The following is a 128,258-nucleotide window of genomic DNA, read 5'->3' on the forward strand; positions in this document are numbered from 1 at the left end:
TGCGAAACAGATGCAGCCATTAAAAGAGCCACATCTGGCTCGCGAGCCGTAGGTTTCCGACCCCTGCTCTAGAAGGAGTTCAAAAAAGAATGTTTTCAACGAAATTCAAAACGGCAGGCAGCAAGTTTGATTGACCATGGCATCAATGGTATCGTTGTTCTCGGCATGACTCACGGAATCTATTAAGTCCAGTGTCATTACAATAGGCCAGTGGTTCTCACCCAGGGAGAGATCGGAAACGGGGCGCAAAACACAGACAGGGCATCATTTTGGTACTCTGTGTATTTTATTGCTTTTCAAATAGAATGTGCATAAATGGAAAATACCCAAGTTATTAGAAACTGCCTTGAGTAATGTTCGCTAAGTTTTATTTTAATAATTCCCATTATTATCAACTGAATAATTCCCATTATTATCAGCTGAAGTGCTGTGAGCTGACGGCTGACAGCACTTCAGACACACGTGAAATAACAGCCAATGACAGAACAGGGAGGAAACGTAACAAAAGCACGTGTCCAAATGTCACGGTTGTCAACAAAGGAAAAGCAGGTGCTCGCGCACCTTGCTCGTGCACGCGCGCCCACATGCTCCACAGCGCGCTGCATAAAGGGGAAACCGTGACAAGTAGTTAGGAACTGGGCTGAGAAACAAGAGATTAGGGATTAAACGTACTGAAACATAAGTATTTTCATAATAATTCATTTTGAAATGTTGTACTTCATATTGTATTCAGTAGATTGTGCGTTTTTGTATGTTTGTTTCTGTAGGCTGTTCTCTCTCTGCTGATAATCCGACAACAATCACAGGACACACAGGTGGTTCAGTGCTGTTCCCCTGCTCCTGCTCTGACCTGAACACCAAACCTCAGAAATTCACCTGGAGGACCTTCAGAACAGGACCTCTGACAGAAGTGTTAAATGATGAACACTACCGTGGCAGACTTCAGCTGTTTAATCACAGTTCTCCTGCTAATCTGTCTCTGCTCATATCTGACCTGAGAGAAGAGGATGCGACATACTACAGGTGCAGCACTGAGAAGGAACACAGAGACATCAGGCTTTATGTTAAAGGTAAAGTATTTAAATACACAATAAAAGTTGATATTCAGTGAAAACAGACTTGATCAGTGTTCAAATGAATTATAGTTAAATATGTAACAAAAAAGTTTACTCCATTTACCATAACTGAGGATTTTACTCTAACGAGTCATATTGTGACAAAATATAAATCAAGTTATAAATAATAGTAAATACTTTTTATGGATATCAGACTGGCCTGAAACTTTGGATCGGTATCTGATTGGATTTGACATATTTCCCAGTCTAATCTGTGATTTATTTTGGTAACACTGTAGTGTTTATAGAGCTACATTACACCTGTATAATCCCTTCATTACAACTGGCATAAGCTTTCATAAACATTTATGTTTCAAAAGTTGTTTGTTGTTTTTATCAAAAAGTTTGTATCTGATACATAGAATTTATATGATAATGTGACATGACATTAAAATCAATCTCATTCTAATTTAAAATCAGAGAAATAATACATAACTCTGTTTTACAGTGCAGTGATGGTCACCATCAAATCCTTCATTGTGTAACATAAAGCAAGTTTTCATGTCACCGTTTAGACCAATTTCCACGTTTGAGACACGTTACAGAAATGTCACCTTTGTCCATTTCTACACAATTTTACCCTCATGCATAAAACTATTAGCCACCGCATTACCGTTATGTGACACAGACAGACCAGAAGGAGACTGAGCTACAAACTGAGTTGTTCTAATGATCTAAAGTAAGTCATTACACAACCTTACCTCAACAGAAATCTATATCACTACACAAGGTCTTCTCTCAGCTTGACATTTACATTGAGAAATGCAGTCTTTATATCAGCTGACACTTATTGGAATACGTTTTAATAATATCTTAATAATGTTTTACCTTTATTTTTAAAGAAGAGAAAATGTATCTGTTGAAGGTAAATTTTTTCATTAATGGCTGTGAACAAGCTTGACTATTTTTGGTTGTTCTTTAACTATTTGGTATTTGGCTATTAGATTATGAGTTCACGTCAGGGAAAGATCGCCGGCAGGCAGACACTACTCGAACAAACACATGAAGCGGACAAGATGGGGGAGTCTCTCACCGCCATGATTGCTTCAGTTATGGAGAAGTTACAGTTGTTTACTGAAGCACAGTTTAAAACCCTGCAAGACAGATTAGATAACATTCAGAAGGAGCTGTCCGGCTGTTACCATTTTAAGAAAAAAAATAAGGTAATTTTTCATTTGATGGCCACAACTCATCTCAAAAAAGTAGGGACAGGGGCATGATTGGGTATATTAAGAGTATATTAGAGAGGCAGAGTCTTTCCGAGTCTTTCAGAAGTAAAGATGTGCAGAGGTTCACCTCTGTGTGCGAAAAACTGCGTCTACAATTTGTGGAACAATTTCACAATAATGTTCCTCAATGTAAAATTGTGAAGACTATGAATATCTCATCATCTACAGTACATAATATCATCAAAAGATTCTGAGAATCTGGAGAAATCTCTGTGCGCAAGGGACAAGGGTGAAAGTCGATATTGCATGCCCGTGATCTTCGTCCCTCAGGCGAATCGAGATTTGAAATTCTTTTTGGAAACCATGGACACCGTGTCCTCTAAACTAAAGAGGACTAAATAGGAGAGGGACCATCCAGCTTTTTATAAGCACTCGGTTCAAAAGCCTGCATCTCTGATGGTATGGGGGTGCATTAGTGCCTATGGAATGGGCAGCTTGCACATCTGGAAAGGCACCATCAATGCTGAAAGGTATATACAGGTTTTAGAGCAACATAGGCTTCCATCCAGATTCCATCCCATCTTTACTTCTGAGAGGCTCTGCCTCTCTAAGATACTCTTTTTATTCCCAATCATGTTACTGACCTGTTGTCAATTAACCTAATTAGTTGCAAAATGTTCCTCCAGCTTTCTTTTTATTAACACTTACTTTTCCAGCCTTTAGTTTCCCCGTACCAACTTTTTTGAGACGTGTTGCGGTCATCAAATTCAAAATTACCTTATTTTTTCCTTAAAATGGTACATTTCCTCAGTTTAAACATTTGATATGTTTTCTAGGTTCTATTGTGAATAACATATGGGTTTATGAGATTTGCAAATCATTGCATTCTGTTTTTATTTACATTTTACACAGCGTCACAACTTTTTTGGAATTGGGGTTATAATACTAATTTGGATGTTTTTATGGAGACATCGGGTCAGTTGTTAGTGTGAAGGAAAATGTTATTAGCCATATACCGATGGCCTGTTTGACAAACTATTCTTTGTGTTTGTTATTAATGTGTTAACAGTGGGTGGTTTAGTGGCTAGGACATTCGCCTCACACCTCCAAGGTTGGGGGTTCGATTCCCGCCCTGTATGTGTGGTGTTTGGATGTTCTCCCCCTGCTGTGGGGGGTTTCCTCTGGGTACTCCGGTTTCCTCTCCCAGTCCAAAGACATGCATGGTAGGCTGATTGGCATGTCCAAAGTGTATGAATGGTGTTAATATGTGTGTAAATGTGTATGTGATGGTGTACCCCGCCTTGTGCCCCATGCTCCCTGGGAGAGGCTCCAGGTTCCCCCCAACCATGAAGGATAAGTGGTATAGAGGATGGATGGATGTTAAAAATGGGTGGGGCAAAGGTGTATGCTGTAGTGTCTGCCACCTTTCTCTGGGTCCCGTTGTCCAACAGATGGTTATTGGTTCACCCATGGGGTTTTGTTTTGTTCTTCTCTTCCATATGTTTTCTTAGCTTTGTGGTAAGTTGGGTGTCTGTGGATATTGAGACGATCATGGTGGGTGGGTATTTCTCCCTCTGTAGTATTATGTGTCATTTGAAGGTTCAGTTGATTGTTTTATGCTTTCTCGACTGTTTGTTTATATTACTTTTGCACTCATAACATATGGCAACAGAAACTCCTCATATAATTATCTGGAATGTGAACAGATTGAATGGTCACATTAAGTGAGCTTCCTGTCTTAATTATTTGCATAGACAGCACGTTGACCTGGAACTTAATCAAGAGTCGCGTTTGAGGAAATCAGACGTCCAGAGGTTCTCTAATAAATTTTATTATGTTGCTGCATCAACTTAATCAGACAGTAAATTTCGGAGTTCATTTGTCGTGTTGAAGGCTTTCTTTTAACATCTTGGAAAGATATAGCTGTGAGGATGGTAGTGTATCATTCATAAAAGCATATATAGCGGGTCAGAATTTCACTTTTATTTCAATTTACACGCTGAGTGAAATTGTTTTCCTGTTTTAACTACTTAACTTTACTGCGAATCCGGGATTGTTTCCTAATCATCGGTGCTGATATGAACACAGTAGCTGATGCATGCCTTGATCGCTCCTGATTGCATAATCATTTAACACAGTCTTTATTGACTACTGCTCTGTAGATTTATGTCCGATTTTAGAGTAATTGATGTATATCGCACTCTTCATCCCACTATGAGGCAGTACACCTTCTATTTTTACACACATGAAAGTTACTCTAGACTGGATTATATTCTCATATCTTCTGCTTCATATTCAGAAATACACAGTGCTGTAATTATGTCCTCTATATCTGACCACAGTGTAGTCTCAGCTAAAATCTCTTTTGTGTCTGTACCAATCAAGGCTGCATTTTAACAATACACTGTGGTTTATAGAGGTGAATACCGGTTCAGGGGATAATCCTCGTTTTCTCTGGGATGCTGTAAAGTGTTGCAGACGGGAGTTGTACAGCTGAGTGGGGCAGCTCTCCTACACTGCACCCAGATGATGCCCCCTGAATTTGTCACACTGTTCTTCTGTTTCTGTTTGCCTATTTTACAAATATGACTTGATATCTGTTCAGTGCTACTTCATATAAATATGCTTAAATAGCATTTATGTTTCTGTATTGTGTTTTTGTGAGATGGCATGTAATGACTTTCTTCAGGCTCTCACTCTTCCATATCTATCTGATGATGATAGATAGAATGTGCACTTCTGAATCTTCCAATTTCATTAGAAGAATTAAAGGAAGCTCTTATAGCCATGAAGAAGGGGAAGTCATTGGGATGGGATCGAATCCCTCCAGAATTATATCTTACTTTTTGGAAGAGTTGTGGTTGTTAAATACAATTAATCACTCTATTCGAGAGAGTTCTTTCAATTATAGTGCTAGTATGGTCATTATTACTCTGCTACCTAAGCCTGACAAGGAATTGACTCAATGTTGGAATCACAGACCATTGTCTCTTTTAAATAGTGACATCAACTTCTATGCTAAAGTTCTAGCTTTCCGTTTAGATATCTTTATGACCAAGTTGGTGCACAGTAGTGTTGGGTCGAGTCCACTTTTGTCAAGTTCGCGTTGAGACCAAGTCCAAAAGGAGCCGAGCTAGACTTAAGTCCGAGTCCTTCTCAACACTGAACTGTTAAATTAATATTTGAATCTTCACAAACCAATGGCAACATAAATGTAACAAAAAATAGAGCTCTCCCAAGACCTTCACAACCTTATTGTTGCAAAACATATTGATGGAAACAGATACAGACATATTTCAAAACTTCTGGAGTCTTTCAGTAAGCACAATAGGGGCCATTATCCACAAGTGGAAGCAACATCACTCCGTCATCAACCGGCCATGCACAGGAGCTCCTCACAAGGTTTCTGACCAGAAGAATCGACAGAAGAGTAGCCCAAGAGCCAAGAACCACTCGGAAAGAGCTCCAGAAACACTTGGCGGCAGCAGGTACCATCGTCACAGAGAAAACAATAGGCCATGCCACAAGACACCACAAGACACCATTACTGAAGAAAAGGCATGTTGAAGCTTGGTTAAAGTTTGCTACGACTCATTTGGACAAGCCTATGAAATACTGGGAGAGTGTAGTCTGGTCAGACGAGAGCAAAAATGTACTTTTTGGCTGTCATACTACACACCATGTTTGGAGAAGAAATGGCACTGCACATCACCCTAAAAACACTACAACAACAGTGAAGTTTGGAGGTGGAATCATCATGGTGAGGGCTGTTTTTCGTCGCATGGTACTGGCAGACTTCATATAATTGAAGGAACGATGAATGGAGCCCTTTACCGGGAGATTCTTGAGCAGAATGATGAAAATGAGACGCGGGTGGAGCTTCCAGCAGGACAACGATCCAAAGCATACAGCAAAGGAAACTCTCAATTGGTTTCAGTGAAAACAAAACAAGGTGTTAGAATGGCCCAGTCAATCACCTGACTCGAATCCAGTTGAACAAGATTTAAAGACAATATGTTTAGAAGAATGGGACAAAAATCACACCTGAATACTGCGACCCATTAATTTCTGCATACAGGAAGCGTCTTGAAGCGTCCACTAAGTATTAAATCCATTTCAGTTAGCGTGTTCAATACTTTTTTCCTGCATCATTCCACTTTATTACACAGAACTTTATTTATGGACTTGGAATTATGTTTGGATTTCTTTATATTTCTGAATTTCTTGAGTTAATAATGATGTCTGGTGAAAATTTCATGGAAATATATTTACTGAAAACGTTCAAGACTTATTTCCCCCCACTGTGTGTGTGTGTGGGGAGATTACATGGACCGTGGGTAGGTGGGGTGGAACTTAAAAAGGGTATCTTTGTACATTAACAATGTTTCCAATAGAAAAAAAAGAAACTTCAACAAGCTCCAGGAGAACAGACACAACACCTCCATCAGAACCGCCTCAGAGTAAAACCACAAACTCTCCACCTGCATCATCCTCAACAACACTGGAACAAGGTAAACAGCAAACACAGCAGCCTCCCTCTAGGTGCCAAAACTTTCCATCAGCAATGAAAAACACATCTTTTATTACATTTATTTACTGAATTATATCTCTGACAATGTCTGGATCTATAATGACTCATATTGTCACGACTTCCCCTCGAGCTAGCGCTGTAGCACGCAGCGTGTTCGGAAACCCGAAGCGCGAGCTCGAAGCGCGAGCCGATGCATGAGCTCTTAGCGAACGCACGCTTTTGGGGCTTCAGTGACATTGACTTTGTTTACTTTCTACATGTGCTTTTGTTATGGTTTTTGTCCTGTCTCCACCCCTGTATTGTCATTGGTTGTTTCCAATAGGTGTGACGACATTGTTTTCAGCTGTCTTGTGTTTCACCCCTGATTACGTTTGTCATTTAACCCCCTTGTGTCTCTTTGTACCTTGAGTAGTATTTAGTGTTATTTCCTTACCAAGCGGTCGTTTCTTGTTTCTCGTTTTTTATTCATGTTTATTGACCTTGTTTCTTGTTTCACGTGTCTGATTCTAGCCCTGCCCAGTTTATGCCTGTTTGTAGATCGCCTGACCCATTGCCCGTTATTTCGACCACACTACTGTCTCATGGTTTGGATTTGTCTGCCTGACCTTCTGAAATAAAAATCTTTAACTGCACTTGCATCTGTCCTCACCTTCATAACATTTAAGACGGACACATATAAAGTGCTGGATGGATGAAAATGTCCTCCAGCGAAATGAGAAAAAGACTGAAGGAATGCTGTTTGGTCCTTCACATTTGATAGAAAGTCTTAGCTGAAATCTGGGCCCCCTACAAGACCACATTCTTACCCAGGTCAAACATCTGGGGGTGATCTTCGATTCGGAAGTACAGTTTGACAAACACATTCTGTTGTCAGAGCTAGTTTTCCAGCTTAGGGGACTTTTGCAAGTTAAAATATTTTCTCAAATTTAAAGATCGTGAGACTGTTATTCACACTTTTATTTCATTAGGGCTTGATTACTGCAATGCCCTGTATGCTGGAATTAGCCTGTCTTCAATCTTGCGCTTGCAACTTGTGCAGAACGCTGCAGCTCGCTTTTTGACTGGGACCAAAAAGAGAGAGTACGTAAGACCCATCTTAGCCTCACTCCACTAGTTACCGGTGAAATACAGAATTGATTTCAAGATCCTATTGTTTGTTTTTAAAGTCTTGCATGGTCTCGCCCCGTATATATTTCAGATCTCCTCAGCTTTCGCTCTTCCACACGTTCGCTCAGATCCTCCTCTCAGTTGTTACTGACCATTCCAAACTCACGATTACAAACCAAAGGTGCTAGAGCCTTTTCTGTAATGGCACCGAGGCTTTGGAATAGCTTGCCCCTCCTTACCAGATCTTCCCCTACAATAAATTTATTTTAATCACCCTTTATATTAAACTCATTTCTTCACGCAGGCTTATCTATAATCTGCCCTGTCTAGCTGCTTATTCTCTGGTCTTAGTTATATCTGGTTTGTTTTCTTATAGTAATTATTTATTTATATATTTATGTTAATGATGTTTTATGCTCTATTTTAATGTATTCCTTATTATGCATGATGTGCAGCACGTAGTTCAACATTTGTGTTTTAAATGTGCTATATAAATTAATTTGACTTTGAGTCATATAAAGTGTAATAGAAAAGTTATTTTCCTGTAACTTGTAACTGTCACGTCTTCATTCTGGTCTTAGCTGTAAATAGATGCGTGTGAATTTCACACCTTTTTCTGCTGTCTCTCTGTCAGTGACCATCTTCACTTCCTGCATTACGCCTTATTTAAACTGATCAACTTAAAGAAATTCTGTAGAATTACTCTCTGCAAGTGGTCTTTATTTTCAGATGTAGTTGTAACATGGTGTCTAACTACAGCTGTTTAACTGCAAGTAGCTCTCTGAGATTAAAAAAAAAATCAAAAATGCACACATGATCACAAGATAGTGTAACACACACAGTAGTAGTTAGGATCTGGGCTGAGAAACAAGAGATTAGGAATTTGAGTCCAGCTGATGATGATCCACTACTGACCCTGTGTGTTTAAGTAAAACTCTTAATGACAAACTGGACAATTCCTTCAACCTCATGACTTGTTTTTCGCTCTCACCATCAGCTGTCAGCTTTATATTAACAGACGTGAACCTTTCCTAATAAACCAACACTAAAATATGGTGCAGTCCTGAATAAATTAAATATAAACAAACAAATAAACAAACAAACAATTATCTGCTTGTTGCATGTACCAATTCTCAAATTATCCCAAAACGTATTTTCCATATGAACTAAAATCATTCATTCTTATTAGTACAGTACATGTTTTCATTAATGACTGTGAGCATGCTTTACTCCAGTGTCATGTGCCATATTACTAACAGTGATAAAAACAGTCATTAGTTTTAATAAGTTTTGTCTTTTCAGTAGGAAGAAGAGAAACTTCAACACACTCGAGGAAAACAGACACAACACCTCCATCAGAACTGCCTCAGAGTAAAACAACAAACTCTCCACCTGCATCATCCTCAACAACACTGGAACAAGATAAACAGCAAACACACAGCAGCCTCCCTCTAGGTGCCAAAACTTTTCATCAGCAATGAAAAAACATATCTGTATTATTACATTTATTAATATTTTGGTGTGTTTTATTGCACAGTTTTCGGCATTGTGGCGGGTTTATTGTTGGTGATACCCGGTGTAGTGGCATTTATTTGTTGGAAACGCAAAGGTACAACGCATGCGTGCACACACACTCACACACACACACACACACACACACACACACACACACACACACACAAAACAGATTCTGAGATTGATGAACTGAAACCTGTAGAAGCAGCAGCACTTCTGTAAGTGTCTCTGGATAAGGAAAATGAAATTGTGTAGTTTCCACTAGAGGTGTGATTTCTGAGGTCTTTTCTCTTTAGGAGGAAGATGTGGAGAGAAGGTGATCACTGAAGGACGTCCGGACTGTAAGAGAAAGCAGAAGGATCAGGTTAGTGTACATGCAGGCCTGAGCTCAGCTGCATTTTTATTATTATCTTTAATGTCTTTGAATCAGAAGATAAATGACTGAAAAGGAACTATAAAAATTCATCAAATTCTCATCGTCCATCAGAGTCCTACTGTATTCTTAATTTAATCTCCATTTAATTCTGCATGGCTTCTACAGTAACAGTTATAGCAGATTTGTTTCTACCTTTAGAGATTTAGTTGTATTTGTGATACACTGCAGGTAACACACATGAACCACACATGCTTTCACTGAACAGTGAGTTATAGGAAAATGTCTTCTGCTGCTTCTATCAGAACCACATGGCAGTGTTTAGCTGAATGGTTGCGTCATTGGAGCTCTCCTTGGAAAGTTGTGAGTTTAAATCCCAGTTCTGCTGCTGGACCATGAGCAAGGCCCTTAACCCTCAACTGCTCAGATGTATAAAAGCACTAGAAACTGGTGTGTGTGTGTGTGTGTGTGTGTGTGTGTGTGTGTGTGTGTGTGTGTGTGTGTGTGTGTGTTATATGTATAATTTTCTGGTTCTGTCTTTCCACAGACTGAACCTGGTGTTACTTACTCTACTGTAACCCACGTGAACACAGCCGGAGCAGCACGGGTCCAGATCAACGCTGGAGACAAAACTGAATATGCCAGCATTCTAACAAACTAATCCACAGTAAATATCTAGAATAATACTGAATACATGCAGTATATTAAATACACACCAATGGGAAGCACAGGATTCACAATTCTGGCTTAGTTTATTATACTGTGGCTTTTTTTTTATTATTATTTGACCATAAATAGCAGATTTAATCATATTTGTGTGCTGATGGATAATCCTGCAAATTATATTTTTAATGTTCGTGTCATTTATTATCATTTATTTTGTGTCATTTGTTTTTTATTTGCATTTATGACATTTAGCAGATGCCCTTATCCAGAGCGACTTACATTTATCTCATTTATACAACTGAGCAATTGGGGGTTAAGGGCCTCGCCCAAGAGCCCAACAATGGTAGCTTGGCAGTGCTGGGGCTTGAACTCCTGACCTTCTGACCGGCAACCCAGAGACTTTAACCACTGAGACACCACTTATATGTTCTAGAACGCTTTTGTCATCACCCTGTTTTGCGTAAGATGACTGCTGTAGAAGTTCTTGTTTGTGACTGTCGTGGGAAAGTCTCTCTGGACTGAATTTGTGTTTCTAAACTAGATGTGGTGAAACTGTTGTGAAAACGGTCCTTACAGCATGTTAAAGGGTGCATGATAGAGTGCTTGTTGAGTGTGGAGTATCACACAGTATTCTCTGTGCATTGCACAACTTTCATTAACTTTGAGAAAGAGGAAGTAGCCATTTTCCCATCAGTCCCCACTGCCCTGCCCTGGTCTTGCAGTCCCTCTGACATGCTGAGTGTCTCACAGTGGCTCTGAAGTACCATGAGAACGCTAGTTATGCATGCAACTGTGGTTTTATAAACTGCTAATACTTGTCAGAGGCATGTGTATGACCTTGCAACAAAGTCATAAAGTGACATGATTGTAATTTAGCATCCTGCAGAATCTTGTAAAGAGGGGCCTTAAAGGACTCTAGCACATGTGAGGAGGGGAAATGCTGTTACACCTGCTGTCAGTCTTTAATAATGTCTGCCACTTGTCAGAGTGGCAGTGAACCAGCCTCATGCTGATGAATTGTGCAGCTTATTCCACTGTGAGACCAAGTGCTGGAAATAGGCATTGTGCATGAACCGCTGACATGAACCAATCCTGTGGTTGCACGGCATAGATTACATCTGACACCCTTAGCAGTCAGTCTTTTAGCACAGAGCAAATCTCACATTGCCTGGAACATAGCATCCTCTTTTCCATAAAGAGAAGAAGAGAAGGAAACTTATGGACTATGGCTTATAAACAGCATGGTGCAGCTATAGGGTTAATTAATTTATTTATTAATTCCTCTTCAGCAACTGTTTTATCCTGGTCAGTGTTGTCATGGATTCGAACTCTATCCCAGCAACACTGGGCACAAGGTGGGAGAATTCAGATGGGACGCCAGTCCATCTCAGAACACCATTCACACACATTCACTCCTGGGGGCAATCTAACATAGTAAACCTGCATGTTTTTAGACAGTGAAAGGAAACCGCACACACAACCACAAGGAGGACATGCAAACCTCTGCACAGACATTAACATGATTTCATTTAATGATCTATAAGGATCTTGTTGAATGCACAATCATGTCTACACTCTTTTATTTTCTGTTTGTCATATTCTAAGTCTTCCAGGCATCTCACCAGGTCTAAACATTTTTTTCTGTTTTCTTTACGTTAAGTTTCTCGCTCTTCTTGGTTTTGCTTGTGCACACACTTCTTAAATAATATAATATTCTATAATATTCGCATCATTTGAAAATATATTAAAGCTTTTACTTGAAATATTTGTCAAATTCCTGTAGCTTGTTTGTAGCTTATACATTTTCATACTATTTGCAGTGATAAAAATAAATACAAAATTACAGTGGAGCATGATATTTGAAAGTTTTATTTTAGCACAATCACATCCCTAATATTTTCATATAAATAAACACAGTTGAAGCACAGAATTTTATCAGAATCATAACGGATTAAAATGATTAAACCAACAGCCTCGGATTTCTGGCTGCAATAATTACTACACACCACCAGATGTCGCTGCGGTCTAAGTTTTCAATGCTCCAAAACTTCAGCTCAATCAGGAAGAAGTATCAAGAATTTTTTTTTATTAGTTCACCATTTTGTGAAATCTTATATATACATGGAAAAAGTTTGATTGAAATATAACTTCTTTAAAGATTTGTAACTAATATGCAATTATTTAAAACTCATTTGTTAGAAGAGGAGGACTTTATGAAAGACATTTTCTGCTTGCTGTAAATAAAGATCAAAATTGCTCTTATAACAAACTAGGCTGGAAAACATTAATATGAGAAAAGCTGGGAGAGAAAACTATGTTTTGATTCAATCAAACTTTTTATCCCTCAGATAAATAACATCGTTTGTAGAACCTACATCGTTTGTAGACAATGGGTTTGTTCTGTTTCTTGACTTTCACGAAGCTCCTGATAAAACAGAGCATCAGTTTATGGTTACAGCACTTACGCTAGATTATTTAAACTTTATAACACAAATGGTTGCATTTCTTTATTACAAGGATCCTCACATTTTTTGAAATCAGTAGATGTATTAAACAATGCTGCCCAGTATAGTTAAAGCCATTCCACAAGTAATTTTAATAATGGTGAAAATTGTTCAATTCTACAACTGCCTTAACATTACACTCGTCATACATGGATGTGAAATTCTGGAAACATTGTCTCAAACAGGTCATTAAAGAAGTATGTTTGGTGAAGTTTTGCATCCTGTATCAGGTAAAAGAAACTTAATTTTGGATTTATTTCCTGAAATTGAATGTAGGAAGTGTCAGACAGACTACACTGGCTTTCCTGTTCCCCCAAATGTTTTTTTTTTTTTAAAAAATCCTTTTAAAGTCTTAAATAATGTGTATCTTATAAATGATTAGTTAAGAAAGATGTTTAATTTCGACAATAACAGCTGCAGCTTTTGTGACGACCGTATAGAAACATCTGACCATCTATTCTGAGTGTAGTTTTGTTAAAACATTTCGGGAGGACATACCGTATCTAAACGCCTAGACACAAAACAAATAAATAAGACAAAATCATGTTGTATTTGGTATGTTAATGGAAGACAAAAAAGTCAAACTTCTTGTTAACAATTTATTGCTTTTGAGAAAGATTTTGTACACAAGTTGAAATATATGAAGTCCTGGTTTACATCTTTCAAAAAAGAATTATTTATTTACTTAGAATCACTTAAAATAATGAAAAAGAAAAAAGTTACATCCTTGTTTCATGAATTATTATTATTATTATTATTATTATTGTTGTTGTTGTTTTGTTATTATTGTTATTATTATTATTATTTAGAAGACCCCTATGGTTAAGGGAAGGAAAAGGGTCTTATTCCTCTTCTTTCTTGGTGCTATGGTGCCTGGTTCGTGGACTTTACACTCTTTGTTGTGAGGATGTTTTGCAATGTTGTTTGAAAATGTTTCATCTTAATTAATCAAAATAATAAATAAATAAATATAATAAAATAAATTAAAATTGTGTTTTCCTGACTGTATAGCGGGAGGCAAGGATGACGTCATTTTGTAACGCCGAAACCCGGAATTGAGTTAGCATTTTAGTACTTCCGGTTTAATCGTCCCGAAGTCAATGGCTTTTTTGAATGAGATTTTTGTTAAAAGCCTGAAATAAGGTCTGTGGTGAACACAAGCTCAAAATATTCTACGACATAAAATACACCAGTAATACCCTACTCATTATTTTTAAGCGTTTACGTGTATTTGGAAAAGGTGGTTGCTAAATGGGACTACAGACGTTGTCGGGGACATTAAACGTCATCACGTCAAACAGGAAAAACTTTGCAGATAAACTGGTTCAGGTTTGTTGTGCACAATTCCAAAAAAAATATGGGGATGAAGATTCACCCACAGAGTAAATCTGTATTACGGAAAATGTTTTTAAATCAAGTTTGGAAAAGTTGTCGGAAGCTTGGTGATGGTGACGTTGAAGTCGAGCGACTGTGGTGTAGTTCGTTTATAGCATACGGTTAGCATTGTATTTCTGGGGATTGTATTTAGGCTTCAAACTTCAAAAAGTTGTTTATTTGTGAAAATTATCTTGATGGACACAACGTGTTAGTATTGTTCACTTTTGTTGATCACAGAGCTTATTTTTTGCGATAATCCAAAAGCCTATGGGAAAATCCTATTAGGTTTTTGTCGCGGGAACCAGTGTGATGCTAACTTCCGCATTTCGGTACAAACAACATCATCCCTGCGCCATGTGAACTCAACTGATAAAAACCTGCTCGCGAAATAAATAAATAAATAATGCATCCAATCACAATCCTGTGTGTTTCACCATCAGAGCAAACCTAGCCAATCTAAATCCTCCATGCTTCACACGTGATATCACGTTTACCCAATCACAATCTTGAATACGAGAACGGTTATTTACATTTCTACCCATATTCCGATGAATCCCGCCTCCAGCGCTGTGATTGGTTAACACCGACCCATTTTTGCGCTCCGATTGGCTGTTCGGGTTACATCCTAATCCTGAATACGAGTGGAATAAAAATAACAACACGTCTGAATTTGAAGCAGCGAGATACTCGGTCCAATCTGTTAAACTCCGGCAAGTGACATTTTCTCTCAGTTTAATATCCCAGTGACACAAGAAGAGCTTAAAGTTTAACGGTTTGGTGAAATTATGAGCTTTGTTTGAAGAATTAATGTTAGTTAGACATAATGGCAAAAATTTTTTTTTTTTTAAATAAATGAAGGCACCAAGTTAGCAACACAGTTAAAATGAGTTAGTAAGGAGTAAGAGGTTAGTAAGGAAGTAAACTAGTGACCTTAGTATTAGTCTAATCTATCTTTCATTCATTCTTAACCCAGATCAAACCTTATAATGATAGAAAGCTGATAAACATGTAGTCCATTCAGGTTTATTCATTCATCCAGAGGACGTTATGCCAATACAGAAAAAAAAGCCTAGCAAATTTATAATATTACTTTATAACCTCTGTTATTTACCCAACATCTTATTGCTATCAAAAGCTTCCTATTGAAGATACACATTTTATTTATTAGGTACATATAATCACTTTTGTACGTACACCATCCTGAATCTTTATACTGTTTTGCTGTACACAGTTTGTCAGCCACCTTCTTCTTGTCCATCAGTAGAAAGGAACCACCGGTGATCAGAGATGACAGACCGCTCACAGCACAGCCGTCACACTCTGTACACTTACTTACCACTTTATTATTTATGATACCTACCTTGTTTGTACACCTGCGTGTACAGTTAGAGAGGGTAGTTTGTGTTGCTGTGGGGTATGTATGGTGTGTATGGGGTAGCACTGCCTCCAGGGTCACTGGTTCGATTCTGAGTGGAGTGACGCAGGTTCTGCTGAGATCTTTACGCTTGCCCTTTTTCTCCTGCTTCTAACACATCAACTTCGAGAACCGACTGTTCACTTTCTGCCTAATAAATATATCCAACTCCTTGACAGGTGCCATTGTAACGAGATAATCAATGTTATTCACTTCACCTGTCACTGGTTTTAATGTTATGGCTGATCGGTGTGTATATATATATATATATTGCGTAATATATCTACAACTATACTATAGTATGGTACGATTGTACTATACTTTATACTTCTACAGCTAGTAAGGAAACATCTGAGATTCAGTCATGTCCCGGTCGAATTCACATCATTGTATATCCTCACAGGCAGCAGTGACGCCCAGAAAAAAGACCAGAACAAAGAAGCATAAGAAAGAGCGAAAGTAACGCAGATCGTCATCGTCCTCCAGCGAGGATCAGGTAAGGATGGGGAGATTCTTAAAGCATTACATGTTTGAAATTGTTCATTCCTGCCTGTTCTTCATTATTATATGTTGTTTTAGGGGACAGAGAGAGACACAGAAGCAGTCGCAGGGACAAAAACAAGCATGTGAGCAGGTGAGGTTAGGTATTTATCTTCACCTCAGCCTCAGAATCTCGTAGCTGATGATGGTGTATTATGCTGAAGTTTTGTATATAGTATACCGGACACTTTAATAAGAACACCTGTACACCTACTCATGCATACAATTATCCAGTCAGCCAGGATTAAGTTTGGGATTCCATGATTAAAAACAAAAACTCGCTCTTAAAGAAAAAAACAGTTATGTATATCCCATTTTGTCAGTTATGAAGTTCATTAAGACTTCGGACTTTCTTTTTCAGGCTTGTTGTTACGACGCTTCTACTGAGTGCACAGAAACCAGTGATAATGATTATGAGGTTAGTTTAATGGAATTGTCCATCCCTTAGAATGAAGACTGTGTGTGTTTTTGGGCGTCACGTTGTTCTGTTACGACTGTAGATGCAGATAGTTGAGGAGCTGCATCTGGCTCGCTCCAACAGACAACTGCACGTGAAGGTGGAGAAGAGTTACGGAGAGCTGACCAGCATGGACGTAGACCCGGCAGACGAGAGCGCCACCATTGCACTCAGAAATGTCACCACTGGGTAAATGGGCGTGCATGAAAACGTACAATCGAGTCGAGTTTGAAAATGAAATGCAACGCGTTGCAAATACAGTTGTGCCCAAAAGTTTACACACCCCTTGTTGAATCTGCAAAATCTTAATACTTTTAACAAAATAAGATGGATCATAAAAATCCCCTGTTATTTTTTATTTAGTACAGTCTTTAATAAGCGTTTTCACATGACAGATGTTTACATATAGATAATAGCTGAATTTATAAAAATTACCCCGTTCAAAAGTTTACACACGCTTGATTATTAATACTGTGTGTTGTTACCTGGATGATCAACGACTGTGTTTGTTTTGTGATGGTTGTTCACGAGTCCCTTGTTTGTCCTGAGCAGTTAAACTGCCCACTGTTCTTCAGAAAAATCCTCCAGGTCCTGCACATTCTTTAGTTTTCCAGCATCTTCTGCACGTTTGAGCCATTTACAACAGCAACTATATGGTTTAATATCCATCTTTACACACTGAGGACAACTGAGGGACTCGTACACGACTATTACAGAAGGTGCAAAAGTTCACTGATTCTCAAGAAGGCAACACGATACATTAAGAACCAGGGGGGTGTAAACTATTGAACAGGATGATCGGTGTAAATCATTTTTTTGTCTTCTGAGAAACATGTAAATATCTTATTTAGCTTCTGAAGGGCAGTACTAAATGAAAAAATAAGATCTTCAAACAAAATAATAATAATTTACACAGATCATCCTGTTCAAAAGTTTACCCCCCCCAGCTCTTAATGTATTGTTTTTGCCTTCTTGAGCATCAGGGAATGCTTGCACCTGATATAATAAGGAGTACGTGAGTAAAAATGTGTGTGTATGACTATGTTTGAGCATACCGAACTCTACTGGACTCTATTGTACTCTCTTGCACAAACTATTAGACCAAATCAAAATGTGTCCATGTAGGCTAGCGCTTTGCTGTTTCATACGTGTGTGTGTGTGTGTGTGTGTGTGTGTGTGTGTGTGTGTGTGTGTGTGTGTGTGTGTGTGTTTGTGTGTTTGTGACATCTCAAGGTCAGAAACAGCAGCAGGACCTCCTCATTGTGCTCGACACCAATGTTCTCCTCAGCCACCTGGACTTTGTGAAGAGGATTAGATCCCATGGACTGGGAGGTAGGAAGACAGTGGTCACATGCTCAAGTATGAGAGCGACTGATATTGATTTTTTTTTATAACCCATCCCGATTATTCGCATGTTTACATGCCCCATAACCTATATCCAGAATCGATATTTATTTACTGTTTTACTTCTGTTTTTGACACAAAGATAACACCACCACTGAACTGAACAAACCGTTTTATTTATAACAATTTTGTCAATTTCACTTCCTCCTTGCATACAAAATAAAACAACTCTTATTTATACACGAATAAATAAAATGGTCTATAAGTGTACAAAAAATAAAGTGCACTGTTACTAAAGTGTCCTTTTTTTCCTTTTTTTTTCTTTTTTTTTCTTTTTTTAAATAAAAGCTTCGATGAGATGAACAGATTACATGATTCTGTGAGTTCGTCTCTATTTCCTAAACTACATAGCAAGCGTTTATGTAACACATCTCGTTTGTGCATTAATGGCTGTTATGTTAAATAAAGTTCATCAGTTAATTAAAGCAAGTATACTTTACCTGTGCATGTTGTTGTTGAATCGTCTCCCCTCAGATTTAGTGCTGCAATCACGGTCCTGCTCGCAATCTCAAAACGGCCACAAGATGGCGTCATTTATTAATTCTAAATATTATTCTAAAAAGAGCAGAAATTGGAATTACAGATTGTACGACAGATCTTGTTTTTCTCAGGCATCCTAGTCCGCACACTTGTTGGACTAGTAACCAATAAAACTCACCATTATGAGGAAAATTCACTTTGCTTTTAAGCACGTGTATCAGAACTCTTTCAGTAGATGGAATTTGAACTGGAATGAAATGAAGCTCTTGGCCTGTATCTGTGTGATTTGATGCACTCTGCTGATGCCACGTGATTGGCTGATTGCATCACTGCATGAATGAGCATAAATGTTCCTAATAAAGTGGTCAGTGAGTATGTCTGCGTTAGTACGTGCGTGGGTGGGTGGGTGGTGTCAACATCCTCTATAAAGAAGAGTGAAAGATGATATACTTGGAGTTACTTCTCATATCTGCAAATGTAATATTTGAAAAATACCAAAAAAAATCTAGTTATATATTTATTAATTAGAATACTTGGTTCAAGGTGGGATTTTTTATTTGGTGAGCCTTTCAATGCAGAAAACTGTTTTAGTGTTTAGTGTATTTTTATTTTGCATTTTGGACAGTTTTTCCATCGCTCTAGTACTACAACACGACTACTATTGATATAAAGAGAAAAAATATGTAAACTTGATCATTCAGATTTAAACAGTATTTGATTTTTGACAGCAAGGAGATCGGGTTTAACTGGTTAAGTAACTCTTTCTGTGCTGCATCTCTGGGGTTCCCGACGCTGCTGGTTCCCTGGGTGGTTCTACAAGGGCTGGACTCGTTAAAAAGCAGGAAACTGTCAAAGGCCAGCTGTGGACTACATCTACACCTCCCTGAAGAACCAGGAGCCACGTCTATGGAGCCAGTCCATGCAGCAAGTGTCTCACGCTGCCTGTGAGCTGCTGATTTTGTGTGTTTGTGTGTTTTTTTATTTGTTCTTTGTATGAATGCATGCAGCAGCTCACCAGGTGATGGCGCTGTTTGTTAACATTGTTTCAGGCAGGCTGAACGTGGAGGATAATGGCGATCTGGTGCTGCAGTGCTGTCTCCAGTACAAGACGTATCCAGAGGGCACTATCATGCTGTGCACGTAAGCCGTACATTCAAGACTCAGAATTGTTCAGGCATCTTTAGGAGGACATCTTTGGGGGTCACATCTGGAATTGTTTGCTAATCACGCGTTGAACAAAAGACCTTGTTTTTATCTTCTGATTTGCTCACAGTGGTCTGCTGGACACCTTTGGATATTTGAATAGTGCTTTTAACAATAAACAATATCACAATACACAATAATCTGTTACGAGCATTTACATTTTTAATGAGCGAGAGAGAGGGAGAGTCATTAACTGTTTAATGTTTAATTATTAATGGAATACGTAAAAATAAATAAATAAATAAATAAAATGGATTTGATTGAGGTATTAACACAACATATCTGGTGTAACTTTAGTAATAATAAGGGATGTCATGTTTAAATAGCAGCCCTGATATCAGATAGTGCTGTAATAATTCATTATATTCTAAAAAGTCAAACAGTCCTGAAGCATATTATGAAGAAGAGTCCTGGGATAGTCTGATCTAAGTATGAGTCCAGCAGCAGTTCTTAGGTACAAATGTACAAAGGTGAGATTATCCACTGAGATTACCCTGAGGTTTAACTCTAAACTGTTTTTGGTTCTTTTTTGTTTTTGACTTTTTCTTTCATCGTTTCCATTATTTTATAGCAACGATAAGAACCTGTGCAGTAAAGCTCTGCTGAGCGGAGTCAAGGCCCTGATTAATGGGCGTTCCCTAAAGTGGTTCTCATCCTATTTATATAGGAGAACCTTTGCTGTGGAATTAGTGAGCTCTATTTCCTGCTCTCAGCCGATCTCATCTGGGGTTCCTCGAGGTTCTTGTCTTGGCCCTGTGCTGTTTTCTCTATATATGCTCCCTTTGGGATTAAACTCTCAAACACAGTGTAGCATATCATTGTTATGTAGACCATACCCAGTTGTATCTGCCTCTGAAATGTAATGATTACTCCAAACTGTCATGTATCCGGAAACTCTGGACTCGAGTTCCCATCAGACACTGCACTGCACTACATGTCACATGACCACCTGCACCTGATTCACGTTTCTGTTAATGAGCACTCTTGTGTATATAGCCACTGTCTGCACTGTTTCTCTGTCTTTCGTTGTCTTAGACTTCCGTGTTCCATGTCACTGTGTTTTGTTTCATGCCATAGTGGTTTGCCTATTTGTCTTAGTGTCTTTGTTTTTGTTGTGTATTTGTTTAATAAACATTCTTATCTGCGATTGCTTCCGAACCCATCCTTGATTCGTGACACAAACTTGCATCTCTGCTTGATTATTTGGATGAAATAAAGGTGTGGATGGCATCCAGTTTTTTGCAGCTTAATGAGCCAAAATCTCTAATGGTGTTTTTTGGTCCAACAAAGTTAGTCAGACAGCTTTCTCTACATCTGGGCCCTTTATTCACCAATGTTAGGAATGTTAGGTGAGGAACCCTGGTGTGATTTTTGATTCTGAGCTGAAATGTGAAAAACAAATAAACTCTTTCCCCTGATTGGTTCTCATATGTAAATTCTGTGTTTTCCCTCCTTAGTAGAATTTGTTTTACTGAGTATTTATTATCTGATGTATTCTGCATGCTAGATTCTTGTTTTGTACCCTTTCTAATTTTCTGGTTTTTGTTTGTTTGTTTGTTTGTTTGTTTGTTATTTATCTTGTGAGCAAACATAATGAGCCCAATGAACCTAATTAGCTGTAGACCATCTGTAGTAGCAGCTTTATAGCACAAGATGTCGCTATTTAGCCGCTTAGCCTTAGCTCACTTCCGTCTACTGGTGTGTGGGACTCGGTCCATCAGGTTTCCTAGGGGTCATCTAACAATCTTCACTTGATATCATAAAGTATAGAAACATTAATGCGAGGAGAAACTTTACACATTCAAAACACTTAGATTAATTTATAATGCATTCATTTGTTTATTTAGGTAAAATTTCATTTAAAGTAAATGCTACAAGCAAGCATTAAGAAAATGATGCCTAAGAAAGATAATGCTGATACTATGAAGTAAGATAAAACCACCACATGAGATATATCTAAAAAAAAAAATTTTTTATTTTTTTTTAGAATAAATATTAATGCATATAAAAAGTAAATTGAGTCATGGAAAGAGTGATGAAATCACAATTCAAAAAGAAAAAATGAGACCGCGGTTGTTGTGGTTTCCTGTTAATCACACTATATAACAGAGAGACACTCAGGCAATGTGAGTGTGTGTTGTCACTTTGAGGGACTGGTGTGTGTGTGTGCAGAAGAATCAGTAATGATGAAGTGCTTGTATCTTTTGTCTGCTGTGTTTCACGTCGCTGCAGGTGAGTGAAGTTATTTTCTATTTTCTATTACAGAAAGGAGAGAGAATATTAGCCAGTTCTTAGTTCAGCTGCTTTGTGTTTAGTTCATGTGGTTTCTGTCCAGACTGGGTTTACAGTAGGCCGTAGTTCAGCCCTGTTCCTGAACAACCAAATTGTCCAAAGACAGCAGCTAATCTGTTCAGCTTTGATCATGTGGATTTTTTCTTCCTGATTAACTTCAGTCTAAAATGTACTGATGAAGAGAGGTGGGTGAATGAATAAGGAGGAATCTACAGTGAGATTATTTTACATCCCTAAAATACTTACAGTGTATGTTTTTACACATTTACTGAGTTACATCTCTCACAATCTCTGTCTTATTGAATGTATCTATAATAACTCATATAAAGTGTAATAGAAAAGTTCTTTTCCTGTAACCTGTACGTCACGTCTTCATTCTGGTCTTAGCTGTAAATAGATGCGTGTGACTTTCACACCTTTTTCTGCTGTCCCTCTGTCAGTGACCATCTTCACTTCCTGCATCATGCCGTATGTATGTATGTATGTATGTATGTACGTATATAACGAGCGAGAGAGAGATTTTTTTTTTAATTAGTTGCATGCCTTTATCAATACTGTCTTCACATTTTCAAAATTTACAACAGTGGTCTACGTGGACTGAACTGCGTCACTCTCATTACTTATAAAAAAAAAATTGTTGTAAAAGTAAATAAACTATTTTTTTTTAAAAACAATAACAGTTAATTTCCAGTTTAGCGTTACACAGCTGTTGTGTTTTTTATTCATTTCCATCTATACAAAAGGGGAACTCTGTGGATCTATGAGCAGTGTGGTGATGCAGTGGGTAGCGTTGTCTCCTCACAGCTCCAGGGTCCCCGCTTCAGTCCTGAGCTCGGGCTTCTGTCTGTGTGGAGTTTCTGTGCTTGTTCTCCCCATGTCCATGTGGGTTTCCTCTGGGTTCTCTGGTTTCCTCCCACCTTCTAAAATACACCTGTCGCTGGACTGACCAAGATAAATTGCCTCTAGTTATAATTGTGTGCATGTGTGTGTGTGTGCGTGTGTGTGCGTGTGTGTCTTTTGCCTTTTGAGGAGGTTAACAAACTGATCCACCTTACATTGTTCAGAGAAAAACAGAGAATCACATGTAGACACAAGTCATAAAAATAAGCATACATACCAACAGTCAAAAAAATAATTAAAAAGTAAAGTAAAAGCGAACCTAAAAAAGATAAGTAACGTTACAATGATGGACTCCATTGTGATGTGCCAGAGAGATTTTCTTCCTGTTTTCTTCTAAACAAAAAGCTGCATCGTAATGACGTAAGCGTGTTCAGGCCCAGAACGTTAAGCACAATGTGAGTGCAGGTCAGCGGGGGGTGGGGTGGGGGTTAATTGTGCTTGGGCACAGTACAAGGCAACCGGGCCTAGTGTGAGTACGCCCTAAATTGAGGGAACAAGTTTGAGTACAGTCGACTTATTGGGGTTTTCAGTGTGTTACCTGATATGAGTGTTTTTCAGGTCATTGTGTTATGAATGAAAAGGTGCTCCTGTGGATGGAGAGAGAGCGAGAGAGAGAGAGAGAGAGAGAGAGAGAGAGAGAGAGAGAGAGAGAGAGAAAGAGAGAGAGTGTGTGTTCTAGTAGAATGAGTTGATTTTGAGGCGTGTATGAAGTGTTTGGTGGTTTTAGTGCATGTTGGATGTGAGGGTAACTGCTGTACTGAGCTTCATGTTGATGAAGAGAAGGGTTTTGAAAAAGGGACCTCAGTGTTGTGAAAGGTATGTAACCACGTGTAAAAAAGATTGTAAGGGATGTATGACCGTGTGCGTGTTGAGTGTGGAGTATTACTCAGTATTCTCTGTGCATGGCACAATGTTGGTTAACTGATGCTGAGAGAAAGAGGAAGTAGCCATTCTCCCATCAGCCCCCATGCTGCCCTGGCCACAATCATGTGGTTACTCTGACATGCTGAGTGTCTCACACTGGCTCTAACATGAGAACACTAGTTATGTGCACAACTGTGACTCCAGATAACTTGCAGAGGTGTAAGAATCACACAGATACCTTCCTGTGTGTGTGCATGCTGAGACCAGGGGCGTGGCTAGGGCTAATTTTGATGTGATTACAGTGAGCAAGAACACACACACACACACACAGAGGTGCTTTAAAGTTTGTGAACCTTTTAGAATTTTCTATATTTCTACATAAATATGACTTAAAACATCATCACATTTTCACACAAGTCCTAAAAGTAGATAAAGAGAACCCATTTAAATAAATGAGACAAAAATATTATACTTGGTCATTTATTTATTGAGGAAAATGATCCAATATTACATATCTGTGAGTGGCAAAAGTATGTGAACCTTTGTTTTCAGCATCTGGTGTGACCCCCTTGTGCAGCAATAACTGCAGATAAACGTTTGCAGTAACTGTTGATCAGTCCTGCACATCGGCTTGGAGGAATTTTAGCCCGTTCCTTAGTACAGAACAGCTTCAGCTCTGGGATGTTGGTGGGTTTCCTCACATGAACTGCTCGCTTCAGGTCCTTCCACAACATTTCTATTGGATTAAGGTCAGGACATTGACTTGGCCATTCCAAAACATTAACTTTATTCTTCTTTAACCGTTCTTTGGTAGAAGGACTTGTGTTTAGGGTCTTTTTCATGCTGCATGACCCACTTTCTCTTGAGATTCTGGAGATTCAGTTCATGGAGATGTCCTGACAACGTCCTTTAAAATTCGATGGTATAATTCAGAATTCCATCAATTGTTCCATCAATGATTGCAAGTCGTCCTGGACCAGATGCAGCAAAACAGCCCCAAACCATGATACTACCACCACCATGTTTCACAGATGGGATAAGGTTCTTATGCTGGAACGCAGTGTTTTCCTTTCTCCAAACATAACATACTCTAAGTGATTGTAGTAGTATTTTTCAGTTTATAAAAAGTGTCATGCGTCATTTGTATTGAATTGAGAAGGAAGTTTCATCACGTTGTAATACCTCAGAACAAGTTTGTCTCCTGAAGTCTTCTGTTGTGTTGACTCGGTCCCTCAGGCTTCCTAGGGGTCATCTAACAAACTTCACTTGAGCAACTGAGAAAGAGGCACCTTAGACAGATAACAATGATACTATGAATATGATAAAACCACCACATGAAAAAATATATGAATAAATATTAATACTGCATATACAATGAAACTGAGTCATGGAAAGAGTGATGAAAGAGATTTTCAAAAATGAGAAATGACACAGCAGTTATTTCCTGAAAACCAAAGTATATAAAAGAGAGACACTCCGGTAGTGTGACTGTGTGTGTGTGTGTGTGTGTGAGCGTGTGTGTGTTTCATTGGTGTGTGTGCAGAAGAATCAGTAATGATGAAATGCTTGTATCTTTTGTCTGCTGTGTTTCACGTCACTGCAGGAGAGTGAAGTGACAGTGTGTGTGTGTGTGTGTGTGTGTGTGTGTGTGTGTGTGTGTGTGTGTGTGTGTAAGTGAGCGTGTGTGTGTGTGTGAGTGTGTGTGTGTGTGTGTGTGTGTGTGTGTGTGTGTGTGTGAGAGTGCGTGTTTCACTGGTGTGTGTGTAGAAGAATCAGTATTTCTATTACAGAAAGGAGAGAGAATATTAGTAAAATGATCAAATATAAATAGAAAAAAGTTCTTTTCCTGTAACTTGTAACTGTCACGTCTTCATTCTGGTCTTAGCTGTAAATAGATGCGTGTGAATTTCACACCTTTTTCTGCTGTCCCTCTGTCAGTGACCATCTTCACTTCCTGAATGAAATGTACTGAAGTATTTTTCTTAAAAATAAAATTTTGAAATGTTGTACTTCATATTGTATTCAGTAGATTGTGAGTTTTTGTATGTTTGTTTCTGTAGGCTGTGCTCTCTATGGTGATAATCCGACAGAAATCACAGGACACACAGGTGGATCAGTGCTGTTCCCCTGCTCCTGCTCTGACCTGCACACCAAACCTCAGAGATTCACCTGGGAGAGCTTCAGAACTGGACCTCAGACAGAAATGTTAAATGATGAACACTACCGTGACAGGCTTCATCTGTTTAATGACATTTCTCCTGCTAATCTGTCTCTGTTCATATCTGACCTGAGAGAAGAGGATCAGGGAGCCTACAGGTGCAGCACTGAGAAGGAATACAGAGACATCAGGTTTTATGTTAAAGGTAAAATATTTAAATACACAATAAAAGTTAATATTCAGTGAAAACAGACTTGATCAGTGTTCAAATGAATTATAGTTAAATATGTAACAAAAAAGTTTACTCCATTTACCAGGGTGTAGGATTTTACTCTAGAAGTCATTTTGTCAAAATCAAGTTATAAATAGCAATAAATACCGAATATGGGTATCAGACTGACCTGAACTTTGGAATGCTATCAGATTGGATTTGAGTCTAATCTATGATTTATTTTGGTAACACTGTAGTGTTCATAAATATAGACTGATTATATCATTATTGATTAATGATTACATCATTTATTAACACTTGGAAGGGTTTCATTAGCATTATATCCACTAATGTGTTTGGCAAAGTTATTCTGTATCCAGCTCTGCTGTTCTCTCTGCCAGGGAAGTAGTCCTGTATCTGTGACTTCAAAGCTTGTAGGTGCGTTGCCATAGCAACTGCTGTCAGCATCGTCCAAAACAGTCTTTAAATCCGTGGTCATTCTCTTAGCAGCTAATGCCTCTCTGTGAATGCAGCAATGTATGTGAGTGAGCAGTGGGGCCGAGTCTCTGACCTGCTTCACCAGTCCACTGTGTTGCTCCATCATAGAGCGAGAACCATCAGTGCTGAGTCCAACACACTTTGTCCTGCTGATTGTTGTATCCAGTCTTTTGGGTGGTGCCCTGTTCCTTTCAGGGTAGCGCCTCGGTGTCTGGGGAGTACCATGAGGGTTCTTTTCGAGGGAGACTGTTTCTGTTGCAGGTGTCGTACATTTGTCAGTGTCACGATCAGAATCAAGTGATAAGTCTGCTGGACACACTCTGTCTGTTTCATTGAATGCAGACTGTTCAGGGTTGTTCTTTGGCTGAGCATCCAGTATTTGATTGTCTCTACATATGCTCTCCAATTTCCACTTCGTACATCAGTGGTCCAGCTCTTGTGTCTATCCGCCCAGGTATCCACTTGTTCTCTCGATAATCACACGCTAAAACTTGCTGTCCAACATCAAAACTCCTTGCTGCTTTACTTGTCAACTTGCTGAACTGTTTATTCTGCACTTCTCACCATAAGTTAGGATTTAGAAGGTCAAAGCGAGATCTCAGTTGTCTGTTCATGAACAGCAGCGCCGTCGTCTGGTTTATTGTTGCATGCACATTAAACTACGTGAAGTTTTCAAAACTCTTTTTCTGTGTGTGTGAGAGTGTGTGTGCGCGTGTATATTTTACATACGCACGGATTTTCTTATCTATCTCTGCAGGCTCACTTCGCTCGGGTCCTCTCGACACCAAGTTTTTTCAACTATTGTAAAAGAGGGTTTTCTTTTTAATTTCTATCTTTTCTGTTTTAGTCTAATATAATTTTCCAACAGTTTCTGGAGAAGATACTCCTCAAAACAGAAATAGTCTTTTCTGAGGTGGTAGATTTCATTGGTATGACCTCGGGCCACTTTGAATGAGCATCCACAGCAATTAGAAACGTGGAAGTCTTGTATGGCCCAGCAAAGTCAGTATGCACCCTTTGCCATGGTGCAGACAGTCACTTCCACGGATGTAAGGTTTCCTGAGAATGTACATTTTGAATGTTATGACGTCCTGAACAGGATTTTGTGAGATCCTCGATCCGTCTATCTATAAAAGCAAGCAATCCTTGATCCGTCTATCTATTCCCTGCCACCACACGTAGCTACGAGCGAGGCTTTTCATCTTGACTGTACCCAGATGACCCTCCTGTAGGTTCTCTAACATTCTAGTACGAAGCTTAGCGGGAACTGTAACACGAGAGCAACACATCAGAGTTCCTTGGCGTACAGACAGTTGCTCACATCTCACTGAAAACTCTGGGATCATAACATTTCCATGAGCTGGCCAACCATGTGGCTGACATCACCAGAATTTCCTTCCTGGGGTTGAAGATGGACACAGGGGGCTGGTGGTCTGTCACTAAGATGAACTTTTGGCCATAAAGGTTGTGATGGAACTTCTTTATGCCCCATACTAGACTAAGGGCCTCTCGATCGATCTGTGCATAATTGCGTTCTGCACTCGTCAGAGATCTTGAAGCGAACGCAATCAGACGCTCAGATCATAGTGTGTGACAAAACGGCACCAATGCCATATGGAGACGCCTCACATGCCAGTCTGTCTGTAACAGTGCATTAAGTGGTTGCAGTACTGTAGCAAGGTTTGGGAGAAATTTGTGATAATAGTTTACAAGGCCCAAATATGATCTAAGTTGTGACACGTTTTCCGGTCTAGGTGCCTGCAGCACAGCTTCAACTTTCTCCTGTGATTTGTGTAAGCCATGTTTGTCAATGACATGTCCACAATATGAGATTTCACTCTTGAAAAACTCACACTTCTCTCTCTTTGCCTGTAGACCATACACGTTTAGCCTGGTAAGTACTTTGCTGACGTTTTGGAGATGTTGTTCATCATTCTTGCCTGTCACAATTATGTCGTCAAGATAACACTGTGTTCCCGGTATATCTTGAAGAACCTGATCCATTGCTCTTTGCAAAATGTCTGGAGCCGATGCCACACCAAACACAAGACGATTGTACTGGTACAATCCCTTATGAGTGTTGATGGTTAGAAACTTCCTGCTTGACTCCTCAACGTCCATTTGGAGATATGCCTGTGATAAGTCAACCTTTGAAAACTTCTCCCCTCCTGCCAGAGATGAGAAAATATCTTCAGTTCGTAGTAGGGGGTACTGCACAGTGTGCAGTACAGGGTTAATACTCACTTTGAAGTCCCCGCATATGCGAACACCTCCACCTTTCTTGATTATCGGCACGATGGGTGTAGCCCAATCACTCCAGTCAACCTTGGAGAGAATGGCAGATGCCTCCAAGCTTTGAAGTTCAGCATCTACTTTAGGACGTAGTGCATAGGGCACTGGACGTGCTTTATGAAATCTCGCCGTCGCTGTTTCATTTGATTAAATTTTCGCCTTCATGCCTTTAAGTTTACCAATGCCTTTTCCAAACACTTTTGCATTAGCATTCAGGAGCTGTGACAATCTTTGGTCAGAGCTACAGTTTGTGCTGTTAAGGCCTGTTGATGATGTGTTCAGGGCTTTGATGGTATGCCAGTCAAGCTGGATTTTTCTCAACCACTCCCGTCCAAAAAGAGTGGGCCCTCCACTTTTCAACACATAAATCTGAATCTACCTTCAGTTTGCCTTTAGGAGACACCTTTTCGCCTGTGTACGTCTTTAACATGACTGAGGTCTTTTCTAACGGTAGCTTTAAAAACAGTCTGTTGTAGACAGCTTCAGAAATCACAGACAAAGCTGAGCCTGTATCCAGCTCCATTTTAAGTTTTACACCAGACACATTTGTTGTTATATATATTATTTTCCTGTCTATTTCAGTCATGCTATGCAGTTCTAGGCATGACAGATCATCTTCGTCAGAGCCTGTGTTCTCTGATTTGTTTTCACATTCAGACACTTTGTGCACTTGTTTAGTTTTGTATTTGAAACCTTTGTATTTGAAAGGTTTTCCTTGTTGGCTGTGCTTTTTGTCTGTTTCGCACACTCTGTCTACGTGGCCTTGTCTGTGACACCTTCTACAGACTTTTTCCTTGAACCAACAATCATTTGCATTATGAGAGGATTTACCACATCTATAACATTTCTACCTTTTTGCACCATTTAGGGACATTTTGTGCATTTCATTTTCTACAGTCTTCTTTTGTAGCCCCGATGCATCCGTGGCTGCTGTTTCCATTGAAATGGCAATGGCCTGATATTCTCAGAAATATTTTAATTATTTTGATTTAATTTGATTGATTCAGCCTAAGCCCCAGTATCAGAGTCCTGATATTGGATTCATGTAGAGAATTTAAACAGGTGATTGGCTCATCCTTTAAAAATCTCTTCTGATCTGCAGCAGAAAATGTTGTCATTTACAAGCAGGGAATATTAATAATTGTAGTACTTCTATTATTAACTGTAAATGTTATGTTTACAGACTGAAGCACTTGATTTAGCCTCGGCCCCAGTTTGGGAAGCACTGGTGTACAGAAATGTTTCACTAGACTACAAGTTATATCAACTTAACATGAACATTGATAAACACAGTCTATACATCAGCTGACGCTTTAGGAAGTCTTTTAAATACATGTCTTTATAAATATTTATTTAGGTTCATGTCAGTTGTTTTGAAGGGTTTATGTAATGGAGTATACTGTGGCAGACACATCCAAATCGTAAGGCAAGTTCAAGGTCAAAACAGGCGAGGGGTCAGGCGATCTGTAAACGGGTATAAATAAGATGAAGCAAATGAGCAAAACGAGAAACCAGGAACAGGGTCAAATAACATGAGACGAGAACAGCTGAGACTTCAGGAAAGAACCAATAACATAACAGGGATGGAGGCAGAACAGAAACCAAAACAAAACACACATGTCACAGTAAACAAAGTCAACGACAACCCGGAAGTGCACGCTGTGAATTCTCCGGCACAGGGAACTGAGAAATAAAGTTCAGTTACAGACTTGCAGCTCTGTGTGAGTCCAATCTTATATCTCCTCTCATTAAACAACACAAAATCATGTAGCCCTATGAAGATGTCCCTTAAGTAATGTCTTATCTTCATTTATAAGATAAGGTACATGCCAAAATGTTGATAACTATTTTTTGTTTTTATGCAAAGTGAAATATATTAATTGTGATTATATTATTTCCAATTGAAAGCGCATCATTACCTGAATTAATAATTAATAATTCAAATCAATATTAAAAATATTAAAGATTTAGCAGTTATTAAAATAAAAATAAGCCAGTATAGGTTCAATGTGATTGGCTCATCCTTTAAAAATCTCTTCTGTTTGCAGCCGAAAATGTTGTGATTTACAAGCAGGGAATATTAATAATTGCAGTACTTCTATTATTAACTGTAAATGTTATGTTTACAGGCTGTGAGCTGGTGAAGACAGGGGTAGAGGACGTGACTGTGTTCACAGGAGAGTCTGTAGTTCTGCCCTGCGTCTGCACTGACCTACAGGACAAACCAAAGTCTGTAAAATGGGAGTTTAATAGAATCAATCACTTTCAGGAAATTTACCCTGAACAGACTGGACGTCACAGAAACAGAGTCAAACTGGTCAGTAACAACGCTCCAGGAGACCTCTCTCTACTCATATCAGACCTGACTGAAGAGGACCAGGGACTCTACAGATGTTCTGTACAGGCTGATAGCAGAGATGTCAGATTATCTGTTAAAGGTACATGTTTTCATTAATGACTGTGAGCATGCTTTACTCCAGTGTCATGTGCCATATTACTAACAGTGATAAAAACAGTCATTAGTTTTAATAAGTTTGGTCTTTTCAGCAGGAAGAAGAGAAACTTCAACACACTTGAGGGAAACAGACACAACACGTCCATCAGAACCGCCTCAGACTACAACGACAAACTCTCCACCTGCATCATCCTCAACAACACTGGAACAAGATAAACAGCAAACACACAGCAGCCTCCCTCCAGGTGCCAAAACTTTTCATCAGCAATGAAAAAAATACTGTATTCTTACATTTAGTTTTGTTTTATTACACAGTTTTCTGCATTCGTGTGGCTTTGCTGCTGCTGACACTCAGTGTAATGGTATTTATTTGTTGGGGATGCAGAAGCACAACACACACACACACACACACACAGCAGTTTTTTAACACACACACACAGTTTTTTAAAGGTTACCTGATGCAATTTCACGTCTAGATTAGATCCTTGGTTATTTAACTCGCTATTTTGGCTCCAAATCAGATTTGGAGATTAAATGAAGAATTTGTGATCAGACTTACACATTTACATGAACATGGGTTTACATTAACTTAACCACATCATTCAATTCATGCTGAAAGAAAACTAAATGTTTTGTTTTACTCAGTATTATTGTGTGTGAGTTCAAACAGCACAGCATGTCTCCTCACCTTACTAGAGAAACCACTTACAAACCACTAGAGGTGTGATTTCTGAGGTCTTTTCTCTTTAGGACGAAGATGTGGAGAGGACGTGATGACTGAAGGACATCAGGACTGTGAGGGAAAGCTGGAGGATCGGGTTAGTACACGTAAAATAACAGTTATTACAGATTACACACATGTAACACACATGCTCTCATTGAACAGTGAGTTATAGGAAAATATCTTCTGCTGCTTCTATCAGAACAACACATGGTGTAAAGAAAGAAGTCAGATTTGGAGATTTTTGTCGTCTTTACAGGATTTTACTTGCTTCTTAGAGTCAACACCAACAGCCACAGTATTGTCACTGTTTGTGTGTTACAGTGAGGGAAAAAAGTATTTGATCCCCTGCTGATTTTGTACGTTTGCCCACTGACAAAGAAATGATCAGTCTATAATTTTAATGGTAGTTGTATTTGAACAGTGAGAGACAGAATAACAACAAAAAAAATCCAGAAAAACGCACGTCAAAAATTTTATAAATTGATTTGCATTTTAATCAGAAAGATCAGAAAGATTTCTGGCTCCCAGGTGTCTTTTATACAGGTAACGAGCTGAGATTAGGAGCACTCTCTTAAAGGGAGTGCGCCTAATATCAGTTTGTTACCTGTATAAAAGACACTGAAGCAATCAATCAATCAGATTCCAAACTCTCCACCATGGCCAAGACAAAAGAGCTCTCCAAGGATGTCAGGGACAAGACTGTAGACCTACACAAGTCTGGAATGGTCTACAAGACCATTGCCAAGCAGCTTGGTGAGAAGGTGACAACAGTTGGTGCGATTATTCACAAATGGAAGAAGCACAAAAGAACTGTCAGTCTCCCTCGGCCAGGGGCTCCATGCAAGATCTCACCTCGTGGAGTTGAGAACATGAGAACAGTGAGGAATCAGCCCAGAACTACACGGGAGGATCTTGTCAGTGGTCTCAAGGCAGCTGGGACCATAGTCACCAAGAAAACAATTGGTAACACACTACGCCGTGAAGGACTGAAATCCTGCAGCGCGCGCAAGGTCCGCTGTTCAAGAAAGCACATATACATGCCCGTCTGAAGTTTGCCAATGAACATCTGAATGATTCAGAGGACAACTGGGTGAAAGTGTTGAGGTCAGATGAGACCAAAATGGAGTTCTTTGGCATCAACTCAACTCGCCGTGTTTGGAGGAGGAGGAATGCTGCCTATGACCCCAAGAACACCATCTCCACCGTCAAACATGGAGGTGGAAACATTATGCTTTGGGGGTGTTTCTCTGCTAAGGGGACAGGACAACTTCACCGCATCAAAGGGACGATGGATGGGGCCATGTACAGTCAAATCTTGGGTGAAAACCTCCTTCCCTCAGACAGGGCATTGAAAATGGGTCGTGGATGGGTATTCCAGCATGACAATGACCCAAAACACACGGCCAAGGCAACAAAGGAGTGGCTCAAGAAGAAGCACATTAAGGTCCTGGAGTGACCTAGCCAGTCTCCAGACCTTAATCCCATAGAAAATCTGTGGAGAGAGCTGAAGGTTCGAGTTGCCAAACGTCAGCCTCAAAACCTTAATGATTTGGAGAAGATCTGCAAAGAGGAGTGGGACAAAATCCCTCCTGAGATGTGTGCAAACCTAGTGGCCAACTACAAGAAACGTCTGACCTCTGTGATTGCCAACAAGGGTTTTTAAACCAAGTACTAAGTCATGTTTTGCAGAGGGGTCAAATACTTTTTTCCCTCATTAAAATGCAAATCAATTTATAACATTTTGACGTGCGTTTTTCTGGATTTTTTTGTTGTTATTCTGTCTCTCACTGTTCAAATAAATCTACCATTAAAATTATAGACTGATCATTTCTTTGTCAGTGGGCAAACGTACAAAATCAGCAGGGGATCAAATACTTTTTTCCCTCACTGTATATGTGTAATTTTCATGTTCTGTCTTTCCACAGCCTGAACCTGACGTTGTCACTTTCTGTACTAAATAACACATGAACACAGCCGGAGCAGCACGAGTTCAGATCAACGCTGGAGAGAAAACTGAATATAGCAGCATTATAACAATCTAATCCAAAATAAATATAGACACGTTCTCAGATATTATAGAATAATGCTGAAAACATATATTAAATACACACCATGGCCTAGCACAAGACTCACTCTGCTGGATTTATTTTTATAAGTATGTGAAATTTTGCTATTTAAAAAATCAGATTCAGACATATACGCGCGCGTGTGTGTGTGTGTGTGTGTGTGTGTGTGTGTGTGTGTGTGTGTGTGTGTGTGTGTGTGTGTGTGTGTGTGTGTGTGTGTGTGTGTGTGTGTGTGTGGTGGTTCCAGATAATTGTGTTCTCTTCACCTTCATTTATATTAGCTAAGGGTATTGTTCTGCATTCACTTTGTCTATTAATCATTAAAAACTGCTGATGGATAATCTTGCAAATTATATTTTGAATGTACGTGTTATTTTATATCTTATGTGTACCATTCTTACGTATATGAGATTAAGAAATAAATGCTCTAGGAGGCTTTTGCATAAATAGACTGCTATAGAGGTTCTTGTTTGTGACTTTTTTAAAACTTTGAGTAAGAATAAAAAAGGAGGATTGTTGAATCTGCCTGAACTGAACGTGTATTTCTATTCTTTCCCCCTAACACTCCTTACAATTTGTTCACTTTTTTCACAATTAGTTACATGCTTTTAATAATAATGCATTTACTGAAAAGTGATGTGCTTCATTTACATGATTCAAATGTATACAGCATATTCACAGAATAAAATAATTACATCAACACAATTATTTGCAAAAGAATGTAAACTGAAAGAGTGAAATTGTGTTGGTGTAATATATATTTTGTTCATGCAGGAATGAAGAAATCATTTGAAAAGTGGATCACTTTTTTCAGTGCTTGATTGATGTTGTACTTGCATATGTGAGTCTATATGTGTAGTGAAAATACATACTTATACCACAGCGCTGTAGAATCCTCGATTCTGATTGGCTGACAGACGTTCTGAGGCGTGCAATTATTTTTCAGTAGATACACAGCTAAAGTAGTTCCAGTCAGATCTTGACCGCATTACAGTTCCATATCACTTCGCCAAATTCACTGAAGTAACGGAAAAGTTAGCCTACTGTCCACCACAGCACACACATTTAACCACAAACAAAATGACAGAAAATATCGATTCTCCACAAATAAGTAATAATTGACGATGAGCCGTTGAATTATTGTAAAAATAATGTGCACCGGAGGTGGTAATACGACCATGAGGTGAAGAGGAGGATTGAGCCATTGACATGCAGTTATTGAGGGGGGAGAGAGAGAGTATCATTATTTATTTATTTATTTATTTATTTATTTATTTATTATATTTTCTGCAGGAATTAAAAAAACGAACAAACCCTGTAAACAAGTAGGCTTATCGATATTTATTTATTTATTTGTTTGTTTGTTTGTTTGTTCGATTGTTTGTTTGTTCTATTTTTATATAATCATGTCTCTCTTTCTCTCTCTCTCTCTCTCTCTCACTCTCTCTCTCTCTCTCTCTCTCTCGCGCGCTCTCCAATAACTTCAAATAAATGGCTCAATGTAGCAGTGGGGGGCTGCGGGGGGAGGCTGCGGGGGGGGGGGGGGGGGGTGCAAATTGTTTTCAAGAAAAAAACCGGACAGGGCATCATTTGGGTTCTCTGTGTATTTTATTGCTTTTCTAATAGAATGTACAGAAATGAAAAACCCCGCTTTCCCTTTCCCTCTGTATTTTCTTTTTTCTGGGGAGAGGCGGAGCTTAGCCTGCCTTTTATCTTTTAGCTGTCAGTGCAGACCAGTGTTGCTAACTTAGCGACTTTTCAGACCCCTTTAGTGACTTTATTGCAAAAAAAAAAAAAAAAAAAAAAAAAGCGTCTAACGACAAATCTAGCGACTTTTTGGTGGAGCCGTGTGGCTCACATAACGACAAAAACACTTTTTATTTTGAATGAAATGTTTTGGGTAAGTTTCTGCATTCTGCAGACATGCAATAGAGTTCTGATGTTCCAGCAAACAGTTGTGACTATTGAACGTACAGTTTAGAGGATGTTAAGACTGTTTTGTGCCAACGCGATTGAGAACAAGTGTAATTATCATTTTATACACAGTATATTTTAAAAAGCTGATTACTTTGTAATTTGACTGAATTATACATAAATGTGCCACTGTGCAGTGACAAAAGAAAATCTTGTTCAGATTAGACAACAATATGAGGGTGGGGAAATTATTTTTGACTGAACTAATTGTTTGAAATTGTTTTTATTTGAACACATTGTAAAGAAATCTTGGAATAATAGTTCTAAATGTTTTTGTTTTACCTTTTTATAGATGGGTAGCAAAATGCCTCCAGCACCAGAAGATTTGCCATTACATTCAAGAAACCACCTTCCTCCTACAATTTCATCTGGAACCTCAGCAAATCCAAAAGATGTTCATGCTTTAATACACAGGGTAAAGGGTGTAGAAGGTCTTTTGGCTGTGTTCATGGATAGCAGCATAATTCAATCTACTCTGAAGATGGAATTTGTAAATGAGAATGCTGTAGATGATGCAGGAGTGTACAGAGAAGTTTACACTGCATTCTGGGATCAGTTCCTTGAACAATGTGAAGGGGAAGATGAGCGTGTTCCTAGACTGAGACCAGACTTCTGTGGAGCTGAATGGGAGGCAGTAGGAAGGATCTGGGTAAAAGGATTACTTGACCTTGGTGTTCTGCCACTGAGGCTTTCCAGTGCTTTCATTTTAGCATGCATGCATGGAATTGACTCAGTCAGTGATGATGTCCTGATGTCATCTTTCCACAACTACCTCTCTCTGACTGAACGATCTGCCATTGCAAAGGCTCATCATCGCCCACTGGAGGAATGTGATGAAGAGGATTTGCTTTACCTCTTGAGAAGAAAGGGCTCTCATTGCATCCCTCAAAAACACCATGGAAGTTGCCATACAAACGATGGCTCATAAAGTAATTCTTCAAGAGCCCAAATATATAATAGAATATATATTCCTTGCGCAGAAACCCCCACCAGTACTCCATCCTTCGGTTGGCAGTACTTGCACCATCCAAATAGCTGTCAAGAGTTTCATCTGCATGATTGATGTAAAGGAAACGCTGATCCCCCCTAACAACTCTTGGGCATCCTCCCAAACGCTCCACCGCTTCAATATAGTAACTGCCTATTAACTTTGGATCGCTACTAGTTGTGTATGCATTAATCCAGATAATCTTCCTCAAAAAGCCGTCAATGCAACCATTAATACAAATGCCATATGGTTTTAACTTATCGTATGAGTCCAAATGCCAAATAATGTTGGGTCCCTTAGAAAAGTAGTTGTGCCGCCTGAGAGGTCTGGCTCTCCTCACTGTAACTCCTGTAGGGTCCAGTTCCTTCAGCACCAAGCGCACATGCTCTTGTCTCACACACAGACCCTTCTCTCTGCATCTGGCGTACATCTATCTGTACCCATGAAGTTGCCTAGAGGACTGCAGCTGATTACGGATGCATGAAGGAAAAATCGGAAGTAAACAAACACTCTCGCGGCCGCGAGTACAGGGCGTTGCACAACTCAGTGAAGCACTCTTCCTCACCATGTTATACATCTACCTCAACTACGAGCTCCAGCAACCAAATTCCTGAAGCCCCAACCAAAGAGCGGCCTGAGTGGAGGAAGAGCCAGAGTAAAGAGTCTAAACGTCCAGCATCCTGCTACTGCCACGCTGCCATCTTGGATTACTCAGTGACCACGAGAAGACTTGAACATGCCGACGTTGGCAGCCGAGAGAGAAAGGAGTTATTGAAGACGGGGCACAGGAAGTCAAATGATTGTTTATTTATCTTGTTTATTTATCTGTTTATTTATCTTGTTTATTTATCTTGCTTATTCTTCTTGTTTATTTTATGTACATGTTGGCATGGAACAAAAAGGAGTGGCTCTTAATTTCATTGTACATGTGTATAGTGACAATAAAAGGCATTAATTCAAAAATAAATAAATAAATAAAATGGACTTGATTGAGGTATTAACACAACATATCTGGTGTAACTTTAGTAATAATAAGGGATGTCACAAATGTTTTATTTAGCTCTGTTTATGTTTAAATAGCAGCCCTGATATCGGATAGTGCTGTTACAATTCATTATATTCTAAAAAGTCAAACAGTCCTGAAGCATATTATGAAGAAGAGTCCTGGGATAGTCTGATCTAAGTATGAGTGCAGCAGCAGTTCTTAGGTACAAATGTACAAAGGTGAGATTATCCACTGAGATTACCCTGAGGTTTAACTCTAAACTGTTTTTGGTTCTTTTTTGTTTTTGACTTTTACTTTCATCATTTCCATTATTTTATAGCAACGATAAGAACCTGTGCAGTAAAGCTCTGCTGAGCGGAGTCAAGGCCCTGATTAATGGGCGTTCCCTAAAGTGGTTCTCATCCTATTTATATAGGAGAACCTTTGCTGTGGAATTAGTGAGCTCTATTTCCTGCTCTCAGCCGATCTCATCTGGGGTTCCTTGAGGTTCTTGTCTTGGCCCTGTGCTGTTTTCTCTATATATGCTCCCTTTGGGATTAAACTCTCAAACACAGTGTAGCATATCATTGTTATGTAGACCATACCCAGTTGTATCTGCCTCTGAAATGTAATGATAACTCCAAACTGTCATGTATCAGGAAACTCTGGACTCCAGTTCCCATCAGCCACTGCACTGCACTAAATGTCACATGACCACCTGCACCTGATTCACGTGTCTGTTAATGAGCATTCTTGTGTGTATATATACACTGTGTGAACCGTTTCTCTGTCTTTCGTTGTCTTAGACTTCTGTGTTCCATGTCACTGCATTTTGTTTCATGCCATAGTGTTTTGTCTAGTTGTCTTAGTGTCTTTGTTTTGTTGTGTGTTTGTTTAATAAACGTTCTTATCTGCGATTGCTTCCGAACCCATCCTTGATTCGTGACACAAACTTGCATCTCTGCTTGATTATTTGGATGAAATAATGGTGTGGATGGCATCCCGTTTTTTGCATCTTAATGAGTCAAAATCTGAAATGGTGTTTTTTGGTCCATCAAAGTTAGCCAGACAGCTTTCTCTACATCTGGGCCCTTTAGCCACCAATGTTAGGAATGTTAGGTGAGGAACCCTGGTGTGATTTTTGATTCTGAGCTGAAATGTGAAAAACAAATAAAGTTTCCAAGAATTTCTTCCTTGGTTCCTCTGATTTTCTGTACACACCTGTCTTGTCTTTCCCTGATTGGTTCTCATATGTAAGTTCTGTGTTTTCCCTCCTTAGTAGAATTTGTTTGTTTTGTACCCTTTCTAATTTTCTGGTGTTTGTTTGTTGTTGTTTTTTTTAAAAATTATTATTATTATTTTTTTAAATCTTGTGAACAAACCTAATGAGCCCAATGAACCTAATTATCTGTAGACCAGCTGTAGTAGCAGCTTTATAGCACAAGATGTCGCTATTTAGCCGCTTAGCCATAGCTCACTTCCGTCTACTGGTGTGTGGTACTCGGTCCATCAGGTTTCCTAGGGGTCATCTAACAATCTTCACTTGATATCATAAAGTATAGAAACATTAATGCGAGGAGAAACTTTACACATTCAAAACACTTAGATTAATTTACAATGCATTCATTTGTTTATTTAGGTAAAATTTCATCTAAAGAAAAGGCTACAAGCAAGCATTAAGAAAATGATGCCTAAGAAAGATAACAATGCTGATACTATGAAGTAAGATAAAACCACCACATGACATAAAATATCTAAATTTTATTTTATTTTTTTTAGAATAAATATTAATACTGCATATAAAAAGTAAATTGAGTCACGGAAAGAGTGATGAAATCACTTCAAAAATAAAAAATGAGACAGCGGTTGTGGTTTCCTGATAATCACACTATATAACAGAGAGACACTCAGGAAGTGTGACAGTGAGTGAGTGTGTGTGTGTGTCACTTTGAGGGACTGGTGTGTGTGCAGAAGAATCAGTAATGATGAAGTGCTTGTATCTTTTGTCTGCTGTGTTTCACGTCGCTGCAGGTGAGTGAAGTTATTTTAGATTTTCTATTACAGAAAGGATAGAGAATATTAGCCAGTTCTTAGTTCAGCTGCTTTGTGTTTAGTTCATGTGGTTTCTGTCCAGACTGGGTTTACAGTAGGCCGTAGTTCAGCCCTGTTCCTGAACAACCAAATTGTCCAAAGACAGCAGTAATCTTTATACACAAGGTAAACATACACGTCATGCCTTGTGTTATAATCTCCTTATTTAGACCTGTTCAGCTTTGATCATGTGGATTTTTTCTTCCTGATTAACTTCAGACTAAAATGTACTGATGAAGAGAGGTGGGTGAATGAATAAGGAGGAATCTACAGTGAGATTATTTTACATCCCTATAATACTTACAGTGGATGTTTTTACACATTTACTGAATTACATCTCTCACAATCTCTGTCTTAGTGAATGTATCTATAATAACTCATATAAAGTGGAATAGAAAAGTTCTTTTCCTGTAACCTGTACGTCACTTCTACATCCTGGTCTTAGCTATAAATAGATGCGTCTGACTTTCACACCTTTTTCTGCTGTCCCTCTGTCAGTGACCATCTTCACTTCCTGCATCATGCCGTATGTATGTATGTATGTATGTATGTATATATATAACGAGCGAGAGAGAGATGTTTTTTTTTTTTTTCAAATTAGTTGCATGCCTTTATCAATACTGTCTTCACATTTTCAAAACTTACAACAGCGGTCTATGTGCACTGAACTGTGTCACTCTCATTACTTATAAATAAATTGTTGTAAAAGTAAATAAACTAATTAAAAAAAACAATAACAGCTAATTTCCAGTTTAGCGTTACACAGCTGTTGTGTTTTCATTCATTACCATCTATACAAAAGGGGAACTCTGTGGATCTATGAGCAGTGTGGTGATGCAGTGGGTAGCGTTGTCTCCTCACAGCTCCAGGGTCCCCGCTTCAGTCCTGGGCTCGGGCTTCTGTCTGTGTGGAGTTTCTGTGCTTGTTCTCCCCATGTCCATGTGGGTTTCCTCTGGGTTCTCTGGTTTCCTCCCACCTCCTAAAATACACCAGTAGGTGGACTGACCAAGATAAATTGCCTCTAGTTCTAATTGTGTGTGTGTGTGCATGTGTGCGTGTGTGTGTGTGTGTCCGTGCGTGCGTGCGTGTGTGTGTGTTTGCGTGTGTACGCATGCGTGTGCCTTTTGCCTTTTGAGGAGGTTAACAAACTGAGCCACCTTACATTGTTCAGAGAAAAACAGAGAATCACATGTAGACACAATCATAAAAATAAGCATACATACCAACAGTCAAAAAAATAAATCAAAAGTCAAGTAAAAGCGAACCTAAAAAAGATAAGTAATGTTACAATGATGGACTCCATTGTGATGTGCCAGAGAGATTTTCTTCCTGTTTTCTTCGAAACAAAAAGCTGCATCTTAATGACGTAAGCATGTTCAGGCCCAGAACGTTAAGCACAGTGTGAGTGCAGGTCAGCGGGGGGTGGGGGGCAGTCGTACTTGGGCACAGTACAAGACAACCGGGCCTAGTGTGAGTACGCCCTAAATTGAGAGAACAAGTTTATTCAATCAGTTGAGTACAGTCGACTTGTTGGGATTTTCAGTGTGTTACCTGATATTAGTGTTTTTCAGGTCACTGTGTTAGGAATGATAAGGTGCTCCTGTGGAGAGAGAGAGTGAGAGAGAGATAGAGAGGGATAGAGAGGGACCTCAGTGTTGTGAAAGGTATGTAACCAAGTATAAAAAAGATTGTAAGGGATGTATGACCGTGTGCGTGTTGAGTGTGGAGTATTACTCAGTATTCTCTGTGCATGGCATAATGTCGGTTAACTGATGCTGTGAGAAAGAGGAAGTAGCCATTCTCCCATCAGCCCCCATGCTGCCCTGGCCACAATCATGTGGTTACTCTGACATGCTGAGACCAGGGGCATAGCTAGGGCTAATTTTAGTCTAATGATTACAGCAAGCAAGAACACACACACACACACACACACACACACACACACACACACACACACACACACACAGAGGTGCTTTAAAGTTTGTGAACCCTTTAGAATTTTCTATATTTCTACATAAATATGACTTAAAACATCATCACATTTTCATACAAGTCCTAATATAGATAAAGAGAACCAATTTAACAAATGAGATAGAAATGTTATACTTGGCCATTTATTTATTGATGAAAATGATCCAATATTACATATCTGTGAGTGGCAAAAGTATGTGAACCTTTATTTTCAGTATCTGGCGTGACCCCCTTGTACAGCAATAACTGCAGATAAACGTTTGCAGTAACTGTTGATCAGTCCTGCACATCGGCTTGGAGGAATTTTAGCCCGTTCCTCAGTACAGAACAGCTTCAGCTCTGGGATGTTGGTGGGTTTCCTCACATGAACTGCTCGCTTCAGGTCCTTCCACAACATTTCTATTGGATTAAGGTCACGACTTTGACTTGGCCATTCCAAAATATTAACTTTATTCTTCTTTAACCGTTCTATGGTAGAAGGACTTGTGTTTAGGGTCATTGTCTTGCTGCATGACCCACCTTCTCTTGAGATTCAGGAGATTCAGTTCATGGAGATGTCCTGACATTTTCCTTTAAAATTCGATGGTATAATTCAGAAATCATTGTTCCATCAATGATGGCAAGTCGTCCTGGACCAGATGCAGCAAAACAGTCCGAAACCATAATACTAGCACCACCATGTTTCACAGATGGGATAAGGTTCTTATGCTGGAATGCAGTGTTTTCCTTTCTCCAAACATAACGCTTCTCATTTAAACCAAAAATTCTATTTTGGTCTCATCTATCCACAAAACATTTTTCCAATAGCCTTCTGGCTTGTCCATTTGATCTTTAGCAAACTGCAAAGGGGCAGCAATCTCCTTTGTTCATGCCATGATACACTTCCACAAACATGTGTTGTGAAGATCAGACTGTGATAGAGCCCTGTTCTTTACATAAAACTGAATGCTCACTCACACCTGATTGTCATCCCATTGATTGAAAACACCTGAAGTCTTCTGTTGTGTTGACTCGGTCCCTCAGGCTTCCTAGGGGTCATCTAACCAACTTCACTTGAGCAACTGAGAAAGAGGCACCTAAGACAGATATCAATAATACTATGAATATGATAAAACCACCACATGAAAAAATATATGAATAAATATTAATACTGCATATACAATGAAAATTGAGTCATGGAAAGAGTGATGAAAGAGATTTTCAAAAATGAGAAATGACACAGCAGTTATTTTCTGAAAACCAAAGTATATAAAAGAGAGACACTCCGGTAGTGTGACAGAGTGTATGTGTGTGTGTGAGTGTGTGAATGTGTGAATGTGTGTGAGCGCGTGTTTCACTGGTGTGTGTGTGTGTGTGTGTAGAAGAATCAGTATTTCTATTACAGAAAGGAGAGAGAATATTAGTAAAATGATCAAATATTTATTATTTACAGTTTTAATTAAGAACAACTGAAAATGTGTATAAATAATTGTTAAAACTGGAAACTGATCAGTTTAAAGAAATCTGCACATTGTGTAGTTGTAACACGCTGGCTGCGTCTGAAATGGTGTACTACCTACTACACAGTAGGCGAACAGCAGTACACCAGAGGGGTACTAGTTATGTCCGAATTCTCAGTAGGAGAGAAATACCCGGATGGTGTACTGCTTCCGGTGAGATTTTGCAGCGTGCAACCGATGGACACTACGCGAGTCAAAAATCCCATAATGCAACAGGACTGGTGCGGACGAGCTCAGAAAAAAATGGCGGAAGACAGCGCGTCGGCTCTTTTTAAATATTAAACCTTGGTTAAACAGGACTTGTTTAACAATACCCGAATAAATTATTAACTTGTTGAAGGTTTAAACAAGAAAACAGTTGTCACAGCGTTTGAACCTTTTTTATGATCTCCACATGCCTTAGCCGGCCAAGCTAACGGCAACGAATTTACCTCAGTCTGTTAACCCCGCCCACTTTACACTACTAATTCAGTTCACTTTCCTGATCTGCGTTTTGCTGTGTAGAAGGTTCAAGATTTTGGAATTAAATGTACTGAAGTATTTTTCTTAAAATTTCATTGTGAAATGTTGTACTTCATATTGTATTCAGTAGATTGTGAGTTTTTGTATGTTTGTTTCTGTAGGCTGTTCTCTCTCTGCTGATAATCCAACAATCACAGGACACACAGGTGGTTCAGTGCTGTTCCCCTGCTCCTGCTCTGACCTGAACACCAAACCTCAGAGATTCACCTGGGAGACCTTCAGAACAGGACGTGCGACAGAAGTGTTAAATGATGAACACTACCATGGCAGACTTCAGCTGTTTAATCACATTTCTCCTGCTAATCTGTCTCTGCTCATATCTGACCTGAGAGAAGAGGATGCGGCAGAATACAGGTGCAGCACTGAGAAGGACCACAGAGACATCAGGCTTAATGTTAAAAGTAAAGTATTTAAATACACAATAAAAGTTGATATTCAGTGACAACAGACTTGATCAGTGTTCAAATGAATTATAATTAAATATGTAACAAAAAGTCTTCTCCATTTACCATAACTGAGGATTTTACTCTAAAGAGTCATATTGTGACAAAATATAAATCAAGTTATAAATAATAGTAAATACTGATTCTGGGTATCAGACTGGCCTGAAACTTTGGGTTGGTATTTGATTGGATTTGACATATTTCCCAGTCTAATCTATGATTTATTTTGGTAACACTGTACTGTTTACAGAGCTACATTACACCAGTAGAATGGTGTTAATATGTGTGTAAATGTGTATGTGATGGTGCACCCTCTCCAGGGTGTACCCCGCCTTGTGCCCCATGCTCCCTGGGAGAGGCTCCAGGTTCCCTGCAACCATGAAGGATAAGTGGTATAGAGGATGTCCAGTAAAGAAATAATAGTGACACATGTAGAACTCAGTCAGAGGCCGACTTACCATTAGGCAAACGTTGGCAATTGCTACCAAGGGCCCCCAAAACACTGCATGAACTTGTAGTTAAGAAAGTTTTATTTTTACTTTTCTCTAATTAATTATGTTTTTCTAAAAATCCATACACTAAAATGCCATCAGAATGCTTAATTTATGAGTGTATCAACGCTCGTGCATACAGCGGCGACGTCACGTGTAGTGTACAGACAGAGTAAAAATGAAGTGAAGCAGCGGTGCTGAAAAAAAGAGTGGGAGGAAAGCAAAAAGTTTTTTTTATCAAAGCCTGTAAAGTGTTTTAAATTAACAGATTGTGCCTTTTGTGTGAAGACAAGGCTCTAGCATCACAGCCAAAGAACAGCAAGGCTGGGACAGGCAGCAGGGTTCATTCTCTCTCTCTCTCTCTCTCTCTCTCTCCCTCTCTCTCTCTCTCTCTCTCTCTCTCTCTCTCTCTCACTCTCACTCTCTCCCTCTCTCTCCCCATATGAAGCTGAACTCTGCAGACATGATCATATGTGAGTTTAATGTCACATGATGATAGTGTGCCATTCAGATGTGGATACATGTTCAGTGCTACTTCAAATAAATATGTTTAAATATTACCACAATTTAGAAAAAATAAGAATATTTGAATAAGCTGCTGTCCTACTGTAGCATACAGCAACTTACTGTTTGCTCTTGGTTAGTGGTCATAGTGAAATAGACTTATTTATTAATATAGGCCTATTATCAAGATTAATTTCATAATGTTAATATTAGAAAATAAAATGCATTATTATTATTATTATTATTATTATTATTATCATTATTATCATTATTATGTTATATTATAGTAGTAGTAGTAGTAGTGGTCTATTTTGGGGGGTTAAATGATTAGATGTGGATTCATGTTAGTGCTAAAATAAAAAGATTCAGTCCTGATTGAGGAGTTGTACAGCTGAGTGGGGCAGCTCTCCTACACTGCACCCAGATGATGCCCCCTGACTAGCTAACATGCTGTCTTGATTGTTTTATATTCTTTGTCACACTGTTCTTCTGTTTCTGTTTGCCTATTTTACAAATATGACTTGATATCTGTTCAGTGCTACTTCATATAAATGTGCTTAAATAGCATTTATGTTTCTGTATTGTTATATTTTTATGCTAGTAACTGGTGTTAAAAATTGGTCTAACCATCAATGAACCGGGGTGTTATGATGTGGCATGTTGTGGGCCGGGTGTGGTGGTCCGCTAAGGGCCAGAAACTCTAGGGCCACTTTTTGGTCCCAGTTCACCCCTGATTATTGCTATTAATGCTGAATAAGAACACATGCTGAAAATGTAAATGTCAATGTTAAAACACTGAAATGAGGGCCCCATTTCTACATTTTGCCTAGGGTCCCTAAATCACTAAATCTGCCCTTGAACTCAGTTCTTTGTTACACCATAGAGCTGAGTTTTTGATGCAAAAAATTTGGAGAATCTATTACTTCAATGGGGCTAAGCCAAGTCATCTCCTAGCTCTTAGGCTGAAGAACAGTGAAAAATATTCAAATATTATGGCAATTCAAACTCCAAATGGCTTGATAAGTGAACCCAAAGGAATTAATACAGAATTTAAATCTTCTTATTAGAAATTATGTCAATCTGATTTGGCTTTTTGTGAGATGGCATGTAATGACTTTCTTCAAGCTCTCACTCTTCCATATCTATCTGATGATGATAGATAGAATGTGCACTTCTGAATGTTCCAATTTCATTAGAAGAATTAAAGGTAGCTCTTATAGCCATGAAGAAGGGGAAGTCATTGGAATGGGATCAAATCCCTTCAGAATTATATCTTACTTTTTGGGAAGAGATGTGGTTGTTAAATACAATTAATCACTCTATTCGAGAGAGCTCTTTCAATTATAGTGCTAGTATGGTCAGTATTACTCTGCTGCCTAAGCCTGACAAGGAATTGACTCAATGTTGGAATCACAGACCACTGTCTCTTTTAAATAGTGACATCAACTTCTATGCTAAAGTTCTAGCTTTCCGTTTAGATATCTTTATGACCAAGTTGGTGCACAGTAGTGTTGGGTCGAGTCCACTTTTGTCAAGTTCGAGTTGAGACTAAGTCCTTAACCAATTGAGTCCAAGTCCAAAAGGAGCCGAGCTAGACTTAAGTCCGAGTCCTTAATGGCCGGGTCTGAGTCGAGTCCGGCCGAGTCCAGAAAGTAATTAAATTGAAAAAATATTTGAAATTGCAATTCTCAACACTGAACTGTTAAATTAATATTGGAATCTTCACAAACCAATGGCAACATAAATGTAACAAAAAAATAGAGCTCTCCCAAGACCTTCACAACCTTATTGTTGCAAAACATATTGATGGAAACAGATACAGACATATTTCAAAACTTCTGAGTCTTTCAGTAAGCACCATAGGGGCCATTATCCACAAGTGGAAGCAGCATCACTCCATCATCAACCGGCCATGCACAGGAGCTCCTCACAAGGTTTCTGACCAGAACAGTCGACAGAAGAGTAGCCCAAGAGCCAAGAACCACTCGGAAAGAGCTCCAGAAACACTTGGCGGCAGCAGGTACCATCGTCACAGAGAAAACAATAGGCTATGCCACAAGACACCATTACTGAAGAAAAGGTATGTTGAAGCTTAGTTAAAGTTTGCTACAACTCATTTGGACAAGCCTATGAAATACTGGGAGAGTGTAGTCTGGTCAGACGAGAGCAAAAATTTCCTTTTTGGCTGTCATACTACACACCATGTTTGGAGAAGAAATGGCACTATGTTTAGAAGAATGGGACAAAAATCACACCTGAATACTGCGACCCATTAATTTCTGCATACAGGAAGCGTCTTGAAGCGTCCACTAAGTATTAAATCCATTTCAGTTAGCGTGTTCAATACTTTTTTCCTGCATCATTCCACTTTATTACACATAACTTTATTTATGGACTTGGATTTATGTTTGGATTTCTTTATATTTCTGAATTTCTTGAGTTAATAATGATGTCTGGTGAAAATTTCATGTGAATCGCTTCATTGGAAATATATTTACTGAAAACGTTCAAGACTTATTTCTTCCTACTGTGTGTGTGTTAGGAGATTACATGAACCGTGGGTAGGTGGGGTGGAACTTAAAAAGGGTATCTTTGTACATTAACAATGTTTCCAATAGAAAAAAACGAAACTTCAACAAGCTCGAGGAAAACAGACACAACACCTCCATCAGAACCGCCTCAGAGTACAACCACAAACTCTCCACCTGCATCATCCTCAACAACCCTGGAACAAGGTAAACAGCAAACACAGCAGCCTCCCTCTAGGTGCCAAAACTTTCCATCAGCAATGAAAAAACACATCTGTATTATTACATTTATTAACATTTTGGTGTGTTTTATTACACAGTTTTCGGCATTCTGGCGGTTTTACTGTTGGTGATACCCGGTGTAGTGGCATTTATTTGTTGGAGACGCAAAGGTATAACACATGCGCACACACACACACAAAACAAATTCTGAGATTGATGAACTGAAAACCTGTAGAAGCAGCAGTACTTCTGTAAGTGTCTCTGGATAAGGAAAATGAAATTGTGTAGTTTCCACTAGAGGTGTGATTTCTGAGGTCTTTTCTCTCTTAGGAGGAAGATGTGGAGAGAACGTGATTACTGAAGGACGTCCGGACTGTAAGAGAAAGCAGAAGGATCAGGTTAGTGTACATGCAGGCCTGAGCTCAGCTGCATTTTTATTATTATCTTTAAGTCTTTGAATCAGAAGATAAATGACTGAAAAGGAGCTATAAAAATTCATCAAATTCTCCTCGTCCATCAGAGTCCTACTGTATTCTTAATTTAATCTCCATTTAATTCTGCATGGCTTCTACAGTAACAGTTATAGCAGATTTGTTTCTACCTTTAGAGATTTAGTTGTATTTGTGATACACTGCAGGTAACACACATGAAACACACATGCTTTCACTGAACAGTGAGTTATAGGAAAATATCTTCTGCTGCTTCTATCAGAACCACATGGGCAGTGTTTAGCTGAATGGTTGCGTCATTGGACCTCTCCTTGGAAGGTTGTGAGTTTAAATCCCAGTTCTGCTGCTGGACCCATGAGCAAGGCCCTTAACCCTCAGCTGCTCAGATATATAAAAGCACTAGAAATTGGTGTGTGTGTGTGTGTGTGTGTGTGTGTGTGTGTGTGTGTGTTATATGTATAATTTTCATGTTCTGTCTTTCCACAGACTGAACCTGGTGTTACTTACTCTACTGTAACCCACATGAACACAGCCGGAGCAGCACGGGTCCAGATCAACGCTGGAGACAAAACTGAATATGCCAGCATTCTAACAATCTAATCCACAGTAAATATCTAGAATAATACTGAATACATACAGTACATTAAATACACACCATGGTAAGCATGATAAACATGTTACTGTGACTTTTTTTATTTGACCATAAATAGCAGATTTAATCATATTTGTGTGCTGATGCTAATCCTGTAAATTATATTTTTAATGTTTGTGTCATTTATTATCATTTATTATTTTGTATAATTTGTTTTTTTATTTACATTTATGGCATTTAGCAGACGCCCTTATCCAGAGCGACTTACATTTATCTCATTTATACAACTGAGCAATTGAGTGTTAAGGGCCTCGCCCAAGAGCCCAACAATGGTAGCTTGGCAGTGCTAGGGCTTGAACTCCTGACCTTCTGATCAGTAACCCAGAGACTTTAACCACTGAGACACCACTTATATGTTCTAGAACGTTTTTGTCATCACCCTGATTTGCGTAAGACGACTGCTGTAGAAGTTCTTGTTTGTGACTGTCATGGGAAAGTCTCTCTGGACTGAATGTGTGTTTCTAAACTAGTTGTGGTGAAATTGTTGTGAAAACCTTATTGCATGTTAAATGGTGCATGATAGTGTGCTTGTTGAGTGTGGAGTATCACACAGTATTCTCTGTGCATGGCACAACTTTGTTTAACTTTGAGAAAGAAGAAGTAGCCATTTTCCCATCAGTCCCCACTGCCCTGACCACAGTCTTGCAGTGCCTCTGACATGCTGAGTGTCTCACAGTGGCTCTGAAGTACCATGAGAACGCTAGTTATGAACGCAACTGTGGTTTTATAAACTGCTAATACTTGTCAGAGGCGTGTGTATGACCTTGCAGCAAAGTCATGAAGTGACATGATTGTAATTTAGCATTCTGCAGAATCTTGTAAAGAGGGACCTTAAAGGACTCTAGCACATGTGAGGAGGGGAATTGCTGTTACACCTGCTGTCGGTCCTTAATAATGTCTGCCACTTGTCAGAGTGGCAGTGAACCAGCCTCATGCTGATGAATTGTGCAGCTTGTTCCACTGTGAGACCAAGTGCTGGAAATAGGCATCGTGCATGAACCGCTGACATGAACCAATCCTGTGGTTGCATGGCATAGATTACATGAGACACCCTTAGCATTCAGTCTTTCAGCACAGAGCAAATCTCAGTTTGCCTGGAACATAGCATCCTCTTTTCCATGAAGAGAAGAAGTGAAGGAAACATATGGACTATGGCTTATAAACAACATGGTGCAGCTATAGGGTTTATTAATTTATTTATTAATTCATCTTCAGTAACTGTTTTATCCTGGTCAGCGTTGTCATGGATTCGGACCCTGTCCCAGCAACACTGGGCACAAGTTGGGAGAATTCAGATGGGACGCCAGTCCATCTCAGGGCACCATTCACACACATTCACACCCAAGGGCAATCTAACATAGTAAACGTGCATGTTTTTAGACAGTGGGAGGAAACCGCACACACAAACACAAGGAGGACGTGCAAACCTCTGCACAGACATTAACATGATTTCATTTAATGATCTATAAGGATCTTGTTGAATGCACAATCATGTCTACACTCTTTTATTTTCTGTTTGTCATATTCTAAGTCTTCCAGGCATCTCACCAGGTCTAAACATTTTTTTGTTTTCTTTACATTAAGTTTCTCGCTCTTCTTGGGTTGCTTATGCACACACTTCTTAAATAATATAATATTCTCATCATTTGAAAATATATTAAAGCTTTTACTTGAAACATTTGTAAAATTCGTGTAGCTTGTTTGTAGCTTATATAATTTCCTACTATTTGCAGTGATAAAAATAAATAAAAAATTATAGTGGCGCATGATATTTGAAAGTTTTATTGTAGCACAATCACATCCCTAATATTTTCACATAAATAAATACATTTGAAGCACAGAATTTTATCAGAATCATAACGGATTTAAATTATGAAACCAACAGCCACGTATTTCTGGCTGCAATAATTACAGCACACCACCAGATGTCGCTGCGGTCTAGGTTTTCAATGCTCCAAAACTTCAGCTCAATCAGGAAGAAGTATCAAGATTTTTTTTTTTATTAGTTCACCATTTTGTGAAATCTTATTTATACATGGAAAAAGTTTGATTGAAATGTAACTTCTTTAAAGATTTGTAACTAATGTGCAATTATTAAAAAATTAATTTGTTAGAAGAGGAGGACTTTATGAAAGACATTTTCTGCTTGCTGTAAATAAAGGATCAAAATTGCTCTTATAACAATCTAGGCTGGATAACATTAATATGAGAAAAGCTGGGAGAGAAAACTATGTTTTGATTCAATCAAACTTTTTATCCCTCAGATAAATAAACAATTTAGAGATAAATGTGGAGCAGATTTTACCATTAAAGAATTGAACCACGCAGTTAACTGCCTTTGATAAACTGATAAATCTCTTGGGCTTGAAATATCAATCTGCTATCTTTTACAGATATTTCTGGAGCTCCTTATGAGAACTTTATTGTTCACACTTTTTAAGCCAGGAAAAATAATCACCCTATAACTCTGTTAAACACAGACTATAAAATGTAGACTCATATCTATGATTCTCATCTAAAGAAAAAGGTCTGACACAGGTAATCAGTGAGACACAATCTGGCTTTATGAGACAAAGATCAATACATAATAATATCCGTTTAGTACAAGATCTTCCTGATGATAGTGGTGAGTTTGTAGACGATGGGTTTGTTCTGTTTCTTGACTTTTATGAAGCTCCTGATACAACAGAGCATTAGTTTATGGTTACAGCACGTATGCTAGATTATTGAAACTATATTATAATACAAATGATTGCATTTCTTTATTACAAGGATCCTCACATCTTTTGAAATCAGTGGAGGTATTAAACAATGCTGCCCAGTATAGTTAAAGCCATTCCACTAGTACTTTTAATAATGGTGAAAAATGTTCAGTTCTACAACTGCCTTAACATTGCACTCGTCATACATGGATGTGAAATTCTGGAAACATCGTCTCAAACAGGTCATTAAAGAAGTATGTTTGGTAAAGTTTTACATCCTGTATCAAGTAAAAGAAACTTAATTTTGGATTTATTTCCTGAAATTGAATGTAGGAAGTGTCAGACAGAGTACACTGGCTTTCCTGTTCCTGCAAATGTTTTTAAAAAATCATTTTAAAGTCTTAAATAATGTGTATTTTACAAATGATTAGTTAGGAAAGATGTTTAATTTTGACCATAACAGCTGCATCTTTTGTGATGAGCATATAGAAACATCTGACCATCTATTCTCTGAGTGTAGTTTTGTTAAAACTTTTCGGGAGGACATACCGTATCTAAACGCCTAGACACAAAACACATCAAATAAATAAGACAACGTCATATTGTGTTTGGTATGTTAATGAAAGACAAAAAAGCTGAACTACTTGTTAAGCATTTATTGCTTTTGGGAAAGTTTTGGTACACAAGTTGAAATATATGAAGTCCTGGTTTACGTCTTTCAAAAAAGAATTATTTATTTACTTAGAATCACTCAAAATAATGAAAAAGAAAACACTGCAACCGAAAAAGTTAAATCCTTGTTTCATGAATTATTATTATTATTATTATTATTATTATTATTATTATTTAGAAGACCCCTATGGTTAAGGGAAGGAAAAAGGTCTTCTTCCTCTTCTTTCTTGGTGCTATGGTGCCTGGTTCGTGGACTTTACACTCTTTGTTGTTAGGATGTTTTGCAGTGTTGTTTGAAAATGTTTCATCTTCATTAATTAAAATAAATAAATAAATATAATAAAATAAATTTAAATTGTGAATTCCTGTTTGTGTAGAGGAGCGGAGGGATGACGTCATTTTGTAAAGCCAAAACCCGGAAACGAGTTAGCATTTTAGTGCTTCCGGTTCCATCGTCCCGAAGTCAAAAGCCTGAAGTGGTGAACACAAGCTCAAAATATTTTCACGTTTTATTCTACCACATAAAATACACCAGTAATACCCTACTCGTGATTTTTTAAAGCTTTTACGTGTATTTGGAAAAGGCGGTTGCTAAATGGGACTACAGACGTTGTCTGAGACATTAAACGTCCTCACGCCGAACAGGAAAAAACTTTGCAGATAAACTGGTTCAGGTTTGTTGTGCACAATTCCAAAAAAATATGGGGATGAAGATTCATCCACAGAGTAAATCTGTATTATGGAAAGTGTTTTTTAATCAAGTTTGGAAAAGTTGTCGGAAGCTTGGTGATGCAGTCGTTGAGGTCGCGCGACCGTGGTGTAGTTCGTTTATAGCATATGGTTAGCATTGTATTTCTGGGGGTTGTATTTAGGCTTCAAAACTTCATAAAAGTTGTGTTCATTTGTGAAAATGATCTTAATGGACAAAACGTGTTAGTATTGTTCACTTTTGTTGATCACAGAGCTTATTTTTTGCAATAATCCAAAAGCCTATGGGAAAATCCTGTTAGGTTTTTGTCGAGGGAACCAGTGTGATGCTAACTTCCGGATTCCGGTACAAACAACATCATCCCTGCGCCACTCTGTGAACTCAACCGATAACAACCTGGCTCGCAAAATAAATAAATAAAAAATGCACCCAGTCACAATTCTGTGTGTTTCACCATCAGAGCAAAACTAGCCAGTCTAAATCCTCCATGCTTCGCATGTGACATCAGAGTTATCCAATCACAATCTTGAATACGAGAGCGGTTATTTACATCTGTACCCATATTCCGATGAATCCCGCCTCCAGCGCTGTGATTGGTTAACACCGACCCATTTTTGCGCTCCGATTGGCTGTTCGGGTTACAGTCTAATCCTGAATACGAGTGGAATAAAAATAACAACACGTCTGAATTTGAAGCAGCGAGATACTCGGTCCAGTCTGTCAAACTCCGGCAAGTGACATTTTCTCTCAGTTTAATATCCCAGTGACACAACAAGAGCTTAAAGTTTAAAGGTTTGGTGAAATTATGAGCTCTGTTTGAAGAATGAATGTTAGTTAGACATAATGGCAAAAAGAAAAAAAATGAAGGCACCAAGTTAGCAACACAGTTAAAATGAGTTAGTAAGGAGTAAGAGGTTAGTAAGGAAGCAAACTAGTGACCATAGTATTAGTCTAATCTATCTTTCATTCATTCTTAACCCAGATCAAACTTTATAATGATAGAAAGCTGATAAACATGTAGTCCATTCAGGTTTATTCATTCATCCAGAGGACGTTATGCCAATACAGAAAAAACAGCCTAGCAAACTTATAATATTACTTTATAACCTCTATTATTTACCCAACATCTTATTGCTATCAAAAGCTTCCTACTGAAGCTACACATTTTATTTTTTAGGTACATATAATCACTTTTGTACGTATACAATCCTGAATCTTTATACTGTTTTGCTGTACACAGTTTGTCAGCCACCTTCTTGTCCATCAGTAGAAAGGAACCACCGGTGATCAGAGATGACGGACCGCTCACAGCACAGCCGTCACACTCTGTACACTTACTTACCACTTTATTATTTATGATACCTACCTTGTTTGTACACCTGCGTGTACAGTTAGAGAGAGTAGTTTGTGTTGCTGTGGGGTATGTATGGTGTGTATGGGGCAGCACTGCCTCCAGGGTCACTGGTTCAATCCTGAGCTCAGGTTAATGTATGTGTGGAGTGACGCAGGTTCTGCTGAGATCTTTACGCTTACCCTTTTTTCCTGTTTCTAACACAACAACTTCGGGAACCGATTGTTCACTTGCTGCCTAATAAATATATCTCACCCCTTGACAGGTGCCATTGTAACGAGATAATCAATGTTATTCACTTCACCTGTCACTGGTTTTAATGTTATGGCTGATCGGTGTGTGTGTGTATATATATATATATATATATATATATATATATATATATATATATATATATATATATTGCGTAATATATCTACAACTATACTATAGTATGGTACGATTGTACTATACTTTATACTTCTACAGCTAGTAAGGAAACATCTGAGATTCAGTCATGTCCCGGTCGAATTCACATCATTGTATATCCTCACAGGCAGCAGCGACGCCCAGAAAAAAGACCAGAACAAAGAAGCATAAGAAAGAACGAAAGAAACGCAGATCGTCATCGTCCTCCAGTGAGGATCAGGTAAGGATGGGGAGATTCTTAAAGCATTACATGTTTGAAATTGTTCATTCCTGCCTGTTCTTCATTATTATATGTTGTTTTGGGGGACAGAGGACAGAGAGAGACGCAGAAGCAGTCGCAGGGACAAAAACAAGCATGTGAGCAGGTGAGGTTAGGTATTTATCTTCACCTCAGCCTCAGAATCTCGTAGCTGATGATGGTGTACTATGCTGAAGTTTTGTATTTAGTATACCGGACACTTTAATAAGAACACCTGTACACCTACTCATGCATACAATTATCCAGTCAGCCAGGCTTAAGTTTGGGATTCCATGATTAAAAACAAAAACTCGCTCTTAAAGAAAAACACAGTTATGTATATCACATTTTGTCAGCAATGAAGTTCGTTAAGACTTCGGACTTTCTTTTTCAGGCTTGTTGTTACGACGCTTCTACTGAGTGCACAGAAACCAGTGATAATGATTATGAGGTTAGTTTAATGGAATTGTCCATCCCTTAGAATGAAGACTGTGTGTGTTTTTGGGCGTCACGTTGTTCTGTTACGACTGTAGATGCAGATAGTTGAGGAGCTGCATCTGGCTCGCTCCAACAGACAACTGCACGTGAAGGTGGAGAAGAGTTACGGAGAGCTGACCAGCATGGACGTAGACCCGGCAGACGAGAGCGCCACCATTGCACTCAGTAATGTCACCACTGGGTAAATGGGCGTGCATGAAAACCTACAATCGAGTCGAGTTTGAAAATGAAATGCAACGCATCGCAAATACAGTTGTGCCCAAAAGTTTACACACCCCTTGTTGAATCTGCAAAATCTTAATACTTTTAAGAAAATAAGATGGATCATAAAAATTCCGTGTTATTTTTTATTTAGTACAGTCTTTAATAAGCGTTTTCACATAACAGATGTTTACATATAGATAATAGCTGAATTTATAAAAATTACCCCGTTCAAAAGTTTACATACACTTGATTATTAATACTGTGTGTTGTTACCTGGATGATCCACGGCTGTGTTTATGTTTTGTGATGGTTGTTCACGAGTCCCTTGTTTGTCCTGAGCAGTTAAACTGCCCACTGTTCTTCAGAAAAATCCTCCAGGTCCTGCACATTCTTTAGTTTTCCAGCATCTTCTGCATGTTTGAGCCCTTTACAACAGCGACTATATGATTTAATATCCATCTTTACACACCGAGGACGACTGAGGGACTCGTACACGACTATTACAGAAGGTGCAAAAGTTCACTGATTCTCAAGAAGGCAACACGATGCATTAAGAACCAGGGGGGTGTAAACTATTGAACAGGATGATCAGTGTAAATTGTTATTTTTTTGTCTTCTGAGAAACATGTAAATATCTTATTTAGCTTCTGAAGGGCAGTACTAAATGAAAAAATAAGATCTTTAAACAAAATAATTTAGACAGATCATCCTGTTCGAAAGTTTACACCCCCTGTCTCTTAATGTATTGTTTTGCCTTCTTGAGCATCAGTGAATGCTTGCACCTGATATAATAAGGAGTACGTGAGTAAAAATGTGTGTGTATGACTATGTTTGAGCATACTAAACTCTACTGGACTCTATTGTACTCACTTGCACAAACTATTAGACCAAATCTAGATGTGTCCATGTAGGCTAGCGCTTTGCTGTTTCATACGTGTGTGTGTGTGTGTGTGTGTGTGTGTGTGTGTGTGTGTGTGTGTGTGTGTGTGTGTGTGTGTGACATCTCAAGGTCAGAAACAGCAGCAGGACCTCCTCATTGTGCTCGACACCAATGTTCTCCTCAGCCACCTGGACTTTGTGAAGAGGATTAGACCCCATGGACTTGGAGGTAGGAAGACAGTGGTCACATGCTCAAGTATGAGAGCGACTGATATTGATTTTTTTTTTTTTATAACCGATCCCGATTATTTGCATGTTTACATGCCCGATAACCTATATCCAGAACCGGTATTTATTTACTGTTTTACTTCTGTTTTTGACACAAAGATAACACCACCACTGAGCTGAACAAACCGTTTTATTTATAACAATTTTGTCAATTTCACTTCCTCCTTGCATACAAAATAAAACAACTCTTATTTATACATGAATAAATAAAATGGTCTATAAGTGTGCAAAAAATAAAGTGCACTGTTACTAAAGTGTCGTTTTTTTCTTTTTTCTTTTTTTCTTTTTTTAAATAAAAGCTTTGATGAGATCAACAGATTACATGATTGTGTGAGTTCGTCTCTATTTCCTAAACTACAGAGCAAGCATTTATGTAACACATCTCGTTTGTGCATTAATGGCTGTTATGTTAAATAAAGTTCATCAGTTATTTAAAGCAAGTATACTTTACCTGTGCATGTCGTTGTTGAATCGTCTCCCCTCAGATTTAGTGCTGCAATCACGGTCCTGCTCGCAATCTCAAAACGGCCACAAGATGGCGCCATTTATTAATTCTAAATAGTATTCTAAAAAGATCTGAAATTGGGATTACAGATTGTACGATTACAGATTAGATCTTGTTTTTCTCAGGCATCCTAGTCCGCAAATTTGTTGGACGAGTAACCAATAAAACTCACCATTATGAGGAGAATTCACTTTGCTTTTAAGCACGTGTATCAGAACTCTTTCAGTAGATGGAATTTGAACTGGAATGAAATGAAGCTCTTGGCCTGTATCTGTGTGATTTGATGCACTCTGCTGATGCCACGTGATTGGCTGATTGCATCACTGCATGAATGAGCATAAATGTTCCTAATAAAGTGGTCAGTGAGTATGTCTGCTTTAGTACGTGGGTGGGTGGTGTCAACATCCTCTATAAAGAAGAGTGAAAGATGATATACTTGAATTACTTCTACTACTAATATTTGACAAATACAAAAGAAATCTAGTTATATATTTATTAATTAGAATACTTGGTTCAGGGTAGGGGTTTTTTATTTGGTGAGCCTTTCAATGCAGAAAACTGTTTTAGTGTTTAGTGTATTTTTATTTTGCATTTTGGACAGTTTTTCCATTGCTCTAGTACTACAACACTACTATTATTGATATAAAGAGAAAAAATATGTAAACTTGATCATTCAGATTTAAACAGTATTTGATTTTTGACAGCAAGGAGATCGGGTTTAACTGGTTAAGTATCTCTTTCTGTGCTGCAGCTCTGGGGTTCCCGACGCTGCTGGTTCCCTGGGTGGTTCTACAGGAGCTGGACTCGTTAAAAAGCAGGAAACTGTCAAAGGCCAGCTGTGGACTACATCTACACCTCCCTGAAGAACCAGGAGCTGCGTCTCTGGAGCCAGTCCATGCAGCAAGTGTCTCATGCTGCCTGTGTGCTGCTGATTTTTTGGGTTTTGTGGGTTTTTCATTTGTTCTTTGTATGAATGCATGCAGCAGCTCACCAGGTGATGGCGCTGTTTGTTAACATTGTTTCAGGCAGGCTGAACGTGGAGGATAATGACGATCTGGTGCTGCAGTGCTGTCTCCAGTACAAGACGTTGTATCCAGAGGGCACTATCATGCTGTGCACGTAAGCTGTACATTCAAGACTCAGAATTGTTCAGGCATCTTTAGGAGGACATCTTTGGGGGTCACATCTGGAATTGTTTGCTAATCACGCGTTCAACAAAAGACCTTGTTTTTATCTTCTGATTTGCTCACAGTGGCCTGCTGGACACCTTTGGATATTTGAATAGTGCTTTTAACAATAAACAATATCACAATAGACAATAATCTGTTATGAGCATTTACATTTTTAATGAGAGAGAGAGAGGGAGAATTGTTAATGGAATAAGTAAAAATAAAGAAATAAATAAATAAAATGGATTTGATTGAGGTATTAACACAACATATCTGGTGTAACTTTAGTAGTAATAAGGGATGTCACAAATGTTTTATTTAGCTCTGTTTGTGTTTAAATCGCAGCCCTGATATCGGATTGTGCTGTTATAATTCATTATATTCTAAAAAGTCAAACAGTCCTGAAGCATATTATGAAGAATAGTCCTGGGATAGTCTGATCTAAGTATGAGTGCAGCAGCAGTTCTTAGGTACAAATGTACAAAGGTGAGATTATCCACTGAGATTACCCTGAGGTTTAACTCTGAACTGTTTTTGGTTCTTTTTTGTTTTTGACTTTTTCTTTCATCGTTTCCATTATTTTATAGCAACGATAAGAACCTGTGCAGTAAAGCTCTGCTGAGCGGAGTCAAGGCCCTGATTAATGGGCGTTCCCTAAAGTGGTTCTCATCCTATTTATATAGGAGAACCTTTGCTGTGGAATTAGTGAGCTCTATTTCCTGCTCTCAGCCTATCTCATCTGGGGTTCCTCGAGGTTCTTGTCTTGGCCCTGTGCTGTTTTCTCTATATATGCTCCCTTTGGGATTAAACTCTCAAACACAGTGTAGCATATCATTGTTATGTAGACCATACCCAGTTGTATCTGCCTCTGAAATGTAATGATAACTCCAAACTGTCACGTATCAGGAAACTCTGGACTCCAGTTCCCATCAGCCACTGCTCTACATGTACATGACCACCTGCACCTGATTCACGTTTCTGTTAATGAGCATTCTTGTGTGTATATAGCCACTGTCTGCATCGTTTCTCTGTCTTTCGTTGTCTTAGACTTCCGTGTTCCATGTCACTGTGTTTTGTTTCATGCCATAGTGTTTTGCCTAGTTGTCTTAGTGTCTTTGTTTTGTTGTGTATTTGTTTAATAAACGTTCTTATCTGCGATTGCTTCCGAACCCATCCTTGATTTGTGACAGAACGAAAGACCTTCAGTCAGAAGCAGCAGTTTGCCAGGATGGACGACTGGAGTGTCAGGATGCCACCGATGTTAGTGGAGTACTTCGCCACGCTATGCCAAGAGGCGGAGGAGTACCAAGCTGTGCTACGAAAGCAGCAGGACGCCAGGAATTACCTGGCCTTCAACTCACCTCCCATGTTCATGACGGACTACGCCATGCCACACCAACAGGAGGGGGAGTCTGCGGTCAGGGCTAATACCATCTCCCACCCTCCCTCCCCTATTATGGATCTCATTCAGCCTGCCCGCTCTGCCGAGGACGTCGCTCCGCCTTCCTGTTCCGCCGAGGACATCGCTCCATCTTCCTGCTCGGCCGAGGTGGTCGCTCCGCCTTCCTGCTTAGCCGAGGTCGTCGCTCCGCTGTCCTGCTCGGCCGAGGTCATCGCTCCGCCGTCCTGCTTTGAGGAGGACGTCGCTCTGCCTCCATGTTCAGCTGAAGACGTCATTCCTCTTTTTTGCTGCGTGCCATATGTCACTCCCCCTTCCTGCTCCACGGAGGACATCATTCCCCTCTCATGCTCCACGGAGAACCTCGCTCCTCTCCCAGGCCTCGCGGGGAACTTCGCTCCCCTCTCCTGTCCTGCGGAGGTAGTTGTCCCGCTGTCCTGCCATGCAGACTTCGCTCTGAGCTCCAGGCCCGCTGGGGGCGTTGCACCTTTTTTTTGCTCCGCTGAGGAGGCCATACAGTCTCCTGGTTCTTGGGACATTTTACGCAGGGGGTCTGGACCGCCAGATGGAGGGGGTGCATGTTTGGGCGCTCCGGGAGTAGCGCCCTGGGGCGGGTTCTGTCATGTATCAGGAAACTCTGGACTCCAGTTCCCATCAGCCACTGCACTACATGTACATGACCACCTGCACCTGATTCACGTTTCTGTTAATGAGCACTCTTGTATATATAGCCACTGTCTGCACTATTTATCTGTCTTTCGTTGTCTTAGACTTCCGTGTTCCAGGTCACTGCATTTTGTTTCATGCCATAGTGGTTTGCCTAGTTGTCTTAGTGTCTTTGGTTTGTTGTGTATTTGTTTAATAAACGTTCTTATCTGCGATTGCTTCCGAACCCATCCTTGATTCATGACACAAACTTGCATCTCTGCTTGATTATTTGGATGAAATAAAGGTGTAGATGGCATCCAGTTTTTTGCAGCTTAATGAGTTGAAATCTGAAATGGTGTTTTTTGGTCCATCAAAGTTAGCCAGACAGCTTTCTCTACATCTGGGCCCTTTAGCCACCATTGTTAGGAATGTTTGGTGAGGAACCCTGGTGTGATTTTTTGATTCTGAGGTGAAATGTGAAAAACAAATAAATTTTCCAAGAATCCTTTCTCATAGTATGAATTTCTTGCTTGGTTCCTCTGATTTTCTGTACACACCTGTCTTGTCTTTCCCCTGATTGGTTCTCATATGTAAGTTCTGTGTTTTCCCTCCTTAGTAGCATTTGTTTTACTGAGTAGTTATTATCTGATGTATTCTGCATGCTAGATTCTTGTTTTGTACCCTTTCTAAATTTCTGGTTTTTGTTTGGTTTGTTTTTATTATTTATTTATCTTGTGAGCAAACCTAATGAGCCCAATGAACCTAATTATCTGTCGACCAGCTGTAGTAGCAACTTTATAGCACAAGATGTCGCTATTTAGCCGCTTAGCCATAGCTCACTTCCGTCTACTGGTGTGTGGGACTCGGTCCATCAGGTTTCCTAGGGGTCATCTAACAATCTTCACTTGATATCATAAAGTATAGAAACATTAATGCGAGGAGAAACTTTACACATTCAAAACACTTAGATTAATTTATAATGCATTCATTTGTTTATTTAGGTAAAATTTCATCTAAAGAAAAGGCTACAAGCAAGCATTAAGAAAATGATGCCTAAGAAAGATAACAATGCTGATACTATGAAGTAAGATAAAACCACCACATGAGATAAAATATCAAATTTTTTTTTTTTTTTTTAGAATAAATATTAATGCTGCATATAAAAAGTAAATTGAGTCATGGAAAGAGTGATGAAATCACTCTTCAAAAAGAAAAAATGAGACAGCGGTTGTTGTGGTTTCCTGATAATCACACTATATAACAGAGACACTCAGGCAGTGTGAGTGTGTGTGTGTTGTCACTTTAAGGGACTGGTGTGTGTGCAGAAGAATCAGTAATGATGAAGTGCTTGTATCTTTTGTCTGTTGTGTTTCACGTCGCTGCAGGTGAGTGAAGTTATTTTCTATTTTCTATTACAGAAAGGAGAGAGAATATTAGCCAGTTCTTAGTTCAGCTGCTTTGTGTTTAGTTCATGTGGTTTCTGTCCAGACTGGGTTTACAGTAGGCCATAGTTCAGCCCTGTTCCTGAACAACCAAACTGTCCAAAGACAGCAGTAATCTTTATACACAAGGTAAACATACACGTCATGCCTTGTGTTATAATCTCCTTATTTAGACCTGTTCAGCTTTGATCATGTGGATTTTTTCTTCCTGATTAACTTCAGTCTAAAATGTACTGATGAAGAGAGGTGGGTGAATGAATAAGGAGGAATCTACAGTGAGATTATTTTACATCCCTATAATACTTACAGTGTATGTTTTTACACATTTACTGAATTACATCTCTCACAATCTCTGTCTTAGTGAATGTATCTATAATAACTCAAATAAAGTGTAATAGAAAAGTTATTTTCCTGTAACCTGTACGTCACTTCTTCATTCTGGTCTTAGCTGTAAATAGATGGGTGTGAATTTCACACCTTTTTCTGCTGTCCCTCTGTCAGTGACCATCTTCACTTCCTGCATCATGCCGTATGTATGTATATATAATGAGAGAGAGATGTTTTTTTTTAATTAGTTGCATGCCTTTATCAATACTGTCTTCACATTTTCAAAACTTACAACAGCGGTCTATGTGGACTGAACTGTGTCACTCTCATTACTTATAAATAAATTGTTGTAAAACTAAATAAACTAATTTAAATAAATAATAATAACAGCTAATTTCCAGTTTAGCGTTACACAGCTGTTGTGTTTTTGATTCATTACCATCTATACAAAAGGGGAACTCTGTGGATCTATGAGCAGTGTGGTGATGCAGTGGGTAGCGTTGTCTCCTCACAGCTCCAGGGTCCCCGCTTCAGTCCTGAGCTCGGGCTTCTGTCTGTGTGGAGTTTCTGTGCTTGTTCTCCCCATGTCCATGTGGGTTTCCTCTGGGTTCTCTGGTTTCCTCCCACCTCCTAAAATACATGAGTAGGTGGACTGACCAAGATAAATTGCCCCTAGTTATAATTGTGTGCATGCCTGCATGGCGTGTGTGTGTGTGCGTGTGTGTGTGCGTGCGTGCGTGTGTGTGTGTTTGCGTGTGTGTGTGTGCACGCATGCGTGTGCCTTTTGCCTTTTGAGGAGGTTAACAAACTGATCCACCTTACATTGTTCAGAGAAAAACAGAGAATCACATGTAGACACATGTCATAAAAATAAGCATACATACCAACAGTCAAAAAATAATTAAAAAGTCAAGTAAAAGCGAACCTAAAAAAAATAAGTAACGTTACAATGATGGACTCCATTGTGATGTGCCAGAGAGATTTTCTTCCTGTTTTCTTCCAAACAAAAAGCTGCATCGTAATGACGTAAGCGTGTACTGAGTATTACTCAGTATTCTCTGTGCATGGCACAATGTCGGTTAACTGATGCTGAGAGAAAGAGGAAGTAGCCATTCTCCCATCAGCCCCCATGCTGCCCTGGCCACAATCATGTGGTTACTCTGACATGCTGAGACCAGGGGCATAGCTAGGGCTAATTTTAGTCTAATGATTACAGCAAGCAAGAACACACACACACACACACACACACACACACACACACATACAGAGGTGCTTTAAAGTTTGTGAACCCTTTAGAATTTTCTATATTTCTACATAAATATGACCTAAAACATCATCACATTTTCACACAAGTCCTAAAAAGTAGATAAAGAGAACCCGTTTAAATAAATGAGACAAAAATATTATACTTGGTCATTTATTTATTGATGAAAATGATCCAATATTACATATCTGTGAGTGGCAAAAGTATGTGAACCTTTGTTTTCAGTATGTGGTGTGACCCCCTTGTGCAGCAATAACTGCAGATAAATGTTTGCAGTAACTGTTGATCAGTGCTGCACATCGGCTTGGAGGAATTTTAGCCCGTTCCTCAGTACAGAACAGCTTCAGCTCTGGGATGTTGGTGGGTTTCCTCACATGAACTGCTCGCTTCAGGTCCTTCCACAACATTTCTAATGGATTAAGGTCACGACTTTGACTTGGCCATTCCAAAACATTAACTTTATTCTTCTTTAACCGTTCTTTGGTAGAAGGACTTGTGTGTTTAGGGTCGTTTTCATGCTGCATGACCCACTTACTCTTGAGATTCAGTTCATAGAGATGTCCTGACAACGTCGTTTAAAATTCAATGGTATAATTCAGAAATCATTGTTCCATCAATGATGTCAAGTCGTCCTGGACCAGATGCAGCAAAACAGTCCGAAACCATAATACTACCACCACCATGTTTCACAGATGGGATAAGGTTCTTATGCTGGAATGCAGTGTTTTCCTTTCTCCAAACATAACGCTTCTCATCTAAACCAAAAATTCTATTTTGGTCTCATCTGTCCACAAAACATTTTTCCAATAGCCTTCTGGCTTGTCCACGTGATCTTTAGCAAACTGCAAAGGGGCAGCAATCTCCTTTGTTCATGCCATGATACACTTCCACAAACATGTGTTGTGAAGATCAGACTGTGATAGATCCCTGTTCTTTAAATAAAACTGAATTCTCACTCACACCTGATTGTCATCCCATTGATTGAAAACACCTGACTCTAATTTCACCTTCAGATTACACTGCTAATCCTAGAGGTTCACATACTTTTCCCATTTTTAATATACTCACTAAGGTCACATGATCTAGTTTAAATGATGATGATGATTTATTATTATTATTATTATTATTATTATTATTATTATTATTATTACTCTAAGTGGTTGTAGTAGTATTTTTCAGTTTATAAAAAGTGTCATGTGTCATTTGTATTGAATTGAAAAGGAAGTTTCGTCACGTTGTAATACCTCAGAACAAGTTTGGCTCCTGAAGTCTTCTGTTGTGTTGACTCGGTCCTTCAGGCTTCCTAGGGGTCATCTAACAAACTTCACTTGAGCAACTGAGAAAGAGGCACCTTAGACAGATAACAATGATACTATGAATATGATAAAACCACCACATGAAAAAATATATGAATAAATATTAATACTGCATATACAATGAAAATTGAGTCATGGAAAGAGTGATGAAAGAGATTTTCAAAAATGAGAAATGACGCAGCAGTTATTTCCTGAAAACCAAAGTATATAAAAGAGAGACACTCTGGTAGTGTGACAGTGTGACAGAGTGAGTGTGTGTGTGTGAATGTGTGTGTGTGTGTGTGTGTGTGTGTTTCACTGGTGTGTGTGCAGAAGAATCAGTAATGATGAAGTGCTTGTATCTTTTGTCTGCTGTGTTTCACGTCACTGCAGGAGAGTGAAGTGACAGAGCGTGTGTGTGTGTGAATGTGTGTGAGCGCGTGTTTCACTGGTGTGTGTGTTGAAGAATCAGTATTTCTATTACAGAAAGGAGAGAGAATATTAGTAAAATGATCAAATATTTATCATTTAGAGTTTTAATTAAGAACAACTTTACTTACTTGTTATAATATTAATAGGACCAACAGATCTACAGTGAGATTATTTTACATCCCTATAATACTTACAGTGTATGTTTTTACACATTTACTGAATTACATCTCTCACAATCTCTGTCTTAGTGAATGTATCTATAATAACTCATATAAAGTGTCATAGAAAAGTTATTTTCCTGTAACTTGTAACTGTCACGTCTTCATTCTGGTCTTAGCTGTAAATAGATGTGTGTGAATTTCACACCTTTTTCTGCTGTCCCTCTGTCAGTGACCATCTTCACTTCCTGCATTACGCCTTATTTACTGTTATTTTTAAACACTAGTTAAATGCATTTGTCAGTACTGTGTTCACATTTTCAACCAAAAAAAAAAGTTTTAAAGAAGTGACCATAGTATTGAGAAATGTGTATAAATAATTGTTAAAACTGGAAACTGATCAGTTTAAAGAAATCTGCACATTGTGTAGTTGTAACACGCTGGAGTATTTTTCTTAAAATTTAATTTTGAAATGTTGTACTTCATATTGTATTCAGTAGATTGTGAGTTTTTGTATGTTTGTTTCTGTAGGCTGTTCTCTCTCTGCTGATAATCCGACAGAAATCACAGGACACACAGGTGGTTCAGTGCTGTTCCCCTGCTCCTGCTCTGACCTGAACACCAAACCTCAGAAATTCACCTGGTGGAGCTACAGAATAGGACGTCTGACAGAAATGTTAAATGATGAACACTACCGTGACAGACTTCAGCTGTTTAATCACATTTCTCCTGCTAATCTGTCTCTGTTCATATCTGACCTGAGAGAAAAGGATGCGGTAGACTACAGGTGCAGCACTGAGAAGGAACACAGAGACATCAAGCTTTATGTTAAAGGTAAAATATTTAAATACACAATAAAAGTTGATGTTCAGTGAAAACAGACTTGATCAGTGTTCAAATGAATTATAGTTACATATGTAACAAAAAAGTTTACTCCATTTACCAGGGTTTAGGATTTTACTCTAGAAGTCATTTTGTCAAAATCAAGTTATAAATAGCAATAAATACAGATTATGGGTATCAGACTGACCTGAACTTTGGAATGCTATCAGATTGGATTTGAGTCTAATCTATGATTTATTTTGGTAACACTGTAGTGTTCATAAATATAGACTGATAATAACATTATTGATTAATGATTACATCATTTATTAACACTTGGAAGTGTTTCATTAGCATTATATCCACTAATGTGGTTGGCAAAGTTATTCTGTATCCAGCTCTGCGGTTCTCTCTGCCAGGGAAGTAGTCCTGTATCTGTGACTTCAAAGCTTGCAGGTGCGTTGCCATAGCAACTGCTGTCAGCATTGTCCAAAACAGTCTTTAAATCCGTGGTCATTCTCTTAGCAGCTAATGCCTCTCTGTGAATGCAGCAATGTATGTGAGTGAGCAGTGGGGCCGAGTCTCTGACCTGCTTCACCAGTCCACTGTGTTGCTCCATCATAGAGCGAGAACCGTCAGTGCTGAGTCCAACACACTTTGTCCTGCTGATTGTTGTATCCAGTCTTTTGGCTGGCGCCCTGTTCCTTTCAGGATAGCGCCTCGGTGTCTGGGGAGTAACATGAGGGTTCTTTTTGAGGGAGACTGTTTCTGTTGCAGGTGTCATACATTTGTTAGTATCACGATCAGAATCAGGTGATAAGTCTGGTGGACACACTCTGTCTGTTTCATTGAATGCAGACTGTTCAGGGTTGTTCTTTGGCTGAGCATCCAGTATTTGATCGTCTCCACGTATGCTCTCCAATTTCCACTTCGTACACCAGTGGTCCAGCTCTTGTGTCTATACGCCCAGGTGTCCACTTGTTCTCTCGATAATCACACCCCAAAACTTGCTGTCCAACATCAAAACTCCTTGCTGCTTTACTTGTCAACTTGCTGAACTGTTTATTCTGCACTTCTCACCATAAGTTAGGATTTAGAATGTCAAAGCGAGATCTCAGTTGTCTGTTCATGAACAGCAGTGCCGTCGTCTGGTTTATTGTTGCATGCACATTAAACTACATGAAGTTTTCAAAACTCTTTTTCTGTGAGTGTGTATGCGCGTGTATATTTTACATACGCACGGATTTTCTTATCTATCTCTGCAGGCTCACTTCGCTCGGGTCCTCTCCACACCAAGTTTTTTCAACGATTGTAAAAGAGGGTTTTCTTTTTAATTTCTATATTTTCTGTTTTAGTCTAATATAATTTTCCAACAGTTTCTGGAGAAGATACTCCTCAAAACAGAAATAGTCTTTTCTGAGGTGGTAGATTTCATTGGTATGACCTCGGGCCACTTTGAATGAGTGTCCACAGCAATTAGAAACATGGAAGTCTTGTATGGCCCAGCAAAGTCACTATGCACCCTTTCCCATGGTGCAGACAGTCACTCCCACGGATGTAAGGTTGCCTGAGGAGGTACATTTTGAATGTTATGACATCCTGAACAGGATTTTGTGAGATCCTCGATCCGTCTATCTATTCCCTGCCACCACACGTTGCTACGAGCGAGGCTTTTCATCTTGACTGTACCCAGGTGACCCTCATGTAGGTTCTCTAACATTCTAGTACGAAGCTTAGCGGGAACTGTAACACGAGAGTCACACATCAGAGTTCCTTGGCGTATAGACAGTTGCTCACATCTCCCTGAAAACTCTGGGATCATAACATTTCCATGAGCTGGCCAACCATGTGGCTGACATCACTGGAATTTCCTTCCTGGGGTTGAAGATGGACACAAGGGGCTGGTGGTCTGTCACTAAGATGAACTTTTGGCCATAAAGGTTGTGATGGAACTTCTTTATGCCCCATACTAGACTAAGGGCCTCTTGATTGATCTGTGCATAATTGCGTTCTGCACTCGTCAGAGATCTTGAAGCGAACGCAATCAGACGCTCAGATCATAGTGTGTGACAAAACGGCACCAATGCCATATGGAGACGCCTCACATGCCAGTCTGTCTGTAACAGTGCATTAAGTGGTTGCAGTACTGTAGCAAGATTTGGGAGAAATTTGTGATAATAGTTTACAAGGCCCAAATATGATCTAAATTGTGACACGTTTTCCGGTCTAGGTGCCTGCAGCACAGCTTCAGCTTTCTCCTGTGATTTGTGTAAGCCATGTTTGTCAATGACATGTCCACAATATGAGATTTCACTCTTGAAAAACTCTCACTTCTCTCTCTTTGCCCGTAGACCATACACGTTTAGCCTGGTAAGTACTTTGCTGAGGTTTTGGAGATGTTCTTCATCATTCTTGCCTGTCACAATTATGTCATCAAGATAACACTGTGTTCCCGGTATGTCTTGAAGAACCTGATCCGTTGCTCTTTGTCAAATGGCTGGAGCCGATGCCACACCAAACACAAGACGATTGTACTGGTACAGTCCCTTATGAGTGTTGATGGTTAGAAACTTCCTGCTTGACTCCTCAACGGAAAACTTCTCCCCTCCTGCCAGAGATGAGAAAATATCTTCAGTTCGTGGTAGGGGGTACTGCACAGTGTGCAGTACAGGGTTAATACTCACTTTGAAGTCCCCGCATATGCGAACACCTCCACCTTTCTTGATTATCGGCACGATGGGTGTAGCCCAATCACTCCAGTCAACCATGGAGAGAATGGCAGATGCCTCCAAGCTTTGAAGTTCAGCATCTACTTTAGGACGTAGTGCATAGGGCACTGGACGTGCTTTATGAAATCTCGCCGTCGCTGTTTCATTTGATTCAATTTTCGCCTTCATGCCTTTAAGTTTACCAATGCCCTTTCCAAACACTTTTGCATTAGCATTCAGGAGCTGTGACAATCTTTGGTCAGAGCTACAGTTTGTGCTGTTAAGGCCTGTTGATGATGTGTTCAGGGCTTTGATGGTATGCCAGTCAAGCTGGATTTTTCTCAACCACTCCCGTCCAAAAAGAGTGGGCCTCCACTTTTCAACACATAAATCTGAATCTACCTTCAGTTTGCCTTTAGGAGACACCTTTTCGCCTGTGCACGTCTTTAACATGACTGAGGTCTTTTCTAACGGTAGCTTTAAAAACAGTCTGTTGTAGACAGCTTCAGAAATCACAGACAAAGCTGAGCCTGTATCCAGCTCCATTTTCAGTTTTACACCAGACACATTTGTTGTTATCCATATTATTTTCCTGTCTATTTCAGTCATGCTATGCAGTTCTAGGCATGACAGATCATCTTCGTCAGAGCCTGTGTTCTCTGATTTGTTTTCACATTCAGACACTTTGTGCACTTGTTTAGTTTTGTATTTGAAACCTTTGTCTTTACCCGGTTTTCCATATTGGCTGTGCTTTTTGTCTGTTTCACACACTCTTTCTACGTGGCCTTGTCTGTGACACCTTCTACAGACTTTTTCCTTGAACCAACAATCATTTGCATCATGAGAGGATTTACCACATCTATAACATTTCTGCCTTTTTGCACCATTTAGGGACATTTTGTGCATTTCATTTTCTACAGTCTTCTTTTGTAGCCCAGATGCATCCGTGGCTGCTGTTTCCATTGAAATGGCAATGGCCTGATATTCTCAGAAATATTTTAATTATTTTGATTTAATTTGATTGATTAAGCCTAAGCCCCAATATCAGAGTCCTGATATTGGATTCATATAGAGAATTTAAACAGGTGATTGGCTCATCCTTTAAAAATCTCTTCTGTTTGCAGCAGAAAATGTTGTGATTTACAAGCAGGGAATATTAATAATTGCAGTACTTCTATTATTAACTGTAAATATTATGTTTACAGGCTGTGAGCTGGTGAAGACAGGGGTAGAGGGTGTGACTGTGTTCACAGGAGAGTCTGTAGTTCTGCCCTGCGTCTGCACTGACCTACAGGACAAACCAAAGTCTGTAAAATGGCAGTTTAATAGAATCAGCCACTTTCAGGAAATTTACCCTGAACAGACTGGACGTCACAGAAACAGAGTCAAACTGGTCAGTAACAACACTCCAGGAAACCTCTCTCTACTCATATCAGACCTGACTGAAGAGGACCAGGGAGACTACAGATGTTCTGTACAGGCTGATAGCAGAGATGTCAGATTATCTGTTAAAGGTACATGTTTTCATTAATGACTGTGAGCATGCTTTACTCCAGTGTCATGTGCCATATTACTAACAGTGATAAAAACAGTCATTAGTTTTAATAAGTTTTGTCTTTTCAGTAGGAAGAAGAGAAACTTCAACACACTCGAGGAAAACAGACACAACACCTCCATCAGAACCGCCTCAGAGTAAAACAACAAACTCTCCACCTGCATCATCCTCAACAACCCTGGAACAAGATAAACAGCAAACAACCAGCAGCCTCCCTCTGGGTGCCAAAACTTTTCATCAGCAATGAAAAAACACATCAGTATTATTACATTTATTAACATTTTTGTTGTGTTTTATTACACAGTTTTTGGCATTCTGGGAGTTTTACTGCTGGTGATATCCGGACTAGTGGCATATATTTGTTGGAGACGCAAAGGTACAACACACACACACGCACAAATACACACACACACACACACACACACACACACACACACACACACACACACACACACACACACACACACACACACACACACACACACACACACACACACACAAAACAGATTCTGAGATTGATGAACTGAAACCTGTAGAAGCAGCAGCACTTCTGTAAGTGTCTCTGGATAAGGAGAATGAAATTGTGTAGTTTCCACTAGAGGTGTGATTTCTGAGGTCTTTTCTCTTTAGGAGGAAGATGTGGAGAGAACGTGATTACTGAAGGACATCAGGACTGTAAGAGAAAGCAGAAGGATCAGGTTAGTGTACATGCAGGCCTGAGCTCAGCTGCATTTTTATTATTATCTTTAAGTCTTTGAATCAGAAGATAAATGACTGAAAAGGAACTATAAAATTTCATCAAATTCTCCTCGTCCATCAGAGTCCTACTGTATTCTTAATTTAATCTCCATTTAATTCTGCATGGCTTCTACAGTAACAGTTATAGCAGATTTGTTTCTACCTTTAGAGATTTAGTTGGATTTGTGATACACTGCAGGTAACACACATGAAACACACATGCTTTCACTGAACAGTGAGTTATAGGAAAATATCTTCTGCTGCTTCTATCAGAACCACATGGTGTAAAGAAAGAAGTCAGATTTGGAGATTTATGTTGTCAAAAAGTTTTTTTCAGCAGTAAAAGCCATATAATTTATATGTGTGATATATGTATAATTTTCATGTTCTGACTTTTCTCAGATTGGGTCTGATGTCACTGTATTTACTACTGTTATTTACACTTACTACTCTACTGACCCACATGAACACAGCCGGAGCAGCAGATCATCACTGGACAGAAAACTGAATATAGCAGCATTATAACAAACTAATCCAGAGTAAATATAGACACATGCTCAGATATTATAGAATAATGCTGAAAACATATTTTAAATACGCTCTATGGCCAGCACGGGATTCACAATATTGACTTTTTCAGATTTTTATACATATTACAATTAAATATCAGATTCAGGCATAAACATGTGTGTTACATTTACTTATGTTAGCTAAGTGTATTGTTCTGCATTCATTGTTTATCATTAATTGCTGATGGATAATCTCGCTAATTATATTTTGAGTGTACGTGTCATTTTATATCTTATGTGTACCATACTTATATCAGGTTAAGAAATGAAAGCTCTAGAAGGCTGTTGTCATCATGCTGTTTTGTGTAAGAAGACTGCTATAGAAGTTCTTGTTTGTGACTTTTAATAACTTTGGGTAAAAATAAAAGTTGGAGGATTGTTGAATCTGACTGGACTGAATGTGTTTCTAATCTAGCTTTTGTAACATTTTCATAATAGTCCTTATAGATTGTTACAGGTTTTTTTTTTGTTTATTTTGGGGTTTTTTTTAACAATATTGAGGTAATTTTTTTTCAAAGCTCTCACAGTTAGCACAGCAGCGGTCTGAGTGGACTGAACTACAGATCAGTTTTTATTGCTTTGAGACAAAAGACATTGAATAAGTTCATCATTCAATATTCATGAATTCTTTTTTCACACAAATTCAACTTCCAGCAAATCTCTGTGTATCTACTGCACATGTTTCCAACCTGTAGTGTACAGTTTATAAAATAAACAAAACAGTATATTTTTAAAATGTATTCAAAATCAAATAGTAAAAAACTTAATAAATGAATAAATTATCAATCAGTCAATCACAGTTTATTTCCTAATTTAGCTGTAGACCTACTGACTTTGTTTTTTCTTTGTTTTTTACATAAGGGGACATGTTTGGCTCGATGGGCAGCACAGTGGTACAGCAGGTAGCATTACTCCCTCACAGCTCCAGGGTCCCAGTTCAATCCTGAGCTCAGGTTACTGTCTGTGTGGAGTTTCACATGTTCTCCCCATGTCCATGTGGGTTTTCTCTGGGTTCTCCGGTTTCCTTACAACTCCCAAAAACTTGCCAGTGGATTGACTACACTAAATTGCACCTAAGTGTGAATGAGCGTGTATTCCAGGGTGTATTCCCTCCTTGACCCCAGTGTTCCCAGGACAGGCTCCAGATCCACCGTGACCCACCTTCGGCATAGCTAAATAACCGTGCTGTTCAATCCCCATGTTTACAGGGTTATAAACACGGTTAGCGTATGGTTTTCACCAGAAGCGTGATATTTCATCGTGCACTTCTGGGAAAAAGGGGAGTTTTCTGCAGTGTGAGGGATATTTATTTTCACCGGGGAGGAAACGCTCATCCAGCCTGCTATGAGCCACTTCCTCTTCCCCAGGCCAGTCTAGATTTAGTTTTTCACCTGCCCTACTAATCACCTCAAGCAGCTCTTTAAAGCTTGAGAGCTGCTCTCTGTTTTTGGTGCAATGGCACCCCAACAGAGCTGGACCCGGAAGACAGAGCAAGAGAGAGAGCAGCGCTCATCTCTGGCTCTTCGTCCAGATCCATACGAGATCCCCAGGACCTGAGCAGACTGGCTGTCTCGGCAGCGGCCGACCCAGACCCTCGAGGCTCTGAAACCCGACTCCCTTCAGCCGAGGAGAGAGCGAGTCACGAGCGGAGCTGCCTAATTGTAAGGCGTTCACAACACGCAGAGTCAGACCCCTCGAGGGCTGCCCTGGTGTGCTCCACCCCTAAACACTTCCCACAGAAAGTGTCCTGATACATTTCCCTGATAAATCATTATCTGATGAGGGAGATTACAGTAGATAGTAGGCTTTCCTAGTCACTGAATGTTTTCATTTACATCATTTGAATTATTTAAAACATGAAGGCTGGTCATAATGAAATTCACTAAATTCCAGGGGTTTCAGTACAGCGACATAAAATGGGTGCTTCTGGGGGTGTGGCGAAGACGCCCCTTTACAAAAAAAAAAACCCCGTTTTTTTCCATTTGTTTTTAATCCTGTAAATGCTAAATTAATTGGTTCTTCAAACTGTCAACTTTGCTCTTTCCGTGCAAATAAAGTTGAGTATGAAAACGTGGATAATTATGAGTTTGTTTGTGGCGACAGCAGTGGAAACAATACTGAGGTTAAAAATAAGTTTCACTGCAGATTTTTAGTCTTGCATGTTAGGACACATGATAGAGTTGATGCAAAATCAGTAAGACTTTGAGCTTATTTAAGTGAAACAAGCATTTCATAACAATAGTATTTTTCAAAAACATGAAACCCCTGTGATCAGGACAGGTATCTGAAGATGTAGCAGTATGAATGTAAACCCCTGTGATCAGGACAGGTATCTGAAGATATCTGCAGCAAATTGCTTTTCTTCAAACTGTGCATGATCGTCGACCCATGCAGATTCTCAAAATAGGCCACGCCTACCAGATGACTTAATACCTCTTACGCTGTCCTGAAATCCCTGGGAAAAGTGACAGCTGATTGTAACTCCAGTTGAAGTGAAAATATCCTGCACATCTTCTTCAATCATAAGCCCCGCCCCCTCACTGTGCTCCTCCTCCCTTCACTTTTCCCCATGGAAACCTCAACTTACATTCAGACGATAATTCATAATCCGACATTGTAGCTGAGGAGAGGTATCTTCCAGGCTAACGCTTATCGCTGTGTTAATGAGTAGTATGTGAATATATATTTAGTGAATGAGGACATCCTGTTTTCCAGATCTAATTTACTTTGCACAGATTTGATCGATATCATTAGCTTGTTAGCTGCTAAAAGAAATCTCTTCTAATTTATCATTCTGCCACAAACGATGTGATTTAGTCATCATCAGTGAAAGCTTTTTGAAGTGATTTGTTCATTTAGAGGACTAGTCAGTAAGTTTACTCAGGAAAATGCTGGCTGTAAGGGTTATTATAGATTAAAAATGTTTTAGCTGTTCTGTTTGCAATGAGTGATCTACTTAGTACTGCTTATCTTATGTTTATTTATCCAGATGGATATACGGATCATCAGAGGATCATCAGTCAGGTGAGAGGAAGCAGACAGCAGGGACAAAGGTTACATTTGAATGATCTACGTTTCACTGCAGAATTTCATGTCACTACCCCTCAAATAAATCTTTTATAACCTGGACCTTAATCTACAATCACACGATCAACAAATTACCCAGATATGGTAAAACTGTCAAAGCATTAACCCTTTAACACTTAAGTTTAAAATATTCCAACTGGAGCCCGGTGAGAGTTTTACTTTTTTTTAATGCCACCATTATATTTGAACTGTTGTGTTCAGTTTTGATTCCTAAAAAAGTTTACATAGGCAATTTTAGCCCTTTACAGGGCATGCCCCTGGACCCCCTAGAAAATTTTGAAGTACTTCTGTAAAACTCTTTGGGGGCCTGTGCCCCAGTAGTGATCAAACTCTAGAAACACCCTGTCAAGTACTGTCTATATTCACTGGTAGTAGGGGTCCAACTGCCATTTCCATTGGGTGTGGGGTTTGTCACTGTTTTTTTTATTTATTTATTTTTAAAAAATATTTTTGTAATGGTATTTTAGGGAAGCGAATTGTCTTTTGTTTATGTTTTCTTTTTAAGTAAGTTAGTTTCCCTTACACAGCAGGGTTTTTTTGTTGTTGTTGTTTTGGCCTTGGACCACCCTGACCTTTTCCTGGTTTATTTGTGATGTGCATATATACACATGTAAGGTGTAGTCCTAAGTATTACTGTGTCTGAATAAGCCAGGAATAAGACACACAGGAGTAAGCTCAAAAGGGTGATATATATTGCGATATTTACATTTACTCCACCTAACATTAGGCCTTAATGAGACAATAAAGGCCTTTTTTCTTTCTTTTTTCTGCAGAAATCAGGATGTAGATTTAGATCTCTAATGAGAAATTATCTGTAGACCAGCTGTAATAGCAGATTTATGGCACAAGATGTCGCTATTTAGCCGCTTAGCCATAGTTCACTACCGTCTACTGGTGTGGTGACTCGGTCCCTCAGGCTTCCTAGGGGTCATCTAATAAATTTAACTTTAGCTGATAAAGTATAGAAACATTAATACGAGGAGAAACTGTACACATTCAAAACACTTGGAGTAATTTATAATACATTCATTTGTTTATTCAGGTCAAATTTAATCTGAAGAAAAGGCTACATGCAAGCATTAAGAAAATGATGCCTGAGACAGAATACAATGCTGATACTAAGAGGTAAGATAAAACCACCACATGAGAAAAGATCTAAAATTTTTGGGGTTTTTTTTTAGAATAAATATTAATACTGCATATAAAAAGTAAATTAGTAAGCACGGTGGCTTAGTGGTTGGTATATTTGCCTCACACTGCCAGGGTAGGGGTTCGATTCCCTCTGTGACCGTGTGTGTGCGGAGTTTGCATGTTCTCCCTGTGCTGCGGGGGTTTCCTCCCCCAGTCCAAAGACATAAATGGCAGGCTAATTGGCCTGTCTAAAGTGTCCGTAGTGTGTGAATGGGTGTGAGTGTGTATGTGATTGTGCCCCTGATGGACTGGCACCCTGTCCAGGGTGTACCCTGCCTTGTGCCCCATGCTTCCTGGGATAGACTCCAGGTTCCCTGTGACCCTGAGAAAGGATAAAGCAGATGAAGATGAGTGAGTGAGTGATAAAAAGTAAATTGAGTCATGGAAAGAGTGATGAAAGAGATCTTCAAAAAGAAAAAATGAGACAGCGGTTGTTGTGGTTTCCTGATAATCACACTATATAACAGAGAGACCCTCAGGCAGTGTGACAGTGTGTGTGTCGTGGTCACTTTGAGGGACTGGTGTGTGTGCAGAAGAATCAGTAATGATGAAGTGCTTGTATCTTTTGTCTGTTGTGTTTCACGTCGCTGCAGGTGAGTGAAGTTATTTTCTATTTTCTATTACAGAAAGGAGAGAGAATATTAGCCAGTTCTTAGTTCAGCTGCTTTGTGTTTAGTTCATGTGGTTTCTGTCCAGACTGGGTTTACAGTAGGCCGTAGTTCAGCCCTGTTCCTGAACAGCCAAATTGTCCAAAGACAGCAGTAATCTTTATACACAAGGTAAACATACACGTCATGCCTTGTGTTATAATCTCCTTATTTAGACCTGTTCAGCTTTGATCATGTGGATTTTTTCTTCCTGATTAACTTCAGTCTAAAATGTACTGATGAAGAGAGGTGGGTGAATGAATAAGAAGGAATCTACAGTGAGATTATTTTACATCCCTATAATACTTACAGTGTATGTTTTTACACATTTACTGAATTACATCTCTCACAATCTCTGTCTTAGTGAATGTATCTATAATAACTCATATAAAGTGTAATAGAAAAGTTCTTTTCCTGTAACCTGTACGTCACTTCTTCATTCTGGTCTTAGCTATAAATAGATGCGTGTGAATTTCACACCTTTTTCTGCTGTCCCTCTGTCAGTGACCATCTTCACTTCCTGCATCATGCCGTATGTATGTATGTATGTATGTATGTATATATGTATGTATATATGTATATACCGAGCGAGAGAGAAATTAAAAAAAAAAAATTAGTTACATGCCATTATCAATACTGTCTTCACATTTTCAAAACTTACAACAGCGGTCTATGTGGACTGAACTGTGTCACTCTCATTACTTATAAATAAATTGTTGTAAAAGTAAATAAATTAATTTAAATAAATAATAATAACAGCTAATTTCCAGTTTAGCGTTACCCAGCTGTTGTGTTTTTTATTCATTACCATCTATACAAAAGGGGAACTCTGTGGATCTATGAGCAGTGTGGTGATGCAGTGGGTAGCGTTGTCTCCTCACAGCTCCAGGGTCCCCGCTTCAGTCCTGAGCTCAGGCTTCTGTCTGTGTGGAGTTTCTGTGCTTGTTCTCCCCATGTCCATGTGGGTTTCCTCTGGGTTCTCTGGTTTCCTCCCACCTCCTAAAATACATGAGTAGGTGGACTGACCAAGATAAATTGCCCCTAGTTATAATTGTGTGCATGCATGCATGTGTGCGTGTGTGTGTGAGTGCATGCAGGTGTGTGCGTGCGTGTGTGTGTGCGTGCGTGCGCGCGTGTGTGTGTGCGTGCGTGCGTGTGTGCATGCGTGTGTGTGTGTGTGTTTGCGTGTGTGTGTGTGCACGCATGCGTGTGCCTTTTGCCTTTTGAGGAGGTTAACAAACTGATCCACCTTACATTGTTCAGAGAAAAACAGAGAATCACATGTAGACACAAGTCATAAAAATAAGCATACATACCAACAGTCAGAAAAATAATTAAAAAGTCAAGTAAAAGCGAACCTAAAAAAGATAAGTAATGTTACAATGATGGACTCCATTGTGATGTGCGAGAGCGAATTTCTTCCTGTTTTCTTCCAAACAAAAAGCTGCATCATAATGACGTAAGCGTGTTCAGGCCCAGAACGTTAAGCACAATGTGAGTGCAGGTCAGCGGGGGGTGGGGGGCAGTCGTGCTTGGGCACAGTACAAGACAACCGGGCCTAGTGTGAGTACGCCCTAAATTGAGGGAACAAGTTTATTCAATCAGTTAAGTACAGTCGACTTGGGGTTTTCAGTGTGTTACATGATATTAGTGTTTTTCAGGTCATTGTGTTAGGAATGATAAGGTGCTCCTGTGGAGAGAGAGAGAGAGCGAGAGAGAGAGAGAGAGAGAGAGAGGGAGGGAGGGACCTCAGTGTTGTGAAACATTTGTAACCAAGTATAAAAAAGATTGTAAGGGATATATGGCAGTGTGCTCGTTGAGTGTGGAGTATTACTCAGTATTCTCTGTGCATGGCACAATGTCGGTTAACTGATGCTGAGAGAAAGAGGAAGTAGCCATTCTCCCATCAGCCCCCATGCTGCCCTGGCCACAATCATGTGGTTACTCTGACATGCTGAGACCAGGGGCATAGCTAGGGCTAATTTTAGTCTAGTGATTATAGCATGCAAGAACACACACACACACACACACACACACACACACACACACACAGAGGTGCTTGAAAGTTTGTGAACCCTTTAGAATTTTCTATGTTTCTACATAAATATGACTTAAAACATCATCACATTTTCACACAAGTCCTAAAAGTAGATAAAGATAACCCATTTAACAAATGAGACAAAAATATTATACTTGGTCATTTATTTATTGATGAAAATGATCCAATATTACATATCTGTGAGTGGCAAAAGTATGTGAACCTTTGTTTTCAGTATGTGGTGTGACCCCCTTGTGCAGCAATAACTGCAGATAAACGTTTGCAGTAACTGTTGATCAGTCCTGCACATCGGCTTGGAGGAATTTTAGCCCGTTCCTCAGTACAGAACAGCTTCAGCTCTGGGATGTTGGTGGGTTTCCTCACATGAACTGCTCGCTTCAGGTCCTTCCACAACATTTCTATTGGATTAAGGTCAGGACTTTGACTTGGCCATTCCAAAACATTAACTGTTATTTTTAACAGCTCTGCTACCATTGGTGTGTGTGTGTGTGTGTGAATGGGTGAATGAGACACAGTGTAAAGCGCTTTGGATAAAAGCGCTATATAAGTGTGCCATTTACCATTTACCATTAACTTTAACCGTTCTTTGGTAGAATGACTCGTGTGTTTAGGGTCATTGTCTTGCTGCATGACCCACCTTCTCTTGAGATTCAGAAGATTGAGTTCATGGACAGATATCCTGACATTTTCCTTTAAAATTCGCTGGTATAATTCAGAATTCATTGTTCCATCAATGATGGCAAGTCGTCCTGGACCAGATGCAGCAAAACAGTCCGAAACCATAATACTACCACCACCATGTTTCACAGATGGGATAAGGTTCTTATGCTGGAATGCAGTGTTTTCCTTTCTCCAAACATAACGCTTCTCATTTAAACCAAAAATTCTATTTTGGTCTCATCTATCCACAAAACATTTTTCCAATAGCCTTCTGGCTTGTCCACGTGATCTTTAGCAAACTGCAAAGGGGAAGCAATCTCCTTTGTTCATGCCCTGATACACTTCCACAAACATGTGTTGTGAAGATCAGACTGTGATAGATCCCTGTTCTTTACATAAAACTGAATGCTCACTCACACCTGATTGTCATCCCATTGATTGAAAACACCTGATTCTAATTTCACCTTCAGATTACACTGCTAATCCTAGAGGTTCACGTACTTTTCCCATTTTTAATATACTCACTAAAGTCACATGATCTAGTTTAGATGACGATTTTTATTATTATTATTATTATTTATTATTATTATTATTATTACTCTAAGTGGTTGTAGTAGTATTTTTCAGTTGATAAAAAGTGTCATGTGTCATTTGTATTGAATTGAAAAGGAAGTTTCGTCACGTTGTAATACCTCAGAACAAGTTTGTCTCCTGAAGTCTTCTGTTGTGTTGACTCGGTCCTTCAGGCTTCCTAGGGGTCATCTAACAAACTTCACTTGAGCGACTGAGAAAGTGGCACCTAAGACAGATAACAATGATACTATGAATATGATAAAACCACCACATGAAAAAATATATGAATAAATATTAATACTGCATATACAATGAAATTGAGTCATGGAAAGAGTGATGAAAGAGATTTTCAAAAATGAGAAATGACACAGCAGTTATTTCCTGAAAACCAAAGTATATAAAAGAGAGACACTCCGGTAGTGTGACAGTGTGTGTGTGTGTGTGTGTGTGTGAATGTGTGTGAGTGTGTGAATGTGTGTGAGCGCGTGTTTCACTGGTGTGTGTGTAGAAGAATCAGTATTTCTATTACAGAAAGGAGAGAGAATATTAGTAAAATGATCAAATATTTATCATTTAGAGTTTTAATTAAGAATAACTTTACTTATATGTTATAATATTAATAGGACCAACAGATCTACAGTGAGATTATTTTACACCCCTATAATACTTACAGTGTATGTTTTTACACATTTACTGAATTACATCTCTCACAATCTCTGTCTTAGTGAATGTATCTATAATAACTCATATAAAGTGTCATAGAAAAGTTATTTTCATGTAACTTGTAACTGTCACGTCTTCATTCTGGTCTTAGCTGTAAATAGATGCGTGTGAATTTCACACCTTTTTCTGCTGTCTCTCTGTCAGTGACCATCTTCACTTCCTGCATTACGCCTTATTTACTGTTATTTTTAAACACTAGTTAAATGCATTTGTCAGTACTGTGTTCACATTTTTAAAAAAAATTTTTACAGAAGTGAACATAGTATTGAGAAATGTGTATAAATAATTGTTAAAACTGGAAACTGATCAGTTTAAAGAAATCTGCACATTGTGTAGTTGTAACACGATGGAGTATTTTCTTAAAATTAAATTTTGAAATGTTGTACTTCATATTGTATTCAGTAGATTGTGAGTTTTTGTATGTTTGTTTCTGTAGGCTGTTCTCTCTCTGCTGATATTCCGACAGAAATCACAGGACACACAGGTGGTTCAGTGCTGTTCCCCTGCTCCTGCTCTGACCTGAACACCAAACCTCAGAAATTCACCTGGAGGAGCTACAGAACAGGACGTGCGACAGAAATGTTAAATGATGAACACTACCGTGACAGACATCAGCTGTTTAATCACATTTCTCCTGCTAATCTGTCTCTGCTCATTTCTGACCTGAGAGAAGAGGATCAGGGAGTCTACAGGTGCAGTACTGAGAAGGAACTCAGAGACATCTGGCTTAATGTTAAAGGTAAAGTATTTAAATACACAATAAAAGTTAATGTTCAGTGAAAACAGACTTGATCAGTGTTCAAATGAATTATAGTTAAATATGTAACAAAAAAGTTTACTCCATTTACCAGGGTTTAGGATTTTACTCTAAGGCGTCATATTGTGACAAAATATAAATCAAGTTATAAATAATACTAAATACTGATTATGGATATCAGACTGGCCTGAAACTTTGGATTGGTATCTGATTGGATTTGACATATTTCCCAGTCTAATCTGTGATTTATTTTGGTAACACTGTAGTGTTTATAGAGCTACATTACACCTGTATAATTCCTTCATTACAACTGGCATAAGCTTTCATAAACATTTATAGAAGCTTCAAAAGTTGTTTGTTGTTTTTATCAAAAAGTTTGTATCGGATACATAGAATTTATATGATAATGTGACATGACATTAAAATCAATCTCATTCTAATTTAAAATCAGAGAAATAATACATAACTCTGTTTTACAGTGCAGTGATGGTCACCATCAAATCCTTCACTGTGTAACATAAAGCAAGTTTTCATGTCACCGTTTAGACCAATTTCCACGTTTGAGACACGTTACAGAAATGTCACCTTTGTCCATTTCTACACAATTTTACCCTCATGCATAAAACTATTAGCCACCGCATTACCGTTATGTGACACAGACAGACCAGAAGGAGACTGAGCTACAAACTGAGTTGTTCTAATGATCTAAAGTAAGTCATTACACAACCTTACCTCAACAGAAATCTATATCACTACACAAGGTCTTCTCTCAACTTGACATTTACATTGAGAAATGCAGTCTTTATATCAGCTGACACTTATTGGAATACGTTTTAATAATATCTTAATAGTGTTTTACCTTTATTTTTAAAGAAGAGAAAATGTATCCGTTGAAGGTAAATTTTTTCATCAATGGCTGTGAACAAGCTTTACTATTTTTGGGTGTTCTTTAACTATTTAGTATTTGGCTATTAATTATGCCTTTACGTCAGGGAAATCCCACCGGCAGGCAGACACTACTCGAACAAACACATAAAGCAGACAAGATGGGGGAGTCTCTCACCGCCATGATTGCTTCAGCTATGGAGAAGTTACAGTTATTTACTGAAGCACAGTTTAAAACCCTGCAAGACAGATTAGATAACATTCAGAAGGAGTTGTCCAGCTGTTACCATTTTAAGAAAAAAAATAAGGTAATTTTTCATTTGATGGCCACAACTCATCTCAAAAAAGTAGGGACAGGGGCATGATTGGGTATATTAAGAGTATATTAGAGTGGCAGAGTCTTTCCGAGTCATTCAGAAGTAAAGATGTGCAGAGGTTCACCTCTGTGTGCGAAAAACTGCGTCTACAATTTGTGGAACAATTTCACAATAATGTTCCTCAATGTAAAATTGTGAAGACTATGAATATCTCATCATCTGCAGTACATAATATCATCAAAAGATTCTGAGAATCTGGAGAAATCTCTGTGCGCAAGGGACAAGGGTGAAAGTCAATATTGCATGCCCGTGAGATTTGAAATTATTTTTGGAAACCATGGACACCGTGTCCTCTAAACTAAAGAGGACTAAATAGGAGAGGGACCATCCAACTTTTTATAAGCACTCGGTTCAAAAGCCTGCACCTCTGATAGTATGGGGGTGCATTAGTGCCTATGGAATGGGCAGCTTGCACATCTGGAAAGGCACCATCAATGCTGAAAGGTATATACAGGTTTTAGAGCAACATAGGCTTCCATCCAGATTCCATCCCATCTTTACTTCTGAGAGACTCTGCCTCTCTAAGATACTCTTTTTATTCCCAATCATGTTACTGACCTGTTGTCAATTAACCTAATTAGTTGCAAAACGTTCCTCCAGCTTTCTTTTTAGTACCACTTACTTTTCCAGCCTTTAGTTGGCCTATTTGACAAACTATTCTTTGTGTTTGTTATTAATATGTTAACAGTGGGTGGTTTAGTGGCTAGGACATTTACCTCACACCTCCAAGGTTGGGGGTTCGATTCCCGCCCTGTATGTGCGGAGTTTGGATGTTCTCCCTGTGCTGCGGGGGGTTTCCTCCGGGTACTCCGGCTTCCTCTCCCAGTCCAAAGACATGCATGGTAGGCTGATTGGCATGTCCAAAGTGCCTGTAGTGTATGAATGGGTGTAGTGTATGAATGGTGTTAATATGTGTGTAAATGTGTATGTGATGGTGCACCCTCTCCAGGGTGTACCCCGCCTTGTGCCCCATGCTCCCTGGGAGAGGCTCCAGGTTCCCTGCAACCATGAAGGATAAGTGGTATAGAGGATGGATGGATGTTAAAAATTGGTGGGACAAAGGTGTATGCTATAGTGTCTGCCACCTTTCTCTGGGTCCCGTTGTCCAACAGATGGTTATTGGTTCACCCATGGGGTTTTGTTTTGTTCTTCTCTTCCATATGTTTTCTTAGCTTTGTGGTAAGTTGGGTGTCTGTGGATATTGTGACGATCATGGTGGGTGGGTATTTCTCCCTCTGTAGTATTATGTGTCATTTGAAGGTTCAGTTTATTGTTTTATGCTTTCTCGACTGTTTGTTTGTATTACTTTTGCAGTCATAACATATGGCAATAGAAACTCCTCATATAATCATCTGGAATGTGAACAGATTGAATGGTCTCATTAAGTGAGCTGCCTGTCTTAATTATTTGCATAGACAGCACGTTGACCTGGCACTTAATCAAGAGTCGCGTTTGAGGAAATCAGACGTCCAGAGGTTCTCTAATAAATTTTATTATGTTGCTGCATCGACTTAATCAGACAGAAAATTTCGGGGTTCATTTGTCGTGTTGAAGGCTTTCTTTTAACATCTTGGAAAGATATAGCTGTGAGCATTGTAGTGTATCATTCATAAAAGCGTATATAGCGGGTCAGAATTTCACTTTTACTTCGATTTACACTCTGAGTGAAATTGTTTTCCTGTTTTAACTACTTAACTTTACTGCGAATCCGGGATTGTTTCCTAATCATCGGTGCTGATATGAACACAGTAGCTGATGCATGCCTTGATCGCTCTGTTGTGGATAAAAAAGGTCATAAAATAAACATAAGGGAGAAGAAGGAAAAACGGGCACCTTGACACGTAGAAGCGGGATTAGGCGGACATTGACAGATTGGAATTACGAGCAATTTAAGATCAGTAATAGTCAAAAAAGTCAAAAAGAAGTGTACGAGCTAAGGAGTGCTAAAAACACACACACACACACACACACACACACACACACACACTCGTACAGTCAAGGGCGGGCAAGTAGACACAACATACATACACACACACTCTCTCTTCCTCATACACACACATGAATAACTTTAATAATATCTTATAGTAATAGAGAAACTCTATAAAAAACAGAATAGTAGGATATGCAGGACAGTAGAACTGTAATGATATTAAGAAGTTGGAAGTACAGTAAACCGCTTTTCAAGTAGTATAAATATATATAAAATAAGAAATATAGTGCAAATATGAAAATAAATTATAAATGAGAAGTACGGGAAAAAAAGGAAAATATAACTTACTCATGATTCAGATGGTGAAGATTCTCGTCTCGCAAGGAAAGCCTTAATTTTTAGAGAACCATGAAGAAAGCCAGTTATAAGGGTGGCTGCCCCCCCCCCCCCCTCGAGATAACGATAAGACCAAGGTCCCTCCCGGTTGTTTAGTCGTCTTGCTTACGTCATTTTTATTACCTAGGGAAATGGGAATCATGGTTTCTGAAGACCTGGGTAAGGGAGAACCCTGGTTTTTGAAGACCTAGGTAAAAGAAAACCCTGGTTTTTGAAAACCTAGGTAAATAGAAACACTGGGTTTTTGTTTCCTGGGTTGTTGGAAATGCCTGAGTTCTGATTTTATGTGTAAAGTAAAACCCCGGGTTTCAATTCTATGGGTAAGTGAAATAGGCCTTTTCTGGAAACCTATGGGTTATCTAGTGTGTAAATACAGTATAAATACTGGAGCTTAAGCTCAGGGTAGGGGGGATCACTTCTGAGAATTCTCATCGGTGTGGATCTCGTGTGGTGGAATGGAACAATAAAGCTGGACCCTTGCTTCTTCTCACTCACGGCTGGTGTATTTTTTCTATCTCCAACTGGTCTCAGAGGTAGATGTGAGTATTGGCTTCTAAGTTGAATTTTAAATGTTTTTGGGTAATAGGCTAAATTCGAGCTAACATTTGGCACCCCAGATGGGACTGGGCTAAGATCTATATGTCTGGAATCTCTCCCGTGGGACTTCGCTCTCTAAGCAACAGACAGGCCGTATAGGAAAAGGCATTGCAGACGCCTGTTATTTCAAAGCTCTGTTTTAGTGGTCTGTTGTTACGATTGAGAAGCCCCGGGGTGGGAAGAAAGACTAAGTGGGTCTCCAAAAGAACCTGGAGTGAGTGAGAAGAGGTAAGAGAAGTATAGATTATAGAATGTACTTTTATAATGATAATAAAGAAATGGTATATGTGTTGTGTGAGTGAAAGTCCTGCAATACCGCTGGAGGAGGTAGAAAAAAGGTAGAAAAAAGAGAAATAGAGAAATACTCCAGGGCTGGGATAGAAAGCAGGTGAAAAATGAGGCCTCAGACCCCAGATACCGGCTACTAGACTTGACTAGCAGTCTAGTGGTGGCTGCATTGGTGGGGACCCCTAATACCGCTGGAAAAGGATTAGATAAAAGATAGATAGATTAGATTCCAGGGCTGGATAGAGAGGGGAATAAATCCTGGGCCCAGGTCCGGGTCGTGCAATACAGCATGCCCGGTGTATGAATGGAATATGTACTAACAAATGTGTGTGCTTAAAATATATGTGCTTATAATATGTATAATATGAGTGTGGTGTGAGAGCGTGTAAGTTTTGGAGACAGGGAAAAAGTATTTATTAGTGCTCTGAACAAGAGAGCTCCATACATTTGACGCTTGATAAGATTTAGGGAAAAAGAAAAAAGGGAAAAAAAAAAGGGAGAATAATAATAATAATTTTTTTTTTTTGAAAAAGTTGTATTTAATTTATGTGACTGTAAGCTTCATACATGCGAGCTGGTGTGAAGGCGTGTTATATTCTGAGACCACAATGGTGTGTATGTAATAACTAAATATGTGTAAGAGAGTGTGTGACACAATGTGTATATGAGTGTGCCGACGTTGTTGATAGAAAGGGGTGTATGTGTGTGTTCCTATCTGTTCTTATCTGCACAAGCAGGCCTGTCTTCTGTGTGGAAAGGAAAAAAGGAAAAGAAGAAAAATGTGTGTGTGTGCGCACTTCAGATTGAGCTGACTAATATAGAACAGTGTGAGATGTTTGTTTTTAAATTTGTTTTAATGTTTTGAATCTGATATGGACTTTCTGTGAGTCGAGTGTGACTGTGTGTATTATAACTTTATTGGTATCAATAACTGCTGTTTTAAAAACTGGAGGAGCATGCAAGAATTGTAAACAAACAAACAAACAAAAAAAAAAAACATTTTTTTTTTTGTTGTTTTTTTATATTTTAGGCATCTGTCAGACTGCCCATTGGGTGAATAAGAACTTCCAGACCAGTAATATATAACAAAATTGTTGAGAAATCAGGGAGTCAGTCCATTGGGACCTTTTCATTTATATTCCATAAATTATGAAGGTGTTGTTCAGTTAAATGACAAATAATAATACAATTTAATTTTTGTTTAATTACCCAAAATTGGGTAATGTTGAATAGGTAAATATTATGTCTAAGAATATTGTAAACATGTAAGAATTGTCTGTTGTGTGAGGCTGTGTGAATTACCTAAAGTTAAACTTAAGGCTTATAAGAGTAATTGAATCATTTAACTTAATTAATTAATCATCATAAGTAAATTGAGTGTATGTACTTTGAGTGTATGTGAGTCCCTAGGGAGGCTGGCTGGGCCAAGTACCGACGGAAGGGAAAAGCGGGCGTAAATCGGTACGAGATAGGCTAAGCAGGCGGGAACAACGGACAAGGTAGGAGGAAAACATTTGGCTGTGAGGCATAACTTAGTGGATTTAGGGGGTGTGTGCGGCCAACTTTAAGAGCTGAGAGGTGTGAGACACGACCAGAGTTATGGCTGAATGTAAGAAAAAGATGAGCCCGATAGAGAGGGTGATAAGCAAACACTGTACAGATGAGAAGGACATTAGACATTATTGTAAAAAATGGAGTGAGAAGACTAGTGGTGAGTGGAAATGGCCCGAGGAAGGTACTTTTGATGAACAGCTATGCCAGATAATGAAAGAGAGATTAGCTGTATGGAATGAGCAGAAAAAAGGCTTGAGAGTGAGGGAGAAATGTGTGAAGACAGAGAAGATAGTGGACTGGTTTGTGGAGGCAGGGAAAGAAGAGAAGGAGAAGGATAGGCGGCAGAGAGAACGAAAAGAGGCGGTGATACGGAAGAAAGAAGAAAGGGAAGCAAGCCTAGGAAAAAAGATAAAAGAAGCCATTCAGGAGGAATTGGCCGAGGCCCCGCCCTCATATAATCCTCAGTACCGCCCTCCAGTGAGACCTGTCGGAAGTGCCCCACCCGCCGGGCTCTACATGATGCAAGACCTGGAAGACAGAGAAGATGAATGGAAGGAAACTGAGGTGGACATAAAGGGGACATTCACCGGATACCAAAGAATGAGTCATCGCATGCGGGAGGATGAAGAACGTATCAAAATGGACGAAGGAGCTGCCGGATACGAGGATAGAACCCCGGTCGAGAGCGAAAGCCCACGGCTGGACCTCCCACAGGTAGGCAACAAGGAGAGGGACAGGGAACTACAGGAGTATATGAAAAACTGGACCCGCACTCCGGGGTGGCCGGAGCACAGGGAGATTCCCCCCAGCACTAGCACCCCGAGGCCAGGGTCACGGCCGATGGTGCACAAGCACAAAGACAAGGAACTGGAGGAAATACAGGAGCAGGAGGGGCATGGGACCAGGGGCAATCAAGAAAGTTGTCGGAGCGAGAGAGGGCACGAGGGTGGAAACGGAGCACGAGGGGCTCCACATACCAAAGGAGGAGGAAAAAGTGAGCCGAGAGACAATGTGGGGCGGATGGTCCGTATAGAGGGGGATGTGGTGCTCTCCCCATATGCTGTCGAGGAGGATAAGGAATTGGAGGGCAGGATTCGACGGCTAGAGGACGGGATATCATACGGCGTGGGTAAAATGGATGAATTGAAAAATCTCGCAGGTCAAGCGTTCCAGATGGCGACTGCTGTGAAAAATAAGTATGCGCACAAGCCGCGTTTGGGAGAGTCAAAATCACAAAGGTCGGGAAGAGCACTGAACCAGTCAGCAGGAAAACATGTGAAAAGCCTGAGTAAGGCCTCAAAAGTCCTAATATATCACCAGCAGAAGAAGAAGCAAGTAAGTTCAGACATGGAACTGGACGACCAAGTGGGGACTGAGAGCGAGGGGGCTGAAACAGACAACGAAGGAAAAGTTGAACAAGACGTCAATGAGGAGGAGGACTTGGACGATTTGAAGCTTAGAGGAGCTAGAACACTACGGAACAGGGAAAGCCTGAGGCCCCCAGTGAGATTCGAACCTGGTGTCACAGCGTGCTTGGCGCATGCCCGCTCCCAGTCGGAGCCCAGCCTTACTCAGATGCCCCTCATGGTTAAAGGAAAAGCCCTACATTATGCACCCTGGAGTTTCATGGACCTAACGGGCCTGATCCAACGATTACCCAACATGTGTGAAGGGGGGCAGAAATGGATTACACAGTTTGAGGAAAAAACATCAGGACAGCACCTGGCGATAGGCGATATCAAAGCCATTCTCTGCCAAACAGTGGGCAAGGGACGGGCTGAAGAAATTTTCGATGGGGCAGAACACAGGGATTTGATAGACGACCCCAAGGCTGATGCCATCCCGTTTGGCCTATACCGGCAAGAAATATGGGATGCTGTGAGGAGTATGTATCCGGCTAAGATGGACCCTGGGAAGCTTGAAAATATAAAACTGAAAGACGAAGAAAACGTGATAACCTTCATACAAAAGTTTCAAGATAAATGGAGGGATGAAACGGGTGCCAAATGGGACGATTCAGTGGCAAGTGTGGGACTGTTCAAACTGCTATTGAAGAAGGCTCTCCCTGGGGAGGTACAGAAGAAGTTAGAGGAAGTGGTGGGGCTCAACGCAATGGAATGGGCTTCATTTCTGGCACATGTGACCCATCACGTGGAGCAACACAGGAAGCTGAAAAAAGAAGCTAAAGATGCCACTGAAACCCTAATGAGCCAACTCTATAAAGCACAGCTCGGCGAACTGACCAGGACTAAACAGGAAGAGAAGGAACGGAGGAGGGAACACATTAAACAAGCGGCAGTGATGGTGCCCCATACACAAGCGTCAGCCCCAGCACAGGCTGACCCTATGCTGTTGGCCAATGGATACCAGGCCCACCCACAACAGCAAGTCCCACACATAACTACTATGCTGCACCCCGACCAGATGGATTACATATATCATATGAGGGCCCCCATGCACCCGGGAATGCCACCTGCCTGGGGGAGGGGACGAGGATACGGACGGGGTCGAGTTTTGCCAAGGCCAAATATGGCAACTGAAGGGTGTTGGGGATGCGGTGATCCTAGCCACTTCAGGAGAAATTGTCCACGTGTCCCACGACCAACTTGGGGAGACCGCGTGGATAGGGCTGAAAGAAGAGGTCAGGTGCTTGGACCGAGAGCACCGGAGAGCTATGGAATGCCACCTCGGTGCCAACCGCTACCCCCAGTACCCCAAGGTGGCCCCATGTATGGCCCCTATGGGGAGCCGGGACCCAGCCAGAGTTGAGGAGGCCGAGAGAAGCCCGGGGGGGAGCTCATGCAGTCCGTCACCACACTGCATCCAGAACAAGAGCCAACTGTTACAGTGACGATCGGAAACACCTTGCAAGCACCTTTTATGATCGACACTGGAGCTACATATTCAAGTATAGGGAAAGAAGGTTCACAGCTCCCCCTCACCTGTAAGGCTATTCAAACTATGGGCTTCTCAGGAAAAATACAGACCTTACGATTCACCGAGCCTCAAGAACTATCTCTGGATGGTGTGACAATACAAGCACCACTGTTATATTCGCCAGGAGCGCCTGTTAACTTACTGGGACGTGATGCCCTGTGTAAGTTGGGAGCTCAGATACAGTGCGAAGCGACTGGGATTTGGGTGACGTTCCCCAAATCAATATCCACACAATTCTTACTGTTGCACGAGCCACCTAGCACCGCCCGTAATGTGAGGATGGTATACTGGCTAGAGATGTCCGATCCAGCTAACTCGGAACTCTGGCACAGATACGCAGAATGGAAACCATGGTTACAGTACATGCGGCCCGATTGCACCGAAGTGGAGGCCCCTTTATATTGCACTATTAAAAATGATGACGGTGGACGAGACCAGGAATATGCTCAGCTTTGGGAGGACATGGAACAGGGACAAGTAATGGACATTAAAACCATGGAAATAATAAGCGGCCCACAGGGAGTGGCGGCTATTATAAAACTCCCAGATAGAATCGCTAACTGGTATCAGCTGGAAGGGACAGCGCCCCATGTCACACTCATGGTCACCAAAGGCCTGGAACGGGAAGAGGTAGAGCCAATGATAGGGCAGGCAAAAGAAGTACAAGAGTGGAAGCCAACTACCAATCCATCCTTGCACAAGTCGCCTGATGGAAAGTTTGTGCGAATCTCAGTAACAGCAGTTGATACCGCCGTGGCCACTAGTGTCTGCATATGCACGAACACGGACCGGAGTGGTTTACAAATGGCAGTTAAGGCAGCAAAAGATCAGGACAATGAGGAAATACTGAAAACTATTCCAGAAGAGCTATGGACAAAACATCCGACCGACGTAGGGTTGGTTAAATCCGCCGACCTAGCTCAGATTAAGGTAAAAGAGAATGCAAGGTTGCCCTACCAGAAACAGTATCCGTTGTCAGTGCAAGCTAGAGAAGGCATACGGCCCACAATACACGGATTGGTAGAGGCCGGAGTTCTAATCTCCACGCAAAGTCAGTGCAATACCCCCATTTTTCCAGTTAGAAAACCTGACTCAGAGAAGTGGAGGCTAGTACATGATTTGCGTGCTATTAATCAAATTGTGATACCGGAAACACCAGTAGTGCCAGACCCACACACCCTATTGTCGAACATTCCAGAAGGGACCAAATGGTATACTGTCATAGATTTATGCTCAGCATTTTTTAGCGTGCCACTGCACCCAGACTCACAGCATTTGTTTGCTTTCACATACGAAGGGCAGCAGTACACATACACTAGACTTCCGCAGGGATACTGTGAAAGCCCATCCATATTTAATCAGGTACTGGCTCAAGACCTCTCAGCCCTCGAGTGCCGTAGCACCATCTTGCAATATGTCGACGACCTTTTGATTTGTAGTGCGTCTAAAGAGCAATGCCAGCACGACTCTCTAAAGGTTCTAAGAATGTTGGCCGAAAATGGCCACAAAGTAAGTAAAGAAAAGTTGCAATTTTGTAGACAAAAGGTGGAATACCTAGGTCGTGTGTTAGAGGGAGAAAGCCGTACTATAGCACCAAAGCATGTAGAGGCCATACGCAAGGCCCCACAGCCAACCACCGTGCGACAGATGTTGGCATTTCTAGGAATGGCGGGGTTCAGTCGTCCATGGATATGTGAGTTCGCGCTAAGGGTCCAACCATTACGGGATATGATTAAGGCAGCAGACCAATCACAGCCAAATGCCCCCCTCGTCTGGACTCCTGAAGCTCTAGCTGCACTCGCAGATATTAAAATGGCCTTAATGACCGCTCCTGCATTGGCTAACCCAGATTATAGCAAACCTTTTCACCTCTATGTATCCGAAAGAAAGGGGTACGCATCGGCCGTCCTAACTCAGCAGCAACAAGGGATGGGAAAACAGGCCATCTCCTATTACAGCACGGCTCTTGATAACGTGGAAAAAGGGATGCCCCCCTGTTATCGGTCTTTGGCAGCGGCCGCATTTGCATATCAGAAAGCGTCCTCAATCACCATGGGGCACCCAGTTACATTATATACGACCCATGCACTGCATGCACTCCTAACGAGTCAGACCTTTGTGATAACGAACTCCCGTCGAACAGGATATGACTCCATTCTGTCAGCCCCGGAGCTCACCATAGAACGGTGCACCACGGTGAATCCGGCCGATAAACTGGTAACCCCGATAGATGGTGTACCCCATGAGTGCGTAGCAGTATCAGAGATATTTTTGAAAGCGCGTTCAGATTTGGAGAACTGCCCTATTGATAATGCTAAGCATACGTATTTTGTGGACGGTTCCTGTTATCGTACTAATACGGGCAATAAGGCTGGGTTGGCAGTAGTAGAAGCACGACGAAACCCGGCGACGTTTGAGGTAGTGATGAGTGTTCCGCTCCCCCAACCCTGCTCGGCCCAGCTAGCTGAACTACGGGCGTTGACAGCTGCATGTAATTTGGGCCGTAATGAGAGTTGCAATATATATACGGACTCAGCCTATGCTCATGGAGTCTGCCATGTGTTTGGACCAATCTGGGCTCAAAGGGGATTCCAGCGGGCAGATGGGACCGCCGTGACCCACGGGGAGGCGATTTCAGATTTACTATATGCTATGACATTGCCCGCAAAATTAGCTGTAGTGAAATGCAGGGCACATAGGACCGATGACTCCTTTATCACTAAAGGGAACTCACTGGCGGATGAGGCAGCTAAGAAAGCTGCCGTAGGGCCGGGGCAGATGATGGCCCTAACTCAGCCAGGGGAAAGTCCGATGCGGCATCCGCAGGTAGACAATGTGGCCCACTTGGTGGAGCTGCAGAACACCGCAGGTGTGGCTGAAGTATCGGCGTGGATAAAACGGGGGGCGAGAAAAGAGGCGGGTACTGGATTGTGGCGCAGCATAGAAGGATTGTGTATAGCCCCAGCCAGTTACCTCCCGCTCTTGATCAAAGAAGCCCATGGCTTGGATCATGCCCATAGAACCGAAACAATCCGAAAAATCCGTCAGGAATGGTGGTCCCCATTTCTGGCCAGTATGGTGGACTATGCATTGAATAGATGTGAAGTGTGTATCAAGAACAATGTGCGAAAGAACTTCACTGCTCCGTTAGGACATATTCCCCCGCCGACAGGGCCATTCCGGCATATAATGATGGATTATGTAGACATGGGAGCAGACAACCGGAAAGAAGGGAAGCGCTACATTCTAGTAGTAGTAGACCACTTCAGCAGGTGGGTGGAAGCAACTGCAACTTCCAAGGAAGATGCAAGGACCGCGGCTAAATTTTTATGTCGCGAAGTCATTCCCCGGTTCGGTATTCCAGATTTTCTGAGTTCGGACAACGGTACCCACTTTGTGAATAACGTCATTGACAATGTGGCATCTGCCTTGGGGATAGATCATAAGCTAGGATGTGTGTATCATCCTCAATCCCAGGGCATGGTAGAACGAGTGAATGGTACCCTAGTTAATAAACTGGCAAAAATATGCGAGAGCTCTCGCCTGAACTGGGTACAGGCCTTACCACTGGCCTTGATGAAGATGCGTTCTCAGACCAATCGTATGACGCACTTGACTCCTCATGAAATGCTTACTGGGCGCCCAATGCCTATGGCATTCACCCGAGGTCCATACACAGGGCCGTCTTTGGCACAATTGGAGGACGAAATGCAGGATTATGTGCGAACCCTCACCAAAATCCATAGACATTTGTATTCACAGGTTCGTGAGGCAGTCCATGGAGAGAGCGAGGTACGGGAGGACGTGCGCCTAGTGGCACCGGGGGACCAGGTATACATTCGTGTTTTCAAGAGAAAGAGCCCCCTTGCGGGACGTCGGGAAGGACCATTCACCGTGGTCGCTGCAACCCCCACGGCTGTGAAAGTAGAGGGGAGGAATTACTGGTATCACTTGAACCACTGCAGCAGCGCCGAACCAGGTAAGGGACCGCTACTGCAAGACACAACCGACGAACAACCATCGACCTCAAGACTAGACAGTACAAGGAAGCCCACTGAGGCAGTGGTGTTCACTGATAGTGACAGTGATTCGGGTGCATCCCTGAGCCCTGCCTACAGCACTCGAGCCCAGAACAAGCGGCGAGCTGTGGAAAAACTCGATAGACTGTCTCAGTCTGATGCCAGTAGCCTCACCGTTCTCACGCCCCAAATAGAAGTGACGGGTGTAGTTATCTGCCCACAGGAAGTTGTAACCCCAGCAACGGAGGATTTTCTGTCTACATTCGCCACTCTCTGTCAGGACCTTGACGACACCGCTTTGCCTCTGAGCCTAATCAACTCAGATACGCTACAGTCTCTAGCAGCACAGTTGAACTTACCCGAGCTTACTCCTGAACGTCAGTCTCCGCATGAATCCTTGCGCACTCCCCTACCCCCGGTTCCGGAGGGGACCGGTGGAACAAGCTCCACAGAATAGTAGCACGTATGTGGGTAAACTGATTTTTACAGCAGGGCTAATAGTACTCTTTTTCTTTTTCTACGACCCAATGTTTAAAAGAAATGCCCTGGATTCCTATCATACATTACACCCACTAGCGACTGCTACTTCCCGCACAGCCCTCTATCCTCGTATTAGGCGTGTTCGATCCTGGACGGCCCCTGGCTCCACTATAGGTTCCCGTAGCTCGATGTGCGCGTTAGCTCTCCTTAGACTCGCCCATGAAGAGTCCCTGATTGGGAGAAGTCCCTATTTGGCCTCATTCACTTTCTCCCCAGCTCGGTCTGTGGAGATTCGCGTAGGACATCTTAGAATTACTGGTAGGGCACGGACGAGTAGGTGCTCCTTCGAGCTGCCCACGATTGGCCCCCTGTGGCTACCGTTCCTTTGCTCGGCTACGGCATGTTCTTACAATGATAGTACAGGGTCACCCTTCGCATCCCGGGCTCTCCACCCCCTCCTCATTTCCCCGATGTCAACTCCGCTCGCACATAAATTAATGAAATTACAATATTATTCAATCTCTACCGCTAACACTTCGCTCACGGAGGAGCAGAGTAACATGTACATGGCATGGATGGTCCACACTGCTCGATCTGTGACGGATCGCTCGTGTCTCGTATGTCATGATCGTAGCCTCACCCCCCATTTTATGCTGCCTATGGGGAACCTCAAAGAATGTCTCACCAACCCCTATTCTGTTGATTTTTTGTGTCCTACTGTGTGCCTCCTTGGGGCCCTTTCGGCTGATTTTGGCCCATCGTGGATGCACAATGCAAGCTCCTCATGCCTGTTTCACCCTGTAACCACTCAAGTGTCGACTTTTGTCCGCGTCCAACCATCTCTGCCCTCGTTCTTTCCCATCTGCCTCTGCTCCTCTGTTGGCGTATATCCTGTGGGAAATATGTCTGCCCGATGTAATGTCTCCCTATTCGCTAATGATTTGCAAATTGAAACCCCCTCTGTTTGTGATTCACCCCCATGCACCCCCAACGTGGTAATTCCCCTACCTGATCTTAGTGGTGGTACTGTTCCCCTTGCGGATGTGTTCTGGTTTTGCGGGGGCCAACGTGTACGCCAGACCTTGCCTGCGGAGTGGCAGGGATGCTGCGCCCCGGTTAGGTTGGATGGTAAGACCCGTGTTTTGTTGGTGGCTGACCGACCGTCATCCGGCCGGTCCCGTTCACGCCGCGACGTGGCCCAATGGACTCAGTATGTCCGTGACGCTGATGCAGCGAACTATTCTGACTGGGCTGCTGATGAGACCGTCCATCTTGACTTTGGGGGTACCCCCATTGGCGTTCCTGCTCGCTACAGAGCCATGGAGGCCGTTGGCAGTGGTGTAGCGTCTATTTTGCTCCCGGCCGTGCAGATCAACCGCAACGTGGCATGGATTAATTACATGTGGTACAACGAGCAACGCTTCATTAACTACTCACTGAGTGCTCTCGGACTGGTCCGTGATCAGCTCCATGCCACTTCCCTCATGGCTGCTCAGAACCGTTTTGTCCTGGACCAGATGCGGGCCCCGGAGGAAGGTGTCTGTACAATGATTGGTCCCGAGTGCTGTGCTGCAATCCCTTTGCACACTGGTTCTGAGGGAGCCCTCTCCAAGGTCCTGGGCCAACTACAAGCCCTCCAGACGGAGCAAGCGGCTAACTCCGGCTTTGGGTCTAGTCTCCGCCTCCCGCCGTGGCTCTCCTGGTTTCTTTCTGGAGATTGGACTGCTACCCTGACCCGCTTGGGAGCGTCCCTGTTCGTCCTCCTTCTCCTTATGGCTCTGGTGGCCTGCTGTGTGATCCCCTGCGCACGGCGGATGGTGATGTCCTCAGCCTCCTTTTCTGGCCAGTACGTTGTTAAGGGTGAGGCGTTACCGCCTCAACGGGGGGTGGTGATTGAGACCATGCGACGGGGGTCAATGAGCAGCGACAGCAGCGACAGACAGGGGTCAATGAGCAGTGACAGCAGCAACACCAGCGTCTACGAGAACATGAGACAGGACATGAGCCAGGACTGATGGGAAAGGGGGCGCAAGGACCCGTTTGTACAAGGTAGTGGCAAGGTAATGGGCCTATCCGAGACAAACGGGACCTATTGGTGTTTTCTATATGTTCATTTGTGTTGCAGATCTACTGAACCCTGAGGGGTGAGAAGAAGATGTGATGATCCATACCCTGGGTGTAAGTGCTAGCCTAACCTCTCCCCAAAGGGTGGTTCTCTACAGTACGTAAAGTGCTTGAGCCGAAGACAACTGGAATACAGAGGGATACTGCCGATAGAGACTGTTATGCCAAGTGTTATAAAATGTGTATGTATGTATGACATGTAATGTGATGGGCAAAAAAGTGTGACGCAATCAGGCACAGAAAAGTATAATGGTGCTGCTGAGCACATGGTGCTGGCAGGGTGGGAATTTTTCCTCGTAAGAGGTTTTTTCGCCCACCCCTGACTGCGAAAGACTGGGGTTTGGTTTTTGAGGGGAAGCAAGAATCTGCAGGTCCCGACAAATACAAAACTGTGGGCTGACAGGCCTAGTTGAGAAAGATAGGGACGTGTAGATCAAGTAGTTAGTTACTGTAGTGTACTCATACGTATGGCAGTAGTAGTAGTAATAAATGATTAGAGGAACTCAGTTAATCTTATAATCGATGTAGGCAAACAAACGTATAATCAAGGTAGTTAAATTCGAAATGAGATATATATATACATAGTTAAAAGGAGAAGTAAGTTAAGGGTTAAGAGTTATGGCTAGGTACATCTACACATGTCCGGCGCAAAGTGGATGTATGGGGGTCCTAAGGCCCATTCTCCAGCTGCCAATCTACTATGAGACCCCAGGGCGCACAACACTAGCACGTCTCCCACCAGGTCTACAAAACCTCCTCAGCTCCTGTTCGGATCAGGGTTGCGTAGAAGTGGTTAATGTAAGGGACCCATTGGATTACGGGGACGACAGGCGCAGGGATTATGGCCTTGTTAGAGTAATCCTCCGACAGCTAGCGGGGGACGGCCATGGGGTGCGGCAGAACCAGTTCCTCCACAGATACCCACTTAATTAAGGTAGTGTATGAGGCTTCACAGCCTCAGAGGGGGAAATGTTGTGGATAAAAAAGGTCATAAAATAAACATAAGGGAGAAGAAGGAAAAACGGGCACCTTGACACGTAGAAGCGGGATTAGGCGGACATTGACAGATTGGAATTACGAGCAATTTAAGATCAGTAATAGTCAAAAAAGTCAAAAAGAAGTGTACGAGCTAAGGAGTGCTAAAAACACACACACACACACACACACACACACACACACACACACACACACTCGTACAGTCAAGGGCGGGCAAGTAGACACAACATACATACACACACACTCTCTCTTCCTCATACACACACATGAATAACTTTAATAATATCTTATAGTAATAGAGAAACTCTATAAAAAACAGAATAGTAGGATATGCAGGACAGTAGAACTGTAATGATATTAAGAAGTTGGAAGTACAGTAAACCGCTTTTCAAGTAGTATAAATATATATAAAATAAGAAATATAGTGCAAATATGAAAATAAATTATAAATGAGAAGTACGGGAAAAAAAGGAAAATATAACTTACTCATGATTCAGATGGTGAAGATTCTCGTCTCGCAAGGAAAGCCTTAATTTTTAGAGAACCATGAAGAAAGCCAGTTATAAGGGTGGCTGCCCCCCCCCCCCCCCCCCCTCGAGATAACGATAAGACCAAGGTCCCTCCCGGTTGTTTAGTCGTCTTGCTTACGTCATTTTTATTACCTAGGGAAATGGGAATCATGGTTTCTGAAGACCTGGGTAAGGGAGAACCCTGGTTTTTGAAGACCTAGGTAAAAGAGAACCCTGGTTTTTGAAAACCTAGGTAAATAGAAACACTGGGTTTTTGTTTCCTGGGTTGTTGGAAATGCCTGAGTTCTGATTTTATGTGTAAAGTAAAACCCCGGGTTTCAATTCTATGGGTAAGTGAAATAGGCCTTTTCTGGAAACCTATGGGTTATCTAGTGTGTAAATACAGTATAAATACTGGAGCTTAAGCTCAGGGTAGGGGGGATCACTTCTGAGAATTCTCATCGGTGTGGATCTCGTGTGGTGGAATGGAACAATAAAGCTGGACCCTTGCTTCTTCTCACTCACGGCTGGTGTATTTTTTCTATCTCCAACTGGTCTCAGAGGTAGATGTGAGTATTGGCTTCTAAATTGAATTTTAAATGTTTTTGGGTAATAGGCTAAATTCGAGCTAACAGCTCCTGATTGCATAATCATTTAACACAGTCTTTATTGACTACTGCTCTGTAGATTTATGTCCGATTTTAGATTAACTGATGTATATCGCACTCTTCATCCCACTATGAGGCAGTACACCTTCTATTTTTACACACATGAAAGTTACTCTAGACTGGATTATATTCTCATATCTTCTGCTTCATATTCAGAAATACACAGTGTTGTAATTATGTCCTCTATATCTGACCACAGTGTAGTCTCAGCTAAAATCTCTTTTGTGTCTGTACCAATCAAGGCTGCATTTTAACAATACTCTGTGGTTTATAGAGGTGAATACCGGTTCAGGGGATAATCCTCGCTTTCTCTGGGATGCTGTAAAGTGTTGCAGACGGGATTCTTCTACCTCATTTGCATCTCACCTAAATAAAACTAGATTAAACGCAATATGTACTCTTGAGACAAAATTAAAGAGGCTAGAGTGTCTTCAACAGAGTTCATATTCTGAGAATGTCCAGTAAAGAAATAATAGTGACACATGTAGAACTCAGTCAGAGGCCGACTTACCATTAGGCAAACGTTGGCAATTGCTACCAAGGGCCCCCAAAACACTGCATAAACTTGTACTTAAGAAAGTTTTAGTTTTACTTTTCTCTAATTAATAATGTTTTTCTAAAAATCCATACGCTAAAATGCCATCAGAATGCTGAATTTATGAGTGTATCAACGCTCGTGCATACAGCGGCGACGTCACGTGTAGTGTACAGACAGAGTAAAAATGAAGTGAAGCAGCGCTGCTGAAAAAAGAAGAAAGTAGGAGGAAAGCAAACAGTTTTTTATCAAAGCCTGTAAAGTGTTTTAAATTAACAGATTGTGCCTTTTGTGTGAAGACAAGGCTCTAGCATTACAGCCAAAGAACAGCAAGGCTGGGACAGGCAGCAGGGTTCGTTCTCTCTCTGTCTCTGTCTCTGTCTCTGTCTCTGTCTCTCTCTCTCTCTCTCTCTCTCTCTCTCTCTCTCTCTCTCTCTCTCTCTCTCTGTCTCCCTCCCTCTCTCTCTCTTATTTGAATAAGCTGCTGTCCTACTGTAGCATACAGCAACTTACTGTTTGCGCTTGGTTAGTGGTCATAGTGAAATAGACTTATTTATTAATATAGGCCTAATATCAAGATTAATTTCATAATGTTAATATTAGAAAATAAAATGCATTATTATTATTATTATTATTATTATTATTATTATTATTATTATTATTATTATTATCATCATTATTATGTTATAGTAGTGATAGTAGTAGTAGTAGTGGTCTATTTTTGGGGGGTTAAATGATGAGATGTGGATTCATGTTAGTGCTAAAATAAAAAGTTTCAGTCCTGATTGAGGAGTTGTACAGCTGATTGGGGCAGCTCTCCTACACTGCACCCAGATGATGCCCCCTGACTAGCTAACATGCTGTCTTGATTGTTTTATATTCTTTGTCACGCTGTTCTTCTGTTTCTGTTTGCCTATTTTACAAATATGACTTGATATCTGTTCAGTGCTACTTCATATAAGTATGCTTAAATAGCATTTATGTTTCTGTATTGTTATATTTTTATGCTAGTAAGTGGTGTTAAAAATTGGTCTAACCATCAATGAACCGGGGTGTTATGATGTGGCATGTTGTGGGCCGGGTGTGGTGGTCCGCTAAGGGCCAGAAACTCTAGGGCCACATTTTGGTCCCAGTTCACCCCTGATTATTGCTATTAATGCTGAATAACAACATGTGCTGAAAATGTAAATGTCGATGTTAAAACACTGAAATGAGGGCCCCATTTCTACATTTTGCCTAGGGTCCCTAAATCACTAAATCTGCCCTTGAACTCAATTCTTTGTTACACCATAGAGCTGAGTTTCTGATGCAAAAAATGAGGAGAATCTATTACTTCAATGGGGCTAAGCCAAGTCATCTCCTAGCTCTTAGGCTGAAGAACAGTGAAAAATATTCAAATATTATGGCAATTCAAACTCCCAATGGCTTGATAAGTGAACCCAAAGGAATTAATATAGAATTTAAATCTTCTTATTAGAAATTATGTAAATCTGATTTGGCTTTTTGTGAGATGGCATGTGATGACTTTCTTCAGGCTCTCACTCTTCCATATCTATCTGATGATGATAGAGAGAATGTGCACTTCTGAATGTTCCAATTTCATTAGAAGAATGAAAGAAAGCTCTTATAGCCATGAAGAAGGGGAAGTCATTGGTATGGGATCGAATCCCTCCAGAATTATATCTTACTTTTTGGGAAGAGTTGTGGTTGTTAAATACAATTAATCACTCTATTCGAGAGAGTTCTTTCAATTATAGTGCTAGTATGGTCATTATTACTCTGCTGCCTAAGCCTGACAAGGAATTGACTCAATGTTGGAATCACAGACCATTGTCTCTTTTAAATAGTGACATCAACTTCTATGCTAAAGTTCTAGCTTTCCGTTTAGATATCTTTATGACCAAGTTGGTGCACAGTAGTGTTCGGTCGAGTCCACTTTTGTCAAGTTCGAGTTGAGACCAAGTCCTTAACCAGTCGAGTCCAAGTCCAAAAAGAGCCGAGCTAGACTTAAGTCCGAGTCCTCAATGGCCGGGTCTGAGTCGAGTCCGGCCGAGTCCAGAAAGTAATTAAATTGAAAAAATATTTGAAATTGCAATTCTCAACGCTCATCACTGAACTGTTAAATTAATATTTGAATCTTCACAAACCAATGGCAACATAAATGTAACAAAAAATAGAGCTCTCCCAAGACCTTCACAACCTTATTGTTGCAAAACATATTGATGGAAACAGATACAGACATATTTCAAAACTTCTGAGTCTTTCAGTAAGCACCATAGGGGCCGTTATCCACAAGTGGAAGCAGCATCACTCCGTCATCAACCGGCCATGCACAGGAGCTCCTCAGAAGGTTTCTGACCAGAACAGTCAACAGAAGAGTAGCCCAAGAGCCAAGAACCACTCGGAAAGAGCTCCAGAAACACTTGGCGGCAGCAGGTACCATCGTCACAGAGAAAACAATAGGCTATGCCACAAGACACCACAAGACACCATTACTAAAGAAAAGGCATGTTGAAGCTTGGTTAAAGTTTGCTACGACTCATTTGGACAAGCCTATGAAATACTGGGAGAGTGTAGTCTGGTCAGACGAGAGCAAAAATGTACTTTTTGGCTGTCATACTACACACCATGTTTGGAGAAGAAATGGCACTGCACATCACCCTAAAAACACTACACCAACAGTGAAGTTTGGAGGTGGAAGCATCATGGGGTGGGCTGTTTTTCAACGCATGGTACCGGCAGACTTCATATAATTGAAGGAACGATGAATGGAGCCCTTTACCGGGAGATTCTTGAGCAGAATGATGAAGATGAGACGTGGGTGGAGCTTCCAGCAGGACAACGATCCAAAGCATACAGCAAAGGAAACTCTCAATTGGTTTCAGTGAAAACAAAACAAGGTGTTAGAATGGCCCTGTCAATCACCTGACTCGAATCCAGTTGAACAAGATTTAAAGACAATATGGTTAGAAGAATGGGACAAAAATCACACCTGAATACTGCGACCCATTAATTTCTGCATACAGGAAGCGTCTTGAAGCGTCCACTAAGTATTAAATCCATTTCAGTTAGCCTGTTCAATACTTTTTTCCTGCATCATTCCACTTTATTACACATAACTTTATTTATGGACTTGGATTTATGTTTGGATTTCTTTATATTTCTGAATTTCTTGAGTTAATAATGATGTCTGGTGAAAATTTCATGTGAATCGCATCATTGGAAATATATTTACTGAAAACGTTCAAGACTTCTTTACCCCCACTGTGTGTGTGTGGGGAGATTACATGGACCGTGGGTAGGTGGGGTGGAACTTAAAAAGGGTATCTTTTTACATTAACAATGTTTCCAAAAGAAAAAAAAGAAACTTCAACAAGCTCCAGGAAAACAGACACAACACCTCCATCAGAACCGCCTCAGAGTAAAACAACAAACTCTCCACCTGCATCATCCTCAACAACACTGGAACAAGATAAACAGCAAACACAGCAGCAAGGCTCTAGGTGCCAAAATTTTTAATCAGCAATGAAACAACACATCTTTTATTACATTTATTTACTGAATTATATCTCTGACAATGTCTGGATCTATAATAACTCATATTGTCACGACTTCCCCTCGAGCTAGCGCTGTAGCACGCAGCGTGTTCGGAAACCCGAAGTGCGAGCTCGAAGCGCGAGCCGATGCATGAGCTCTTAGCGAACGCACGCTTTTGGGGCTTCAGTGACATTGACTTTGTTTACTTTCTATATGTGCTTTTGTTATGGTTTTTGTCCTGTCTCCACCCCTGTATTGTCATTGGTTGTTTCCCATAGGTGTGACGACATTGTTTTCAGCTGTCTTGTGTTTCACCCCTGATTACATTTGTCATTTAACCCCCTTGTGTCTCTTTGCACCTTGAGTAGTATTTAGTGTTATCTCCTTACCAAGCGGTCGTTTCTTGTTTCTCGTTTTTATTCATGTTTATTGACCTGGTTTCTTGTTTCACGTTTCTGATTCTAGCCCTGCCCAGTTTATGCCTGTTTGTAGATCGCCTGACCCATTGCCTGTTATTTCGACCACACTACTGTCTCATGATTTGGATTTGTCTGCCTGACCTTCTGAAATAAAAATCTTTAACTGCACTTGCATCTGTCCTCACCTTCATAACATTTAAGACGTGACACATATAAAGTGCTGGATGGATGAAAATGTCCTCCAGCAAAATGAGAAAAAGACTGAAGCAATCCTGTTTGGTCCTTCACATTTGATAGAAAGTCTTAGCTGAAATCTGGGCCCCCTACAAGACCACATTCTTACCCAGGTCAAACATTTGGGGGTGATCTTCGATTCGGAAGTACAGTTTGACAAACAAATTCTGTTGTCAGAGCTAGTTTTCCAGCTTAGGGGACTTTTGCAAGTTAAAATATTTTCTCAAATTTAAAGATCGTGAGACTGTTATTCACACTTTTATTTCATTAAGGCTTGAGTACTGCAATGCCCTGTATGCTGGAATTAGCCTGTCTTCAATCTTGCGCTTGCAACTTGTACAGAACGCTGCAGCACGCTTTTTGACTGGGACCAAAAAGAGAGAGTACGTAAGACCCATCTTAGCCTCACTGCACTAGTTACCGGTGAAATACAGAATTGATTTCAAGATCCTATTGTTTGTTTTTAAAGTCTTGCATGGTCTCTCCCCATATATATTTCAGATCTCCTCAGCTTTCGCTCTTCCACACATTCGCTCAGATCCTCCTCTCAGTTGTTACTGGCCATTCCAAACTCACGATTACAAACCAAAGGTGATAGGGCCTTTTCTGTAATGGCACCGAGGCTTTGGAATAGCTTGCCCCTCTCTACCAGATCTTCTCCTACAATAAATTTATTTTAATCACCCTTTATATTAAACTCATTTCTTCACGCAGGCTTATCTATAATCTGCCCTGTCTAGCTGCTTATTCTCTGGTCTTAGTTATATCTGGTTTGTTTTCTTATAGTAATTGTTTGTTTATATATTTATGTTAATGACATTTTATGCTCTATTTTAATGTATTCCTTATTATCCATGATGTGCAGCACGTAGTTCAACATTTGTGTTGTTTTAAATGTGCTATATAAATTAATTTGACTTTGAGTCATATAAAGTGTAATAGAAAAGTTCTTTTCCTGTAACTTGTAACTGTCACTTCTTCATTCTGGTCTTAGCTGTAAATAGATGCATGTGAATTTCACACCTTTTTCTGCTCTCCCTCTGTCAGAGACCATCTTCACTTCCTGCTTTACACCTTATTTAAACTGATCAACTTAAAGAAATTCTGTAGAATTACTCTCTGCAAGTGGTCTTTATTTTCAGATGTAGTTGTAACATGGTGTCTAACCACAGCTGTTTAACTGCAAGTAGCTCTCTGAGATAAAAAAAAAATAAAAATGCACACATGATCACAAGATAGTGTAACACACACGTAGTAGTTAGGATCTGGGCTGAGAAACAAGAGATTAGGATTTTGAGTCCAGCTGATGATGATCCACTACTGACCCTGTGTGTTTAAGTAAAACTCTTAATGACAAACTGGACAATTCCTTCAACCTCATGACTTGTTTTTTGCTCTCACCATCAGCTGTGAGCTTTATATTAACAGACGTGAACCTTTCCTAATAAACCAACACTAAAATATGGTGCAGTCCTGAATAAATTAAATATAAACAAACAAATAAACAAACAAACAATTATCTGCTTGTTGCATGTACCAATTCTCAAATTATCCCAAAACGTATTTTCCATATGAACTAATAATATGGACATTTAATTGAATAATTTAATTTCCATATTCATTAATAATCATTCATTCTTATTAATACAGTACATGTTATTATTAACTGTAAATGTTATGTTTACAGGCTGTGAGCTGGTGAAGAAGACAGGGGTAGAGGGTGTGACTGGGTTCACAGGAGAGTCTGTAGTTCTGCCCTGCGTCTGCACTGACCTACAGGACAAACCAAAGTCTGTAAAATGGGAGTTTAATAGAAGAAATCACATTCAGGAAATTTACCCTGAACAGACTGGACGTCACAGAAACAGAGTCAAACTGGTCAGTAACAACGCTCCAGGAAACCTCTCTATACTCATATCAGACCTGACTGAAGAGGACCAGGGACTCTACAGATGTTCTGTACAGGATGATAGAAGAGATGTCAGATTATCTGTTAAAGGTACATGTTTTCATTAATGACTGTGAGCATGCTTTACTCCAGTGTCATGTGCCATATTACTAACAGTGATAAAAACAGTCATTAGTTTTAATAAGTTTTGTGTTTTCTGTAGGAAGAACAGAAACTTCAACACACTCGAGGAAAACAGACACAACACCTCCATCAGAACCGCCTCAGAGTAAAACAGCAAACTCTCCACCTGCATCATCCTCAACAACACTGGAACAAGATAAACAGCAAACACACAGCAGCCTCCCTCCAGGTGCCAAAACTTTTCATCAGCAATGAAAAAATACTGTATTATTACATTTTGTCTTGTTTTATTACACAGTTTTCTGCATTCGTGTGGCTTTGCTGCTGCTGACACTCAGTGTAATGGCATTTATTTGTTGGGGATGCAGAAGCACAACACACACACACACACACACACACACACACACACACACACACACACACACACACACACACACACACACACACAGCATAGTTTTTTAAAGGTTACCTGATGCAATTTCATGTCTAGATTAAATCCTTGGTTATTTAACTCGCTATGTTGGCTCCAAATCAGATTTGGAGATTAAATGAAGAATTTGTGATCAGACTCACACATTTACATGAACATGGGTTTACATGAACTTAACCACATCATTCAATTCATGCTGAAAGAACTAAATGTTTTGTTTTACTCAGTATTGTTGTGTGTGAGTTCAAACAGCACAGCATGTCTCCTCACCTTACTAGAGAAACCACTTACAAACCACTAGAGGTGTGATTTCTGAGGTCTTTTCTCTTTAGGACGAAGATGTGGAGAGGACGTGATGACTGAAGGACATCAGGACTGTGAGGGAAAGCCGGAGGATCGGGTTAGTACACGTAAAATAACAGTTATTACAGATTACACACATGTAACACACATGCTCTCATTGAACAGTGAGTTATAGGAAAATAACTTCTGCTGCTTCTATCAGAACAACACATGGTGTAAAGAAAGAAGTCAGATTTGGAGATTTTTGTCGTCTTCACAGGATTTTACTTGCTTCTTAGAGTCAACACCAACAGCCACAGTATTGTCACTGTTTGTGTGTTATATGTGTAATTTTCATGTTCTGTCTTTCCACAGCCTGAACCTGACGTTGTCACTTTCTGTACTAAATAACACACGAACACAGCCGGAGCAGCACGAGTTCAGATCAACGCTGGAGAGAAAACTGAATATAGCAGCATCATAACAATCTAATCCAAAATAAATATAGACACGTTCTCAGATATTATAGAATAATGCTGAAAACATATATTAAATACACACCATGGCCTAGCGCAAGACTCACTCTGTTGGATTTTTTTTTATAAGTATCTGAAATTTTGCTATTTAAAAAATCAGATTCAGACATATAAATGTGTGTGTGTGTGTGTGTGTGTGTGTGTGTGTGTGTGTGTGTGTGTGTGGTGGTTCCAGATAATTGTGTTCTCTTCACCTTCATTTATATTAGCTAAGGGTATTGTTCTGCATTCACTTTGTCTATTAATCATTAAAAACTGCTGATGGATAATCTTGCAAATTATATTTTGAATGTATGTGTTATTTTATATCTTATGTGTACCATTCTTACGTATATGAGATTAAAACATAAATGCTCTAGGAGGCTTTTGCATAAATAGACTGCTATAGAAGTTCTTGTTTGTGACTTTTTTAAAACTTTGAGTAAGAATAAAAACGGAGGATTGTTGAATCTGCCTGAACTGAACGTGTATTTCTATTCTTTCCCCCAACACTCCTTACAATTTGTTCACTTTTTTCACAATTAGTTACATGCTTTTATTAATAATGCATTTACTGAAAAGTGATGTGCTTCATTTACATGATTCAAATGTGTACAGCATATTCACAGAATAAAATAATTACATCAACACAATTATTTGCAAAAGAATGTAAACTGAAAGAGTGAAATTGTGTTGGTGTAATATATATTTTGTTCATGCAGGAATGAAGAAATCATTTGAAATGTGGATCACTTTTTTCAGTGCTTGATTGATGTTGTACTTGCATATGTGAGTCTATATGTGTAGTGAAAATACATACTTATACCACAGTGCTGTAGAATCCTCGATTCTGATTGGCTGACAGACGTTCTGAGGCGTGCAATTATTTTTCAGTAAATGCACAGCTAAAGTAGTTCCAGTCAGATCTTGACCGCATTACAGTTCCATATCACTTCGCCAAGTTCACTGAAGTAACGGAAAAGTTAGCCTACTGTCCACCGCAGCACACACATTTAACAACAAACAAAATGACAGAAAATATCGATTCTCCACAAATAAGTAATAATTGATGACGAACCATTGAATTATTGTAAAAATAATGTGCACCGGAGGTGGTAATACGACCACGAGGCGAAGAGGAGGATTGAGCCATTGACATGCAGTTATTGGAGAGAGAGAGAGAGAGAGAGAGAGAGAATGAATGTGTGATTGCAGTGAGACAGAAAAGCCGGTGACCAAGTATCAAAATTTATTTATTTGTTATATTTTCTGCATTAATAATTAAAAAAAACTAACAAACCCTGTGGACAAGTAGGCTTATCGATATTTATTTATTTGTACTATTTTTATATAATCATGTCTCTCTCACTCGCTCTCTCTCTCTAACTCTCTCGCTCTCTCTCCCTTTCCAATAATTTCATATCAGTGCATCAATCCTCTGTTACTAGCTCTAAAATAATGTTTTGGAATTAGCAATGTAGGCTTGAGATGGGATGCGTAATAAATTAGTTCCACACACACGAGCGTTTTAAGGACAAAAACCTGACAAATTTCAATATTACTCCTTATATATTTATCTGAGGTAAATGTCACATTCTTATAATCACAGACAGTTTCATGTAATGATGATGGAGTATACTGGAGCATTTCTGTTTCATTCCTGTAACACAGTGGTTCTCAACCCGGGGCGTGGAGAGATCGGAAGGAGGCGCAAATTGTTTTCAAGAGAATAAACACAGTCAGGACATCATTTGGGTTCTCTGTGTATTTTATTGCCTTTCAAATAAAATGTACATAAATGGAAAACCCCACTTTCCCTCTCCCTCTGCATTTTCTTTTTGCTTAGCCTGCCTTTTATCTTGTAGCTGTCGGTGCAGAGCAGTGTTGATAACTCGGCGACTTTTCAGACCTCATTAGTGACTTTTTTGCAAATAAATAAATAAATAAGCGCCTAACCACAAATCTAACAACTTTTTCGACAAACCTCAGCGACTTTCCAAATGTGTCCAGTTCTGTCCTGCAAGCACGAGGTGTTTCTTTCCCGCTGCACTCTCACCTCTCTCTGCGTCTGCTCTGTTCAGTGAGAGTCTGAGAGCCGGAGATTTAACAATGTCATGGATAACGAGACGCGCCCTTCATCCCGATTTACATCATTCTTACGTGAATGTTTTTAGAATGCACGATGAATGTAATGCAACATGTTTCCCATGTAACATAGTAAAAGTTATGAAAAGTCATTTAAAAAGTACAAAACCACAAAAGGAAAAGAATCTATCTATTACGGAGCCGCTAAAGGGGCATGGTGGTGGTGGTGGTGGTGGGAAAAATGGGATGGGAGGAAAAAAATTCAAAGCTTTTGCGTTCCCCCGAGAAACGTTTGCGTTGTCTCGCAAAGATAGCTTACCTGTTGTGTTCTCTCGAGAAACCTGTGTTCACGTCTCGTGACGTGCGGTGAGGTTGGTGGCTGGGGAGGCACTGACTCTTTCAAAGTCAGATTTACAAATATATGAATTCAACAGAGTAGCATAAATTCACCATTCACTTTTAGCCACATAACGCAAAATGACAGAGCTGGGGTTTGTTTGTCACATCCGTTGTCTCGTCTACTTCTACAGCAACAAATAGGGCTGCATTAATCTCCTTTTTTATATCATTTCTAATCACATCACTTATTGCTTCAGTTAAATCATTCTGAATACATGCAAGACGAATGTAATACAACATGTTTTTACATGTAAAATAGTACAAGTTATTACAGCCTAGTTCTCTTGTTCAACATAGTTATAGTGTTCAGAAACATTTTTGATCTTTCATGTTCCATACCTGTCTCTTATATAGTTTTATAAAAGTCATAAAAGTTATTTTAAAAAAACATTATAGTTATGAAGAGTAATTTAAATAAGTACAAAAACACAAAAGCAAAAAAATAAATATATCTATCAAAACAGATTATAGATTAAGTTATATTTATATTGATTTTATATAGAATAGATAATCATTATACCTGGTTTCCTCCATTGGTGGTGGTGGTGGTGGGGGGGGGGGGGGGGGGTTGCCACAAGCTACATGATAGGGGGCGCTTTCGTTACAAAAGGTTGAGAACCTCTGATTTAGAGCAATGTTTGTGAGGAGACGAAAGGGGAGGGAGGGTGGGAGGAGAGGGAAGGGGAGGGAGGGAGGGAGGAGCCGAAAGGGGAGGGAGGGAGTAAGGGAGCAGAATGAAGGGGAGGGAGGGAGGAGAGGGAAGAGAGGGAAGGGGAGGGAGGGAGGGAGGAGATGAAAGGGGAGGGAGGGAGTAAGGGAGGAGACGGAAGGGGAGGGAGTGAGGGAGGAGATGAAAGGGGAGGGAGGGAGGGAGGAGAGGGAAGAGGTGGGAGGGAGTGAGGGAGGAGAAGAAAGGGGAGGGAGGGAGTGAGGGAGGAGAGGGAAGAGGTGGGAGGGAGTGAGGGAGGAGAGGGAAGAGGGGGAAACGGAGGGAGGGAGGGAGGGAGGAGATGAAGGGGAAGGGAGGGAGGGAGTGAGGGAGGAGACGAAAGGGAAGGGGAGGGAGAGGGAGGGAGGGGGTGGAGGGGGAGCACAACAATACAATTCTTCTTAGGGCACCCATTTGGCCAGTAGCGGACCTGATTCTGCCTTAACATTACACTTGTCACAAACGGATGGAAAAATTCTGGAAACAGACGTCTCAAACAGGTTTGATGAAGTTTGACATCCTGTATCAGGTAAAAGAAACTTAATTTTGCATTTTAAAAAAATCATTTTAAAGTCTTAAATAATGTGCATCTGTGACGCCTACAAATGTATTGTCACAATTGTTGAGTTGTTTTGTGTATTGGCCTGTATAAAAGGAACAATTTGAATGTATTTTTGCAATGGATTTAAGTAGTATTTTTGAGGGTGCAATTGCTTGATTATGCCACAAGGGGGAGTGTTCATTTATGTGAGCGCTAGTAGGGCTGCGCGATGCTTCCGCTCCTCAGACAGAGAACAGCTTGCTGAGCAATCACAAGTAACATCTCCTGTGTCTGATTTTCCTCTACAAAACAGGACACAATATCTGTTCACGGGTTACTCATGCTTGAGGCCTGTAACAGAAATTTGGAGGCACCGCTGGGATCGGCATCTGACGAGAGTTGGTGCTGATCTTTTAACCAACAAACCAGGCAGACGTCGCAGGACCAGTACAGTGGAGTGGCAGGCGTGCAACTGGGGCGGCCACGAGGCGAAGAGGAGGATTGAGCCATTGACATGCAGATACTGTGTGTGTGTGAGTGTGTGTGTGTGTGTGTGTGTGTGTGTGTGTGTGTGTGTGTGTGTGTGAGAGAGTATCATTATTTATTTATTTATTTATTTATTCATTATATTTTCTGCAGTAATAAAAAAAACGAACAAACCCTGTGAACAAGTAGGCTTATCGATATTTATTTATTTATTTGTTTGTTCTATTTTTATATACTCATCTCTCTCTCTCTCTCTGTCTCTCTCTCTCTCTCTCTCTCTCTCTCTCTCTCTCTCGCTCTCCAATAACTTCAAGTAAATGGCGCTCAATAAAGCGGGGGGGGGGGGGGGGGGGGGGTCACAAATTGTTTTCAAGAATAAAAACAGACAGGGCATCATTTGGGTTCTCTGTATTTTATTGCTTTTCTAATAGAATGTGCAGAAATGAAAAACCCTGCTTTCCCTTTCCCTCTGTATTTTCTTTTTTCTGGGGAGAGGCGGAGCTTAGCCTGCCTTTTATCTTTTAGCTGTCAGTGCAGACCAGTGATGCTAACTTAGCGACTTTTCAGACCCCTTTAGTGACTTTATTGCAAAAAAAAAAACGCCTAACGACAAATCTAGCGACTTTTTGGTGGATCCGTGTGGCTCCGTGTAATTTGACTGAATTATACATAAATGTGCCACTGTGCAGTGACAAAAGAAAATCTTGTTCAGATTAGACAACAATATGAGGGTGGGGAAATTATTTTTGACTGAACTAATTGTTTGAAATTGTTTTTATTTGAACACACATTGTAAAGAAATCTTGGAATAATAGTTCTAAATGTTTTTGTTTTACATTTTTATAGATGGATAGCAAAATGCCTCCAGCACAAGAAGATTTGCCATTACATTCAAGAAACCACCTTCCTCCTACAATTTCATCTGGAACCTCAGCAAATCCAAAAGATGTTCATGCTTTAATACACAGGGTAAAGGGTGTAGAAGGTCTTTTGGCTGTGTTCATGGATAGCAGCATAATTCAGTCTACTCTGAAGATGGAATTTGTAAATGAGAATGCTGTAGATGATGCAGGAGTGTACAGAGAAGTTTACACTGCATTCTGGGATCAGTTCCTTGAACAATGTGAAGGGGAAGATGAGCGTGTTCCTAGACTGAGACCAGACTTCTGTGAAGCTGAATGGGAGGCAGTAGGAAGGATCTGGGTAAAAGGATTACTTGACCTTGGTGTACTGCCACTGAGGCTTTCCAGTGCTTTCATTTTAGCATGCATGCATGGAATTGACTCAGTCAGTGATGATGTCCTGATGTCATCTTTCCACAACTACCTCTCTCTGACTGAACGATCTGCCATTGCAAAGGCTCATCATCGCCCACTGGAGGAATGTGATGAAGAGGATTTGCTTTACCTCTTGAGAAGAAAGGGCTCTCATTGCACCCCTCCAAAAAACACCATGGAAGTTGCCATCCAAACGATGGCTCATAAAGCAATTCTTCAAGAGCCCAATAGAATAGAATATATATTCCTTGCGCAGAAACCCCCACCAGTACTCCATCCTTCGGTTGGCCGTACTTGCACCATCCAAATAGCTGTCAAGAGTTTCATCTGCATGATTGATGTAAAGGAAACGCTGATTCCCCCCTAACAACTCTTGGGCATCCTCCCAAACACTCCACCGCTTCAATATAGTAAATGCCTATTAGCTTTGGATCGCTACTAGTTGTGTATGCATTAATCCAGATAATCTTCCTCGAAAAGCCGTCAATGCAACCATTTATACAAATGCCATATGGTTTTAACTTATCGTATGAGTCCAAATGCCAAATCATGTTGGGTCCCTTAGAAAAGTAGTTGTGCCGTCTGAGACATCTGGCTCTCCTCACTGTAACTCCTGTAGGGTCCAGTTCCTTCAGCACCAAGCGCACATCCTCTTGTCTCACATACAGACCCTTCTCTCTGCATCTGGCGTACATCTATCGGTACCCATGAAGTTGCCGAGAGGACTGCAGCTGATTACGGATGCATGAAGGAAAAATCGGAAGTAAACAAACACTCTCGTGGCCGCGAGTACAGGGCGTTGCACAGCTCAGTGAAGCACTCTTCCTCACCATGTTATACATCTACCTCAACTACGAGCTCCAGCAACCAAATTCCTGAAGCCCCAACCAAAGAGCGGCCTGAGTGGAGGAAGAGCCAGAGTAAAGAGTCTAAACGTCCAGCATCCTGCTACTGCCACGCTGCCATCTTGGATTACTCAGTGACCACGAGAAGATTTGAACAGGCCGACGTTGGCAGCCGAGAGAGAAAGGAGTTATTGAAGACGGGGCACAGGAAGTCAAATGAAGCGCGTATCTCGGAATGGAAACCCCAAAAAATCTAGTTATATATTTATTAATTAGAAAACTTGGTTCAGGGTGGGTTTCTTTTTTTTTTCAGAAAACTGTTTTAGTGTATTTTTATTTTGCATTTTGGACAGTTTTTCCATCGCTCTAGTACTACAACACTACTACTGTTGATATAAAGAGAAGAAATATGTAAACTTGATCATTCAGATTTAAACAGTATTTGATTTTTGACAGCAAGGAGATCGGGTTTAACTGGTTAAGTAACTCTTTCTGTGCTGCAGCTATGGGGTTCCCGACGCTGCTGGTTCCCTGGGTGGTTCTACAGGAGCTGGACTTGTTAAAAAGCAGGAAACTGTCAAAGGCCAGCTGTGGAGTACATCTACACCTTCCTGAAGAACCAGGAGCCGCGTCTCTGGAGCCAGTCCATGCAGCAAGTGTCTCACGCTGCCTGTGAGCTGCTGATTTTGTGTGTTTGTGGGTTTTTTAATTTGTTCTTTGTATGAATGCATGCATCAGCTCACCAGGTGATGGCGCTGTTTGTTAACATTGTTTCAGGCAGGCTGAACGTGGAGGATAATGACGATCTGGTGCTGCAGTGCTGTCTCCAGTACAAGACATTGTATCCAGGGGGCACTATCATGCTGTGCACGTAAGCCATACGTTCAAGACTCAGAATTGTTCAGGCATCTTTAGGAGGACATCTTTGGGGGTCACATCTGGAATTATTTGCTAATCACGCGTTGAACAAAAGACCTTGTTTTTATCTTCTGATTTGCTCACAGTGGCCTGCTGGACACCTTTGGATATTTGATTAGTGCTTTTAACAATAAACAATGTCACAATACACAATAATCTGTTACGAGCATTTACATTTTTAATGAGCGAGAGAGAGGGAGAGTTATTAACTGTTTAATGTTTAATTGTTAATGGAATACGTAAAAATAAATAAATAAATAAATGAAATGGATTTGATTGAGGTATTAACACAACATATCTGGTGTAACTTTAGTAATAATATGGGACGTCACAAATGTTTTATTTAGCTCTGTTTATGTTTAAATAGCAGTCCTGATATCGGATAGTGCTGTTATAATTCATTATATTCTAAAAAGTCAAACAGTCCTGAAGCATATTATGAAGAAGAGTCCTGGGATAGTCTGATCTAAGTATGAGTCCAGCAGCAGTTCTTAGGTACAAATGTACAAAGGTGAGATTATCCACTGAGATTACCCTGAGGTTTAACTCTGAACTGTTTTTGGTTCTTTTTTGTTTTTGACTTTTTCTTTCATCGTTTCCATTATTTTATAGCAACGATAAGAACCTGTGCAGTAAAGCTCTGCTGAGCGGAGTCAAGGCCCTGATTAATGGGCGTTCCCTAAAGTGGTTCTCATCCTATTTATATAGGAGAACCTTTGCTGTGGAATTAGTGAGCTCTATTTCCTGCTCTCAGCCTATCTCATCTGGGGTTCCTCGAGGTTCTTGTCTTGGCCCTGTGCTGTTTTCTCTATATATGCTCCCTTTGGGATTAAACTCTCAAACACAGTGTAGCATATCATTGTTATGTAGACCATACCCAGTTATATCTGCCTCTGAAATGTAATGATTACTCCAAACTGTCATGTATCCGGAAACTCTGGACTCGAGTTCCCATCAGACACTGCACTGCACTAAATGTCACATGACCACCTGCACCTGATTCACGTGTCTGTTAATGAGCACTCTTGTGTGTATATATACACTGTGTGCACCGTTTCTCTGACTTTCGTTGTCTTAGACTTCCGTGTTCCATGTCACTGTGTTTTGTTTCATGCCATAGTGTTTTGTCTAGTTGTCTTAGTGTCTTTGGTTTGGTGTGTATTTGTTTAATAAACGTTCTTATCTGCGATTGCTTCCGAACCCATCCTTGATTCGTGACACAAACTTGCATCTCTGCTTGATTATTTGGATGAAATAAAGGTGTGGATGGCATCCCGTTTTTTGCATCTTAATGAGTCAAAATCTGAAATGGTGTTTTTTGGTCCATCAAAGTTAGCCAAACAGCTTTCTCTACATCTGGGCCCTTTAGCCACCAAAGTTAGGAATGTTAGGTGAGGAACCCTGGTGTGATTTTTGATTCTGAGCTGAAATGTGAAAAACAAATAAAGTTTCCAAGAATCCAAGAATTTCTTCCTTGGTTCCTCTGATTTTCTGTACACACCTGTCTTGTCTTTCCCCTGATTGGTTCTCATATGTAAGTTCTGTGTTTTCCCTCCTTAGTAGAATTTGTTTGTTTTGTACCCTTTCTAATTTTCTGGTGTTTGTTTGGTTTTTCTAATTATTTTTTTATTATTATTATTATTTTTAATCTTGTGAACAAACCTAATGAGCCCAATGAACCTAATTATCTGTAGACCAGCTGTAGTAGCAGCTTTATAGCACAAGATGTCGCTATTTAGCCGCTTAGCCATAGCTCACTTCCGTCTACTGGTGTGTGTTGACTCGGTCCATCAGGTTTCCTAGGGGTCATCTAACAATCTTCACTTGATATCATAAAGTATAGAAACATTAATGCGAGGAGAAACTTTACACATTCAAAACACTTAGATTAATTTATAATGCATTCATTTGTTTATTTAGGTAAAATTTCATCTAAAGAAAAGGCTACAAGCAAGCATTAAGAAAATGATGCCTAAGAAAGATAACAATGCTGATACTATGAAGTAAGATAAAACCACCACATGAGATAAAATATCTCTATTTTATTTTATTTTTTTAGAATAAATATTAATACTGCATATAAAAAGTAAATTGAGTCATGGAAAGAGTGATGAAATCACTCTTCAAAAATAAAAAATGAGACAGCGGTTGTTGTGGTTTCCTGATAATCACACTATATAACAGAGAGACACTCAGGAAGTGTGACAGTGTGTGTGTGTTGTCACTTTGAGGGACTGGTGTGTGTGCAGAAGAATCAGTAATGATGAAGTGCTTGTATCTTTTGTCTGCTGTGTTTCACGTCGCTGCAGGTGAGTGAAGTTATTTTCTATTTTCTATTACAGAAAGGAGAGAGAATATTATCCAGTTCTTAGTTCAGCTGCTTTGTGTTTAGTTCATGTGGTTTCTGTCCAGACTGGGTTTACAGTAGGCCGTAGTTCAGCCCTGTTCCTGAACAACCAAACTGTCCAAAGACAGCAGTAATCTTTATACACAAGGTAAACATACACGTCATGCCTTGTGTTATAATCTCCTTATTTAGACCTGTTCAGCTTTGATCATGTGGATTTTTTCTTCCTGATTAACTTCTGTCTAAAATGTACTGATGAAGAGAGGTGGGTGAATGAATAAGGAGGAATCTACAGTGAGATTATTTTACATCCCTATAATACTTACAGTGTATGTTTTTACACATTTACTGAATTACATCTCTCACAATCTCTGTCTTAGTGAATGTATCTATAATAACTCATATAAAGTGTAATAGAAAAGTTCTTTTCCTGTAACTTGTAACTGTCACTTCTTCATTCTGGTCTTAGATATAAATAGATGCATCTGACTTTCACACCTTTTTCTGCTGTCCCTCTGTCAGTGACCATCTTCACTTCCTGCATCATGCCGTATGTATGTATGTATATATATAACGAGCGAGAGAGAGATGTTTTTTTTTTTTTCAAATTAGTTGCATGCCTTTATCAATATTGTGTTCACATTTTCAAAACTTACAACAGCGGTCTATGTGCACTGAACTGTGTCACTCTCATTACTTATAAATAAATTGTTGTAAAAGTAAATAAACTAATTAAAAAAAACAATAACAGCTAATTTCCAGTTTAGCATTACACAGCTGTTGTGTTTTTGATTCATTACCATCTATACAAAAGGGGAACTCTGTGGATCTATGAGCAGTGTGGTGATGCAGTGGGTAGCGTTGTCTCCTCACAGCTCCAGGGTCCCCGCTTCAGTCCTGAGCTCGGGCTTCTGTCTGTGTGGAGTTTCTGTGCTTGTTCTCCCCATGTCCATGTGGGTTTCCTCTGGGTTCTCTGATTTCCTCCCACCTCCTAAAATACACCAGTAGGTGGACTGACCAAGATAAATTGCCCCTAGTTATAATTGTGTGCGTGTGTGTGTGTGTGCGTGCATGTGTGTGTGTGTGTGTGTGTGCGTGCGTGCTTGTGCATGCAAGTGTGTGTGTGTGTGTGTGTGTGTCTTTTGCTTTTTGAAGTGATGATGATGGTGGTGATGATGGTGATGGTGATGATGATGATGATGGTGATGGTGGTGATGATGGTGATGGTGATGATGATGATGGTGATGATGATGGTGATGATGGTGGTGATGGCGGTGATGGTGATGGTGGTGATGATGGTGGTGATGGTGATGGTGGTGATGATGATGATGATGGTGATGGTGATGATGATGATGGTGGTGATGATGATGATGGTGATGATGATGGTGGTGATGATGATGATGATGATGATGATGATGATGGTGGTGATGGTGGTGATGAGGGTGATGAGGGTGATGAGGGTGATGAGGGTGATGGTGATGATGATGATGGTGATGACGGTGATGATGATGGTGGTGATGATTATGGTGATGGTGATGATGGTGATGGTGATGGTGGTGATGGTGATGGTGGTGATGGTGATGGTGATGATGATGATGGTGGTGATGATGGTGATGGTGATGATGGTGATGATGATGATGATGATGATGGTGGTGATGATGATGATGATGATGATGGTGGTGATGGTGATGATGAGGGTGATGATGGTGGTGATGATGATGAGGATGATGCCTGCTCTTTAGTCTTCCTGGCCAGAGTAGATGTAAATCAATAATAATAACAAACTGATCCACCTTACATTGTTCAGAGAAAAACAGAGAATCACATGTAGACACAAGTCATAAAAATAAGCATACATACCAACAGTCAAAAAAATAATTAAAAAGTCAAGTAACAGTGAACCTAAAAAAGATAAGTAACGTTACAATGATGGACTCCATTGTGATGTGCCAGAGAGATTTTCTTCCTGTTTTCTTCCAAACAAAAAGCTGCATCGTAATGACGTAAGCGTGTTCAGGCCCAGAACGTTAAGCACAATGTGAGTGCAGGTCAGCGGGGGGTGGGGTGGGGGTTAATTGTGCTTGGGCACAGTACAAGGCAACCGGGCCTAGTGTGAGTACGCCCTAAATTGAGGGAACAAGTTTGAGTACAGTCGACTTATTCGGGTTTTCAGTGTGTTACCTGATATTAGTGTTTTTCAGGTCATTGTGTTATGAATGAAAAGGTGTTCCTGTGGATGGAGAGAGAGAGAGAGAGAGAGAGAGAGCGAGAGAGAGAGAGAGAGAGTGTTCTGGTAGAATGAGTTGATTTTGAGGCGTGTATGAAGTGTTTGGTGGTTTTAGTGCATGTTGGATGTGAGGGTAACTGCTGTACTGAGCTTCATGTTGATAAAGAGAAGGGTTTTGAAAAAGGGACCTCAGTGTTGTGAAAGGTATGTAACCAAGTATAAAAAAGATTGTAAGGGATGTATGACCATGTGGTTGTTGAGTGTGGAGTATTACTCAGTATTCTCTGTGCATGGCACAATGTCGGTTAACTGATGCTGAGAGAAAGAGGAAGTAGCCATTCTCCCATCAGCCCCCATGCTGCCCTGGCCACAATCGTGTGGTTACTCTGACATGCTGAGTGTCTCACACTGGCTCTAACATGAGAACACTAGTTATGTGCACGACTGTGACTCCAGATAACTTGCAGAGGTGGTAATAATCACACAGATACCTTCCTGTGTGTGTACATGCACGCTGAGACCAGGGGCGTAGCTAGGGCTAATTTTGATGTGATTACAGCGAGCAAGAACACACACACACACACACACACACACACAGAGGTGCTTGAAAGTTTGTGAACCCTTTGGAATTTTCTATATTTCTACATAAATATGACCTAAAACATCATCAGATTTTCACACAAGTCCTAAAAGTAGATAAAGAGAACCCATTTAAATAAATGAGACAAAAATATTATACTTGGTCATTTATTTATTGAGGAAAATAATCCAATATTACATATCTGTGAGTGGCAAAAGGATGAGAACCTTTGTTTTCAGTATGTGGTGTGACCCCCTTGTGCAGCAATAACTGCAGATAAACGTTTGCAGTAACTGTTGATCAGTGCTGCACATCGGCTTGGAGGAATTTTAGCCCGTTCCTTAGTACAGAACAGCTTCAGCTCTGGGATGTTGGTGGGTTTCCTCACATGAACTGCTCGCTTCAGGTCCTTCCACAACATTTCTAATGGATTAAGGTCAGGACTTTGACTTGGCCATTCCAAAATATTAACTTTATTCTTCTTTAACCGTTCATTGGTAGAATGACTTGTGTGTTTAGGGTCATTGTCTTGCTGCATGACCCACTTTCTCTTGAGATTCAGGAGATTCAGTTCATGGACAGATGTCCTGACAACGTCCTTTAATAATGGTATAATTCAGAATTCCATCAATTGTTCCATCAATGATGGCAAGTCGTCTTGGACCAGATGCAGCAAAACGGGTCCAAACCATGATACTACCACCACCATGTTTCACAGATGGGATAAGGTTCTTATGCTGGAATGCAGTGTTTTCCTTTCTCCAAACATAACGCTTCTCATTTAAACCAAAAATTCTATTTTGGTCTCATCTATCCACAAAACATTTTTCCAATAGCCTTCTGGCTTGTCCACGTGATCTTTAGCAAACTGCAAAGGGGCAGCAATCTCCTTTGTTCATGCCATGATACACTTCCACAAACATGTGTTGTGAAGATCAGACTGTGATAGATCCCTGTTCTTTACATAAAACTGAATGCTCACTCACACCTGATTGTCATCCCATTGATTGAAAACACCTGACTCTAATTTCACCTTCAGATTACACTGCTAATCCTAGAGGTTCACATACTTTTCCCATTTTTAATATACTCACTAAAGTCACATGATCTAGTTTAGATGATGATGATGATGATTGTTGTTGTTGTTGTTGTTGTTATTATTATTATTATTATTATTATTATTATTATTATTATTGTTATTATTATTATTACTCTAAGTGGTTGTAGTAGCATTTTCCAGTTTATAAAAAGTGTCATGTGTCATTTGTATTGAATTGAAAAGGAAATTTCATCACGTTGTAATACCTCAGAACAAGTTTGGCTCCTGAAGTCTTCTGTTGTGTTGACTCGGTCCCTCAGCCTTCCTAGGGGTCATCTAACAAACTTCACTTGAGCATCTGAGAAAGAGGCACCTAAGACAGATAACAATGACACAACCAAAGTATATAAAAGAGAGACACTCCGGTAGTGTGACTGTGTGTGTGTGTGTGTGTGTGTGTGTGTGTGTGTGTGTGTGTGTGAGTTTGTGAATGTGTGTGAGCGTGTGTTTCACTGGTGTGTGTAGAAGAATCAGTATTTCTATTACAGAAAGGAGAGAGAATATTAGTAAAATGATCAAATATTTATCATTTAGAGTTTTAATTAAGAACAACTTTACTTACTTGTTATAATATTAATAGAACCAACAGATCTACAGTGAGATTATTTTACATCCCTATAATACTTACAGTGTATGTTTTTACACATTTACTGAATTACATCTCTCACAATCTCTGTCTTAGTGAATGTATCTATAATAACTCATATAAAGTGTAATAGAAAAGTTCTTTTCCTGTAACTTGTAACTGTCACGTCTTCATTCTGGTCTTAGCTGTAAATAGATGCGTGTGAATTTCACACCTTTTTCTGCTGTCTCTCTGTCAGTGACCATCTTCACTTCCTGCATTACGCCTTATTTACTGTTATTTTTAAATACTGGTTAAATGCATTTGTCAGTACTGTGTTCACATTAAAAAAAAGTTTTAAAGAAGTGAACATAGTACTGAGAAATGTGTGTAAATAATTGTTAAAACTGGAAACTGATCAGTTTAAAGAAATCTGCACATTGTGTAGTTGTAACACGCTGGAGTATTTTTCTTAAAATTTAATTTTGAAATGTTGTACTTCATATTGTATTCAGTAGATTGTGAGTTTTTGTATGTTTGTTTCTGTAGGCTGTTTTCTCTCTGCTGATAATCCGACAGAAATCACAGGACACACAGGTGGTTCAGTGCTGTTCCCCTGCTCCTGCTCTGACCTTAACACCAAACCTCAGAAATTCATCTGGAGGAGCGACAGAACAGGACGTCTGACAGAAGTGTTAAATGATGAACACTACCGTGGCAGACTTCAGCTGTTTAATCACATTTCTCCTGCTAATCTGTCTCTGCTCATATCTGACCTGAGAGAAGAGGATCAGGGATTCTACAGGTGCAGCACTGAGAAAGAACACAGAGACATCAGGCTTTATGTTAAAGGTAAAGTATTTAAATACACAATAAAAGTTGATATTCAGTGAAAACAGACTTGATCAGTGTTCAAATTAATTATAGTTAAATATGTAACAAAAAAGTTTACTCCATTTACCAGGGTTTAGGATTTTACTCTAGAAGTCAAGTTTATGTCAACTGACATAAACATTAATAAAGGCTTGAATAGATGTCACAGTCACCTGCTTTTTTTCTGCTGTCTCTCTGTCAGTGACCATCTTCACTTCCTGCATTAACACCGCAGTGTTCATAAATATAGACTAATTTTATATATAAGTAGATTATCTCTTTGTTTCATTATCATTATGAATTAAGTGAACTACCATAAAATAATGTTAATATGACATGAAACGTTAAAACCAAACTCACTCTAAGTAAGTCAACCTGGAAATCATCATAACACCATTTAATGTCCACAGCAGAGCTTCCTGGGTGTATAATAAATATAGATTGATAAAATATAGAAAAATGTATATAATAAAATTAATTTTCTCTTTGCACAAAATGACATCATTTATTAACACTTGGAAGGGTTTCATTAGCATTATGTGAACTACTATAAAAATGTACAAATCATATTCTGGTGAAGGTAAGATGATTATCTTCATTCTGTTTACAAATATATTGTATATAAATCCAATATACTGCATACAATTATATACAACATCAATATCTGTAAGAGAAGCTACAGGGGCATACAGTTCACAAATCTGTTTCATAAAAATTCATAACTGTGTTGAAAAAAAATGTTTAAATGGCATTACAACATCTACATTTAAATTGAAGGATGATGTAAACTTCGTCAATTAAGAACTTAGTAAAGAACAGTCCAGTAGTCTGATGCAGCAGGTTTACTGACAGGACCTAATGGGTCATTCCATCTCAAGTGGTCCAATAATTACAAAGTCGGTTGCTCGACTGTTTTTAATTTTCATAATTATTTTTGAGTGATTACTCTATGTATTGGCGTTGCAAAACCAGCAGTTTTTTGTTATACAGCTGTTTACAGAAACCTCAATATCTCGGTTCAGGATGGTCCTAGCTTCTTGGAACAAAAACTGACCTCTAGCGCACATTAAAAGTTCAAATACATAAACATTTTGCACATTCTTGTTCCTTAGAGTTAGAAATGTAGTCCAAGTGTAGTGCTGAAGATTGCTCACAGTTCCACATTTAGGGTCAATTTATAATAATGGGAAGGGTTCGAGTCTCAGTTTTAATTTTTAGGAGGTACCTAGATAAGTATAGTGTGCATGCAGAACATTTCATTTTTGAGATGAGAAAGTAAGGGATGAGAAAGTGCCATTTTTTAAAATTCTGTTCACTTTTGATTTGAATATCTCTGGTGGGGGACCAGATACAAACCTAAACTATACTTACCTTTGGCAAACGGCATCAGAAACATGATTGCCTTGTTACAGAGCTCGGGGTATTTGGAAGACACATGCAACCAGAACTGAGTCAAAAGTCTTTCTGAAAATAAATCAGTTTCTAAAAGCTATCACAGGATAGATCAACAAGACCGTCCTGTTCCTTGGAGGTGAGACCCGGATTTACATCCTTAATGTGGTTGGCAAAGTTATTCTGTATCCAGCTCTGCTATTCTCTCATGCCAGGGAAGTAGTCCTGTATCTGTGACTTCAAAGCCTGCAGGTGCGCTGCCATAGCAACTGCTGCACTGACAGGAAGTGGCCTTTCCTTCAAAAACACAGACACGTTTTCTCATAGTTGGCTCGGGCCATTCTTTTCCCCTACAGATGAGTTTTGTTTGTGATCGTCTCTATTGTGTTTTGCACGTGAGACATTGTTACTGCTTTCCCCTGTAGGGCCAAACTGAGTCCATTCAAGTGGCTGAAAATGTTTTCCAAGTAGACCAACCAAGTAGACAAAGCCAATCACAAATTTGGAATCGATGAAAAATGTTCTGACCTCATCACTGGAAGAGCTGGGTGAGCATTCTGCTGCGTGAGAGCCACCGGACTTCAGTATGCAGAAAGACCTGGTGGTGTTCACTTCCCATCTCCTCACACAGAAGAAGACTCGTGAATTGGATTATAGTGAGGAAGACTTGCACAGCATCAGCCTCACTCTCACTTCCCGTTGACCACCATGATCCAGTGGTAAGACCGAGTCAAGACGACTGAAGATGGTTTGATTCATACACATATTCATACACTACAGACACGCCAATCCGCCTACTATGCATGTCTTTGGACTGGGGGAGGAATCCGTGGGCATTCGTGCTTGTAATGGGCGACTTTTGATGTAATTCACCATTCTGTCAGCATCGTCCAAAACAGTCTTTAAATCCGTGGGCATTCTCTTAGCAGCTGATGCCTCTCTGTGAATGCAGCAATGTATGTGAGTGAGCTGTAGGGCCGAGTCTCTGACCTGCTTCACCAGTCCACTGTGTTGCTCCATCATAGAGCGAGAACCATCAGTGCTGAGTCCAACACACTTTGTCCTGCTGATGTCATTGGAAACCATGAAATTGTTCAAAAAGTCAAACACAGCTTCAGCTGTTACATTTGAATGTAGAGGTCTGCAAAAAAGAAAGTTTCCTCAGTTTCTCCATCACACTCATACCTAATGAATGTGATATTCTGTAAAAACGACGAGCCTGAACTCTGCTAATTAGCTGCTGGAACACATTCTCAGCCAGATCATTGATTTAGCGGTTATTCATGTTGTTAAATATTGTGGCTTAACTGCATTCTTCCCCAGCATAATGCTGACCATCTGCTTAGCGGCTGCTAAACTCAAGTCTTCACCTATGGTGTTGGGGAGTAGCTAACTAAAAGTAGTGACACTACTAACTTAACTACATTTTTCAGTAGTGTGACAGTAGCTCCAGTACTTTACAAATAGTGTAGCTTTTCCAGTAACAAGTTCAAATGAGTAATGATGTAGTGCAACCAATCACTACGTATTTTGTCCAGTTATTACGATGGCCTTCACTGCATATCTGCAGTACTTGCTTACTTCACATGAATTAAGAGCCTCAGTGTAGTTCATATGGACAGGAAGAAACCGTCTGATGGACACGTAAAGCGACCAACCACAGTGATGTATGGGGCGGGGAAATGATTCACACCACGTCCTCGGACACGGAGTTAAATGAATCCGTGTGAGATGATGTTGTTGACCGGGACCATTTCTAGAGTTTGATCAGTACAGGGGTTGTGTGTGGTGTTGTGTGTGGGGTTGTGTGTGGTTGGTTGTGTTTCCTGCAATTGAATGCTCTACAATTTCGTTACCTTCTGGAGCGTGGTCAAAGACGTGGAGGAACAGTTCAGTGAATCGATCGTGAGTTGAGGTGTGTTCCCCTCCTTGGTTCCAGACTGCGGTCGTCCAGGTTAACCCCTTGCCCTTTGAGAAGGTTAATAAACTGATCCACCTTACGTTGTTCAGAGAAATACAGAGAACATTGGAGTAGGAACCCTTGACACTGAGCAGGCAAAGGTTCAAGCAATGTACAAACTTATACAAAAAAATATTCGGAGTATGAGACTATAATGATGAAACAAGAAAATAAACATGGGTCGAAAATAGAAATGGCACGCATGACTCAAAGACCTGATACATCAGATGAGGAAAGCGAGCTGAACAAATCCTCCACAACGTCTATGTGTAGTGAGCGTGTTTATATAGTGTGGAGTGGTGACTGAGTCCAGGTGTGTGCAGTCAGTAATGGGGTGAGCTTGAGCGTGTGAACTGGGAGTTGGAGTCCATGGTAGCCATATTTGTAGTCGATGGTAGTCATATTTGTTGTCGGAGGTGCATGCTGGGAAATGGAGTCAGATGCCAAATTCTGTGTTGACATGGCAGACACATCATCCTCTTTTGTGTAAGAAGACTGCTATACATGATCTTGTTTGGGACTTTTATGGTGAAAGTTGAAGTCTCCTGTCTTCATGTAAAAAAAAAAAAAAAAAGTGTGCATGAGTGTGTAAAGACCTACCTGTTCACCAAGGACTTAAATTAGTCAGTACTTCATCCTGAACTAACCTCTCAACACTGTGTTTAGACTGATGGTACTCTTAGTCCCTGTCCTAGTGAACTAGCATGAGGATGTGTTTTCTGAGAGAGACTTCGGAGCACTTCTGTAACACACTCTGGATACGAGCATCTGCCAAATGCCATAAATGTAAATGCTAATGTTAATCTTTTTGTGCACACGTTTTTCAGTCTGCTTGATCGATATCTTACATGCATATGTGTGTCTATATACAGTATGGTTAGTGAATATATATACTTTTTGTCACATTCTTGGAATGACCATGGTTTCATGATGTGATTTTGAATATTCTCTCTGAAATTTGTGTATTTTTGCTTTACTGAAGTATATTCCAGTGTTTCTGAATAATTCCTGTTACATATACTGTAGTAGCTTCTATACAGTTGTAATGGAACATATGTTTATGTAAAAATAAATTCAGTGATGTATCTGGTAATGCACTGTAAACCATAATGTTGTCTTTATTTAAGCAATCAAGTAATCACGACAAAACATTGCTTAAATTATTGTGTTTTGGACCCATAAATCAAAAATCTAAGTTAATTTAACTTATTTACCTACAAAATAAATAAACTTAAGATTTCAAGTGTTCTGAACTCAAAATCATGATTTATTAAAATAGCTCACGCTGGTCTTTCTTTGATGTGATTGGCCATGCAGTGATTTCCGCCTGGCAACAAGTGAACTAATGCACTGATTGGTAGATAATTATAAAAGGCAGTTCTCATGTCTTGTCTGTTGCTGGTACTGGTGCAGGGAAATTCATCATGAGTAGGAGAGATGATTCCTTGGGTGTTTATAAAGAAATGCCAATCATTTCCCCTACATATGGAGACTTTTGTGACACTCTGTATTTAAGTACATTTGAAATGAACACCAAGTTAAGTGAACTTAATTAGTTTAATTCACAGGTTCCCTGGTGGACTAGTAGCTAGCATGCAGCGCTCTGACTACCGTGACCCAAGTTTGATTCCTCTTCAGTAAACTATAAAATACACTCTATGAACACAAATTTAAGTGAACCTAACAATTTAAGTACAGTCGACATGAGCACCAAGTTAATTGAACATAAATATACAAGTTTTGGGAGACCCCATTACTCGATTAAGGGTGTACTCACACTAGACGATCGGTAACATGCCCGAGCACGTTTGACCCCCAAAGTCCAGTTTGGTGGTGATCGCTCCATACCATGCCCAGGCCCGCTTGAAGAGTTGGACTCACGCACGGTACACATCTAGTG

The 128,258-nt window shown here is 40.1% G+C and overlaps 1 protein-coding gene and 4 long non-coding RNA genes across 12 annotated transcripts; all 5 read left to right on the forward strand.

The window, feature by feature from the left end:
* The first annotated feature begins 9,456 nt into the window (after window positions 1-9,456).
* Window positions 9,457-12,189, forward strand: LOC128635206 (uncharacterized). Its single transcript, XR_008398125.1, has 3 exons — window positions 9,457-9,531; window positions 9,734-9,801; window positions 10,358-12,189. It is a non-coding gene; the product is annotated as an uncharacterized LOC128635206 (long non-coding RNA).
* A 1,980-nt stretch (window positions 12,190-14,169) lies between these two features.
* On the forward strand, window positions 14,170-116,773 carry LOC108256982 (transcriptional protein SWT1). 8 transcript variants are annotated; one of them, XM_053686758.1, is made up of 9 exons: window positions 14,170-14,309; window positions 55,604-55,695; window positions 55,779-55,833; window positions 56,109-56,165; window positions 56,248-56,377; window positions 57,426-57,524; window positions 58,840-59,008; window positions 59,118-59,207; window positions 60,448-61,812. In XM_053686758.1, exons 1-9 carry the CDS (start codon window positions 14,232-14,234, stop codon window positions 60,683-60,685), a joined length of 1,008 nt encoding a protein of 335 aa, XP_053542733.1. In that variant the 5' UTR covers window positions 14,170-14,231; the 3' UTR covers window positions 60,686-61,812. The 8 variants fall into 8 exon arrangements, 7 of the variants coding, with proteins under 7 accessions (XP_053542733.1, XP_053542729.1, XP_053542743.1 ...); XR_008398083.1 differs by lacking the exon at window positions 14,170-14,309 and adding an exon at window positions 53,383-53,487 and having other exon boundaries at window positions 59,114-59,207; window positions 60,448-60,588; XM_053686754.1 differs by lacking the exon at window positions 14,170-14,309 and adding an exon at window positions 53,383-53,487.
* On the forward strand, window positions 14,728-17,990 carry LOC108261359 (uncharacterized). The gene is made up of 5 exons (XR_001811465.3): window positions 14,728-15,071; window positions 16,179-16,267; window positions 16,351-16,405; window positions 16,673-16,729; window positions 16,812-17,990. It is a non-coding gene; the product is annotated as an uncharacterized LOC108261359 (long non-coding RNA).
* On the forward strand, window positions 31,657-34,846 carry LOC108261522 (uncharacterized). Its single transcript, XR_008398121.1, has 3 exons — window positions 31,657-31,770; window positions 32,276-32,343; window positions 34,175-34,846. It is a non-coding gene; the product is annotated as an uncharacterized LOC108261522 (long non-coding RNA).
* LOC128635209 (uncharacterized) lies at window positions 69,829-71,946 on the forward strand. Its single transcript, XR_008398129.1, has 3 exons — window positions 69,829-71,266; window positions 71,376-71,528; window positions 71,612-71,946. It is a non-coding gene; the product is annotated as an uncharacterized LOC128635209 (long non-coding RNA).
* Window positions 116,774-128,258: the final 11,485 nt, after the last annotated feature.

This window comes from Ictalurus punctatus, chromosome 2 (assembly GCF_001660625.3).
Source record: "Ictalurus punctatus breed USDA103 chromosome 2, Coco_2.0, whole genome shotgun sequence".
In the NCBI taxonomy this organism is placed as follows: domain Eukaryota; kingdom Metazoa; phylum Chordata; class Actinopteri; order Siluriformes; family Ictaluridae; genus Ictalurus; species Ictalurus punctatus.

Excerpts from the sequence above, each read along its gene's own strand:
- LOC108256982 (XM_053686754.1), top strand. The coding sequence starts at position 53,398 with ATGACGTCATTTTGTAAAGCCAAAACCCGGAAACGAGTTAGCATTTTA. Across the intron at positions 56,378-57,425 it reads GAGCGCCACCATTGCACTCA|GTCAGAAACAGCAGCAGGAC; the intron begins GTAATGTCACCA and ends TGACATCTCAAG. Across the intron at positions 59,208-60,447 it reads GGCACTATCATGCTGTGCAC|AACGAAAGACCTTCAGTCAG; the intron begins GTAAGCTGTACA and ends GATTTGTGACAG.